The following is a 144179-nucleotide window of genomic DNA, read 5'->3' as shown; positions in this document are numbered from 1 at the left end:
TATAGTACGCAGAACTGACGGCCGATAGGGCAGCAAGATTCTGGAATGGCTGGCCTTACTACTACATTTTTAACAAGTAGGTATTCACTCCTTCTTGAAGGATGAACCTATCTCTGTAAATCGCAAAATAAGAACAAAAGCTTATCTTACTGATATTTTTATAAAACTAGGTATGTATTTTCAGAGAAGTTTATAAAGTAAGCACTGTACTTATACAGCTGAATTCTTAGACTTACTTCAGTATTTTATTAGACAACAATATTATTGTATCGTGAATTTTAGATACCAATGCAAACTCTTGAATTTATCTCTTTTCAAAATATTAATTTTGAATTTGGAGACATTACTTAAATATTTATTCATCCAACATATTTCTGTGAAACGTTTCAAAGATAAAGATTTAGTTTCAAATTAATATCTTTCTGTACCTCTAGTAGGAAAAACTTTCGAGTTCGTTTCGTTGCGTATTCAAAGTGTCATCGAAAAATTTTGTATGAAAAATTAAACAGCGCCCCCTATATTATAGCCGCCCTAGGGGGCGCTAAGTTTTTCCTACTAGAGGTACTGTTGATGTTTCGAAATTACTAATTGAGATTAAAAAAAAAACTTACTATTTCGTTTGACTGGTTTGTTTGTTTTGAATTGAAGGTAATCGATTTATTGCAATAGGTATATGCAATCTACTGCAAGCCAAAATACGTATTTAAATGTTTACTTACTATACATAATTTATTATACGTTGTCATAAAAGTCGATACAAAGTGACTTATTATACAAACTAGCTTTCCGCCTGCGGCTTCGCCCGCGTGGAATTTTGTCTGTCACAGAAAAACGTTATCGCGCGCGTCCCTGTTTCAAAAACCGGGATAAAAACTATCCTATGTTCTTTCCCGGGACTCAAACTATCTCTAAGCCAAATTTCATCAAAATCGGTTGCGAGGTTTAAGCGGGAAAGCGTAACAGACAGACAGACAGACAGAGTTACTTTCGCATTTATAATATTAGTTGGGATTATTACTCGCAAACAAAATGCATAATTTATAACTTCAAACGTTATTTTGCTTTCGTTAGCTTTAAAAATTCTGAACTTGTATAATTATTTTTAAATTAAACAGACTTATTACGTCGCTAAATTATACCAAAATAATACCCTAAAAGCCTTTGTCTTTTTTATTACAAAAGTGTCTCACCTTGACTCCATAACGTACACGTTCCGCATAAGTTGTTCGGTGACAACTCTCTAGTAACTTGAAATTGGCCTGTCATAAGTTAAGTTTCAAATTGATACTTGAGACAGTTGAATTAGCGTTCCGAGAACTGAAATCATCGCTTTTGTAAACGAACACTGAAAGGGATTAAAAGTCACATAAACAGATTTCGATGGCTCCTACGTATACTGGCGTAAGTGAAAAAAGTAAATTTTACAGGAGAGCCATTTTAGTGGCCAGAACCATATTTTTGGGTCATATCTTCTGACCTACTAAAACGAATTTAATGAAATTTCACATTTAGCCTTAACATGTAATGCTTTTGCTACTGCTGTTATCAATTTTTATATTTTTCTTATATATTTTGAGATTTTACGCATTGCCCTTTTACGTCGGCATATTTCTATAATTTCATGTATATTGTTCAACGTAAAGAGACTTAAATGACAACGTAAATATAATATTTTAAGCGATTACTCTCTTTATTTATGCATGTAATTATTTTAATTGTTATCATGTGCTATATCAATAATAAATCAGTTAGAAAAAGTCGTTTAATGTACCGTTTTACGTTTTAACGCAAATACGCCCATATACTGTGCTCGAGATTTAGTTAGGTCTTTTAACATAATGTGTCATATTTTTAAAAAATATAAATAACTTGAAAAAATCGAATTGCCTAAGGCGGGAATTGAACCCACGATGCCTTAGGCAGTTCGGATTTTTTCAAGTTATTTATAATTTTCAAATTAGTTTGAGATGCGACTCTTAACGCTAAAAATTAAATAACTATATAATGTGTCATAATTTATAAATAAAACAATTTGCTAAATATTTTCATGGCTTTATTTAAGATTTGGATTATAAAAAATATATGTTTATGTAAGCAACTACTCGTATAGATTGACGAATCGTATGATTGGGCTTTATACGTGGCGTAGTTTTGCACATACGCCTATTTGCCTAAAATTTTATTTTGTATCTAATGGAAAAAAATTTTTTTTTTCTTACTGATGTTATAGATTAGAGCAAAGTGAAATCATTGCTTAAATAATTGGAAAAAGGCTTAAGCGGCAGTTTCGCCCTTATACGTAGGAGCCATCGATTTTGATGTACTTTGGGCGGCCCCTTGGCGTGTTGGTGCGATGAGTTGCCTTGGAAGCAGTGGATCTCGGGTTCGATTCTTGGCTGAATCAATTTATATTTATAAAAGATAATTATTTTCTTAATTGGTCTTGAGAGACATCTTTGTTCTGTAACTGTCAATATAGCTTTTGGGTTTTATGTGATGTCTGGTACCGTTACAACGCTAATGCCAGTCTTCATTTATGCCCCACTCATTATGGCTCATGGCATAAACAGTCAGGTTTTTAGTGGGTAGCTATCTCCTTACCAGAAGGTAAGGAAAGCCCCACATAACCACTAGCTGCCCCCGCGGCTGGTGGGTACTTACGCAATTCGCAATTTCTGGCGACAAAAATAGTACCAGACTTTGTGAGTCAAACAGCTATGTACCTACATGTCTGGATCAGCCTAACGATCCTACCTACCCAGTCTTACCTACAGGGGTAAAGCGATTTTTCAATGTGTTTCGTGGGATTTTAATCCTGGATCCTTCACTGAATTCAATAGGTACCTCGCTGGAATGCAACTCTCTCTCGCACTCATCCGCACATTTCCCCGCGTTCGCCCCGTTCGTACCAGAGCATCGATGTGACGTCTCGGCTACCAGGTGCGCAGTTAACTCGACCGGGTTGTTCGTTCGTTCGTTTCAGCCAAATGACGTCCACTGCTGGACAAAGGCCTCCCCCAAGGTTTTCAACAATGAACGGTCCTGCGCTGCCCGCATCCAGGCTCGACCGGGTTGTACATGTACATATTATTATTGTTTATGTTTCTAAAGAACCTATTAGATATAAAACCATGTATTAAGAATTATATACCACACAGAAAACTGTATACGTCGTCATTAAAAACCCTCGAGCTAAGCACCTATAAACTTATTGTCCTTCTTAAAACGCCTTTTGTCGCTTTCATACATTCAAATTCATGGCATACCCAAGTAAAGTTACGAAATAATGCCTATCCAAATAATAAAGAAAAAATGTCAGTGGCACAGACAAGATACCACAATAGACACTGCGTATTATATGCGCTTCTTCTCAGCACTGGCCTATTTATTGTCCTGAAGCAGTGGTAGGGTTAATACTGGGACGTGTAAAAGTGCCTTTTTTAAGCCTATTTACAGAAATAAATGAGTTTTAATGAGTTTTTTAGTATTTAAGACTTAACCGTCGCTATCCCTGACAGTAAGTACTAACGGCATCTTGATAAATATGGAGATGCAATGGATATTACAAGTACCTACTTATCCTCGATTTCTCAATTTTTATTTTATTCATTCATCATTTTCAGATTGATCGCAGTCTCTGCTATTAACTAATGAGATAGCATTCATCATCATCATCATCATCATCTCAGCCATAGGACGTCCACTATGAACATAGGCCTCCCCCAATGCTTTCCTGGTTGGTAGCGGCCTGCGTCCAGCGTCTTCCTGCTACCTTTATGAGGTCGTCGGTCCACTTTGTGGGTGGACGTCTTACGCTGCGTTTTCCGGCACGCGGCTTCCACTCCAGAACCTTGCTGCCCCATCGGCCGTCAGTTCTGCGTACTATGTGCCTTGCCCATTGATACTTCAGTTTGCTAATCCTAACCCACTTGTATAAAGACTCGTAATCATCCTTCATGCAGCGTCTACAGCCGTCATTTGTCTACGGACAGTAAGCATCGTTCGACCGGCTGCTTGATTAAAATGCGAACATATTTGCGATTCAAATCTTTCTTTTTACTGATCATAAAGAATTCAAATGCGCTGTTAATATTTCCGACACGTCGTCGTGGTGTGGCGGCGTTTTTGAATTATGGCCTCGTAAAAGCAAGTCCGTCATGTTCTACTCCAAATAAAGGAAATACAATCACGGGATTTACTTATCATTATTGTATATTGGGGAAATTATTGAATACAGACAATGGTTAAACAAGGAAACGATGGTGAAAACGTATAGGTTTTTCATTTTACTGTGACTTGGTACATACCTACTTACTTGGATTTAAACATTATTTCTTTTCAGATTTGACACAATAGATTTACACATATTTCTGGAACTCTTTTTTATTTTATACTAGCTTTCCGCCCGCGGCTTCGCCCGCGTGGAATTTTGTCTGTCACAGAAAAACAATATCGCGCGCTATTTGCTCACCGTTTAGACATACCCTGAACTTGTGCCTGAACTACGACAAACATTTTAAAACCAAAATCAGTCCAATCGGCCCAGCCGTTCTCGAGTTTTAATCAGACTAACGAACATCAATCCAAAATGGATTGATAAAAATTATCTATATGTATAGATTTTTCATTTGTCGAACTAAGGCTGGGTTGCACTATCTTACCTTCACTTTTAACAAACCTCATAAATCTGTCAAAATCCATACTACTCAAAGCAATAACCGCTGCTTTGAGTAGTATGGATTTTGACAGATTTTTGAGGTTTGTTATAGTTACGGTTAAAGTTAGGTGGTGCAACTCAGCCTAAGTTAAGTTTATTTCATTTCAGTTTATTCTTGATCCAAATCGTTTGGCATTACCGCCTTTTTAGTATTTTTCCAGTAAAGTAATATCGTGTGTTTATTTCCATCCCATTCCACCCAGCGACCGCCACTGATTTATTTCGCAGCGAGCTCAGTTTCATCCTTTGCGAATTCAAAGTGTCGACAAAATTAATTATGTCCTGTTAATTTCACATGTCCTGGAGTCATGTGGCGATTGTACGAAATACGGACAATATTTTCAGTTTATTTTCGTTCAGTGAATTAAATTGCATTTGGAAAAGTTACTCCGTTTATAAAAGTTTAATTGGATAAAGTATTTTTTACTTTATTAACATGATTTACGAGCAATTACTTAATTTAGTTCTTCGGAAAGTTAATTTGGGTACAGTAAGACAAAATTATCATCTCATTGACGAGCAGCTCTAATATATGTAAATACGAATTTTCATACTCCTAATATGACAGTTTTCTAATATAAACCACATTCCTTCCATCATATTTGTATCCTTTCATGGTATTTTTCAATAAAATTGATCCGGTCTTATTCCCAGATCCAATTTATCAAAACACAAACTTTTGCATTTAATATTAGTCTTATTTCATAAGCCCGACATCATAAATCTTCGCCCTGAAACGTACGTACATCTAGCAATAAATACGAGCGCACTATCTGAGGCATAATATCTGTGACACTACTCGAACCCCCTCTATCGGATGAATATGGCCCGTAGGAAATGATGAGAGTGGCGGTCGGCTATCAACGGCGCCGTCGCGAGGTAATGTCATCTGAACATCACAGTTCGGGCGGGCCAGGAGAACGGAGGGTAGGCATAAATAATACTATACCTAGTAAATAAAAGGTTGAAAGTTGATTGACAAAAGCTGCTGTATTCCCTGAACACTATAATCCGGGCGTTTTCAAGGCGAGAGTGAATAGGCACTCACAGGGCAGATATGTAACCATCCTAGACTAAATCTCACTTAACACCAGGTGCGATTGCGGTAAAATACCTGCCTTGTCTAGCATAAAAAAAAGAGAAGAAAGGGAGACCATGACGACGGGGGAACGGGACGGGGTACGGTTATAAACTTTAAATATACAAAATGTTTTTGATCAATATCGCTTTTAAAATTTAACGACTGCATTTTTCCGAGTAACTGTTGATTTCTGAATAGGTGCTTGTAAATAGTATATTTCAAGTACTGTGTGCTTAATGCGAGTTTGCATTGAACGTAGCTAGGCGCTAGCGAGTGCGGCAGAAAAATCTATGAAGATTTTAGTTCTTGAAAGTATCCGCTAGGGACGCTCTGTACAATCTATCACACATTAATTAGTGACATTTTTTACGAAGTCGCTAGCGATAATGTTTGATGTAAAATCTCACCCCCTGAATACACGTTTCAAACTAACAAAACCCCTCTTTCTTTCAGGATATAAATGGCGAACTGAAGTAATTGAAAAATTCAGCTGCAATTACTACATCGTACCTACAACGCGGTCATGGTGCATCACAGGTCAGTAATAAATTAAAGTTTTTTTTATTGTTTCACTTATGCCACATATGTTTTTTTAGCGTTTATTACGAAAATTATTATTATGTCTGTCAAATGGTAATTAAAGAAAATACCTTGGATTTGTCAGCATCAATGGGCAATAATGACAGTAGCATCTGAAATATAATCGCTCGTTTCGTGGCCCAAAGTAATACGCATTGAAAACATACCACCCCGGAGATACGTACGCATTTTATTTATTACTATTGACATGTTTACGTAAGTTACTAGTTATTTTGTTGTAATTTGAAAATATTCATAACACCATTGTGATGGGAATAATACTAACACCATTTATTTTGGTGACAGGTTATATTGTTTTGTGGAATTTTCATTTTCAGGAACGAAGTGATTAAATAATGGAATAAACATGCCATCAGATTACATTTCTTGGAATAGATATTCATTCATAAATAGAACTTGGTTTTTGAAAGAAATTATTTTGTAAAGGATTTATTTAGTGTTATATTTAATCCTTCCTAAAATAGTTCGTTTCAAAAACTTTCAAAGCATTTTTAAAATTTTGTATTACATAGTAAACAATAAAGAGGTAACCAACACTTTCTTGACCCAACAAAAGTTAAAAAAAAGATAAACAATTAGGTATTAGAAAGATTAAAATATTACTTAGCTTAAAATTTCCGCTTAGTTACGCTATCTTTTTTTATTAATGTTATGTTATCTTTTGTGATTTCTAATTATGGATATCAAAGTAAAGTAACGCCTGATACTATTCATTAAGATTAACAATGTTTTTGTCTCTCTCTACTCCTTTGGTAGTTTTCCAGGAAAACCTCAACCATAAATTAACATTCAAACACGTTATCCAATGCAACACAAACGATACAATTTCGGAGTAAAGCTTGGCATATACAAGCGATCCAATAATTCGGTTCAGCAATAAACTGGTCCTTACCGACGACATTTCTGCATTAATGTGCGCCTCAGCGAACACAATATATAGAGATGCCTCATAGTATCAAATTAGCAAAGTCTTGCACAATAATTAAACGCTCCCGCCCGAGTAAGGCTGAATACACATCACTTGCTTGTAGACAGAGCAACTTCAAAAATTGGGCGCGCTTAATTTTTTTCCAAAATAGGGCCACGATTTTTTTTAAATTCTAACCTCAATTTTATTTATGCTTTTATTTTGACAAATTGACAAATCGACATTCCAATTGAATAATATTGATATTCTTACAACCATTTGCTTTGTTTTTACCCGAATACGATCTCGGCTGTGACTTTTGAAAATACATTTCGGAAGTGGTAATAGTTGCTCGGATGATGGGATCCGAAAAAAAGCTCATGCACCAACTCACCAGAACATTATTAAAACTGTAGGTAAATTGCAACTTCATGCAGTTTTCTGTTGTTACAAATCCAGTAAGTTTTTTTTATAACTGTTGTTCAATTTAACTTTCAGATCATCTCATTTTGTGAGCCTTTAGCAGACTCTTAGGGCTGATTTTTCAATCGTTGGTTAACTTTTATCTGAAGAAGTTTGACACATTGACAATTTTAATATGGGAAATATGTCAAAATGTCGATTTTATTCTTCAGTTAAAAGATAACCGGCGATTGATAAATCAGGGCTTTATTAGTCACATAAAATAATCTTGGTAGCTACCAAAAACACCTCCTACTTAATCGGATTCGTGTAACACCTACGCTAAGCTCCTATCAACACATATTATATGGTATTATACATTAAATCAATAGTAATACTTGCGGTAATACTATAAAGGGGAAAGATTAATTGCTTGTTTGTATTACGACTTCCGAAACTACTGATGAAAAATTCCTTCATCATTATTAAAATCTTACATTATTCATGTCATTATTAACATAGGCGTTACGAATATCGTAGGGTAACTAGTTAGATATAAATAAAATATTTGAAATCTTTTCAGTGTGTGCCAAGCCTAAGCGAACTGCGTTTGACTAGTTGAAATTAAACTAAGTTATAGGGAAGGAATTAAGTTATACAAACTCTACCTTTGACAAGTTCAGTGTTAGTTGTAAGGCTAACCCTTTGTGGTAGAGTTCTTCCGTTTAGTGGCGTTACAAATTTGATGATGTCGCCTATTTAGTCTTTAAGTTGTGCTATTAAGGTGGCTTTTAATTTCGCTAACTAGAGTCGTAAGTACCTAACTTCTACTATGTTCTTTGAATGCGACATACCTAGAATTAATAGTTCTGAAGTGGTTTACAGGATTAGTGGCATGTTTATTTTATTTCGTTTTTTCTAATGCTTGAACCTACTCTACTACTAATTGCAAACAGGATTTTAATTAATTTACACGTAGATATCAAGTTAGCTACAAAATGTTTTATAACACATTTACAAAAAACTTATACTTACTACTTAATTACTTAAAAACTAAACTTAAAAATATATTATAATAAATACCGTCTGCTCGTTTGCCTCCTGTCACATAAAAAAAACCTTCTAATTATTACAAAATAATAAATATTTCATCCCCAGCGCCGCATTCGGTAATGGTGCTCAAAAGGCTGACAGCATTGCTACAAAAAGTTATTTTGGAAATAACAAAAATATCTGTAAAATAACCATAATAGTCAAAGGCTTGCCTTCAATCGTTTAGCGACCAAATTATCCCTCTATCGGTAGAAACTTAATTTGTACTCAAACCGCTCTACAACAAAGTTTATTTTATTTAAATCTCTGGTAATATCATAGTTGTATCGGTCGGCACGTGACTACCACCCCAGGTGTACGGCTACGGCGAGACACGTTCGACAAAATCATATTTTACGTGATTCCATTCTAGGTAATGCAGCTAGTGCATTGGATGTATCTTATGGCTCGTATCGGCCGCTACGAATAAAGTTGTAAGTGGAAATTGGAAAATTTTGCATTGTTGGGGACTTGCAAAGTGGTTCACTAAATTATGTTTCTCATTTTCAACTTATTTCACGTGCTTGTGGTCAATAGAAACTGTCAATTTTGGAAATAGATTATGATGAAAAAATCTTTTCGCCACGCACAGTGTGACACCAACGACCAAAGAGCTCTATTCAACGTTGTGCGTTCGATTTGCTGCTTCACTTAAGCAAGTATCGTTTGTGTTCGTTATTTGTATATTATTTCACTGAGCAAAGACAAGTTTCTTCAAATCACAAATACATTAAGAACTAGGTTTATTTTTCGTCTTCTTATATAATTATATTGACGCAGACTATAATAACTTTGACACTAATGACGTTCATATCTAGATACCTGCCAATATTCCATCAGATGGTACTAATGAGCATCTAAATTTAACCAATCAAGTATCTAAATTCGTACACATTCTAAGAAAGCTAGTTGATCCTGTGTTCAATCTTCCGTTACAGCTTAACATAAATCATCTCATTTCTCAGATCAAACTTTCTTTGGAAACTGCCGACGTAAAACTCAATATCGAGGTTTAGGCTCCAGGTGCCGTATATGGTGCTTAGTTTAAATTATATGAAATTTGATTTGTAAGATTAGGGTGACATCAAAGCGCCGGGACCAACCGCTGGTCCCGGAGATCAGACGAGTCCCTGTTCCGCGCGAATGGTTTGCGACTGACCTTGCTATTCGTACGGTGTAGGCTCAAGTGATTTGTGCCGTACTATTGGTAGAAGGCAGAAAGTTGACTTAAACAGTTTAAATCGTTGACCGTTTGGCGTGGGAAATTCTAGTTTTTACGATGGTTTTCTCGATAATAAGTAACTTGATAAACTTTTTCCGTGATATTATCCGTTTTGGTTTAACATTGCTGATAGAAATGTTCCAGTAAAATGCAACTCTCAATCGTAATAATCAAGTGCGATCGCCGAATAGGTGAGCTTCTAGAGCTACATAAACGCATATTATTTGATGTAGGACTTAGGTTGCAAAGTACTTAAGTAATGAAATTGTCTTAACTCTTAAAAAGGGTGTATCATTTTCCATCCGTTCTCATAAGTAAGTGATAAAAACGGTAATAGTGACTAATTGGCGAGAACCAGTAGTAACTGATAAGTCAAAATCACATCGCAGAAGTTACAAATTAAATTATAAAGGTTGCCATTTACTTAGCAAATATCGGATCGAAAACAATCGCTTTCGGGTCAAAGCGAACGTTTGCTTAATTGACTCCCTTTGATTGTCATTTGTTTTGTTAATTAGGAAATCAATTCGTCACACTCGTGTCTGAAAGAGATTTTTCTTCTCTTTCCAAAAATAAGTTGAAATATTGTAACTTTTATTACCAGACCTGTCGCCATTAACAGTAACAAAAATTGTTAAGTAGCCCGCTCAGTGGCGGGGCAAGACCTAAATTTGATGTGGGCAAGACAGATTTCGCGAGGCCTTGTTCTGTGGCGACCTGAAGACGGATTTTATAAAAAAAAAAAAAAAAAACGGGTCAACGGTCTATTCATTGACAGTTTCTGATTTCTTGATTCAGTGATTATTTTTAAAGGAATATTGCGCCAAAGAATAATGTTCGTCACTTAAAACCGTGTTGTTGCTTAATTTTGTGTCTGATTATGGCTGAATTTGTTTGGAAAAAAATATATTTTTTTAACTACATTGTTTAGCTATCAAGAATTTATATTTAACTAGCTTTCCGCCCGCGGCTTCGCCCGCGTGGAATTTTGTCTGTCACAGAAAAACTTTATCGCGCGCGTCCCTGTTTCAAAAACCGGGATAAAAACTATCCTATGTTCTTTCCCGGGACTCAAACTATCTCTATGCCAAATTTCATCAAAATCGGTTGCGAGGTTTAAGCGGGAAAGCGTAACAGACAGACAGACAGAGTTACTTTCGCATTTATAATATTAGTTGGGATAGTCAATGTTTGCATTTATTGTCGTATTGTGATATTGTCATCTCCACCTTGTATACATTTTTTCAAAATTTTTGATGCGCGAGGCCCCTTGTTCCGCGAGGCCGTAGGCGGTGGCCCACGTCGCCTACGCCTTACGCCGCCACTGAGCCCGCTAAAGTGTTAAATAGGTTGGCCATGTCTGTTGCAGTACCAATTGAGTAATTGAGTTTTCGAGTGCAGAAGACTTAATTCTCAGAAAACATAATGCCAATATGGCCTGTTATCAACCACAATCTAGAATTTTAGAAGTACAACCTTACCCAGGTTGCCACTATTATAGCTATATTATATTGGCTATAAGTAACTTGATGCGATCTTATCGAATTGATTTCGAAAATAAACAATAAATTCTCTACAATACGTTTGCAATGAATGTTACTTATCTCATTCACCTAAACCCCAAAGGAACGAAACATCCAAAAATCCTCCCAAATAAATTGAAAATAAAAAATTAACTCCGCTGTCAACACCTTACCTTACTCTTCCTCAATACAATATTAACGACTTTCGGCACCGTAAGCCAAAACTTGCGAACATCCTCTACAGGTGTTAAAAGTATTGACAACATTAACTAACTTTACGAAAATACAGAGATAAAAAAACAGAATTCTTCCCTCTGATTGAATTGTACATCTGTTCTGAGTCCTTCACGAAATTATTTCTATTGAACATTTTGCGCGGTGGGAAAGTTAAATTAGATTTTCTTATGGCGAGCGGGCAGAAGTGGCGTTGGAGCGGCTTTTGTTCACTGGGTATTTTATATTATGACAATAGGCGTTTTATGTGACAACTAAACTTTGCTTTATTGCTTTTTGTTGTGTAATACAGGTATTATGGTTTGTAGTACGGCTTTTGGACGATAAACGTGTGTAATACCTACTTGTGGTAAATTGAGCAAATGGTGTTGATAAAAATTGTAATATCTACTGCTTCTTACATAAATAAATTATTGAATGTCGATTAACATAGAGTTATTTCTGCTCTCTGTCGATTAATGACTAAACCCTTTTATTCGCAATACAAACGTTGACAAATATTTAAAGAAATTCACGCTTCTATTAGACGTCAACACTTTTTTTTCTTTACATAATAATATGTTTTCGTATTAGATTTGTTAAATTTTTTTGGCAGATAGTAAAATATATCAGTTGTTGGCATATCGAAAAATAAACATTATCGGTTTATTTTAGGATGATAAAACATATTTAAAAATGCAAAATCCCTAAGACGCACGGCGTAATACAAGGACGAAATTAATTACCTTCCAAGTTTGATAATCGGTTAATTAATTACCCTAGCCTATTAATAGCTTTCATCATAAAAGGGAAGGCTCGTGTATTGGCTCAGGATGAAATTCGAAAGTCATGACATTCGTAATTAAAAATAAAAACAGTCCAGCAATTAAAATTGAAACGCTTTCATCTGAAAATATTGTTTTAACTTGAGAAGGAAAAGCTTTTTAACATTATTAATATTGTAAAAGATGGCGAATAATATGGCTTTACTCTTTATTGTGCTATAATAAATAATTTTATTAATTAATGAAAATTTTAAACCTTCGTCTTCAATTACTGTCACCCGTTGGCACCACTGACTGAAGAATAAAGCCTTGATCACACCTACCGAGTGCACGGGTGAGACAGTAAAATGATACTTGGCCGAGAGAGTTGGGTGAGCGAGTCACCTACTCGATACACTCGGCGGTTCATACACACTGAGTACTCGGCCGAGAGCACTGTCTCGCACGTGTACTCGGTACGTGTGATCAAGGCTTTAGGTCCTGCCGTTTGCTCGGTACGTGTGATCAAGGCTTTAGGTCCTGCCGTTTGCTCGGTACGTGTGATCAAGGCATTATGCCAAGAGTTAGGTCCTGTCACTTGCCAAGGCTGCCAACTACAACCCGATCGAGCTACTTCGCTGGAATGCCATTTTCCTTCCCACTTACCAGCACACCTCCCCGCGTTCGCCCCGCCCGTCATACCTGAGTGAGTCGCCAGGTCAGGCCTGGCTCACTCCGCGCGGTACATCCGATAATTACCTACAGCGAAGCGCCCCGCCGGCGGGTATTATATCAGTCGAGTGTCACGCGCGCGCCCGTCAGGACGCTGGCGTGCGTTGTAGTATGATTGTAATTCTATGATCAAAGTATTATTTAAAAATAGACATAAAGAGAAAGAAATATTGTGCGGCGTTCGGGTGTTTAAATTCGAAAAGAAATCTACCGGATTTATCTTTTTTTTTCGCTTCCCAAAGATGCTGAAAGGTATGTTGACCATGTAGGTAATCAATAATTCTTAGGATAGTATAGGAACCTAACCTTCTATGACTACTGCCCAGAATGCGTTCGTTCGTTTCAGCCAAATGACGTCCACTGCTGGACAAAGGCCTCTCCCAAGGTTTTCCATAATGAATGCGTACTTACCTACATAAGTACCTCATTACAAATAAGTAGATTAATTATTTTTTCACTAGACAGCAACCCTAACAGCGTAAGAAGAGTTCAGAGGCACGCGATAGAAAGAGACAAAACTTGTAGGTGAATAAAATTGTAGGTACGTAGTGCTGTGCGAGCTGAATTCCACTGTATCGCGTCGTAGCAAGACTCGCATTTATTTAAATCGTCTTACGGAGTAATCCTTCTGTACATGTACTATTACTTATTCTGTGGCCAGGTGCGCAGTTAACACGATCGGCTTGTAGTAACCGCTAATTCGATAGCCCTCATTATAATACGTAGTAACGATTATTTTATTTATTTTTGTTAACGTTTAACGTTTGTGAACGTTGGTATGTTCTAATTATTTATTAAAAAGATGTAATATATGTAGGTACTCATGAATCTAAAAGGCACGGAAAAGTACGAGTAAGTTGTTATTCCCAACAGTGTCGTACGTAGAATTTTCATGTACTAAGTATGAGCCATACTTTTTGCTAACTATTTCTGGCCATGTCGTCTCGTTCTAACGCAAAGAATCGCCATTTGATGATAGCGAGAGAATAGCTGGCCCACTGTACCTATTCGCTTTCACAAAAAAATACAAAACTAATGATTGAGTAGGTAATTATAATTGACCGAATAATTCGAAGTTATTAACGTAATAATTATAGCAGAATAAAACAATTAACGATTTTACGACTAATTAGGTAACACACAATTTTCTGTTCAACGAGCACTAATTTTCTTTCAACGTTAATTCCAAATGACAAGTTATGAAATAATGATAATTGAGATCATTGAAGTAATATTACTACGTAGTACATTATAACTCTATGATTGAGATAGCAATTATTTATGAAATTTTCTTTGTAATAACGGACAAGTTAATCTTTAACCTAATTAGGTACTAGCTTGTAGTTTTAAGAAACAATTTTGCTATGCCGTCTCCTTTGTAATATTCGTATTTTCTTTTCTTGTTTTGTGTGATGTATCTATTCGTACATAAAAGAGTATTATATCTAGGTATCTACATGGTATTTACTCTCTCAAAGCAAAATAAATACAATTCATTTAGGTTTATACAGCAAGTTTTCATATCGCTATTTTCTATTGTTGTTAAAACTCCAATAATCAATAAATATTGATTGTCTTCCAGTGTGTGTCTTGTTGGTTGTCCTATTAAATAAATAAATAAATAAATAAAACTCAAAAAGATAAAAAATACAGATGATAAACATTTTTAGTAAGTTTAAGGAGGTATCATAAACCAATGATGTTTTTCGTTTAATGGGAAATTAAAACTATAAAATTATAGATATCTTATACAGATATTTTCACTTAAACGGAACTCAAAAAATTGTTTTTTTTTTAACTGATACTAACATTTAAAACATTTATCCAAAGCTTCAATATTTGAAAATTTCACAAACATTAGTAACTTACAACTCCATTCGGGTAACGGCAATTAAAATAGGGATCTGATACAACTAACTACAGCCCTTTATCTAAAGTTGTGTTATTTCGGCAAATCTGAAATATTTGGACGTCGTAATCTGAACGCGAGACGTGTCCGAATTGTTTATGTTAAACTTCCAGGAATTTATAACATTATATCCTGTTCTATTGTTGCTTGTTTATTTAACTGAGCAAATGACGATTAGTGCACAAAAAAACTTGTATGTGGACTTAGAAAAAAAATTTAGTCTAAAGGTTAACTAAATATTAACATAAAAAGTACATTCAAAGGAAACTACGATAATAGTGTCTGAGTTTCTTGCGCTGCTTCTTCTCAGCACTGGCCCATTTATTGTCCTGAAGCAGTGGTAGGGTTAATACTGGGACATGTATAAGTGATTTTTTAAAGCCTACTTACAGAAATAGATGAGTTTTATTGAGTTTTTTTATTGAGTTTTACTAAAAAAACTGATTTTAAAATTGAGAAGTAAGTAGGCATTTAACATGTCACAATAAGAAAAATATCGTAACGTCTTGCTTTACATATGATTTCTCTTTTCCTATTTCAATAAGTGTGGGAATCCTTATTTATCCATCATATAAATGTGAATATACCCTAGGTACCTTTTAAATAAATTTTTAATGCACTAAGAGTATTTTATAGTTAATTTTAAAAACTACCAAAAATGTGAAAGGTGAATGATAAATCACATTTATTTGGTCGAATGTAAGACTTTCTGAATTAAAACTACCGTGCAATATCAACTGCAAACATAAATTTATTGAACGCGAAGAAAATTCCAACTTTTCACCGTAAACACTTCTTCTTACAAATTGCTGCAATTCCAAACAAACATGCACTCCGTTTAAACCCGACAGATACTTGTCAACGTACGTCTTAACCCATACGTAGAATCGAGGGTCGATATGACCCCGGGGCAGAGAAGTAATTAAAATTCCTTTTAAAATTACCTTTCTGTTTTAGTGTTTGGCCAAAATTAGTTTTTTTTTTATGCATAACAAGGCAGGTATTTGACCACAATCGCACCTGATGTTTTAAGTGGGATGCAGTTAAGTTTTCCGCGTTTAAGTGATTGTAGTATTTATTTAAATTAAGGAGTAACAATTACACCAAAATTAGGTAAACCCCAATTTGGTTATAACTTCAATATTTCTACCATCACTTATCACATATCCCGTATCCCGTACCTACATGTACCGTGTGACCACTCGTCAGGTAAGCTATGAATTTATTTGGGATACCAAATATTCGGGCGTCGACTAATCCATCTTAATAATTATAATTTCTTAGAACAATCTGGGGCTCATGGACCCGTGTTTCTACCTAGTTACTCAAAATATCGACTTCGGTTGAGGGTTAAATCTTTCGCTCAACTAACTACAGGTGAACTAGTTCGTAAAGCGAACTGGCATACTTTAGCGATTCAGCTCGCTGCGAAGTATGTTCAAACTTGTAGCTACCGCGAGTTAGTAGCTCGGCCCTAGAAACATTAGCGAAGAATTGACAAGTGGTACGTCTCGTTGTCTATGATGTCAAAAGAGGTAGGGGCGATTTACACCCACCGAGGCATTGTTTTAAAAAATCACATAACTGATAGTGGATATATTTAATCCTTTAATGTATTTTGTTGCCAAATTATGCTATTAAGGAACTTTATGACCCAGCACTCCTATTTTCGAACACAATTCCTTTTTGAAGTTATTTGGTTAGTGCCAAAAGTTTCCTAGCCACCAAAAGAACAAGGTTAACTTTTGGCCAGTGCACTTGCTACGATTTTACATAACAATGTTCTGAAACTACACTTCAAGTAGGTAAACTATTATGTAAATTTTTTGAAATATATTTAGGAATATAATTTTGTAACTATGAACAACAAGCACATTTGTTGAGTAAAGACAATAAATTGTGGATTATCTAAGAATAGCCTTTGAAAATCTTTTTATACTTCATCATTATAAAATAGACCGCTAGGCGCTAACACCTTAAAGAAAGCGCAAAACGCGATTCGTAGTATTCGAAATACGTATGACAAAGTCTGTGCATTCAATAGACTATCCTATCCCAGGCTTTAGATTCACAGTAAGTATTATTCTCATTACTACTTTAGTGTCATTTCATACAAATAATGGGCTTAAATTTACCCGCACCAAGTGTCAATATCGTACTCGCACGGTGTAAACGCCGCCCAGCTCACTCGTCCGAGCCGCCACTCGAGGCGGGTCAGATGTGGCCGCGATACGGCACGATCCGACCCCGCAGCACTATGACGCCGAGTGATAGATGTTTGACGCTAGCCCTCCGCTAATTTACGCTGTCTTTACGTTACTTGTCTAAGGCTGGGTTGCACCATCTTACTTTAACTTTGACGAACGTCAGAAATCTGTCAAATTCCATACAAAAACACCGGTTATCGTTATAGTTACGGTCAAAGTTAGGTGGTGCAACTCAGCCTAAAATTTTGTGGGATTTAGCGAGGAGTATACAATTTTAGTTTAGACACAATTTGTGTTAGTTAAATTATGAAATGGAATCAAAATTTTATATCAATTTATAATGAAAATTCTCGTAACTACGAGTATATTAGTATGTCATATTTATTTATTTACAAACTGCCTTATTACTTGCGACTTATTAACAAATCCAGCATGCACTCTTCATGTCAGTATGTACGATGTATTATACCTCTATCATATCGATAGATACGAGTATTAAAGCTGTAATTTCCAAGAATGTGCTCTTTGAAGTCTGAGCCTCGGGGCCCTTTTCTATAAGTGATTTTTATTTACAAAAGAATTACGTTATTAGAAATTTAGAAATAAAACAGCTTCGTTTTGTTATTACATCAGTCAACAGACAACTAAAAGCAAGCTTAACTTACGGCAAACTAACTTAAAGCCTCTAAACTAACAACAAACGAAGTGATCCAAACATGTGAATTCCATCACCCCAAAGAGTAGGTATGATCAAAAATTTACAGGGGCCCCTCCCAATCCATGTTACATTAATGCATCACTGTTAAGACAAAACTCAAGACGCAACTTAACTAATTAGAGACAAGGGTAATTGACTGGCAGCTTATAAATAGAACTGAGTGGGCGAATTCAGAGGAATACATGGAATAAATTAAGTCTTTTGACCCCCTGGGAATATATGTGAAATCTAGGGGAGACCCCTTAACAGAACAGGTGGACATTTTAGATAATTTAAACGAAGAAAAAGTGTGCAAGTAGGATGTAAGGTTCGGGACCTACATTGCGTTTTTTATCCATAATGAGGAATCTCTTCGCCTGCATCTCACCTGATGGAAAGTGACGATCAGGCCGAAGGTGGAAGCAAACTCAACAGAAGAATTTACTATCAACACTATTCCCACATACTATTTTATTGGTCACAAAATAAACTTAACCATTCATTCCTCCAAAAACTGTATTTAACACACATTATTTAGTTCTAAAAAGAAAACCTTTTAAATTACCGGCACTTAAAGCAAAACTGCTACAATAGGGAAAAGTGGGAGCGGTGGGAAAATTAGCGTTCAAACAAAACTTGAAACAGTCTGATTGAGAGAGGTGATTCGGAACGGAAAACTAGTGGAGAAGATAAAAAGATTGCTAGATACTGGCATGCCGCAGTTTGAAGTGAAGAGTTTTCTTAGCGATTTAGATACCAAGTTAAAATTAAGAAAAATATTATTCGAATGAAAAATATAGGACGTATTCCACTTTGAGCACCCGTTCAAATAGTATCTGCACGAATAGCACCTAGCCTATTTCAATTAGAGCACGAAATGTTATTTTTTTGCTGCTAGCTTCCTTACTCTTGGGTGTTGGTAAAATAAGAAAAAAACATTAGTATCGCGGGTTCTTAAACAGGTGAAAATGCTTCAATTTGGGAGTAGTGACATTTATCTTACTGACGGCCGAATACTGAAACACTACTCAAATCTGTCACTCAGCTGACGGGCTCCTAAATTTAAGTATCCTTCAATTTTAAATGGTATTCTCAAACGCTACTCAACGGATTTGAAGCCGTGATCAGCTAAGCAGCTCTCAAATGTTTACATAATGGCAACATTTACCAAAAAAAGTATGTTTTCATTTACACAAATGATAACTTTACGTCTTTTATCCATTACACGCAGCATCGTTTGGTTATGTATTGTCTTTTATGGAAATAATACTCAATCAACTTAACATAGAACAGTTTATTTTTAGTTTCTATTATATATAAATCTCGTTTTATCATATAAAAAAATTAATGCTTGCATTTTTATTTAATTAAAAAAATAATTTTAAATGTGATACTTTTTATTGTTGAAATCTATTAAGTGGCGATCGTGGACCGAAACGTAACCACAATTGACATTTATCATTGTTGACTGACAGAGCATCAAATTGACAAATCAACAACTCTTGGAAATGCTGCTATGCGATGTCCCCTTAATCCTCAGAAATAGGCATGTTTATGTAAAGCGATTTCATAGCAGCTATTTTGGTTGTTACTTCGTGCACTATACGATGCACAGTTGGCTGTTAGATGTGGAAGATATCACCTAGTACACGTTCATAACTTCCCGTTGCGTAGAACAGTAGGGTTATAATAAGTATTTGGTCCACTGGTTGTATGGCATTTGGTGAGGGGTTTCAAAGAGCTTCCAAATTATGAATCCAGAAACAACACCGTTTCTTTAGAGACGCGGAACCTCGCTCGGAATTGCATGTCATTATAATAATATTTTTCAATAGCGTTCAGCCTTATTGCGTTCCTGCGATTAGATCTAGGTATTTCCTCGAGGCTCGAAAGAAATGATAACGATGACACACATTATTTACCACTATTTAGGTCGATTTAGGTATAAGAATAGGATTTAAGATACCGCGCAAGCACTCTCAAATTTAACAGCTGCTTAAGACGATTTGACAGTTGTTTGAGTAATGCTTAGCGTTGAATGGCGTTTCAGTATGCGAAAATTCATTTAAGTGGCGTTTGAGTGCAACTTAATTTGAGAGGTGCTTAAAAATTGAGAACTGCTCAGATATTGTTTTGAGTATGCGAAATGTAAGTTTAGGAGCTGCTTAACTATTTGAGAAGCCGTCAAATATTTAAATAGCGTTTCAGTATTCGGCCGTGACACTATTAATTTTAGTAGTAAGCAAGTGTACCCATAGATTTACAAAGTTACTTGGAAGATTAGTTGAAAATATTTTGTCTTAGGACTCTATCAAGAGCGATAGAAAAATAGCCCATCTATTGAATCAATTCTGCAGCATATTCTTACAATTTAGTCGACTGTCTGCATTGAGAATTATACTGTGGTAATACGTTGTGAACAACATTCACTGCGAAATTATTCATGCATTTTGGAAGCCATCGCAGTAATAGTGTTCGGATATAGTTTAGCTGGTATTATGCGGGTAGCAGTAATGCCCGGCACATACTATAAAAATGTCATCTAAAATAAACGTTTTTTAAGTAAGCTAAAGTTAAGCAGGGTACTCATCTAGCCGTGTAGCATGTAATGTATCAGATACTATATCAAGTGAGTACATAGGCACGAGCCCGCGCTCGCGCGTGTTTCGCAGGGAGATCGTAGCGACCCGCCGAGTGGCGGTATCACTGCGAGCACAAAGGCGGCTCGCAGTAGGATCGCAGCCAGATACGCGATGACCGTGGACGAGCCGTACTCACTTGAAAGTTGGTAACGTTACATGCTACGTTACGTGCTACATGGCAGGTGAGTACCCTGCCTTACTGTCACCGTATATTTGGAAGTAATTTTAATGATTGGGTTGGCGATTTCCCTGTAGCCTTTTGTCGGATTCAGACTATGAGTAATTCAATTACCCTTTATGCCAGTGTTATTCGATTTCCGAGACAATTACTAATTGTTTGATAGGAAATACATAATTATAATTAAGTGATATTTCACTTGAAAAATTAACTACTCGAATATAATTTTGTGAACGACTCTTATATTTATTATTTAACAATAGTGACACCGTTGGGCTAAGAGTAGTTAATACTGTCGCACAAAATGTCGGCTAGTTTTTCGACAGAAATAACCTTATTTTTAATGAGACAAAACTATCTCTAAACTCTAAAGTATATGTCTGTTCTTTCCCATTATAACACATGGAAACTAACGAGATAAAAATATAATTTTATTTGTAGAAATCATTTAAAAGAGTCCATCAGTCTCTTAACCAAATTAAAAAAACTAGACTGTCCCAACCGACTTTCCTAGACAAAGATTAATGTAATTTCCTAATGTATTCCAACAAAAAACCCCAGCTTCCCGTCGATAAGAGCAAATGCTGGAAAAAGCAAGTGCAGCGTTTAATTTCACAGAAATTTTGTTCGACAATTAATTTAAATGGACACCTCTGATGCTATGGAAGTTGGGGGTAGTTGCTGGGTAAGCAGTCAGTAATGCATTCATTAGGGAAGAAGGGGGAAGGCGGGGTTAGTGTTTGAAAAAGTGTTTTAGACTTTTTGGTTGGGTTTAATTGGAATTTTGATTGATCTTTGATATTTCGTGATGAGGGCTATCGTTTTAAAGCTCACCAGTTCGCGTCATTGTAGAGTAAAGGCATTTGGCGGTGAAGCTGAGAAAGCCGCTCCCGACTATCAGCATAGTCCTTCCGAAAAAAAAATGTAGAGTAAAGGTTCGGCCAAACCAACGCGAGTAGCTTGCGTGCGCTATGGTGATCAGATGTCACGTCAGAAGTTCTCAGACTCAGAACGCGCTCTGTCATTGGTCGCGGCGATCTATCCACGAGCAGTGATGGCAATCGCCATCGCCGAACGCGTAGATTTAGCCGAAGCTTAAAGTCACTGTCATTTGCTTGGGGCGAAGACAGTGGCGCCAACTGGCGAACTCTGAAGCGGTAGGAGGACTGTCGTATTTGCACTTACCAGGATGGCGTCACTGTTAGAGTAGGGTCATGTCAATCGCCAGTGGGCCAACGGTAAAGTATACAAACGATACTTAGTACTCATTGCTATAATAATTAATATTACCAAGATACTCGAGACAAGTGCACTTTTTGATCGAATCTAAAATCGAAACCGTTAAGATTCCATACAAAAAAAGGTTTTTCGACTATTTTTCGACTGGTTTGCGATTATAACGTGCACTTTAAATTTAAACCCACAGAATGAAGATCTAGACTCAGTGATGTGTCTGAAAAACTTTTAAAAATCTAATAAAACGCAACAGCTAACGTTATTTATCGATAAAAAATACCGTTTATCATTTTCCACATCGATTACCCCGCTCATTTCTAAGCGTTAAAACATAAAACAAAATACGATCAATAAATAACTCGAGCTAGGCAGCTGCTGATAAGGCACGTGCCCCTTCACTCAGGATGCGGCCTCCAAACTTATGGTCGTTGTAAATACAGCTAACCGCCTCATGGTCTAGCGGTAAGGCCAGCCAGGCCCAGTAGTTCCGGGTTCGATCCTCAGTGGGAGCAAATCTGCTCGGTTTGGTTCTTCTTGTACTACCATTTTACTTAAATCTGTCACCATAATAACAATGAAAACTGTATTAGTGTTATTCTTACGCCTGTATTCACAAACGATGCTTGCTTAAGTAAAGCAGCAAATCGAACGCACAGCGTTGAATAGAGCTCTGTGATTGGTTCATATGTCACCCTGTGCGTTCATGCGCACTGTGAGACCTCATAGTAATGTTTTTGAATACGGGCGTTTGTTACGTTTGAAATTTTTCATAGCCCTAGGTAACTCACCTACATTGTTGTCTACAATAATACCTACTTATTTTAATATTATTCTAAAGGGTTTCCATTTACTCAGAAAAACAGACATTTTGAAACTCAGTCTATTTACTCAGAAAACACAGGCTTAACCTATTAATAATATGTATTTTTTACACAAGTAAAGGCTACGAATGAAGTGAAAAAAAAAACTATGTAAGTACTGACGATGTAAAAAACAGACATAAATTCAGGTTAATTAAACATTTTTGCAAATAGCAACACTTGATTTCTTAAAAACTTTGTGTGTGTCAATTTCTAATGCGACATTGGGTTTCGAACTCGGTGCATTAATTGGCATCTCTCTAGATCTTTATGGTTGCGCCATATTAACTCGTTTCACGACTGCATTCGAAAGTAGATGCAAGTTTTATTATATCACAATACAAAATAATTAACGAAAGCTAAAATAGGGAAATTCCGTTGCAACGAAGTCTTGCGTGATGCATCCGGTATCAGTCGGTCACGAAACAAAGCAAGGTCACAGTGAAATGAGAGCAGTAAGACATCTTTCGTGACTCTATTAGATCAAACATCTTGTTTAGTTGAGAATAAGTACAATTTTGGTACAAAATTACTTTGACTATTCGTTTTTGTTACTAAGCTAACCGCTTTTAGTTCCTGAAAACATATAAAATGCTCAAAGTTTTAATAACGGGACAATTCCAACCTCTCGTTCCCAGTGCTGCAACGCCTTAGCCAGGATCTACAACTTGACCGCCAATACAAACCCAACCAGCGAAGGTCAAGTTTCAAAATAAACATCATCATCATCATTTCAGCCATAGAACGTCCACTGCTAAACATAGGCCTCCCCCAATGCTTTTCATGTTGATCGATTGGTAGCGGCCTGCAAAATTCAAAATAATAATAGTGTATAAAAGTTAAAAGATTCTCTCACTTGACTCACTCGTTTGCCTTATTGCAAATCTAGCGAGGGATATAAAAATATGCTGCTCAAGTCAAGAAGAGCCAAAATATTCCGAACGAAAGTCAACGTTCAGCTATTTTTATTTGACTGTGGCAATATGCAGTACAAAACATTGATTCTTTGTTCGAAGCAAGTGCCCTTTTGTATTATTTACTTGGACTGGTTTGAATGGCGGGCGTAGTCTATGTCTACAACTCGGTCGAAGGGGCCTAATTACAAATCACTGAAAGATACACTTGTTTGCTAAATACAAACCGTGTCTACGTTGTTGTTCTAAGTTTGCTGGCATTTTCATTTTCCGAAACTGATTTAGAAAAGCTACTTTATTTGCTTGTAGCTCAGTAGCGATCTTGCAACAACAAATTGATGTGTGTATGAACTAACGCTTACTTTTAAATACTATAACAAAGATTTATACTTTTAGTAGGCAGTTATTGTAATTATTATAATAACAATAATATGCCAAGGTAGAGTTCTACCACCTTATTTTAACCGTGACTATAACCATAACCGGCGTTATTTGTATGGAATTTGACAGACTATTAACGTTTGTTTAAGTTTAAGTAAGGTGGTGAAACCTAGCCTAAATCTACCTATTATTTATTAAGCCCTTAAGTATTTTGCTTAACTTTACCAGTCTTGTTCTAAGCAACCAAAATACAAACATAAAATCTGGTGTCTTTTCGTCTGTTTCAATTAAATCCTCGCTAACGACGTTCATTTTTACGACATTAGCGTTTTATTTATTCTCCTGGCTAATTACCCAAATCAACATAAAAACGTTTATTTTTCGTTCAGCACTGCTTCTTACAAGATTAATGTTCCTTTACTCCTCCCAAACTTACTCAGAGTGTCACCATAGGGAGAAATCAGAGCATTCGTATCCCTAATATAGAAAACTTAACGTGATAGACGCTGAGGTACTTCGTTTGTTTCAACCGAATGACGTCCACTGTTGGACAGAGGCCCAAGGATTTTCTCAACGATCGAGGTACTTAAAGGATAACTTAATTTTGTTTTCATGTTTATTAACCGTTGATTCCCTACACTTTTAGATTGTTTTATTTGATAAGTATTTATGCATACTAATTTATTTAAAACGTAAAAAAAAAACATTTAAACATCCTATAAGAACCTTTTCGACTTCTACGCGGACGAAGTCGCGAGAAAAAACAAAACAGAACATAATGAGAAAAGTATTGGTTAACTTATACAGCCCAGCTAAATGGAATGATGATTTAAAAATAAGATTAGTGAGCCTAGGGTGCATGATAAACTTTCATCGAGTTTCATCAAGGCTTAGTTAGCATTTTCTAATTTATACATTGCAATCAACGACAACACCGTCAGCCATTTTGTTTGCTTTCAAAATTTATAAAAGACGTGTGTAATCTAACGTGTTATTTGTCTGCGCCCTAGGGAGGAATCGGAGTTTTCGTCCCAAAGCAGCAGCGGTGCCATTCTTCACAATTTTCATCGGCACTCTGAGAATTACAATGTGGCAAAGGCGAAGAAAGAATACGGAAAGTGGAGACATTTACCTACAGTACCTTACAGTTACTAGTTTAATCGGGATCATATTTAAATTCGACATCCGTAAATAGAACGTTTGCAGTTTTGGATTATGAAATTGTTACTTTGAACTAGTGGGTGCTAAAACTGTCGAATTATTACTATACCCTGATAAATGACAGAAGGCTCTTTACTCGTACAAGTATTGTCTCGTTGTCAGCCTTTTGAGAATATTTTTTTAGATTACGGTGGAATAGAATCCAGTTCTAAATAAATAAATAAATATCCTTGGACATTTTTACACTGCGCCGCTAGTCCCAAACTAAGCAAAGCTTGTACTATGGGTACTAGACAACGGATAATAAACATACTTAAATACTTTTTTTTGTAAATACATACATATTATACATAGAAAACACCCAGACCCGTCACAGAAATTAAAATTCATCATTTCAATTTCTGCCCGACCGGGAATCGAACCCGGGACCTCTCGGCATAGTAGTCCGTTCTGAACCACTACACCAACCGGCCGACAAAAAGGTATTGTAAAAGGTGTTGAGTTTCAAGTACGATGCTCTATGAACATTTCTCTGGTAGGGAAAAAACATACCAACCAAATTGAGAACCTCCTTTTGTTGAAGTCGGTTAAAAAAACAACATGGGCAAAATCTCGAACCAAAATAATGTTGAAAGAAGTCAAGATCTACCTTACTTTACATGAAAATACCTTCGACAGACTAAAAAGTCGCAAACTTTGAAAGAATAATCTTTTTAAAAGAAACCAAACTTGTTTGAGAGTTTTTGGCGACTACCCATCTTGCTAAAACTAATTATTTTTTGTTGTGTAAACCCATTACTTGCCATATGTTTGTCTCGAAGCGCTGGTAGGGCCCAAAAGATAAGGAGACATGTAAAGTGTCCCATAAGGGCTACCTTTTCTTTTTTTTATTATTTTCTATTGACGTTCATAAGTGCCACTTGTGGTCTAAACTGAATAAATATTTTTGATTTTGATTTTGATTTCAAATTACATACTAAAATAAATCCAAGGGAATACCTAAAACCTACGACTGAACAATCACGAGCATGTAAACGGCTGTCTAGTGTTATCGCGATCCGCGCTATCTCAAGCGGCGGATCAGCGCCGTCTTCGGGACGTGGCACTGGCATCACTCACTGGGACACTTGACTGGGGACTAATTTTATATGTGGTTGTACGAGTATGTACGAGTACGAGTATGAAAGCGTAATTTAAAATATTACGTAAACAAATAAATGCAGCTAATATACTCGTACATATTTGATAGAGACTCAACAATTGCAATTTAAAAGTTTGGCCTGCTGCTAGCGCTATCGTGATCTCATTCTCAAGCGTTATCTCAAGCGGCGGATCAGCGCCGTCTTCGGGACGTGGCACTGGCATCACTCACTGGGACACTTGACTGCGGACGGACTGATTTTACATGTGGTTGTAATGTAGGTATAGAATAATAAATAATCAAATGAATGCAGTTAAGATATTTGACGGCGTCTTAATAATCTCAATTTACGAAAACGCATGACCTACATGGAGTTATCGCGATCTCAAGCGCTTTATCAAGCGGCGGATCAGCGCCGTCTACGGGACGTGGTACTGGCATCACTCACTGGGACACTTGACTGTGGGCTAATTTTAAATTTATAAGACAACAGTCAAACCACACTTTTTCGTTACAAAGCCTAATAGCTACAATTACAAAAACAAGTACCTCAGAATTTAACTTGATGTGCTGCCACGTCGTCCGTATTAGCACAGATTAATAAATAAATTAAGTACTTTGTATTAGCTCTATGATGACAATATCTATTTATAATGGGATCAGTACTTTCAGGTTTCGTTAAAAAATATTTAAGAATCTTACAGATTATGTAAGTAACAAGCTTGAGTAATCGCGTTTACGTAAAACGAATAACTGTCTTAGTGCGACACAATCGCGACAGTCGGAATACACGCGCTATCTCAGGAGGCAGATTGGCGCGGACGTCCCAGCGCGGAGGTGTCATTACTCACCCTCCGTGAACTGTAGGGAAATGTAAGCGAGGAGACATGAGTTTGTGAGTTGGTTTATTAATTTATTTCGTTTTAGCTCGTCGTTTTAGCCAAGCGACGTTTATTTTTGGAGGTCTTTGTCCAGCAGTGGATGTCTTTCAGCTGAAACGAGAGAGAGAGAGAGAGGCGTATATTTCTGGCATTCCACAAGGATTTACTCAACGGCCTTCCAGCGACTTTAGACCGTCAGTCCACTACCAACTTTTAAACGGTCGTTTTAGCTATTGAGTGCTTTATCTTCACAAGCAGTCATTGCACAAAATCATAACTGTCCTTTTAACCCTTAGTGCTAAGCTAAATAAGCTTGTGTTCCTAGTGAGTTCACCACAATATTCCAGTGGCAGAGCGGTTCTAACCAGCGTACCATGGAGTCTACCAGTTCGACATTGACACCGTTGGTTAATTATTGACATTGATTCCATTATTTTATACCATGGTGAAGTATCGTAAATTGAAAACGTCATAGAAGGAAAAATTGTTATCCAAAAGCGATGTCAGAAAAAGAACGTGAATTTTTATAATATTAATTCTGACCTTTCAAATGAAAATAATTGCCTGTTACCATTAAGAATTTAAGCGTTTCATATTATCCTTCGATTATCGATTGTAGATACTTGATTGTAATTAGAAAGTACTAATGGAATACAGTGCTTTCCGATTAGTCGTAATAGCTATAGAACAAGCGTTTTAATGAAATTATTTTAATTGTGATGTTATGTACAGACGACGGCATATCAAGCTAAATACTGGGGTCTTGTGTAGTTGTAATAAGAGCGATACATATACAGGGTGTCCCAAATACAATTGATAACCTTGTAATAACCAATAAGCCTTACTATGGTCCAATTGGTGCAAACATGCACCGAGACACTGAATGCACTGGGAAATACCAACAAAGTAACGCTTACATGGGTACCAGGACATTCGAATATAGAAGGAAACGAAGTAGCAGATGAACTCGCCAGAGATGGAGCCGATAACCCTCAAATCGGCGTAGAACCGTTCTGTGGCATTACCAAACAACGAGCCACCACGCTACTAACCGCCCTCTGCAAACAAGAGGCTATTGAGTGGTGGAAGTCTACATCGGGACAAAAACACTCAAAAGCACTCATTCAGGGATATAGCAACAAAGTAACTAAGGAACTGCTAAAGTTCAAAAGATACAAAGCCTGTGCAGTGACTAGAATACTGACCGGCCACTGCAAACTAAACAAACATAAATCGAACATGAACATGACCGAGGAAACTCTGTGCAGATTCTGCCATACAGAAGAAGAAACGGCCATGCATGTTCTTTGCTCATGCTTCCCGCTTATGAGCAAAAGAAGTATCCATCTCGGGCGACACATCATGCACCCGGATGAGATAGCAGATATCACGCTCCAAAGAATCTGGAAATTTATAGACTCGACGGGACTAAGCAGTGAACTCTAAAGACAAAGGCTGCCACAATAGATCAAACCTGGTCGAGTTGGCGCAAATAAAGGCCCAAAAACCAATAATAATAATACTATGGTCCATCTAATATAAATTTATATCACGGTTTTCGAGATTTAAAAGTTTCTTTGAATTTTTAGAAAATTGTCACCTGCGATTACGATGCGAGATTACGAATTAAGTTTTCCTTTCCTTCTTTTAACTAGTTTGTTGAAAAAACTAATCAGAAATGGCAACTTTCTAAAAATTAAGATCTTTAAATCTAAATATATAAAAGGAGAAACTGACTGACTGACTGACAGATCAACGCACAGCCTAAACGGCTAAACGTAGGCACTTGAAATTTGGAAGGGACGTAGCTTAGGTACCGTAGAGGTGCACTAAGAAAGGAATTCCCGAAATTCTCACGGGAACGGGAATTAGCGGGAAAAATGGGTTTCACGCGTACGAAGTCGCGGGCGGCCGCTAGTCTATCATATTTTCACTAAGGTCAATATTTTGATATTATGGAGATCTTGAGGAGGCCTATCGATAGTTATTATCCATTAGTTTTTGGGACAACCTGTATTGTGTGATATATTGTACTCATAGCAATAATAACATCCTACACCCAAAATATTGGCAGCGTAAAGTTTCACAAATTAATAATGAAGTTTGAAGGAAAGCCCAAAGATACACGTAACTGTTACGGGTCTATCTATCATAATTAATTTGTTTGTTTACTAGAGCAAGTTATTACTTATGTATTGTAGGGATTGTTTAAATAATCACAACGATCAATGTTTGTTTCGAGTACATTATGTACTATGTATTTTACTTTTGTCAGAAAGCAAAACTGTAAACATGTATAAAGTATTGTTAATTATCACACTTTTACAGCCGTCTTGAGATTAAAATAATTTTTAAAATGTTTTAAAATCAGACCAAAGCAGTACCTAAGTAGTCGAATGTACATAGCTGGGCATTAACTCGTTAATCCGTTAATCGTTAATTAACGAAGTTAACATTTCTATTAACGGATTAACTTTTAAGTTAACTTTAAAAAATGTTAACGGACTCGTTAACTTCCGTTAAATTATCCTAAGTCCGTTAATCCGTTAATCCAGTACATACTATTTACCAAAATTAAAGCACGCTGAAAATCTCTAGAAAAACGCGTTCTGACAAGTACGTTCGGGCTTCCAGAACTTCCTGAACCCAAAAAAAACAATTTTTGTAACCAGATCACTAACGACACTTGTTAGTATGTGTGGACAACTTGCAACTGAATTTAAGACCAGTTTTCCTCAACCGATTGAGCTGAAATTTGGTATACTTATGTAAGTACGATGACAATGCAATGTTATGGTACCATTGAGCTGGTCTGATGATGGAGTCATGAGGTGGCCATAGGAACTCCTAAATGAAACGGCGCCATCGCATCGAATTTGGGGTCGTTGGATTTGTCTTTTCGAGCACTTTAGTACTAGATGATGGAGTCAGCAGGTGGCCATAGGAATTCCTAAACGAAAGGGTGGAAACTTATCGAGTTTGGGTTTGCTGGATTTGTCTTTTCAACTTCGAAAACTTTTTAAAAACAAGCTTTTATTCTGAAATTCAGTTTAACTAAAACGAAAAAAAATATTGTACTTATGCAAGGTTCAAATAATTTCGAAAGCTTGTAGCTCAAACAAAAAAACCAGCCAAGTGCGTGTCGGACTCACGCACAAAGGGTTCCGTACCATTGATTTATGAAATTAAAATCATTATTTTTTATTTAAGTTATTAGTGTGAAAGATTACGCGGTAATAAGCGGTTTACGATTTACGAGGTATTAAAAAAAAACTACTTACTAGATCTCGATCTAAAACAATTTTCGTTGGTAGTTTTTATAGTAATGTACATCATATGTTTTTTTTTAGATTTTTCATTATCTTATTTTAGAAGTTAGAGGGAGGGGGGACCAACTTTTTTCCACTTTGGAAGCGTCTGTCACGCAAACTATTCGGTTTAGAAAAAAAGTATTTTAGAAATCTCGATATCATTTTTGAAGACCTATCCATAGATACCCCACACGTATGTGTTTAATGAAAAAAATTTTTTTGAGTTTCAGTTCTAAGTATGGGGAGCCCCCAATATTTATTATTATTTTTTTATTTTTGCATCAAAATCTTAATGCGGTTCACAGAATACATCTACTTACCAAGTTTCAACAGTATAGCTCTTATTGTTTCGGAAAAAAATGGCTGTGACATACGGACGGACAGACGGACGGACAGACGGACGGACAGACAGACAGACATGACGAATCTATAAGGGTTCCGTTTTTTGCCATTTGGCTACGGAACCCTAAAAGTTATTCGTATGAAAGATTACGCGGTAATAAGCGGTTTACGATTTACTAGGTATTAAGTCAAAGTCAAAGTCAAAATTTCTTTATTTGTTTGGACTAATAAATAGTTCTTACAAATCGTCATTTTGCTCTTAAGGAGCCTCTACATGTCTCATAATCTTTTTACCCTACCAGCGCTTCGAGACCAACATTTGGCAAGTGCTGAGAAGAAGCGCCGCAACATACTCAGTCACCACTGTCTGCCGATTAATATAAATAAATAGAAATAGTAGTAGTAGGTACATTCGATTCAGGAGCAGTTCACTGAATTAAAAAAAATACTTACTAGATCTCGTTCAAAACAATTTTCTTTGGTGTAGTTTTTATAGGTTACTATAAAAACTACGTTACGTACGTACGTACTGTACGTTAGTTTAGTACATCATATGTTTTTTTTAGATTTTTCATTTTCTTATTTTAGAAGTTAGAGGGGGGCAACTTTTTTCCACTTTGGAAGCGTCTGTCACGCAAACTATTCGATTTAGAAAAAAAAAATTAGAAACCTCGATATCATTTTTGAAGACCTATCCATAGTAGGTACCCGTATGTTAGATAAAAAAAAATTTTTTGAGTTCAATTCTAACTTCTAAGTATATGGGAGCCCCCAATATTTATTATATTTTTTTTATTTTTGCATCAAAATCTTAATGCTGTTCACAGAATACATCTACCTACCAAGTTTCAACAGTATAGCTCTTATAGTTTCGGAAAAAAATGGCTGTGACATACAGACGGACAGACAGACATGACGAATCTATAAGGGTTCCGTTTTTTGCCATTTGGCTACGGAACCCTAAAAAAGAGGAATAAATTCCATGCGCGATACAAGCTTTCGAAATTATTTGAACCTTGCATACAATTTTTTTTTTTCCTTTTATTATCATGTGTTAACGGATTAACGATTAACGTTAACTTGCGTTAAATCTTGTGAAATGTAACGTTTTAACGATTAACGAAGTTAATTTTTTTATTAACGGTTTAACGATTAACGAAGTTAACTATTTGATTAACGGTGCCCAGCTATGCGAATGTAGTTGTCTACTCACGGACATTACTCACGGACGCGGGCGGCGTGACCGGAGGGAGCGGTGAGCGTTCGGCGAACGGACGAGCAATGTTCGGTTCGCGAGCGAACATCGAAGAAGACGATCCTGACGCACTCTCTTCAACGACTTTGCACTAAACGGTCTCGATATTATTGTAAAATACCGAATAGACAATTAATTTTATACAGTCCACTCTTTTTATTTATGAACTTCTACTACACTCACTATCGAAGTAACAGTAGTCTAATGCCCGTTTTCACCATCAATCTCTAATTTTTAAGTGACCCCTATGTAAATAAAATTCCTGTTATGTGTTACCATAGAGATCACTTAAAATTTGGGATCGATGGTGAAAACGGGCATAAATCCTCTTGTCAGTAAATTAGAGAGTCGCGCGCTCCTCAGTGGAGAGCAAAATGACCTTTTTCTATCCAGGGAAATGGCCTATCCATACCTACCGCCTGGGGACGGCAGGTTATGTGGGGCTCGAACTCACTAAAACCTGGGGTGTTCCCTCTGCCGCATAGTGGTCGGCGCCTTGGGTACTAGAAACGACCAAGGCGCCTTCCGCGGACGTCCCGCCCTACACAGCGGGACCCATCATGCCCTCACTTAAGGGCCGAAGGTCAAAATGACCTGATGATGTTGAACAATAATTTTAATGTGATTAGAGACCTTTGGACCTATAATACACACCACAACTAAATATGGTTTATTCGTCATACCTGAGCACAGGGTGTATGTATATGTACCTACCTCTCCTTCGTACTTACATTATACCCTTTACTACATAAACTTTATTGGTAAACGGTTACCGTTCGCTTACGGAACCTGAAACTTTGGAAGAGAAATAATTAACCTGAGCCTTTCGTTCAGCGATGGAAACTTTTCTCATACGCATGTTGGAACGTTTTACCGAATAAGAAGTATTTGATTGAAACCCACCACTAGGTCATAGCCCAACATTAACAGTGGCAGTGACATTATAGCGATAAAAAGATGATGAATCAACTTTAAATTTTAGCGTAGTTTTTCCTAATATACCTAAATCGTTTCGTTCCAATTTGGTATTAGGTAGATGGTGTACAGTAAAGTATACAGGGTGAACCAAAAATGATTGCAAATAGCAACACTTGATTACTCGAAAACTATGAATAATTTCATGAATTTTTGTCACTATGGAACATTTCACGGGAAATCGCGTGCTTTTAGTGTATATTTTTGGCCTACCTTGTACTTATTATCCTATACTTAATAGTAAACTAAATAACAAACGTCAGAGTCAGAATCAGGTAGATACCAGTCTAATATACTGTAAAAACAGCATAAATCAAATAAAACTCTTAAAATATGCTCTTCTCCAGTCAAAACGAAACGGAACGTCATGATTTGAGAGTTTGACAATATTCTTCAGTGATGTAATTAAATTAAATAATAGGCTGATCCCGTCAAGCTGTGACTAGGCGCAGAATTTTACTAAACATGGCTACTAAGATATTTCGGGACCACAATCGTACAATTCTAAACAAATAACCCAAATTGTTTAACCGATTTCACCTGTGTTGTCTATTTATCCGTGAAGCCCAGAACTCGTCTATATTTGATTACCAACTAGCTTATTTTAACTTACTTGTAGGTAGGTACTAAGTACAAGGGAGAAAATGTAATCATTTTGAATACACTTTATTTGTTATTTAGCAAAGATAGTGGTTCAAAACAAACAATTCAGTAAACAGAATTGAAAACCGGAATTAGACATCTCGTAGTAGGTATTTAAGAATGATAGTAGTACTATCATAGTAGGTATTAAGTTTAACCCTGTGGCATCTTATACATATAAAGATTTAATTAATTAATAATGGCCGTTTTGCAACAAAAATGTATAAATCCATGACGTGTCGACTATATCAAATAAAATGTCCATAACTTTGATCACCAAAACGTGACACGCGACTGTTTAAAAAGGGCCCGGTGTTGCCACGCTCAACGATTTCGGATTAAAATTTCATCAAACTTCATCTTGTAATATTTTCTGTAAACAGGCCAAAAATCACACGAGCACCCGAGCGACCGCATTTGCTGTAAACAAACAAATTTAATTACACGGGCAACCCTTATGTTGGGATTCAAACCAAATAACGTTTGACCCAGCATAATAAATACGCTATAATTTAACGATTGGATAAATCGGAATATTACGTTAGCGATTGCCGTCACGTACACGTAACGATTTTTGTGCATCGCGACCGGCAAATAATGCAAATATACACGATGTAAGCCCCGATATATTTGTTATTGGATTTAGGATCGTTTGATATTGGATTGTAGCTTTGGAAAATGTTTAGGTATTTTTTGGGTTGGCTTGAAATTCTGGACAATAGTTTTGAACTAGTTTTTAGAAAGATATTTTATGTAGGTGTAGAGGTATTATTGTTGTGAATTTGAGTTTCCCGACTCAGTGGGTTTGTGATTGTTGTAGATAAAGTAAGGATACTGAATAAAAAGGCTTTTCTAGGAAGGTTATACACGGTTACGGCTATAATTTATGAATAATAATAAAGGTAGGTATAATAAGTCGGAAAGGTAAAATAAGTTTCAAAAGTTTAGCTTGTGCTTTATGTTAATAGTTACCGATAGGTACCCAAAAATATAGAGTGAAAGAGTTCTATCTACTATCAACATCTTTTTTAAAGACCACACAACATACCAAGCAAGTGAGCGCCTTCCCGCAAGCAAAACTAGGTCATCAGTTCACTAGGAGGACTCTAAAAACACTTTTATACAATTTTAATGTGCTGAAAGATAACCACCTCGGTCGTTACGTTTTGAGAAATGTAGCTGAATTGACGAAACCTAAAATTTTAAAAGCGCATATTTTTTTTGACAAAAATAACAATAGTCGATTTGTCAAACCACTAACGTAATTATTAAATTCATTGTCAATCTTATAAATTGGGAACAAATTGTACCTGTTCTGATAAAATATGAAATGAACTGGACGGGCGTGTTTAACGAACTGAATAATATTGTGTCTCTTTGCTCTTTTGCTGAGCAAATCGCATTTTAATATCATTAATTTGTTGACATTATTTCATATGTCAGAGGGAAATGTTGAGATTTATAAATATATATCAGAACTCTGTTAGTAGAGAAAGCTACTTGATTGATTTTTATAATTAAATTATCATACATTTCTGAGGATATTTCTAAATATATATAATTCAAAGGTGACTGACTGACTGACTGACATAGTGATCTATCAACGAACAGCTCAAACCACTGGAAGGATCGGGCTGAAATTTGGCATGCAGGTAGATGTTATGACGTAGGCATCCGCTAAGTAAAGATTTTACGAAACTCCACTCCATAAGGGGGTAAAACGGGATTCACGTGTACGAAGTCGCGGGCAGCCGCTAGTTGAGCCTATAAAAGAGTAACTATAAATACTATTCTGACTTTCTTGAAAAATATGAACATGAAATATCACTAATTACATAACTAAAAAGCTATCATTAGTTGTAATTGAAGACCTAGTGCGAGTAAATGGCGCCAACTTGAAAAAAAAACTAGATTTTTGTAATGATAAGTATAAGCCGTTTTAAGTACCCATATTGTCACAAGTATCATATAAAAATAAATAAAAATAGTTGACCTACCTAGTACCTACACAATTATAAAGTATTATTAAAAAAGAAACAAACAAGTTTTACGTATTTTTATTTTTTTAATACGTTATAATTGCCCCTAAGTTTTGTCACGTTTCAAAAGATTCAATAGATAGAAGTCACATAAACTTCAAAAAGCACTTAAAATAACTTTTTGTTACGTATTTCTGTTAACGAATTTGTTTTTCACGATGTAATGATTTCTGTAATATTTCTGTCTTCATTTATAAATGGTTTAGAATTTCTAAACATTTTATTTTTGAATACACTGAGATTTCAATTCATTGATATGTTTGAAAACTTTCACGACAGCTATTTTATGAAGGCGTACAAATTGAAGTCTGCAACATTCTGCGCAATTCCAGAACCAAAGCATTTCAATTTAAAGTTAGGCCTCACTATGACAGTACAGTTTCAAGCACCTTTTCAATTAGGAAATTCAGTACTTCGCAAAAATATGAAATTCTTTTCTCACAATCGAATCGAGATGAGTTGCCGAGGTGTTCCGAGTGGCGCCGAGCTCGTACGAATAGCTCACCTTTGGAAAATATTGCCCAATCGGGAATCAGTGCGCGTTGGTGCTTGGACGCGGGCGGTCGTCGCGCTCCGCAGCCCAAATGCACGTGCGTGCGGGATCACACATTAATCGACTATTAATTATTATTGTGCTACAGTGACATTAATTGCACTTGTTGATCGGTGGTCGCGTTTGTGATTTTTTGCGTCCGACTAAAAGTGCTCCGTGGAGTTTGTATGTAGAAATTTTGATGAAGGTTTTTTAATGAGCTATTTTGAAAACAATCGGGCGTTTGCTGATAGTATACCGATGCGATCTTATCTTTTGCTGCAGAATATTACGTTATTTTTTAATTAAGACGTTAATCACAGGTAATTTTGGGCTGTTAGTAGTACATACCTAAGTAAGTTTAATTGATTTTACTGAATAAAATACGAGTATAACCATAGGAATTTTCGTTTATTTTGCATAGATGCTATAAAAAGCTTTAACAGCTTATAAATTTTTTATGATTATTCTGATTAATAAGACCAATATTTTCTACGTCAAATTACTTAAAAATATAAAAGTTTGCCATACCTAAGACTATAATATCGTACTGTAATTTACATCTCCGTGTCATTAAAATGTAGAGAGCTTTTTTCCTATGCCATTATCTTGAAAAATCTGGAAAATGTATTTCCTGTATCATAAATTCCAAGGAAAATCCTTTAATAATGTTGTTAGTAATATACAGTAACATGTGGCTGTAGGTCAGGCAGTTAACCATTGCATTTATAACAGTAACAACAATACTCGTAATACTCAAACAAATAACTGGCTTTCAGGCTATCAGTGTGCTTACCATGAGTTTACGTTAGTGTGCTCGCTAGCAACTGTGTAAAAAAATGACATTCATTGTATGACATATTGTGCAGCGCCCCTAGCGGCTACTTTCAAGAAACAAAATCTTCATAGAGATTTTTGACGTACTCGCTAGCGAGCACACCTAACGTAAACTCATGGTAGGTACACAGGCTATCATTTGATTTTTGGTATTTCATATATCAACCAAAAATGTCAGTCCATTCATCTGACCGTAATGGTAATCAAAATGTAGGTTTAGTAATAATATTCACAACTAAAATTAAGCTTTTTATGTATCGTAAATAAGCACGAAATACGCTCACGGAAGCTTTAAAGCCACGTTATCGCGAACATCCTACTAAAATGTGATTATCATACACAATACGACAGCCTATAAACGAAATTTGTTGAATAAGGAATACCTCTATTATATTCCTTCGCTCTTTATCGTAATAAAATGTATTGACGTGTCAATTTTCCTTTTCGTAGACTAGACAAGAATACTGATATTCAGCTAAAAGGAAATAGGCTAATGTTGGGCAAACCAGACGAGGTCAAGTACTTGGTAAATTTTGGGCTAGGTAGAAAGATAGGCCGCATTCTAGCATATCGGCTGAACCATTTAAGAACCTAGTAAGGGACACTTTTTCAGATTTTCGTTTTTTGTCATAAATCACCTTAGAATTAAGGTCTCCACAGGATGTGAAGACAGAAATCGCTCTATTACACTTAACACCGGAGAAACGCGTTGCTAAAAACCTAGTAAGTGCAATTCAAATCTGCAAAAACCATTATCAAAACCTAGCAAGTTACAATGACCATTTAAAACCTAGTAAGTGCATGAACTTACTAGGTTTCAAAATGGTCAATGTGACTTACTATAGGTAAAATGCTACTGTAATTGAAATATTATTTCGAGTTCTGTTGGCTGACACTCGATAACCATATCAAAATCTGGGGACTACATGAGTACTGATTCATATTCGATTTTTATTTTGATTTTTACGAGGCACTTTTGTCAAAAAAATAATTTTTAGTGTTAGTAAAGAGCATAAAACTTGCAATTTTTAACGAAATATATTCTTTTATTCCATAAAGTATACTTTAGTAACTAATCTTTAATATAAACATCGGAAGTTATCCAAATCTTTAAGCATCTTAGCAGGGCAAATGAAAATGCGTTTTTTCGCTCTCCTGTAAAATTTGCTCCGCTGCACTTACTAGGTTCTTAAATGGTTCAGCCGATATGAGGCAACGTTTTTGCTTTCAATGCAATGTTTGGACTAGTTTTTCGACATAGCGCTAATGATAGCATGTCTAAATTAAAGAAATGCAATCAAAATGTAAGTAATTGTTATGGTTTTGGAACATTGCAAACCATAAATAAATTATTAAAAATTTATCTGAGCCACATAAGTAGACCAAAAGTTATGTTAGTGAAATGCTACAAAATAAGTTACTCAATAGAAACGTTTTACCAATTCACTAGCTCTGCCTCGCGGTGTTACCTGCGATAAAACGTAGCCTATGTGTTAGTCCAGGATGTCAGCTAACTCCATACTAAATTTTATTAAAATCGCTCCAGCCGTTTAGATGTGAAGAAGTAACAAACATACATACTCACAAACTTTCGCCTTTACTCGTATAATATTAGTGTGATGACTTTATTGGCTTACGCCTGTATTCACAAACATTACTATGAGGTCTCACAGTGTGCGTATACGCACAGGGTGACACACGAACCAAAAACAGTGTGCTTACCATGAGTTTACGTTAGGTGTGCTCGCTAGCGAGTACGTCAAAAAAATATATTTTATAAAGATTTTAGTCCTTGAAAGTCCGCTGTACAATCTGTCATACATTTAATGTCATTTTTTACGCAGTCACTAGCGACTAGCGAGCACACACGTAACGTACTCATGGTAAGCACACAGAGCTCTATTCACCGCTGTGCGTTTGATTCGCTGCTTCACTTAAGCAAGAATTGTTTGTCAATACGGGCGTTAGTCTCTAAATTTCAAGAGTTACATTATTCAGACTTAAGGTTTCAGGTGGAAGATATCTGAAAATATATTACACGTAACAGCTGTTATATAATTTGAAACCATTCTTGTCGCAGTAGGGTAAAACAGTAAAGTACAAATTACCTAGTGTTACCTAAAAGCTCTAATTCAACCTAATTTCGGTCGGTTATTTGAAGGATTCCGTAGAGCCGGCGTTTGCTTTAATATTAAAACTTGTAATTACCCTGCAAGATAATCCTATGGTATTATATTATTACACGTAATACGAAATGCCAAGGTAAACAAAACATGCCATAGTTTAAATTACGTGGATATTATAATGACATGTTTAAAGCTAAATGTTTTTGTCGAGCGTTTTATATCAATCAAAACAATTAGGTATTTTTCCACTCTCTCACACATATTTCTTCAGAATGAGAGAGGTGCTTAATTTATTTTGTTCATTACATTTTAAATTCATTTTTTTACTAGTTAATATTATGACAATTAGTTTTTATCACTTATTGAAAAAAATATTACATTAGAATTTAGAATTTGAATGCAATTCTTATTTCTTTTGAAAAATAAAGGAATGTTTTCTTTGAGAAAAAAATTCTATCTACAATATTAAGAGTACTTTCCCTCCAGGTGGCATTACAAAATTCCACCCTGTATATTGGGTTGTAGCAAAATCGCACGAATAACCACTATAAGTGCTTGATATGCCATCTTTTGTACTTAAAAAGTCGATAAGGTGGGTTTTATATCACCGAATTCCAGCTAATGGCTGTATAACAGTCTAGCAGATTTGTATAAAAGTAACGACCTCTATTTACACTTGCCCTCTACGTTTGAGCTTCTTTTGTTAATTTTGGACTTAGCCCCACAGTAATATGCCCCAGTTTTGTACTTAGAAAGACAAATTACAACATTTTGTAACAACTGTTACTGTTTAACGAACATTAAGTATTCTAAGTCCTTCAATGTCGGCCTACTTCGTTAAAAAATCTTTCCTAGAAACACTTCAGACTTTGAAATATCTGAAACTCCACTAAGCGTTTCGTTTAAGCTTAGTTTGGATCAATTAAATATAATTGTACATGTAATTTTGATTAAAATCTGAATCCACATAACTCAGTCTTTCAGATAAATTCGTATTTTGTTGATGATTAATATTAGGTACCTACTAGCTTTTGCCCGCGGTGTTGCTTGTGTAGACTTAGGTCTAAAATTCTGATTAATCCCGCAGGTTTTATGTTTTAGCAAAAGCTTGCAAATATACATTTACTATTTTACCTATGAAACATGGATAATTATAAGTTGTAATTTTAATGCCCCTTTTAAAAAACGTGTAGGAGTTTTTTCTAAAGGAGGTGGCACATAAACATTAGCTTCACTATAATAGAGGTACCTAAATAGTATCCTTAGAACAGAATTGCTGAGTCCAGCCTCTCTGATGCCTATGCAAATATTCAACAATGCTAACTCAGCACCCTAGGTGTGAAGCAAACCTAAGCGTACAGACAAAAATATTTGTTTAAGTACAATATTTAGTCAAAACAACGTCAAAATAAAGTCAAAACACATAACCTAACATGTTAAATTAACCTTAATAACCGTTAAGAACCGCAGCAGCAGGCAGCGCAGGACCGTGCATTGCGGAAAACCTTGGAGGAGGCCTTTGTCCAGCAGTGGAGGTCATTTGGCTGAAACGAACGAACGAACGAATGAACCGTTAAGAAATATGAATCCGCTTTCAGAATAGAGGATAGAGCATTAAGCCTATGAGCAGACCACCGCTTTTTAGTCGGCCTATAGTTGGGCCTGATTCTAATTTGTATGAAGAATCAATCGGTGTAATGTGCGCACTTCCATACATGCCCATACTGATTAACTGCCCGACCAAACTATTGGCCGAAAAAATATCGGTGGTCTGCGCTTAGGCTAAGTTGTCGAGTGTCGGTCCCAGTCATTGCCTCGGGTAGTTTCGGACTTTGAGCCTTGTCAAATGTCTAGCCAGCCAGCCAGCTCATAGAGTCTGACACCGGCTTTCACAACTCACACGATTAGAAATAAGTGTACGCGTGTTTTCCATATTAAATTCCAATTAGATACTCTTGAGAATCATAACCTAGCTTTAAAGGTCAAATATATAGGTAATTATTTATTGATTTATGCAAGTAGGCAAAGATCACTTTTACACCCTACCACTGCTTCGGGAATGTAGGACCAGTGATGCGAAGAAACAGCGCAAGAAACTCATTCACTATCTAATAACTAAAGCTAGAGAGCAGTTTTTAATTTCAAATTGTAATTAAATAATCGTTTCAGTGGTTGTTTTCATCAAAAACACGCGTGTTAAAACACTTGACTGCAGCAAAAAGCCATCAAATCTCATACGAAAATAAAATAAAAGGAAAATTTGAGAAAATTGTGAGTATTCCAGCAATGAGCTTTAAAGCGACGTTTTTATATCATTAAACGGTTTATCTCATCCCGGTCTAATATCATCAACGGACCCACAAAAATTTTACTGACAATTTTAAGGTTTATTTACATCTGTAATTTACTGCTACCATCATCATATTCAGACGATATGCACTCCCATTCCTCATTGCTACCTTTTTTATGTCACTCTTTACGATCCTGAGGGCTTATCTGGCCCTTTCAGCAAAATTAATTTCCAACTACCTTTTGGTATGAAACCTGGAAAAGGCTTTTTTAGAGTATTTCGTCTTCATTTAGGAGCGGTCTGCATTGACGCCTAATTTTTATTACGGTGTAAACTTTTTATTTTTTGGTGAATCAAGTCGGTCATACTACGGATTTACTACGGCACTACGACTTGCTACGAACCTGCTACGAACCTACTACGAAGTGTTGTCAATCATCTACGCGCTACGAACATGAAGCTAGCTCTATTTACTATGATGTACGAGAAACGAGTTCGTTTTGATAGTACGTAATTTATTTTCGAAAAGCAAATTATATTATTTTGTAAACATAATATAAGATTATTTAGGAACTATTTAGCTTTTAACCTTCTATAATTTTGTTTATTCGACGCAGTTTCTACTCTAAATAAATTATAATCATTACCAATCAAATCATTAATAATATTGTGCTGAATAATCCGTATCAAACACATGCTCGGTGTTTACATTTGATACATTACGATATTAAAATTACGCCTAAATTAGTTGGGGCAATGACATTTATTATTATTTATTAGTTGCCAACTCTCATAATTATCGTATAAAGCCGACGCTTGGTACAGTAATTTCAACTTTATGGCGTCGTTATTAGGACCCCACATTAAATCAAATGACTAACCGAACTACACACGACAAATATTACCACAATATGGGTAAATAAGCTCACCTATTAATCTAATAAAAGCTACATAACTGATATCACTTATTACGTTTCAATTGTTTCAGTTAACAATACAATCATTTTGATAATTATGTAGAAGTAGATAGGTATACATAATTTTATTTATTAATTCGAATTTAAAAATATTTTTGACAAAAGTAATACACCAACAGAATCTAGCGATTTGAAAGTTTAACTACTCGTAAATGATAAAAAGTAACTCAAACACAGATTTAACTGTGTCACTTTCCGTGACGATACTTCATTTTGCAGTAAGATAGGTTTACTAAAATTTAAGACAGTTCTTTAAAATGGGACTCAAAGCGCTTTCACATAGGCGTTTTTGTTGCGCGACTGTAGCGCTTCTAAGTCGCCCGACAAAAATGCCTATATTGAAAGCGCTCTTACTCGGAATTTTTGTTGTAATAAAATAAATATCGATTCAATATTCAAGTACCATAATATTCAAGCTCATATTTTTATTAATAAAGTTTGCTTTTACAAATCCCATGTTACAAGACTACCGTTAATGGAATTTTAAGCCTTTGATCAAACTTTTGATGACTTGGGAAACAATAATCGATTTCAATATGGACTCACTACTTATTCAAGATTTGACAAATTTATCAGAGAGATTATTATAAACGTTGTATGGTATTTATGTGGATTTAATTAATTTGAAGCCTACAGAAAAAGGAAAAGGTACAAAGCTTTCATGTTTTGAATCGATGGATATTAATCGAATAATTAACCTAATTGAAATATTAGACTACGAGGGAGCTATTCACATGAAGTATATTGATATTGTAAGCGAGAAAGTATTTCTGTTTGTGTATTTGCTAACTTTTATACAGTTAAATCTTGAACACAGTTAAAAACTTTTTATGTAGAGTACCTGCTAATTAAAGGATTTTCTATTTTTATTACTTTCTTGGATATTATAAAGATTTAAAATCTGACTGCAGTGTTTTTGAAAGACCATTGAACACTAAAAAAGACCAGATCCCTACGCGGGCAAAGCCACAGACAGAAACTAGTCAAAAGCCATTTGAATATATCTATTAATAAAAAATCTTTATGAAATAGCCATATAAATATTTTCAAAATGCTTAAATTTCGAAAAATATTCGCTACGTAATTTATAAAAACTCGTCGTACCGTGAAAAATGCTTTAAAAATTCGATGCAAATCAACGTTTGATAAAATGTTTCTCTCGATATAACGTGATTTTTTTGACACGACACGTTATAACATGGCGGCGACATCAATTGAAACCCTGAAAGCTTTTATAATAATTTAAAATTGTTTTCAGACTGAAAAGGCTACATGTGGTAATCGTGGTTTTTGTTCTAGCATGGTTGGCAAAATTTAAAGTAAAGTGTAGATTGCTAAACGTGTTTAGAATAAAAGACGAGAGTGAAATTTTTGAAATCTTTATTTGATTTAATCCGCACAAATAGGTAACTAGGTTAACAAACATTTTTGGAAAATTCTTAGGCTGGATTGCACCATCTTACTTTAACAGTGACTATAGCAATAACCGATGTTTTTTGTACAGAATTTGACAGATGTTTGATGTTTGTTAAAGTCAAAGTAAAATGGTGCAACTCAGCCTTAGTAATTTTATTGTTGAGTTTTCATTTTTCATGTAGCTGGCATCAGACTTAAGTGAATGGCACGATGTTAAGTTCTATTCTAACGAAATAACTATTTTAATTCAAACCTGCATTATAAACCCTGGAAACAAATTATGCAAAATTACTCTTTAATTTTTTATCCTCTCCTGGGAATCGAAACCAGGATGTTTTTTGATAGAGGAACCACTAACCACTGGACCAATAAAATGTCGTTACTCTTATTTTTAATATTTTATCGATAACCTATCTTATTCGTCATATTATTATGAATGAATACCCGGACACATTTTGTTAAAACTATAAAATCGTATCACATATTCGAAATCTCAGTCTTCCCTCAATAGAAATTACATTAATACTGCATCCCCTCTAAAACTTTTCCGAAACCAGAGCGGTTGAAAGACAATTACAAGTCTGTGTGGTTTGTTTGCGGAGTCAATACCGTCGAACTGTTTCTTCCGATCCCGACTCCCAATAGGACTGGACAATGGACAACAAACTTGGTAAAAGCCTCGCTTTTTCACTTGCATTAGCGTTCTACAGACTTGGACATCAAGTTAAAGTCTGATGCATTGCGATAGGTGTGATTTTGCAACAAATATTTAGCTTATAGCTGATGTTCGTACATGAATGTAGATTATGTAGATGTTAAAAATGTATTATGCATTGTACAGTTTGAATGACTCAATTAAATCTAGTGGATGGTTAAAAATTTGTTAGTAAAAGAAGTTAGATATAGTAATTTTAAGTAATGCGTTATGAAGCATTCTTTGCATACAATTAAGTTAATAACCCAAAAATCATTATACTGTAGCAGAGCTCTACAGTCAGCATTAAACTCCTATCTGATAGTATGCGCACTTTATTACTAAATACATAATATGAGTCAATTGCTTGCTTATTAGCTCCCCAGCCAAAAAAACAACGCAATTTCATAATCACCCTGTGTAAAGCAGATAGCGGTCGAAATACAATTACGCTACGCCTGCACGTGGCCTGTTTGCCGTGTCGATCCGACGGAGAATATCTTTCAATCCGAATTTCCCAATTGGACCTTGTTACTAAATACATAAAAGTCATTTTCCATGCAAGCTACTTCAGCCAAATGACGTCCATTGCTGGACAAAGGCCTCTACCAAAGATTTTCACAACGACCGGTCCTGCGCCGCCCGCGTCTAGGCACCTCCCGTGACCTTCACCAATTTTTTTTTTAATTTTCATGGAAAAATCCATGAAATCAGGAAAATAGTATTATTATTATGCGGTCGAGCTATCGTACAGTCCTCCTGCTCTCCGTGGGGGGCTGCCGCATGTACTCGGTGGTGCAGCGGGGTACGCGGGGGTGGTGCGGGCGGTAACAAGTGCCGTCTCGAAAGTTTTAGGAGATGTTTGAACAAGGATTTTTACTATTAAAGTTTAAATTTTATTTATGTTTTTCCTGTCATTACTTTCATGTGTACTATCGCCCCTGAGATGGGCGTTGTCTTACAAAACCACAACCTGTATGTTCCAACAAAAAAAAAACAACACGATTTCATATTCACCCTGTGTAAAGCAGATAGCGGTCGAAAGACAATTACGCTACGCCTGCACGTGGCCTGTTTGCCGTGTCGATCCAACGGAGAATTTCTTTCAATCCGAATTTCCCGATAGAACACGGTTCGTGACTCGTTGCCGTGTTGACTTATTGCTCGTACGGCCAACAAAACAAGTCCGCCTTAATACAACGAGACAGAGAACAGAATGGGGGCCCTATAAAGAGAGTTTTAAATGGCTAGATATTGGTGAAAAAGTACTTGAAGCACAAACAGCAATCCTATGTCAATTAATTTAGAACTAAAATTTACTTGGTTTAGTTTTGTTGCTCCGGCACAAAATAAATAAATAAATGTTCATGCTTAAAACAATGTTTGCTCTGAGGTATTTACAAAGTACGACTAGCACTTTATTTATTCTATGTTACGAGCAGATTAGAGCTTCAAACTACAAAGAAACAAATAATGAACCTACAAATTGTTTATTCATGAAAATCCTTAATCCCTCGCCGAATAATAAAACAAAATCTAGACAAACTTAATTACAGCAATCCATAAACTAAAACCGATAACTTAAAACAAAAAGAATCGTCAAGCCGTAATAAGCTGAGGTTTAAAAATAAATCCGAGAGTTTCCGTAAAATGAAATTAGCCGAAAAAGAAGCCGCCATTAAAATTACATTAGCATAAATAAGAGGAATGCTAATCTAAGGAAAATAAATCCCGGGAAGAAATAAAAATAATCCGCTGGTCATTCAATGACACCGTGACGGATTTGCTGGGACCTGTCTCTGTGTTTTTTACAAACAAACATTTGCCATGTGAAATAGAAACATACTCGATAATACGTCATATTATATTCGTAAAAGGCTGTTAATAAAAATTCGTACCCAATCAAATAATAATTTACGTTTTGGAAATAAATAAATATATAAGAAAGATTTTAATGCAAGCCATGTACCTACAAAAGAAAAGAGAAGGTCTTTATTCAGTGAATATCAGACATTATTCATTTTTTTATTTGTGCTTTGTTTTTTGGTTTGTCTTTATTTCAGAAAGCATTGGTTTTAGATTTTTTCAATTCGATTTTAGAGTGGCGAACATTTTATGATTAAATTGTCATACGAGTGGGTACGGGTAAGGCCCTTTATACTTTTTAACTACGAAACAACTATTGGAAATATGTCAAAATGTTTGGTTTAAATTATTAACATACATAAAAGATTGAAATCTTCTTTCTTCAGCTTTATCACCGTACACTTATCTAGTTGGATATATTTATGCAAAAGAATAAAGTGTTAGGAAATTATGAGTGATCTCTATACGCTAGTCTATGCTAACGATGACAAGGTACACACTTGGGGCAAATGAAGATTAATGGGAGGCAAGGTGAGCGAACTGGAACGACCTAGAATTGACTAATACATTTAAATTCTTGACTATAATTCACGCTCGGCAGTAATTAAATGAATTAACCATGTTAAATCCTTTCCAAAGTGAAACAGTTTTGCTTGATAAACGTAATAACACCTGATTACGTTGCCTTTTGAGTGTAATGAAGTATTCAACTTCATATTACTGGTGATGACAGTTATTTATTTCTCGTTTGGAGAGAAACGTCGGAAATTTAATATCCATTTGTTTTTTTGTCACAGTTCGTATACATTTGCCACTATACAGGATGTTCCAAAAATAGTACATCACACTGGAGGTAGAGTCTAAGACGCATCGAACAAGCTTAATATGGCAATAGAAAAGTTTTATAAGTTTTAAGATATGACCAATTTTATTTATTCATGTCCATAGAAAAGTTTGATGAATTAGTTATTTTTAAAAATGGACTTGATATACTTGTTAGATGCGTCTTAAGCTCATTTACCTCTGTTGTCAGTGTGACGTGCAAATTTTGGGACACTGCAAAGATTTTTGGAATATATCAACATTTATGTCAAAATAAATGTTGATATTTTCCAAAAATCTTTCCGACTATTAGGTACGAGTTCTAACAGTTCTAACCCTTTCTATACTCCGACCTAGATCTTAATGATGTTGTGATGTAGTGAACATTAAGTACCTCTTTATGATTAATGCCTTTAATCTCACCGTTTAATCCCGTATCTCAGTACAGACATTAGCGCCAGTTTAATTACCGTTTGTATCAAAATAAATTATCTAAATTAGACGAAATAAAGTATTCATGTCGACACAACTGTACCCGAACGGTTCTCCCAGGGGCGACAAATGTACCGGAGCTTTACCCAAATGCGTCCATCAGTTAGAAGGAAGTTTAACACTCTTTTATTATAATTAGTCCTTGGGGGGGAAACTCAGAGGGCCAAATGAAAGGTTTGGGATAGAAATGTTGGTTTTCTGCCCCCCAGAGACACTTGTTTAATTCGGAGTTATCTAAACTGTCATTGTGGCAAGTTTGAGTACAGTTACACGGGTAGCGTTTCAAATTATGCACACAAGATTAGGATTTCGGTTTGAATTTATGAGTTTTCGGACTTTTACGCAATCGAGAAAGTTCGGGCAATCAGATTGAGCGAACTGAATTGAAAGCGATGCGGGCCGCGGTATGAATAACTAGACGTTACCAACGAACCCACTTCGTTTTTTTGGTCCGAAAACAAATGATTACTTCAAAATGTCGGGGCTTCATTGTAAATGAAATCTCATTTCTAGAATAAAAACAAGTCTTTGCTTATTTAATTTTGAAATAAGTTTAGTTGTGTAGGAGAGATTAACATTTACAGAAAGCCGTTTTAAACCAAAGAAAATATTTACTTAAGTATTAATGTATACGTTTGCCAACAAAGTCGGCTTATTACATAAAATCCAAAAATAGACTGCTACTTACCTACTTATCGGCTTACAACGAGACTCTGAGCCGCAAACATTGTATTCGTACTCAGCAAAGGAAAATAATAATATGTTTCCAATCAATCACGAAAAAAATTACGGTTTTATAGATCTCTTTTCTTGTAACGTGGGTATCCGGATTCAATTCATTCCGTTACATATTCCGGAATTCACGGGAAGAGCCCGGTCCCAAGATCGATTCCACCCTGGGAAGACGGCGAGATATCACAACAGATGTCGGCGATGGTTATGTCAACTAGCCTTCCATTCACAAAACTAATAAAAGATTCAGTATCGCTTGCCAGAAAGGTCCTTCTACACCAGTGCCTATTCCGACCGAACATAACCTTAGAGGTCACTTCGACCCTCCCCTGGTCATTATCACGAATATGGTTTCACATCGCTATAAATCCCCAACTACACCGAGACAAAATTATCGCAGCTGTTCCTTCCCCAAGACTGTTGAGAGCTGTTTAAATTTTCACAAAGTCATAATTACTTAGGATAATACAGGTGGCATTTGGAGTGAATCGTGCGAACACATTTATACGTCCGCTGAACACATGTTCAAAGGGGCGGTTTTGGTCCCCTGTCAGAAATATAAAACTTTGACGGTTGGTTACGCGTACAGGGGTAAATAATGTCTTTTAATCTCTACATAAGCGGGCGACCCTTATCCGAGGGAATAAAAACTTTACAGAGTGGCCGAGCACAGTGACGCGGAATTTATTTTTCGATTAGCCAATGTTATACATTCGGTCAGATGAAAAAGGTTTCTATGATGAGGTTGAGTGGAGTTGCTAACATTGAAATGTGGTCATGTGGGACATTTCAGAAGACTAGCGACAATAAAGCTGTTAATATAGTCTTATTTTATTTATTTCCAGGGTCAGACATAAAAACTAGGTAGTTCTTTAATCTAATAAATAAGATGAAATGGTGTTTAAAACTGTATTAAAGCGGAGTCTTCTCATTTTTAAATAATAATAAATAATAAATAACTTTATTGTGTCTTTAACAATGCTCATGGTATCTTCACGAAAAAATTACATTTAATAATAGGAGCTGTATTAAGATAGGGATCATTAACGTCTATACTAGTTACATTTAAACTGTGTGACAGACGCTAATTCTATAAAATAGTAATACTAATATTATGTTGAAGAATAATTATTCAATTTTTTCGTTTGTGACAAAACCAAATATTTCGCCTTAATTTCCAAAGCACATGTCGTTGTTAAAGCACTTGTTACATAAATTCCGACTATATCGCAAGACAATTTAGTTTATCTCATTTTTTATTGAATATAAAATGGCTGACTGCGTACCTTTCTCTTATCCGATGGGGTTATTTATAGCACAAGTTTGTTTTTGACCGCCTCACGTACTTTATAGGGGAACCTTCCGTATCCGGAATTGCCAATTGCTATTTGATATATATATACTTCACTCTCTAACTTCTGGATCTCATATTTCTTAGATTTTTTTCGATTTACGCGACTGTAACATGTATTTGTATGATAATCGGGTTGCAAATGATTTGTAAGAGGTCGGATAGTTTTCCCAACTTTAGGGTTGTTGGTTTTATCGTTTAGGGCATGATTTTTTCTTTTATGCGTTAGTTTCTTTGTTATTCGCTTGTTTATTTTAACACGTTTTGGCCAAAAAGTAGCAAGAAGAAATAAAAGACATTTTTATGATAATATGATTTTTGATAGAAATCCTTTGTCCAGAAGTGGACGACGTCTTTGGGCTGAAAAGAAACAAAACGTTGATTTTTTTTAACCATGTAAATGATTGATTGGTTTTTTTCTTCTCTTTTTATTAAGAGCCTAATTGCACTTGAATGTTATAGGTACGTGAATATTAATTTAATTAAGTCTAGAATTCCAACGTTATAAAGCAAACCTAGATCTCCAAACCATAACACCGGTCAACAAAAAAAAAATTTTTTTTGAGCATGTATTTTACTTATTATATTCTGATTATGTAAGCAAATATATATAAAAAAGTGCGATTACAAATCGAAAATATTTGCTTTTTAAGAAGTTATAGCGATTTGAATTTTCCATCTTCATAGTAGAATGTCTCTAAAGATGCACGTCACATTCTCATTGGGATATACTTAAAGATAATTATGGGGGCTTATTGGCAAGAACAAGGGGCACGCTTTCATCAAAATATAGTGGTATTTGAGAGACGACGTTACCAAGGCCAGTATACTGAAAGCATGATAGGGTTAGATTTTTATGAGAAAAATCTTCTATGGAACATGACAGGAAATTAGAACTTTTCATTTTTAATAAATATTTGGACTCTATTTTAAATTTTCTCTTGTGAGAATGAATCTTAAATGGATGTTTGGTATGCTTTAATAATTAGAAAGAATGAAAGAAAGAAAGAAAAAAATATATTTGGCAACAAATTAAGTCATCTCTATGTTCATGTTTCATACATTCATTGATATGAATTTTTCTATTTTTTACACATAAAAGCAAATTCAGAACAATTTTTTGTTGTTATTCTTATTTCTAGGTATTAAAGCAATAAAAATAAGCTATGCATAACCCGTGCGCAAAAATGCTGTAGACAGTTGTAATTTACTAAACTAATAATTAAGCATAAATTATTTGACAGCCAGACAGTTAATGTGAAATAATGTTTATTACTGAAAGCTGTGAATTTAATGAGCTACTTTAAATTCTATGAAGAAATCGCGATAAAACAAAAGCAAACATTAGCATAAGGAATGTATACTTCAACTATAAGTCAAAGTCAAAGTCAAAATTTCTTTATTTGTTTGGACTAATAAATAGTTCTTACAAATCGTCATTTTGCTCTTAAGGAGCCTCTACATGTCTCATAATCTTTTTACCCTACCAGCGCTTCGAGACCAACATTTGGCAAGTGCTGAGAAGAAGCGCCGCAACAAACTCAGTCACCACTGTCTGCCGGTTAATATAAATAAATAGAAATAGTAGTAGTAGGTACATTCGATTCAGGAGCAGTTCACTGAATTTACCATGCATTCTTGTATGGTGTATCTTATAAGAAAGGGTATACAAGATTGCGTGGTATATTAAACAAGGTAGTGACGTGCTAATTTCTAGACTTACATATTAAGATACTAGTAGAAATGACTCGCATACATAAATTTGAATAACTTGGATTGACCAGTCCCCGAAAGCAGCGCCTGTTCACAGACATGACGAGTGAACCAGCCATCGCTTCACTCGACCATATTAGAGGGAATGTAACGACCCGCCTCACTACGCCACCACCCCAGAGACATTTTAGTGAGAATGACAATTCCAAGTTATCTCTTTAAAAAAAAAAACTAATAATAAAGCTAAGTAACAGTCCAGATTGAGAAGCATGACACTATAACATTTGAGAAATTATTATTAGTTTATACATTACTTTTCATTTTAATTCTTTTTAGTGCGAGCATGAGAGGACCATAATCCTACTCCCAGGATGACTTATCATTAAGAAAATCTCGAGTTGTATAATAGGCTTTTTTAAGCATGTGATCTTTAACTATATCTTTAAATTTATTATACGGTAGCTCTTTATATTTATCAGGGACTTTGTTATAAAAATGGATACCTTGTCCCATAAAAGTAGCAAACACTTTATTAAGTCTAAAAGCGGGTATAGCCAATTTATTTTTATTTCTAGTGTTAATTTGGTGAATATCACTTTTCTTTTTGAATTCAGTAATATTTTTTTGAATAAATAGAATACAGTTTAAGATGTATTGTGAAGCGGCCGTGAGAATGCCAATTTCTTTAAACAATTCTCTAAGGGATGCTCTTGCTTTCATTTTATACAAGTATCTTATCGCACGTTTTATGACTATAATGTTCTACTTTGCTTATTTAAATAACAATTTCTAATTTCTATTGTTCTTTTCGAGATATAAAAAATAAATTTTTACACAACAAACTCGGGTATAAGACATGAGATTATAACTAAAAAGAACGTTAAAGCTGTGGTTAAAGTAACTAACTATGAACTAAACATATACATAAATACATAAATTACTAACGTATTCATTTTCTGTTGCGACAGCAGGAAAGCCATCAACTAAATTACAAAATCTCGTAAGTGGAATTAAACTCGTTTATATACCTACGAAATATGAATAGTGAAATCCACTTTAGCATTTTAAAACTTTACTTCATCTAGATAATAATTAATATTCTATGGAAATTGTAATAATACGCCAAAAGACCCAAGATGAAAGTGTTTCTATTTAAAAACTATAACAAAGATTAAGCAAGGACAATTCCCATCTTAGTTATTATCCCCTTTCCTCGCTTATGTCTTCAAACCCCTTCAAAGGACAAAAAGAGGACACAAAAATAATCTCAGGGTTATATAATATAGCCCAGTATATTTTGCTTGTTCTTAGCATAAATGCGGACTCGACAGTTTTTCAAATTGCTACACGGTAGGGATACCGGTAACCCTCGACGGCAAGGGCTCTGTCATTCAGTGGAGAAAGAAATGAAAGAAGTAGCGTATGATAAATAAAATAGGTAATTGAAGATGATTTGCCCCCTTTGAATTGAATGAAATAAAAGAATAATTATCAACGTTCGCTCGCGAGCATTGCTCGCGTGCATTCGCAGCTGGTTAGCTCGGCCAGCTTATTGGATATTGTTGCGTGGATAGTCGTTATGAAGATAAGACGTATGGTATACTATCAGCAATGTCAAGGTTGATCCGATTAAAGCAACATACACGATTAATTATTGTATTATGAAATTTATGAATAATGGTCAATGGGAACAACCGTTTGCAGTTAACTATTTTCGGGATTATTTTAAAAATTTTAAGAGGCATAGGGAGTTTATATTTTAGCACCTACATAGCCATAGGTAACAAAATAAGAAACTAAATTGTAACAATAAATATGATTTAGTAGGATAGTAGGATTGATTGTTGAAAAATATAACAATAAAAAAGTTGTCAATTAAAACAATTAGCATTATTTGCAGCTTTCATTAACCTGAACAACAATGCAAATCAGTGCGAGTTAGTGTAGTGTGGCACACTGCGCAGTGAGTGGTGACGTCATGATGTAACAGTGGCTCGGTACAATGTGGTCGGTCAAGTGGCGGCTGATGCTGATGCTGGCGGCGGTCTGGGCGCAAGAGGGCGAGTGGAGCGAGGATGCTGAGGACTTGGGTGAGTTGCGAAATAGACCGTATCACCTGTGTATAAGAGGCAATTTTAGTTTGACGTGCTGTCGTCTGTACCTGCAAGCAGCAGCAGCTGGTGACGTGTCACCGCGACGCGACGTCTGGTTTCCATTAAATACCTTTGCTAAAGTTAGGTTAATTTTCATAGAAAATGTTCTTAGAAACTAGCACTAGTGTCGCGACAACGGCACGTGTCGTCTGCTATGAAAGCATAACTTAAAGTTCTTGGATTAGTGGTGACGTCATGATGTAACAGTGGCTCGGTACAGTGTGGCCTGGGCGCAAGAGGGCGAGTGGAGCGAGGATGCTGAGGACTTGGGTAAGTTGCAATATAGACCGTATTACCATTGTATAAGATGGCAATTTTAGTTTGACCTGCAAGCAGCAGCAGCAGCAACAGACATGTCTCTGCAACGTCTGGTTTCTATGAAATACCTTCGACATGTCGCTAACAAGATACTATTTCGTAGAATTTCGTGAGTGGTGGTTATAATACAGAGCATTAGAAGCCTTAGGGCCTCGGCATAAACTAGCGCGGGCGTCCGTATACGGTTCTGTGTCGAAAATTAGTATGAGCTATGCATGCTGGTGCTCCGTGCCCCTGAGCGAGTTATAGTTTTTTTTTATCCACAACGAGGAAGCTCTTGGCCTGTATCTCACCTGATGGTAAGTGATGATCAGGCCGAAGGTGGAAGCGAGCTTCACCCGGAATCCTCAACCACAGAGGAACTGACCACTTATCTCTAACTGCCCTAGTGTAGGCCCCTATAGTGACTTTTCATACTGTGAATACTAAGGCTGCAGAACGCATTATCTACACAGCGCTGGCGTCGCGTTATTTACCTCTAAGAGAGTTGATTCGCCGCGTCGACACCTCGTTGATGCCATGTAGCCGCGCAGACGATGACTAGTCGTAGTATCGTATCGTATCGTAGTCGTAGTTGGATGCAACATCGTAGCATAAGCTGGTGTATTGTGTCCATTCCAGTTATAATGGGACCCACTAAAAACAAAACAACCTCGTACCGCTACCTCTTCACTACCTCAACAAGTCAAATCAGATCTACCTATCTCATTACTACTCTGAAGCCATAAAACGTTCATATTATTTCATATCTCTAACTTTCCTCTTCAACAATTTTCCTCGTTTCTGGTGCCCCGTTGATTTTGTAACAAAATAACAAGCATGCTTATTCCGTATAGTTTGAACGTGACTTAAACAAGGAGATAGACTCGTATTAACCGTGTCAGCCGTTTGATTACTGTAGTAAATTATTAACGTATCCTTAGCAGTCAGTCTTATATAAGCAATTATGATGATATCAAAGTGCTTTGATCTAACTATTTGAGAATCTTAACGACAGTCTCATAATGAGAGTAAGGTAAGTAATTTCATGATTTTTTACACACGATGGCTTATGTAAAGCAGAAAATCAAATGCACAGCGTTGAATAGTGCTCTGTGATTGGTTCGTGTGTGACCCTGTGCGTCCACGCGCACTGTGAGACCTCATAGTAATGTTTGTGAATACGGGCGTCAGTTTTTCAGTCAGGCTATTAATACTCCAGCTGATGGATTCTGCCCGATTATTATAGCTAGAAATAAACTTAAGTTGAGTTGCACAACCTAACTTTAACCGTATCTTTATAGATAACCAGTGTTTTTGTATGGCGTTTGAAACATTTTTGACGTTTGTTAAAGTTAAAGTAAGATGGTGACGATGGTAACACAGCTTAAATAGTCGTTTGGAAAGTTAACTTGTTTGGTCGAATCCACCCGATTAAGGGTGGATTCGACCAAACAAGAGTAAATATTAATCTCAAAATAAACTTGTCATTTTGACATCATTTCCCATTCTGAAACTGTCAATGTGCCAGTTATACCAGGAATTGTGTTAATTAGTTGATTTGGAATAGAACAACATAAGCAATTGTCAATATTTCGAAGAAAATTAAAGACATCATAAAATTAATCAAATGAGCATTCGTGGTTACGGATTCCAAAAACATGGCATTTTTATTACAACGCCATTACGCCACACCTCGCCATGAATCGACGGAGCGATCAAATGAAACAAATCGAACAAAGTCAAGTGGGAATCCGGCTCAACCCATTAAACGCGATTGCTTGTCGAAAATGAAAATGGGGAGATATATTTTCGTTTGTTCGGTTATTCCATGTTTTTTGTCTGATTTTTATGCAACCCGTCGGGAGCTGCGTTTACACGCAACAAATTGCTCACTTTGATTGAGTACGCCGATATTTTAAGGCCAGTAATTCAGTGGAGTTAAATTAAAACTCAACGGCATCGGTCCCATCAATTTAAAGCAAACGGTGGTCGCGCAAGTTTGTAAATAAATAGTCGAGCCTTACCGGGACGCGCGCGGCTAATTCTTTAAGAAACTACACTACGGTTTTAAAACTTCACCGCTGATATTGTCCGCAGAGTAAATACTATCTGGGTCAGGTCTAAGTTCTGCAACTAGATGGAGAACTTTAACTTCGATTTCTCGTTTGGATGCCTACGAAAAGAGCAAAAAGTGGGACCCAATTAAAAAGTGTTCATGCATGGGTGGATCTATTCGGGCCGGTTTTATTGGAACGATTAATTTTATTGCGAAAATTTCTGGACAGCGGAACGGGGAATAGAGTGGCCGACGTGGCAGCGACCTTTTGTGGTGACGCGATGGATGGGATTGTTCTGCGATCTAATCAAATAGCAGCGAAAAATCATTCGAACGGTTATTGTGTAGGTGATGAATGAATTAAAATTTCAATGTAATTGGAAATTCTGACGCTTAATATTTCGAGCGAAAGGTAAAATCATCCCTATCGCCCGCCGCCGCAACCGGTACCACTACATCATTTTTGGCGATCGAAACGTTCAACTACGTAAATTCTTTACATGCTTAATGTAAACAGCAAATGCCATCTCATATCGATTTCAGATATTACAATTAGTTCAATTTGTAAATGGATAAAAGAGCCATCAATATTCAAAAAGAAAACAAAACTACGACAAAGCATAATCCCCGCAACTAAGACAAAAATATGCCAAACAAGGAAATCGTATCCCGACGACAACACAGAAAATAATTGGATTAAATTCCCTATAACATTTGTGAGATATATCGTGTGTCCGTCCATAATATGCAATAGCACGTGTGGACAGTCTATACTTTTGCAAAATAGCATTTAATATTAAGAAAATAAGATGCCACAGTGTACAGCTTGATATGCCGTCTGTACAGTACCTCTAGTAGGAAAAACTTTCGAGTTCGTTTCGTTGCGTATTCAAAGTGTCATCGAAAAATTTTGTATGAAAAATTAAACAGCGCCCCCTAGGGCGGCTATAATATAGAGGGCGCTGTTTAATTTTTCATACAAAATTTTTCGATGACACTTTGAATACGCAACGAAACGAACTCGAAAGTTTTTCCTACTAGAGGTACAGATAACAAATGTCCGCAGGCGCAAGAAATATTATGTTACACACGCGCGTTGCGTTCTTTATTTTCTCCTTGTGCACATAATGCTTACCTAGTTTATCCGGCTCACTGATTTGGAAAACTTACCAGAATAAGCGGATTATTTGCTAGCAAATTATGGTTGTTCTAATACAGTAACAAGTTATTCCGTTTGTATCGCGGAAAATGTAGGGTGATTTCTTTTAGAATACAAATGAAATAATGCTCTTGCATTTTGGGATTTAGCCTCTGAACAATATTCGTTGTAACAAGTGAGGTACGAAATAGAGACGTTAACGCCCGTATCACAAACACTAATATCGCACCCCCCCTGGAAGAAGTATGCAAGTCCACTTGTGCGATATTTTTTTTATTGCACTAAAAAATCGAGAAGGAGGTAATACATATTGTCAATTTTTTTCATATTTTTACTCTTAAAAATGAAGAAATTATGTGCAAATATGTAAAATATTGCAACATTAAAATATCTAAATTTCCATTAGAAAAACGAAGTAAATATATTTGCATTTAATTGTTTAATAAATTTCCGTATGAATAATAGCATATTAATAGTTACGTATGTACATCTTCCACGAAGACTTTAAAAAACATTTTCGCGTATCTATTGTTGCATACTTATTCTAGGATATTATTTGGTGGGTATCGTAGTGCAAGTTCAGTTGCGTAGTTTTTCCACGAAACTTTTGTGCACATTATGCTGGTAATTTTGTGCAAGTCTAGATGCCTAATTCTTCCACGAAGCTTTTATTCGCATTATAATACATAACAATTGATACGTTATTTTCTACGTAGATATCTTTGTGCAACTCTAGTTGCTAATATTTTGCGAAACTTTTGGCGATATTGATACATTTATTTAGATGTAATTAAGTCATTAACAAAGCACAAATTAACTTAATTTCAGTCATTTAAGTATCCAATCCACTACTTTTTGCACTAAATAAACTGTAAGACTGTGTGTTTATCAAAAATTCGTCGTAATGATTACTTACCACGTGGTAAAATTATCGGTCTTTATGAGTACAAGATCCATTTTAAATTCTGTCTCTCTCTTCAGTGAATCGTTATCGTAGTTATCGTGATAAATTTTAGAGCCGCATGAGTTCATTTATCAGCTTATGCGTGTATTGCCAGCGTGACAAGGTATGTATCTATACGTCTTTTGGAACAGTAAGCAACAATCGGTGTGTCCCTAATTATAGAATGACACAAGTTTATATGTATTTTAAGAATTATTGTAATCAAAAGGACATACTCGTAATGGTCAGACGTTTAAAAATGCAACAACCTGATACAAAACTGTTGCCATCTTTTCGTATGTACGATGAGCGAATACTGACTGTATTCTTTTCAGGTGGTATTCCAGGGCGGTGGTAAACAGTTTTGGAGATATGACATCTCCCTGTCTTACCCCTCGCTGCAACTGGATAGGTTTCGAATCCCGATCCTGGAGGCGGACCGAAATTGTGGCGTTTTTGTACAAATCCCTCAACACTTCGATATATCGATAGTCAATTTGGCACCTTTGGAGAGACTGTAGCACTGCCCAGGTCTCGACCGAATCGAAGGCTTTCTCATAATCCACAAACGCCAGGCAAAGTGGTTGATTATACTCCTCGGTCTTCTGTATAATCTGCCTTAGCATATGTATGTGGTCTATGGTACTAAAGCCTTTTCGGAAACCGGCTTGTTCGGGAGGCTGGAAGTCGTCGAGCCGGCGAGCGAGACGATTCGTAATGACTCTTGAAAACAGTAATAATGCTAAATAACAGGCAATACTAAAAAAATCCAGCAGTGGACGTCATTTGGCTGAAACGAACGAACGAACTAAAAAAATACATAAAATACACAAAAAAGGCCAACAAATAATAAAAAATGATACTTTTTGAAAAAAATCTGCTTTTAAATTCGTATATATAAGTTATATACCTAAATAAATAAGATTATAAGCCAAATAATTACTGTACATGATTGCGAATAAATACATACGTGAGCTTTTCTATTTATCTTGTAGAGTTCATGTGTGTTCTCCAAATAAAAGTAAATAGCGCTAATTCATCTCAGGATAAGAAACAAATTAAAGGCACATTCACGACTTAGAGCGTGTTCACACTGACCGTGCCCTGAATATATTACTTTTATACAACCACGTATAAGGCTCTAAGTTTCTGGTTATGGAGGACCAAAGCGTAAACGATGTATTTTATATAGACTAAGAGCTAGTGAACGCCAGACCTACGTTGTTTTATAAATGCTGAAAGTTTGTCCAATACTATAAAAGCTGTTTTTTATGTATAATATTTGAACAATGATTAGAAGTTGTTTCCTCATCAGCCAGATAGTTTTGACAGTTCCATATCCTTGCCAGACAATCTTTTTAGCTGCCAAAGCCACGATGATCCAAACTTCATGATGCACCAATATTCTAACCTTTATTGGGAGCATACGCTGACAAACTTTCAGCTTTTATAAAATGACGTAAGTCTGGCGTTCACTAGCTCTTGGTCTATTAGGGACCGTATTACAAATATCACATTTAGTTTTACTTTGGTAGTTCGGTTAAATATTGATTTAGGTACTTGGTGAAATATGAAGCATATGGTGCAATAGCTCGTGACATACGAGTATAAAATTCTTACTTTTGATATAAAAGTAAATTTAGGGGACTGTTAAAAACTATTAAACCGTTAATAGATGTAGCCCTTCAAACCCCACGAATAAAGATATAATAGAAATCAATAATTGTTACGCGTCTTATGCGACCGCTTAGGATTTGATGGGATAAACAATATTGAATGCACTACACATTTAATTATATCACACAAAAATTTCTACGTAACCAAAACTAGGTTCTTACTTACTAGGGAGAAGAAGCAGCGCAAGAAACTCAGTCACTTTTATCAGCCTCTTTTTCAAGGGTTTACAGACTTAGGCTGAGTTGCACCATTTTACTTTAACTTTGACAAACGTCAAATATCTGTCAAACTCCATACAAAAAGCACCGGTTATTGTCATTGTTACGATTAAAATAAGGTGGTGCAAGTCAGCCTTGGTTATAAATATTTATGCGTGCTATTGGACCTGTCTATTTTAAATCAAGCACATGTCGTTGCGTATTCATGTAAACTCACCAATGTGCACCCACTCTTAGTCCAACAGCCCCTCGACAGACGAGTCAAGAATCGTAATTTACAGCTGAGAAGTTTCTTCCGTTCTTATATGACAAAAGGCGGGTAAACGTTCAAGCTAATTACGTACGGATAAACAACCTCAAAGGTAATAAATCATTGTAAGATTTAAATGAGGGCGAATGATTGCGCCAGATTTGCCCAAATTACAAGCTATGGTTTCGTTTGATCAAGCTACTTGGCCTTGGAGTCGTTTTACGTTTTATTAAATTCATCTAAAAAGGAAGGATGAGAGGTTAAAATATTTAAGAGAAAATTAACAATGCAAAATTTAATTTAATAAAAGCAAAATTTTACAATGTATCTTTCGTTGAGGATTTCGAGTGAAGTTCGCTTCTAACTTCAGTCTGATCATTACTTTTCTTCAGTGTGCCTACCATGAGTTTACGTTAGGTGTGCTCGCTAGCGACTGCGTAAAAAAATACCATTTAAATGTATGACATATTGTGCAGCGCCCCTAGCGGCTACTTTCAAGAAATAAAATCTTCATAGAATTTTTTGACGTATTCGCTAGCGAGCTCACCTCACGTAAACTCATGGTAGGCACACAGGTGATGTTGACCAAACGTTCACCGTTGCTGTCATAAAAAAATATGTTACTCCATGCTCTTCTAAACGCTGTTTATAAAAATACTTTTCGCACGTAAATAAATCAGTCTAAATAACTCAAAAGTGACTGACTGACTGACTTACATAGTGACATAGACATCTATCAACGCACAGCCCAAACCACTGGACGGATCGGGCTGAAATTTGGCATGCAGGTAGATGTTATGACGTTAGCATCCGCTAAGAAAGGATTTTACGAAACTCCACCCCTAAGGCCTCAGCCTCGAGTTTAGTGGGCAGCGGGGCGGGAGCAGCGGCGGCGCGGGAGCGGCGGCGGCGTGGGAGCGGCAGGATCTTATGCGTAAAATCAAATAGACCGGTTCTCGAAAACAGCGGCGCGGGAGCGGGCAACGAGCGGGCAGCGCACTCCTTCTTTTGCCCACAATAAATCGAGCGTTAGGAATAAAGAATCGAAATAAAATTGTCGCCGTTGTTCAGACATTTCGTTTGCGAATAAAAACAAATATCTCGACAACACAACCCCGAACACAACCACAGAATAAGTAATAGTACAGGTACAGAAGGATTACTCCGCAAGACGATTTAAATAAATGCGAGTCTTGCTACGACGCGATACAGTAGAATTCAGCTCGCACAGCACTACGTACCTACAATTTTATTCACCTACAAGTTTTGTGTCTTTCTATCGCGTGCCTCTGAACTCTTCTTACGCTGTTAGGGTTGCTGTCTAGTGAAAAAATAATTAATCTACTTATTTGTAATGAGGTACGTATGTAGGTAAGTACGCATTCATTATGGAAAACCTTGGGAGAGGCCTTTGTCAAGTAGTGGACGTCATTTGGCTGAAACGAACGAACGCATTCTGAGCAGTAGTCATGGTAGGTTAGGTTCCTATACTATCCTAAGAATTATTGATTACCTACATGGCCAACATACCTTTCAGGCTGAAAGTTTCAGCATCTTTGAGAAGCGAAAAAAAAGATAAATCCGGTAGATTTATTTTTGAATTTAAACACCCGAACGCCGCACAATATTTCTTTCTCTTTATGCCCATTTTTAAATAATACTTCGATTATAGAATTAGGTACTACAACGCACGCCAGCGTCCTGACGGGCGCGCGCGTGACACTCGATTGATATAATACCCGCCGGCGGGGCGCTTCGCTGTAGGTAGGTAATTATCGGATGTACCGCGCGGAGTGAGCCAGGCCTGACACAACACTTCGCCGCTAAAGCGCCGCGCGAGCTGCCCGCTTGTTTCGAGAACGGATCTGCGTTGCCCGCCCCGCTCCCGCGCCGCCGCCGCTCCCACCCCGCTGCCCGCTAAACTCGAGGCTAAGGCCTAAGGGGGTAAAACGTGATCCACGCGTACGAAGTCGCGGGCGGCCGCTAGTACCTTATAAAATTAAAATGACATCAGTCTAAAATAGCTGACAACAACTTTGACACATCATAAAAGGGCCCCTAAACTCACAGCTTGTTCACATCTCGTAATTACTCAAACATCATGTCAAGCTCTAATTCCTGCCCATTAAACTGCGCAACAAAATCGACTTACTCCCCAAACTCTACCCTCGACTCTACATAATAACCTACAGCTCGAGTAGGTCAGGCGCGGCCTGCGACGTGTCTCCACAATAATTTTATTAATATTACCCCCGGAAGCCTGTCACGCGCGAAACTGCTCTGCTCATATATCTTCAGACTCCGAGAAAAAATATGATATATTGAGAGAACGAGAAGCAAGAGCTTTTCTTAGCCTCGAGTTTAGCGTCTTTTAGTGTCCTTAAAAACTCGCAAGTGAAAAAGTTGTGACCGATAAAAATAATTTGCCGGGCCATCGTTCCTTTGAAGCTTTGTGACGTGGCTTTAGTCGACTTTTTGCTGAAGGAAAAAGCCAGTTCGAAACATTCGAAGATAAATAAAGCTGGATTGTGTATTGGTTTCATTACGAGTATTAGCTACTGGATTAGTTGTAGTGGTCAAACTATAGTTTTAAACTTGCTATAAAGGATATTTTTGTACCCTAAATTGATTTTTTAAGGGTTAAGAGGTTTAGTAATTAGGTAATGCCTAGTATTTAATCCTTTAACGATAAGCTTCTGCATGCGGCGTAGCCCACATGGATTTGTGTCTATCAAGGATTATTTTAGGAGGTTTTTTGAACGGTGCCTTTGTCTCAGCCATCATAATAGGTTTGCCTAAACAATCCCAGTAGACAAAACCTGCTTGGGTTGGTACTTACTATGAATGTACAATCAACAGCACATCTGACTAAACATTTTCGTTTTTAAATGATTCTTATTACAGCTACACAAGATGACAATACATAGTCAGTCACCCGATACTCTGGGCTGACCGCGGGCAAAAAGGTAAGGTATACAAGGGTTTGTCGCATCTCGTGCTACCTACTATTGACGTGACTCACAAACAAACTGTGGGACCTTTTTGTATTCAAAACTAGGCTCCTTACGGCCCTGCTGGCGTTTGGTAATCGATAAGGGCGAGATTTGAAAAAGTAGATCTTGCGGGATCTTAACTTAGTTTGTAAGTATTTTACTTCAAGTACAGGCTGCTATATCGCTTAAAGGTTGCGGTCGTAATGTGGGAAGGCTTGACACTAGGTGGACCGACGATCTTTTGATGGTCGCGGGAAGCACCTAGCCGCTGAGGACTGGCTGTTCGTTGTGGAGGTCTATGTCCAGAGCAGACATCATTTGGCTGAAAATAAAAGAACGAACTTTTAAAACCGGTTTGAGTATGAGTAAGTAATACTTGTATTGCCGTTTTGTGTATTAAAGAAGCAGAGTAGTTAAAGCTCAACACATTAGTTAATTCCAGGTAGTACTTAATGCAGGACATAAAACGCCAATGATTTATGTAGAGTTGTGTTATCTTTTTTGCAATACTAGTACCTATATTCCATTCACGGGTTTATTAGATCTCGTCATTTGTTTGGTCTATTCTTCAGTTGGTAGCCTTGAACTACAGTGGCAGTCTCAGACTTTACTTAAGCTACACAAACATTAAAACATTTGAATATTAAACCTACAGTTATAACTTTTTAAGCCCATAGACCTGAATTTTACTATTTGAATTAAGCCTAAAGCCCTGAAAGCATATTTCAAAATCAAAGACATTTAAAGATGCTTAATAAAGGCGTTTTTAAGTGTCTGTATAAAGGCAGGACCAGATGGATTCAGAGAGATTTATTGACGCGGTTGCAATGAAATACTGCCCAACTTTTTGTTCGTGTTCTAATATTGAACTCTTTCGAGTTAAAAGTGCCTTTCCCTTAAAAAATATGAGCGCTTATTAGATTGTATCTTTAATAAAATACGATAACTGTTTTATGTAAAACTTTAAAGTTTTAACTGTTCATTCGAACGCAAATGGTTATGGAGTCACATTAAATTATACATGGATGACAAAGGTAATTAAAGTAATTACTCGTAACTTCATTGGATATCTACGAAAATAAGTATGTTAGTTGAAATTCACACCAATTACCAGAATTAACGATTTGACTATTATACTTTTTTAAGCTTTTAAGATAAGATATACTTACTGAATTAACAATTGATGTCCTATAAATATTTAAGTTTTCTTTTTAGCTTATAAGGCTATTTTAAAATATTTAATATCAATAAAATTATTAATTTTATTCATTTCAAGACATCATATTCTCTAAGTTTTTATAATATCTCTAAAAATATTCACTAGTGAATCGAATATTCGTATCGAAGATTCAAATCTCCAGTCCCCTAGTCGCGTGCGTCGGCCGCCATTTACGTTCACATTTGGCATCGCTCGTTATAAGAGGGCATTTTTAGTGTTCTCAGACACGACACCTGCAAGTGTTGAGGGAACTTTTATAAGAGCCAACGCACACGATTCGTTGCGATGACGGAGCGGAGTCACTGCGTTGTCTTACATAGAAATATCTGTGGTACACGAGTGGTGCGGCGCCGCGCCAAACGTCAACTGTTCGAATCTTATTTTTAATTTAAAAAAAACATCAAATTTGAATAACATTTCCTTCACAAGTCAAATGACGTCTTAACACCACAATCTAATCTAATTTAATAGGTATATCTGATACATTATACGTGACTCCCTGTCATGGCGAGCTCTGTCACAGCTTTATTGTGGAATCGTTCCATGGAATTATTCCAGGGCTGGAGCGGTGACAACCAAAAGGGCGGGGCCGATTTGGATTTTCATTTCTCCACGCTTATCTTAACGCGACTAGACGTAATAGCACAGCGAAGATAAAACAACCAACTCATGTCGGAGTTGGAACTTTGAACTACTTGAAAACTAAGATAAGAAAGTTGTATAGTCTTTGATAGGTAATATCTTGTAAGTTAGGAGAGTTTAAATTGGGTGTTGATACCATTAGCTAGTAATTGCAAGATTTATTTAACAAAACCCTTTATTATAACCCTGAAAAGCGTGTTGGTGTTCAATTTACTGTAAATTAGTATTTACCCAGTGACTTTGGGATCAATTAAAGTTATTTTAGTCGATTCGAGTTTGCGACCAAATAACGTCATAACAAATGTTGCCTTAGTTAGACCATACAAAAACTATAAACCACATAAAAAGTATGTACAATTAAATACTGGTTGGCCACTGCGGTTGTAAAGTTTACTAGTAGTCGGCCCTGACTTTGCTGCCTTTTTTAAATTATGAGCAAAAAAAACAAACATTAAACTTATCTAAAAATCTACGTATCTCAAGCAGGTCGAGCATATTTAGATAGCAAAAGTTTCGGTAATAATCAACTAAATCTGAACCTTAAACAGTGGTCATGTAAGTTGAATTTTAAACTTAATAAAATACACATTTCTGTTCCATTTGAGCTATAAGCATGCTATGCTAAGTCACCACGCATTATGGCTTTAGCGGAATTCGCCGAAACTTTTTCACTGAACAAAATACATTTTAAACAGGGCTTTAAAGTTTGTAAAATTAGGCTAGCTTTTGTTATTTCTAACTAGGTCAAAATGTGATACAACCTTCTAAACCACCATTTACACTAATAAAATTACTTTATTAAACAATACAATATGCCTAAGGTAAATTAAGGTTAGGTGAAGTTTCGTTTGGTCATAATTTATTAGCACATATCTATATCAATTAAGAGCACTTTAGAGATTTGAAAGATTGTTTGTGTTTGTAGCGAGACGAGGCCTAAAAGTACTATAGTCTATATTTTATAAAAGTGAAAGGTTACTGACTGATTGACTGACTGACTCACTCACTCATTACGAAATCTCAGAAACTACAAGTGTTAGGAGTCTCAAATTTTGCATGGGGGTTCTTTTTAGAACGTAGGTATTCAATAACAACCGATTTTACGAAACTCCACCCCTAAGGGGGTAAAACGGGGTCAACGCATATGTCGCGGGCGGCCGCTAGTATGTTATAAAGACGACATTTTTGACAGTTAACTGTCAATTGTTAGGCCATTCAAATGTTCTAGAACAACCCAAACTGGTTGGGATTGAATTGAACTCTCTTTTGTTTTTATAAGTCTAAACATTCTTTCCCTGAGGAATCGAGTAGTCACCCTACGATAGGTGGATTTTTGTTCCCCTTTATTTTCATTGAGGCTTTCACGCGATTCCCGCAGGCTGTATCTTCATAAAGCGGCGATTGCACGAACGTCTGGTGTAACGTTACTGGATAGAATAATGAAAATCAAATTACTGTTACCGAGCGATACATTTACAGAATTTCTGTTGTTGTGTTACAAATTGAGTGCATTAGTGGTTAGGTAAGAAGTTATTTAAGTAAAGCGTTAAAGATACTGCACTGGCAACATTATAAAAATAAGTAAGCAAACATTCGAAAAGAAACAGAATTTTCTTTCAAGTGAATTTTTTTAAGAAATAAAGCGTGATACAGATGTTTAGATACCGTGGTTTTGTAGTAATAGTTTAAAAATATCTGTGATAAACTAAAACCAAAGGGCAAAGCTAATAGGCCAAAGTTAGCTGTAAAAAAACTCATAAACTCGTTTATTTTTGTAAGCAGGCTTTTAAAAAGCATTTTATACGTCCCAGTATTAACTCTACTGCTTCGGGACAATAAATGGCCCAGTGCTGCGAAGAAGCAGCGCAAGAAACTCAGTCACTACTCAATAAACTTCTTTATTTACTAGGCGGACTTGAAATTTCTTATTTGTATATAACCCAATCTCAAATAATATAACATTGCTTCTAAAACGGCGAGAAGCCATCGCAGTTCGTTGCAGTTGCCTGTAGACAATGGAGGTTCGATCCGATCTAGACGCCAAATGTAGGTACTAGGTAGGTTACCATAATAATGCGATTTTAAATGTAGGATTTCAATGCATTTCCGCAGGGCTGGGAGAAATGATTTGACTATTTTTTTAGATAAAATATTTAATAGAGCGTCACTCAGTCATCATGTACCTATTGGTACCTACTTAATTTATTTTTGCGTCATAAAGTAATCTATTTCCCATTGCCAAGACTCATAGGTTTGTGTCTATAAACGTAATAGGTAGATATTGAATCATACGTAAAAGAGAATGAAATAGGTAAAGCACACAAAATCCTATTTGTCATGACTATGTAATGTACCGACCCTAGTTTGTCACCTGCCTTAAACATAAAAATACTTACTCCACATTCTAAACGAACCACAGTAGAGCTTGTTTTTACGACTTTTCCATTATGTCTTACCTCGGAATCGAACAGAGGAGAAAGAGCCCCTCATACTTAAACAAGGTGAAGTGGCGGCCGTTAATAAATAAGCATTACTTCAAGCGCATAATAAAACTACACATGCGCAATGGGCCAACGTAATCCGTCTCTATTACGAGGCGAGTAAATTGAAAATTCTTCCTAAGTATGAGTGATGGTGCGCATTACTTCGGGCAACGTGGTGACACTCGCGCGAAGAAAGAGGATTACCGCGGCTGAGACGGACTGTTTTAATATTATACCTATTTATATTCATGATAGGGAGATGAGTTTCAGGCGTAAACAATAATCATGCCATTAGGGGCGCGAATTTAAAACGCGAGATAAATTCCAGAAAAAATAGTCCACGAGTCTGTGAGTTCTAACGATGAGCTAAGAGTGAGTAATGTGAGAGATCAAAACAAAAGTACCTACGTTATTTTATTGTCGCACTACGAAAGTTGAGGCATACACATATTGACACTGATGTAATATTATTTTGAAGTGAGAACACACAAAACAGTCAGAATACGCGTCTTGCGATAATCTTTGCCTGTGTTGATCGACTCAACTCTTGCAATGGGACCTATGGCTATAACTGACAGATTGATAAGTAACGTTACTAGAAATTAAAATATATCAAAATTTGACAAACAGCTGTAGTGGGGATCGTAAAAACCCTTCTGGTACGGAATCCTTTAACATTAGAAAATAGGTATTCAAGTGTTGATAGTACCTATACATTACGTACGTACTAACATCCTAATGCATCCAAGCTTTTGCCTAAATCATGCTCTATAGAAGACAATTCTCTCTCATATAAGTGTTAATGACAACCTGTATACTGCTATTCCTTCTCTTCATAAACGCTCTTTATATTTCATAGACACTCATCTCAGTAATATTGGGGCATTGTTCGGAAAACTAAGCGAATGTGAGTCTATACCATTCCATATTGGGCATATTCCGTTTTAAATGGTCTTCGATGCAAGTCGAGACACTGCTGCCAAGGAGTTAGCAATTTTGATGTTTTATACATTTAATAACGTGTTATTGGCATGAAAACGGTTTTCATTGATTCTAGTAGAGCTACTTTAGACTGTTAAGCTTTGTTTGAGCATTTTCTTATTTTCTCGACGTTTAGGAACAGATTTTGTGGGCTTGGATCATTTTGCATTTGACGTTCAGTATATTCGAGTATTTTGGTTATGCTAGGTTTTTCATGGGTTTTATTTAACAATTATACTACGAATTTCATCAAAAAAAAAATTGTAACCTACCATAAAGCTAAAGTTTATGAACTTAGACTGAGTTGTACCATCCAACTTTAACGGTAACTATAACGATAACTGGCGTTTATTGTATGGATTTTGACAGACGTTTGACGTTTGTCAAACTCAAAGTAAGATGGTCATGGTGCAACCCAGCCAAAGGTTAAATTTCGTGATCAATACATATTTTCAGATTTCAAAAACTGTAACCCGTTTCTTATTTATGTAACTCACGGTGACAATTTGAACTACCTATTCGTCTTCATTTATCAGACATGATATTTACCAAAACTGTACTCCATAATAATGTACCATTTCGTATTATTGATGTAAGCACAAATTAGGATTGTGTAATAGATAGCCGTGGGAATAATCTAATCTCCACAGTAAATCATTAGATATCCATGTTAAATACATTATGTATTGATAATAATTATAGCAAGCAAACAACATTAATGTTACTAATTTAGATTAAGCATGAAGCTTGCCTTATTGCAGAATATTTCATCTGAGTGAATATTTTATTTCAAACGACAAAGTCTAATAGCTTTTATTTTATGTATCTTTGAACTTAGATGCAATTAGTCTTACAAAGAACATAAGTAATAGATTATTTATATAGGATTTTCAACGATTATTTGTACAAGTATAAATGTTAGAAGTTGCTGGCATTTCACAAAATTGTCCAAATAATTATGTTATTGAGGGACTCATCGATTAATTAATAATTATCCCTACAATCGATATAATGTATATTTAAGTAACTTTCCGATACGCTATCAACGTTGACCCATAATACCACATTCTCATCAGCTCTATTGTATTGTGTGTATTACCCGCCACTATAATTAACTTCTGACTTTGATGAGTAAAGTCGACTCTGCCCGGCAATGCGGACTCAGCCCGTGGAAGGCGTGACACTACAATCTGCTGAACCAGAATTAGCTTTCTACACAAAGATTGCAATCTGGATTAATGAGAATTATTCAGACGACTGTGCTTGTTGTAATACAATTTACTAGCTTTTGCCCTTGGCTTCGCCTGTGTGAGTTTTGCTTTCACAAAAAGGATTATTGCGTGCACCTTATACACTTATAAAAGGGACACTAAATCAATAACAAGTAACACTAAATCTTTCCCAAATCTCATTTAAATCGGTGAGGTGGTATGATAAGTTAGCATTAGGGCAATAATTCATTTAATTAGTTACTAAATAGTGACACTCTAGTCTGTCATTATTAACTTTGCACTGAGTTAAAGAGGAGTACTTCTGACATTTTATGCGTCTCCCCCTATACTTGAAACCTTCATCACTTTCCTTTCAGGAAATTAAACTTTATACCCCTTACTCTCATAGCCGCGCGACCTGTTATTGGCCTTTTGGTGTGGTTGAAGCATTATGTTTCATAGAATTAACACTATCCTATTTTTGATTCGTAAACTGTGATGAGATACTCGTACATTACCATTTTGCTGACGCTACATTGGCCGCTACTCATTAGCTACGATTCGTGAAGTCAGCTGGACAAAATGGATACGGCCCGGGCAAAGCGCGAAGCGACAATTCGCTAAACCAGAATTAACCCTCTGCGCTAAGATTGCAATCTGGTTTTAATGAGAAATGGCTCCAGTTTGTTTACTAATGCAAAGAATATTTTATACGAATCGACATTAATTCGAATAATTAGTTTAATACTTACGAATCAAAGATTTTGCTTGCAGTATTTTCAGTTTCAAATGGAATTATTTATTTTATCCAGTACCAACTCTGTTAGTCTGAGAATACTCGTAGTATCAGATAGATTGATATTAGATTTACAACGAAGAGCAGGCTTTCACAGAAGGGTGTTTCGCGGAAGCCAAACGTAACTATAGAATTTAGCAGAAATAGTAAATTGTTTCCAATTTTTGCATACATTTTAAATTATTTACAAACCCCCAAGTCAAACAGTGTCTACATGAATTAAATAAAAGATAATAGATACGAGTAGGTATACTTCTTAACCTTAGCAACGTTTCTAATACAATTTCAGTTTGACGCATCTCACGATAATAGACCTCCAATTCTTCAAAGACCCCCTTCAGTGCAACATACTCATTCGTATACGAGTATTACAGGTGACATTATCATTAAGTGCCATTTCATAAAATTGAAAAAAGATAGAGATTGACAGTCAGGTCACCTGACCTGACTGTCAATCTCTATCTTTCTGAATCTCTATCTTTTTTCAATTAACTACCTAGTTAGGCAAGCAGTTATCAGGCCAGCAGAAGCATCGTAGGACCCTCCATTTGGTACCCAGGTACTACGGAACCTCAATAAAAATATACTTTTTCTTGTTCCAGTGTCGACAGTGGACGTGGACGCGGTGCTGGGCCGCACGGCGTCGCTGCCGTGTGACGTCACGCCCGACACAAACGAGGACCGCGTTTACATGGTGCTCTGGTTCCGCGCCGGGAAGGCCACCGGAGGGAAACCCATATACAGGTACATCATCATCATCATTTCAGCTTAAGAATTCCCACAGCTGAACAAGGAACAGAGGCCTCACTCAAGGATTTCAATAATGACCGGCTGGTAACGGCCTGCAGTCAGCGCCTTCCTTACTATATAACCAGACTATATTACCACTATTTATTTCAGCCGGATGACGATCACTGTTGAACAAAGGCCTTCCCCAAGGATTTCCACATCGACCAATGTTGTGTAGAAGCGGTCGTGGAAACGTGATTATCACCAGATTGTCGGTTCTGGCCTACCTACATTTTTCCAATAAAGTCCACGTTAAAACATGCGTCTATCTCCATGTCTTGAGTCAGCCGATCTATTCACTAAAGGATGTGATTGTTATCACTAAATATATTTCGGGATCCAAAATACCTAGTTATCCTTAGAAGCTTTTCAACCATCACTGGTTAGCTTTAGGTTACATTTGTGAACAAGCTATACCAGATTAAGCAAACAACAACTTAACTTGATAAAAATTTTGTCAAAATGTCACATAATGTTTTAGACAAACATCTTTTTTTTTGTTTTTGGATTGTTTACATCGAGTGTGCAAGTGTACATTTATAAATCTGTAAAAACATTGTTTGGACATATTTCACATAGGTAAATAACCAGCATTATGGGAATTATACCCCATTCTATTAACGAGGTCCATTACAGACGGTGTATAGAGCCAGATATTAATAAGTTTGGTATCTGCAGTTAATTAGGGTGGTCAGTTATAGTAGTACAGCCAAGAGAAAACAGCCAGTTGCTTTCTTACAAACCGGTACAGTTAAGTATCAAACGTTTTAAACTTTAAAACATTTGGTTCAGACCATGATTACAGAGCGCCAGTCCACGGCGGCGTAGGATAAGTACTTTTTTTAATCTGTTTTTATTTAGGGACTTTTGTTCGAAAACATGTAGCATAAGTACTAGACACGTACGCGGCATTGTACGCTTGGTGTACGCCTGCTTGCAGCTTACATACAAAATAATGTAACTCTGGTCGACGGAGGGGCAGCGTTGCCTATACGATATTGTACGCAGGTGAACACCAAGGGTTCTAGCACGCTACGCCGCCGTGGAGGTGGCGCTTACAATTCTGTTTATCATTTTCGTTCTATTCATCTAAATTCTGCCCACTGCTTACTGCGCAAAAGGAAGTACCTAGACACGACTACAGGTTCAGTCATTGTAGAAATCTTTGAGCGTATCTATATCTTTGTCTAGCAACAAGCGTTTTTTAGTTGTAATGAAAACATATTTAATAGTTAAAAACATAGTTCGTTCAATATGGACTGGCTGCTTTCGTTTCCCTTCGGCATTACCCTGCGGCGGCAGATAAGCCTCTCGGAGACCGAGACATTAATCATTTGACAAATTTATGTGATTCAGCTAGATGTGTATATCGGACATTAAGGACAAGCGTCTATTGACAACGGACAGGGACTTGGCGTATAGTTTGTATAGATAGCCAGCGTGATAAGTCAAAGGAATTTGGACTTTATCGTCTTGAACTTACGTTAAATATTTTCAGCTGAATGATTTGTACTGACCTATTGAATGTGTGAATTTAGGTCTCCTTTACAAAGAAAAGGGAATTCTAGTTAAATTATAATGAAACTTACCTACTATTTTTTGTCCTTAAGCTTTGTTGAGCTTTCCAAGCTTCCGTGACTTTTGTAAAATATCTATCATCCTACATTACTTGTACCTTTGACAAAACATTAACTACAAAATTAACATTTTATCCGATAGATTTTTTTTCCTCTGATATTAAGTTTAACATCAACTGTGTCAAAACTTTACATTATTCGAGTTTGCGTAGGTATACTTTTTTTTTAGTCATATAAATTCATTATGTTAAAAATATTCCAGGTAATTGTACAATCAATTCAGTAACAACAAACGTGGGACTTACAACAACATGTTTTATTTATGTTGTAAACAAACTCGTGCTCGTATTATTTGTAAGTGTTCCAGGTAAATAATAATTTATTTATATTAGTAATGAATAGTATATTTATTCATCCTAACTAAATAATCCAGGTGTGGCAAAAGTAAATTCATTCAGTCATTTATCACTGAAATGTTATTATAATATCATTATTTATGAATGAAGTTCAACAAATGATTAATATTGATTATCCTGCTTTCGCCTCCGAGATTTATTTTACCATGTAGTACCCCTGTACGACAAGCCAATCCGCACACAATATTCAGCGTAGTAGTAGTAAAAAAATCAAAAGAGCGGGCAACCCCACCCCTACCACGCTGTGGGCTCGGTGTCCGAGCGGTCTCATTCCTTTGTGCGCACGCGCAACGACCGCACGCAGTATAAGAAAAATGCTTAAGTGACGTCACCAGGACGTTTTTACCGACAAAAAACGTAATTATTTTAAGTTGTGCAGTGTAGTGACGAGAATTAGACCCAACACAAGGTTGGTTGTAACAACTATTTTGTGCAAGTGCTCGTACATTTTTATTATAAGCGTTGTGACACGACGCGTAACTTTGACCCATTTTTAGCTCCAAGTTAACGCGCGATGTTAACCAGTAGCCATTTTTTATTGAATGATCAAACGAACTTACCAAGTGAAGTTCGATCTAAATTATCCTGTTTTCGCCGAAGAGATTTAAGGTCCCTCCCAACCCGAAGATTTCTATATCTTCTTCCCTGGAGGTAAACGTCAATGTCATCTCTTCTCTAAATATAATGAGACCGCTCGGACACCGAGCCCACAGCGTGGTAGGGGTGGGGTTGCCCGCTCTTTTGATTTTTTTACTACTACTACGCTGAATATTGTGTGCGGATTGGCTTGTCGTACAGGGGTACTACATGGTAAAATAAATCTCTTCGGCGAAAACAGGATAATTTAGATCGAACTTCACTTGGTAAGTTCGTTTGATCATTTAATTAAAATTCCAAATAATTTCATATCATTAGGCTCTTCATTTATTGAATTGCGCATATTATTGTACCTGAAATCCTGAATGAACAGAGTTTGTCATTTTGTTAATCATTTAAATGATGCGCAAACTATAATTATTGTCCCTGTATGAAAGTAAAACAGATTTAAGGTCGAATCGCGAATTAGAAATGTTTTGTACTTTCAGTAATACGATTTTTTAGGAAAGAGTACATTTTGGTTACAAAATGGCTATTTTAGATACCCCGGTATAGCCTAATGTAATGTCCGTGCTTTCTTCTTCCCTCGAAATAAACCTTATGTTTTCTGTTGTAAAAGCTACATAACCGCAAAATCTCAACCAGTATCTGACAAATGTCTTTCTTTTCAATTTTCTGGCGACTCTGTAATGCTTTTCAACCATCATTGGCCCAAACGAACTAGTCCAAACTGGTCATTACGTGATTGCTAGCAGGCTAAGTGCCTTCGACCTTCCGCTATAGTGCCTAGGCTACTTGGGCCAACAGCATGAGTCCATTAAAAGTTCCATTATTCTTCTTCATCTTCTCAATCATGTCCTCAACTTTTTTCACGAACGGCATCTCCTGGCACGCTGCCTAATCGGTAACTCATTGCCGGTATCGATTTTGTGTGAAGCAAGTCCCGTCCAAGTTCTCCATCTGGTAAGGAAACAGACCGCTATATTGAAACAATGGCAACATTGCATCTTACTTTAACTATGGCTCCTCGGTTGAGGATCAAGGTATACCCACTATACTATAAAAATAGAAGCCATTAGGGCTAGGATGCGCGCGGCGATAAGCGTTTATCACGCCATTTTATCGATTTTACGTGATAAACCCATACATTTTGTCGTCTAAAATCATCGATAAGATTTTTCACGGCGCACGATTTCGCTCTTTCTAAGTGATATTTTATGTTACAAATAAACAGTATTTGTTTTCCCGTAAATATTCAGATAACTATAATGATTTCCTGGAAGCTAGTGTATAATTAATAAATCGTAGATATTTATGACACAAATTGGTATGGTTATTGAGATAAGCCAATAAGCAAAATACACATAGTCATAGATACGTCTATTAATCAGGAAGTCCTTAAGTCTAACAACAAATTAATAACATTTATTTTTCGAATTAGGTTACGTCCGTTTGAACTAATGAAAGGAAAATATGAAATATGAGATAGTACGAGTATTCGTAACAGGAAATACTTTCGTATTTGCTGCGTATTGGAATTATTGCTATAGTTACATACATACTCATACGAATCCCATTAGGATGGTATTTAAGAAGCGTATAAATAAGCTACATATAAGATGCAGGCAAATAGTGTCTGTAATTTCCTTTACACAAGGCGCATAGTCCATTAATAAAGATCGACTCTATCTCAATTTAACTATCGTATAATTTTTCTGGCAATCAGGTTAAATAAAGATGCTAATGATGACCGAATTAGTGTGAACTGAACAGAGAAATAGGTAATAGTGCAGATTAAGACAATTCGAAAGTAAGTAAGTACCTACTTCTTCCTTGTTTATCGTCTGGGTTGCAACACTTCTTGGCCCAAAGGTTGATTGGGAAAGAATACTGTATAGCAATCAAGTTCGCCTTTCGTATCCAATATTAGGGGCAATATTTTTACCTATTATCTGACTTATTTACTGATATTATACCAATAATTTGACATCAAACTAGAACAGCCTGAGATCATGCGCTAGCACGTCATAATATTTGAAAACTCACACCTGTTACAACTGCAAACGATGCCACAGTATAAAGCTTGATGTGCCGATGTCCATAAGGCTGTACAAAGGTTCGTGTGGCCGCAGCCTAACCGGTGCATTCCATAGCATTACAGTCATTACAGTTCCACTACAACTCAGTTAATTCCAGTTCATGCGGTTCATTCTCAGGGGCGGCTGACCAGCGGTAATTATGTTACACCAGCCGCTGGTTGACGGTTGTCAGCGTTAAAATAAACGTTGTTTACCCAAATTCAATGTTTGGGGATGTCCTGTGATAGAGCTATAATTTTAACTAGAAATGCGCGTTATGTCTAGTTTTTTATGATAGTGGAATGATGTAGGTTTTTAGGTAAATAAAATTCTCGGAATTGTATTTTAGTGGATTATGCTAGCTTAAATGCAGCATTTCAGGTAGAATTATCTATTTGTTAAATTGAGTGTAACACGCTTGTTTGCAGGTGAAAACATTTAACAGTTTTCTCATTTACCTATTTTATACGTGGTGTGAATCGATAAGTACAAATCAAAAATATTTTATGTTATTGATAACTCTAGGTTTATGAACCATTATATTTTTAAAAACGTATCCAAAAATATTTCTTGTATCAAGCTTTATGCAAAATATTTTTATAAACAGCAAAATTAAGGCAGAAGTTATGTTTTTTAAACCAGATAAAAACAAAAGACTGCTAACCAAAACAACAAACAAGTTCCACGTTGCTGGCTGAATGCGTTGCGTGCCTTCGCCTCGTAATAGAAGAATTAAAAAGTTGTAATGAAAGTCTTTTTGCGAATTGGCGGGAATTATCTTTCACTTTATTACGTCAAGAGTTGTTGTTCGGTCAAAGACCTTTGCGATTAAAGACAAAAAAAATAACTGAATCCAAATAAACCAATTTTGATAAAATTTAAATTGTATCGATTCGGAATAATAAACTTGATAGTTTATTATAGCAATAAACGATATTATTTTATAAACCATTGTCAAAATGCTGCGCTAACATACTGAAATCACTATACACTTATGGGAATGCTGCGGTGACATACATTACAGACACATACAGATAAATTGAAAAGTTTCTCCTTTTTTGTCGTCAGTTAAAAACGTGATCATGTGCGTACAGTATAATGTTATCTGATTACATCGTTAACATCATAATTGGATACTGGCTGGACGCGCGGACATAAAAATATATACGTTACTGCGGCTTCGTTATCACGCACATTGTTTTCAATTCGAACAATGAACCCTTTTGATCATCATATTCAATATTAGGCTCGACAGATTTTTAAAATTTGGTAGAACACTTTTTATTCAGTGTTATCTGTTTTTTCTGTGACAAAAGAGTCCAATAATCTTTTTATTTTATAATGTTGGGCTGACACTAAAACTTAATTAATAAGAGTCGATAGAATATCAAACGTACGTAGCTAAATATTGTATAATAACTACATAATATCGCTATAATATGAAGTTTGATGCACCGCTGTCCGCCCGCCCCAAATTCAGCCGCGGAAAAAGCAAAGATATCTTCATTCAGGGCGAATCCGAAACGCTGTTAACGTAGTTCAGGATCTATCTGTCACCGTCGCTCATTCAGGTATCAGCTTTGGGGGAAAAGGACGGCAACATTCGAAACTTCGGATAACGTTTTTTGAAGTAACCCCATTTTTTTGCCACTATCGCTAGACGTTCCATCGCGTCTTTGGATAGATATTTAAGAGCCGTCGTCGTAATAATGGAGGCAAACGACGAGCGTGATTAATGGCGCAGGCACTTCGGTGTGCGCTAACACTAAACAACTATTACAAGACTTACATTTTAACTTGGAATTTTTCTTCTTTAGTCTGTCCTTCGCTAAATTAGACCACAGTAGATATATGTATTATTCTTTGTAGTTTTTAGCCTGACAAAACGCAAAAGTAGGATAATCTACCAGTCATTGTACAGTTGACAGAACATTCGACTATGCATTTTTGTTGTAAAATTGCGTCTATTACAATGGGTAGTTGTAATAGACGCCAAGATGAAGTGTTTAGCTTGATTTGCTGTCGCAAAATTGCTAAAATCAAGTGGCAGTGGGCAGGGCATATAGCTCGTAGAGACGATGGCCGTTGGGGCAGAAAAGTTGTCGAGTGGTAACCACGGGCCGGAAGACGTAGCGTGGGCAGGCCTACTAGGTGGACCGACTATCTGTTGAAGGTCGCGGGAAGAACCTGGATGCGGAGGAGGGAGGCCTTTGTCCAGCAGTGGATGTCATTTGACTGAAAGTTAAACGTGCTGTCGCCCATAACTAAAAAAAAAAGTAGATTCCACTTCTTTATTAATCATTGTGACAAACACTTACTCACCTATAATGTATTAATATCAATGTAAGCATTGAAATTATGTTCTCGGCCTCAACTCACCACATGCCTGAACAATTTTCTAACAAGATTTCGTATTGTAACAGGTGTTACGGTCACCTAAATTAATACTTTAGCCGAGTTCTCTAGGCTATAATAGACATAGGTAGGTAGACTTACCTTTGAGTTGGTGGAATTATGAGCTTGTAGAAATATCTAGAAAATTGCTTGCTTGAGAATCTCTAATCTGTCACAGAAAGACTATCGCGCGTGTGTACCCTTTTCAAAATCTGGGCTAAAAACTATCCCATGTTTTCCCTCGGTCTCAAACTCCTTATCAATTTTCTCTAAAACGGCTGAGTAGTTTAAGCATGATAGAACAGGTAGAATCACTTTTGCATTTAAAACATTAAGGCTGAGCTGCACCATCTTACTTTAACTTTGACAAACGTCAAAAATCTGTCAAACTCCATACAAAAAGCACCGGTTATCGTTATAGTTACCGTTAAAGTTGGGTGGTGCAACTCAGCCTAACAGTAGGATGTATTTAAACACTTAATTGTGTGGGAATTATTCATATAATAGTGTAAAACTTGTATCATGTATTTACATGTAGGTAAGACTTTAACCCGTCTATTAGAAGTGGCATTTAATAAATCCTCGTGGCAGTTCCGCTAAGCGTCGGAGCGACAGCAAGCAATCTTTAGCTTTTGCCGAGCGAATTTGGGACATCCTTAATGTACTGAAGCACGTTCTAGATACGATAAATAGGAATGTCAGCGAACTAAGCTCCCTTTAGTTATGTAATGGTGTGCTATTTTACAAAAATATAACGCGTTAAGAGTACACATAATCAGTTACCTTTACCTTTAAATTAGTACATTAGACTGACATTCAAAGGATCCGGCAACTCACTAAAATCGTAGTCATGACTTTTAAAATAATAAAAATCGTGGATGTATTTATCTAGAGATCGATCTACAACAGACAATAAAAACAATTTTACACGAGAATGAAAAAACAAATAAATTTGATAACAGGGTATCGTAAGACGAAACATTTTAATCTGTAAATAAACTTATTATACAACTTACTACTCTTTAAAACCTATACTGGGGCATAAAAATCCAGACATCTACGTCGGTTCATTAAGTAGGGTTATGACCTCACCCAAACAATAGAAGAAATACGAAGTCTAAGTCCCACTACAAGGGTTAAGCTGAGTTCTTCTCAGAACTGACTTACTTATTGTCCCGTAGCAAGGTTATAGTTATTCTGGGACATGTAAAAGCGCTTTATAAAAAACCCTTTTGCAGAAAATGTTGTATAAACTGAAATAGAAAATCTTATGACAAAGGGTGAATATTTTTGGAAACCCTCATTATTTTACTCGGCAAATTTTTACTTGAATTGATGTAGGTACTAGTAATGTAGCGACTGCTTAATAAAATATATGACAGACTGTACAGCGCCCCAAGTGGTTACTATTGAACTGAAATTCACAGATTTTTTGACGAACTCCCTAATAACGATTCCGTTTAATGTAAACTCATGGTAAAGCACATGGTACAGAACGTTGATAAGTTCGTTCCGTACACCAAAATGTAAATTCAAAGATGCTCACGTAATGTTTGAGCTCAAATTAATGTTTACAGTCAAACAAATTATCCAATATTCAAGTCGTATTGACGCAAGTTATATTTGTGCAAACAGCAGAGTTCACTTAGCATCGCCGTAGGAATTCTGGGATAGCATCGAATGAATTATTAATATCATTGTTCCAGCTATTCTTTCTTGTATTGCTGTAACGTGGGTTTCTATTTGAATAGTTGTTTTCATAACATCGCCATTATTGTAAAGTTTTCTCGATGTTTATGATTTAAAGTAAGAAACTCTTTAGATGATAGCCATACTCGTGAAATCGGTTCCTTATACGGCTGAATATAAAGCACAGACATTTTCAGCCATGCCGTTTTACAAGACTGAAGGTTTCTGAACGTCGTACAATCCAATTTGCAAGAATCCCTTAAAAATTTTAGTCACCATCGATCAATATCGTTAGATAGCAATATTAAGTCTATACGTCACCTAAATACTAAGGTGAAGACTATTTAAAAAAATAAAAACTAGTCTCCATCCATCCGTAACTAGTCAACTCTACTTCTAACTAGTTCCCATTGATCCCAATCTCATGAGGTCTTTTTGCTGAAGAGCGCCATGATTAATGGTGCACGGCGCCTCGACGGCCACCACGACCCGTCGACGGCAATTTGTGATTCAGACCCGATACTAATGTGACGTCGTAAGTCTACGAAAAGGGGTTAGTTTTCAAGATGTTTCTATCGGCGATGGATATACTCGTAGTATACCGTTTACTATCGCTCGGACCATTTATTTTCTTATTTTTTGTGATACCTTTTAGTATAAAACTAGCTGACCCGGCGAACTTTGTTCCGCCTTAATGGCAATAAATAAGCAGACTTTTTTTTTATTTCGAACGGGATAAAAAGTATCCTATGTCCTTCTCCTGGCTCTAAACTACCTCCCTGACAATTTTCAGCTAAATCGGTTCAGCCGTTCTTGAGTTATAAGTGGAGTAACTAACACGACTTTCTTTTATATATATATATATAGATAGATTTTACTGTTCGTAGATGTTTCTATCGGCGATGGATATACTCGTAGTATACCGTTTACTATCGCTCGGACCATTGATTACCTTATTTTTTGTGATACCTTTCAGTATAAAATATTTTACTGTTCGTTCGTTCGTTTTAGCCAAATGACGTCCACTGCTGGACAAAGGCCTGGCACCAATGTACGGTCCTGCGTTGCCCGCATCCAGGTTCTTCCCGCGACCTTTTACTGTAAAACATACAAAAACACAAGCCTCCCTCGCGTAATCGGGTAAAAAGTCATAGCGCTAACTGTTCGAGACGCTTAAAAGTTCCAAAACTTGACAATAATCTAAAATCTTGTTATTTATTGTACGTTAAACATTTTCAATGAGTAATCGAATTATCGTCTAAGTACCAGTATAACTTATAAAACTAAAGTTACTTAAAGTTCGCTTCAGTACGTCTGCTACAATAATTTAGGCATTACCTTCCAATGACTCCCAAAAGACGATACAACCCATAGAGTTATAATAGAGATCTGATGCTAACTAATGCGCTGAGTTCGAAACTCAGTGTCGCATTCGAAATTGACACAAACAAAGTAGGTACTCAACGTTCGAATAATCTTTAGTAGGTACCTACTACGCAAGCAATGTAAACTGTTTTCATTATGACGTCTGCAGCAATGTATTCTGTTTTTGGGCATATTGCTGCGACACCGGCCCCGCCCCCTTGTCACATCTCCCTTTAGTTTCTGTGATCTGTGATTCAACCCGATAGAGCTAAGCTAGTTGAAAAGGGGCTTTTCGACCACTTTTCGACTGGTTTGCGATTATAATTTGCACTTTGTCTAGACCCACTGAGCACCTCGCTAGAATGTGATTCTCCCTCGCACTCACCCGCACACCTCCCCGTGTTCGCCTCATCCGTACCAGAGCACGGTAATAATATCATACAGTATTATAACTTCATATAAACCAACGAAACGCGAGCTTTCCTTCGAATTTCAAATCTAGGGACGCGGTCGAAATCCAAAAGTTAGGGTTAGGGGTGTCGCGAATGTGCCGAACGGACGTCGATGGCCTAGCTAGTGTTGAAAATGACTAAGGTGATTGAATTTGACTACCGTCATTTACGGTCAAATTTGTCAAAAACAAAGTTATTAATAGTCAAAAATGGTCATTTTCAGTCAGTTTAATTTTAAATAAAAATTATATTGTATTAAACCAGCTTTTGCCCACGACTTCATTCGCCTGAAATTAAAGTAACAGGTCATTAAGTTTTTTTTAATTAAATCTACTAACACAAAACAACACGCATTTTTATCCTATTCCATTCACAAAGTATTTTGTTTATCTAAATAAAAAAAAATTACAATCACAAAACTAGATAGAAATTCAAAGTAGGCAGATGTAATTAGAATGGGTACTGTAGGTGGGCAGCCCTATCGCATGTTGTCATACCGTGACGTACCGCGGGGCTGTTGACATTTATTTCAAAAATATGGCCGAGTTGGGATACTGTGTAGATAGTATTACCGTGACCAGAGCGTCGATGTGACGTCACGGCAGCCAGGTGCGCAGTTAACTGGACCGGGTTATAACTTGTAATCATTTAGATTTTAATTTATAGCAGTACAGCCAGTTTGGTTTCATTAAGCCTGTAATGGGCTCATATGCAAAATAGTTTCTGTAAGCCTTGGGGAACTATTTATATTTCGCGGATTAATGTGGTACACAATTTTAATAACTGGTGGATTTTGTGAGTGTAGCTAAATCTGTAACATCATTTAATGGACATAAAATGTTATCGATCACTCCTCTTTTAGACTAAAGCGTAATATTTTTATTTTCATTCTTTACAGATAGATACGTGCGATATTAAAAGACGACACTTGTTTAATTGGAATCCATTAGATGAACTTTCTATTTTGTATGCATAAGCGCAGCAAGCTATTATTAAAATACACTGAAGCTTTGTTCAAGGTAAATAACTCGGAAATGTAATACAAGCAACAATAAAAAGTTTTAATTCAAATATTTTGTTCTCCAAGAACCTTGAGCAATGCGAAATAACGTGAATTGCTGCAAATATATTCCATGTTTCACGAAACTACAGTCCACCTAAATATTAGAGTGGAGCAAAAATTGACGGAACTATAAAACGGTTGTTTGCAGTTGCGGGTTGTAAAAGTAAAATGTTTGTCATAGCAATCTGTGTCTTATAGTGAGTGAATTTGGGTTGCTTTTTCACTTTAATATGTTCAGAGCCGGTCATTCAACAAGGCCCAGTAGTCAGACCCCGTAAAATGTTTGTTATAGAAATGTGTGTCTTATATTCAGTTAATTGGTATTATTTTTCCAGTTTCGACGTTCGGGGCCGGTCGTTCAACAAGGCGCTGCAGTGGTCGGACCCCAACGCGTTTGGTCCGCGGGCCTACTTTGCGACCGTGGCCCGGCCGGCTTCTCTGACCCTGGACACGGTGCAGTTGGATGATGAGGGCGTGTACCGGTGTCGAGTCGACTTCAAAAACTCGCCGACCAGAAACTTCCAGATCCGCCTCGCTGTTATTGGTGAGTTTAGAATTAATAGTATTCTTTGTTGTATCATTTACGTGACACAAATTGAACCGATTTTGAACCTTATAGCCACAAAGTTTGTTATCAAGGATTTTAGGAGTTACAGTCACTAGCTCATCAAGTAAGGTTAACTTTAACTTAACCAACTACAATAAACAAAAATCTAAACAAATCATGTTTACCAAGTAACAACCGCCACATAAAATCCCAAACCACTTGCATACAGGTCCCTAAATGCCATTATCAAAACCCGTTGGAATCTTATTAAACTTGAATCAGCCGACGTCATACAAATTCTATTCATTACGCCCAAAACTGCGGCTAACGAGTGAAACGATTCTGCAAATAACTTCCGACCCTCCCACTAGAATGAGAACCGCGCCATCTGCTCGCATTCTCACACAGAAAAACTTCTTCCACGTCTGTTCTATGCTGGAAATTTATAAGAGAACCTTATCTAAAAAGCCAGCCTTTCAGGCTTTCGTGGAGGGATGCAAAACAAAGCTTTGTTAGAACTCCTTTGAATTTCGGTAAGGAAAATGAGAGGTTACACACGACCCCGCCGTCAAAGAACCGCCGAGTGGTGTTATTACAATAATGTACTGCGATATCGCGTTTGGAGTGCCGTGGCGTTCCCGGCAAGTTACAACGCATAGATCACTTAGGTTAATAGAGCGCGTTTACTCGTATACAAAGCACAATCAAACATAAATTTTACTATCGAACCTTTTAGATCTGTAAGTACCTGATACTTCCGTCTGTGATAAGTCTCTCCTAGCTCGTGTTTTGCTTTCAAGTGAGAGCAAATTTCTTGCACGATTTGATCGGCTTGTTCTAAGTCTAATCTGGCTAGCTACCACTATCTTACCTTAGTCTGTGACCATAACCACGAAGTTAAAAGTATTGTTCAGCAGTTGGAGGTTAGAAAGTCAGTTCTTTATTGTGGTTGAATATTGTGAGTGTAACATCCACCTTAGGCCTGGTCATAACTTTATTTTATTTTATTTTTATTTTACAAGGAAAACAATACAGTGTTGAAACTATTATGTAGACTAACATTTTAGAAAACTTATAACCATTAACATGTTTCCATCAGATGAGATGCAGGCCAATTATAGTTTCCCAGTTACTGATATATTTTGGGCCCATCAAAAATTCAAAATTAAGCCGTACTCTTTTGTTTTACTATTTTACTCTTTTACCAACTTCCCTACATACAATAGTAATCGACGATATCCAAAAATACTATTTTAATTTTCACACAAAAATTCCTTATGCTAAACATAATGTAGTCCACGGCATAACGATTAGACGAAACTGATTTTATTAGCAACCTTAATGCCGTACCATGGGCAAGGCTCGTTATGGCCCCCGTCAGAATTATGGACGGTAAAAATGTGATGGCGGATAAAACTTAATGATGTAAACAACCAATATTTTAGCAAAGTGATACGAAACGCCAAAGATTAAAGTCAGTTTATATTTCAGTAAAGATCAAGTGATTGGGCTTAATGATTTTCCGCAATTCGAAGAATCCGTTTTTTAATTTTGTCTAATTTCGGACAAAATCTTGTGCATCTTTAAGATTTCAAATTGTCCTAATTGATCCTCTACCATTTCCTAAATTTAAAATTACTACTAATTCAAGTTTTTAAGTTTAATCTGAACTAATGCGAATAGTCATACAAATACTATCATTATCATCTTATTGAACTTACCTGCATAGCACTTACGCGAATGTTTCACATCTATAGATACTTTAATGTGTTTGGTTATTCTAGTCCGTAAATAAATCAAAATAATAATATTTAACCCATTCATGATTACTTACCTTTAATATTCTTTCTTTTACCCAATATTTATAACTTTCATATACCTAATGCTGCTTTAAAGATACCATACACATGAAAATGTATCAAGCCATTAAGGTCAAATAGGAGCTCTCAAATCTTCATCGTTATGACTCATAATAGTTTGTCTAGCTGAAACAAAAATATCCTTATTTATCTTCAGCCAACTCCTTTCTGTAATAGAAATATTTTCTTTGCCGTTTTTAAAGTTTTTTTTTTCCAAACTTTCCAGTGACCTATATAGCTGAACCGTAATTTCCGATACGATAGCTAAGCAAATAAGAGGAGTTTCTTAAACTCAAACTTAATTAGATTTTGATATACGGGAAGGTACTAGCACGATATCAAGTACGAGTATTATAGAGCAAAATGTTTTTGCTGCAGTAAAACATCACTACGACAGTTGGAGTAGAGAATAATTTGGCAAAAAACACCATCAAGATGTTCACCACCGTCAATCTAAAACAAAGGCCTTAAGGGTGCCACAAGGGACCGCACTGGGTCCTTTGCTTCAAACGGTTCCCAAATCACTGTCACAAAATCTTGGATGTAATTCATTTATGAAAGGCAAAGGGGCTTAGAGCAAAGAAGATGCTCTTGCCAAAACGCTGAATAAGATATTACTTGGCTAAGCAAAGTGTTTGAGCGAAAATGTCTCGATTCTCTTCGACTGGAGGTGTGATGTTTGCTGTATAATATAACTGACACTGTCGAACGAATTTACTTGGAAATTATATGACAATACCCCATCAAACCGTTAACAGGGTAGCCACTAGCAACTTAATTTTATTGATTTATTAGCTGTCAAAATAAGATTGATTTTGTATGGCAAAGGGTACAAATCAGATCTTAAGTTAGAGCTAGAATGAAGTGTTTCTATAGAATCTGTGTCTTACTTGACACCCATGCCATACCTACTAATTTCATTTGCAGGTACACCGAAATCTTCCAAATCCCATTATTTCTAAACCTGCAACAGACATATTGTGAGTGCCTCCGCTATAAATTCCAGTAATAAACCTTTTACGAGTATCCAAACGAGTATTTTAATAAACAAAGGTCTTTAAACGTAATCCTTTTCACGTAACTGGCGGAGTGCACGGCATCGGCTATCAAAGTGATTTTATTAACTGGCCTAGTGCCCCACCGGGCCTGCCTTCTCCACAATTTATTATGCCAGCCCCTATCTACATATGTTTATCGCAGAATTTTAAATTGTAAACGAGCCCCTCGAAATACCAGTCAGTTCCTGCTGAAATTTACGCCGCGTTTGTTTAGTAATGCATGTAGATGTATGGAAAGTAAATCGTACTGAATAAAGCGACGGCGAAGCATGCGCTTCGTGAATGATAAATAAGAAATGAAATCCTCTAATGCCAAGCAAAAACTGAATGTGAAATCTGCTAACTTTAAATAAAGTTTACTGAAGTCAAGGCATAGTTTTTCTTTTGGATTTTTATGGAATACCGTTATGAAGTTTGCTTGTAACGTTGTCAGAAACATTTCAAATTACGTTTTTGTTGAAAAAGAAAACTGACTTTTAAAGTCTGTAATTTGTTTCCAAGATTTTTTTTGGTAATAGTTTGAGTGGGCTTTATTAAACACATCATACTTAAACTGGGTTGCACCATCTTACTATAACTTTAACAAACGTTAAAAACCTATCAAACTCCATACAAAAAACAACGTTATCGTCAAAGTTACGGTCAAAGTTAGGTGGTCCATCTCAGCCTTATTTTACTAAAAATGCTAACAGCTCCATTTAGTATAATAGATACGAGTAACTACAATTCACAAATCTTACTGATAGCAAAGGACTGCACAAAATTACTATTTAAAACCTCAATATCAGAGATTGTTAAAGAGGTGCTAATTAGAAACTTATCAATAAACCTGTACCTCAATACCGAAAAACCTCATCAAGAGGCAAGTCCTGCAGTTGAACTCTGTTTAAAATTACGGCAATCACCGAAGTTGGCCGGCCATTCCGCATTCACCGAACTCGTTTTTCCACTTCGCAATTTTGGTGGGAACCTATTTATTTGTATGCAAGTTCACTTTATTAGTTCCCGTTTAGCAAGCTCCGCTATTTGTATGTGCGGATACGCGTTCGGTTTGGTGCACTCTGAATAGGATGTAGGTGTACTTTTACAATCTATATTGGATGTATGTGAAAGCGACACTGTCTGATTGTAGTCACTCATTTTGATGAATTTGAATTTTGAATTTGAATTTTGAATTTGAATTTTGAATTTGAATTTGAATTAGATAGACCTAGAAGAAAAAAATGGCCGCAAAAAATTCAAAAGGGGATAATAAGTAGAGAATCTGTAATCTGTATGAAAAATATTTCCACCTGGGAGCGGGTCTCCCATTCACAGAATAATAATAAGTACTGTAGTATGAAATACTCGTATGTTATGATTTCCATTGCTTAGGTAGATACTTAACTAAAATTAAACTAGGTAGACATAATATTTTGCAGAAAATTGAAAAATGTAGTCAGCTTAATTTTTTTTATTGTTACAATGGCTTCCATCATAACTCTCAAATATCATACTTATCTCACAATACCGATCAAAGAACTAAATATCCATGTTCGGGCCGCATTTGTATAATGATAGTGTTGCGCTCAGCTTAGCGTCCGCTCGCTTTTCCAGCTCGAGCTAAGCGAGCGATATGTACTTAATAGTTAAGTGCGGGTTGCAACAGTGTGATCGTAAGTCATCGCTAGAGGGCGCGGCGGCGGCCTATATATCACGTTGTTTGAGTAAGGACCAGACTACACTGTGCACTGCATGGAAGGCTGAAGCTACACTGTGGAGTATGTTGAACTTGAAGGCATGCTGGAGACTCATGCATGAAAATTGCATTTGACTTTGATAGAGACTGCTGTTTCCTTCTTGTCGTCAAAGGGTAACTGTCGTTTACATTTTCATGATTACTTGCTACTGCTGTTGAGTTATTATGTTAATATTTTACATTTCACTGGGTTATAGCTACTCCCTTTTTCGAAAAAATCAAGTATCAAAATAGGTATCTTAACCTCTGATAACACGTTTTTTTATTATTTTGTACTGGACCGGCATTCTGGATACATTAACGCCATTGTTTGTAAATATAGTATTAAAATACACGTTTCATAGGTATAGTATTTTTTTCTAACCCCAAAGTCCGTATAACAAAAATTTCAAATTACCTTAACATTAGCTTAATTTTAAGTCTAGAAATCTTAAATTTTTCTACTTCTCGGTGGATTTTGAAGGATAATTTTTACACAAAGTCAAGTCTAATCTTCGCACATTATCTACAATACAGTGTAACCACATCCTTACCATGCGAAGTACGAGCGTCTTACAATGGATTGTAACACGCTATAAATGAGTGATGGGGCGCGTCACGAAGTATCTACAGCATACGGTTACGAACCCATGCGCAAAAATATTTTTATTTTAAAATAGCGGCCGCCCGCGACTTCATTCGCGTGGATCCCGTTTTACCCTCTTAGGGATTGAATTTTGCTAAGTCTTAGTGAGCACCTACGTTCTAAAAGGAACCCCCATGCAAAATTTGAGACTCGTAGCACTTGTAGTTTCTGAGATTTCGTGATGAGTGAGTGAGTCAGTCAATCAGTGACCTTTCGCTTTTATAAATATACACCACTACATTTTTATCACCGAAAAAAAATTAACAGGTTATGTAGAAATGTGTGAAAAAATTAAAGCAAAAGAAAAAAATTGTTTTTCAAAAAGTGATAAAAATTTAGTGGTGTAGATTGACAAACGGTCTGTTAGCAGAACATAAATGGGCAACACTATGATTAAATGTACGAGTTGCTCGTAAACCATTTTGCTACAAGCTTTACAGCCAATAAACAATGTTACACTCTAATATAGATAGAGATAGCATATCAGAACAATAGGGATGTTTCCTGGGTAAAAAAGCAAGAGTTTTAATTAGTCCGTCAGTTAACTTATCAAAAAATACTCGACGACTATTTTTCACTTTTTCAAACTATTCATTAGTTAATTTAAAGAGATACAGCGCGCCAAAGTTCAAAAGAAGAGGCCCGTGACGTCAATGAGTGCTTAAACTTGCAGCACTTTGTGACGTCGCGCGGAACTTCAATGCACCATAACTTTGTAATTATGTGTTTGATTTATTGATAATAACATTTACGGACTAAAACCATTTTTTTAGGAAACTAGCCTATTGGTCTGTGAAATAAAAGGCCCTTTAGTCGTTCATTTTAAAGCTTTAAAAAGTTTATTTCAAATAACAAATGATTGCTATAGCCATAGCAGTAAAACCAAACTTAGTCAAATACATTCGGCGTCAAATAAATCGCACCTCTCGCGACAGTTAATTTACACATTTTCTTCTAACACAATCATATCGCCCCGACAATATAGGTGTTATTTGAAAGCTCAATAAATAAACTTAAAGATTTTTTTTTTACAAACAATTAACAGGTACCATATACAATACATATGTGACTTGAAATAAGCCTCTAACAGATATATAGATATATAGAGATAGCGAATAATTCAAATTTAACAGTTTTATGACAATGATTTGCTCAAGCGGAACTACCTGTCGCTTTAAGAAGAGACACTGGATCCTTCTAAAGACACATTTTTGGGGTAAAAACCTTTCCTGTAATGAAATTAAGCTTTATGGTGATGCGAAGTGGGGATGCATACGTTTGAAAGTCGCGGGAGGTGCGATTTATTTGATACCGAGTGTATATTAACAAAGTTTTACAAGAATGTGATTGATTTCACAAGGCGTGCTCAAACGCTTAAAAACTCTTCAAGGTTTCGAATAAGTATTAAACTTTATATTTAAGTAATAGCTTTAGGTTTTATGTAAATCGACTATTATTGCTTTAGATTTCATATAACTAGGCTATTATTCACAAATTGTTCTAACTAGTACCATACCTACCAATTATAGATAATTGGAGGCTAGAGCCTCAAATGTAGTAGACTAGAAATTCAACTATTCATAATAAATGTACTTAATTATATTAAACACCATGGATAGACACACCTTCTTATTATTTGTGACTCATAATATACCGTGAAAATTTTAGTGATTGCTTTCCCGCAGTAAAATGATTCTATCTTACTAGTACAATAGATTAAGGAAGTTTCTTTTTAATTAAAATAAAAAATTTGCCTGTACGGATCGTGTGCGATTCAGTTTATGCTGTAGGTTATTTATTTATTTATTTATTATTCATTATTGAGCAATTACATATTTGATCCAAATAGCGTCCTAAATCCTCTTTAGGTTTGTCTAGACACTATTGTTCTTTAAACAAATAAAAACAAACGTTTTATTATAAGCATTCACAACACTTTCAGATATACAAAATATTATAGGTATTATGGTATTACTTAGTGCGAGAGCTTCTTTTACTTTAAATATTGATTTCGTGAGGTAGGCAGTATCCAAATACGTTATATTTTGTAAAAAATACTATTGTTTCTTACGCTTTCGAGTTGATGATATTTTTTTGATTAGTTGAGATTTTTTTTTTTTTTCAAATTAATAACTCGCACGATTCGATAGTACTACTAAAGGTAAATCATTCTGCCGCGGAGAACAACCACTAATATTTCACGGTGTATAAATTGTGCTCTTCATACTAATAACATTTGCTCCCATTAAGATTTGAATCCGCAACTGCAGACTGATTTGCAAGATTGCCAAAGTCAATTGGCGCGGTCTATACCTACTTACATCAACACGAGGTTTATTTATCGATGTTCCATTTGCGAAGCACAAGACTGTTAACAAGAATAATACCTAAGTGGGCGTTTTGGGGTTCCATACCCAAGGGTTCCAACGGGACACTGCGTTTAAACGCCCCCGATATACATAGATCATTTCATCCACGAAGACGCGCCCCGCCAATTTTTGGTCGAGAGATTCGCGGGGTGCGGGGACTGTGATCCGAGCAATCCGAGCGTCATTATTGTAGTATGCGTGTGCACTCATGGATAATTTAGCGTGTACCGATAACACTCAAACATTAGCGGAAGAATTGGTGGAGCTCGTCTTCGTGGGTGACACGATCTAGGGTAATTCCAGGATACATGCCCCAGTGGGATAGGTGCCGCGATTTTAAGTACACTATGTTACAAGCAACTTAGCCTAAAGTTATAGTACGTATAATAGAAAGGGACCTCCCCGTACCACTCTTCGCCTCGCAAACCATCAAAGAGTGCGTTCGTTTAGCCAGTGAGAGCAAAAATCTTCCGCGGCCAAACCTTAGCGAGTGTCGAAATAAAATTGGTAAGTATCTTTTAATGCATAATTTTTTTGTCAGCTGTAAAATGAAGCAGATTTTTATATAATTTGATAGACTATCTTATAAATTAGACGGGATAGCCATGTTTAATTCGATTTTTAGTGTTATTATATTTTTTATTAAAAAAGGCACCTATCCTATGCTAAAAGGATAGTTGCCAAATTTTTTTTGGGTATAGATGCCCTTAGGGCCATGTCCCATGCACCTAGGGGCATCTATCCTAACCTGCTCTTTTTGTCACAAGTAGCAAGTAGTTAAGAAGAAAAAAAGAATGTAGTACGGCTAAACTTAGGAAAGTAATTAGGGTCTGATCGAATTACCTTTTTACCCGACTGCGTTAGAAGGAGGGTTATGTTTTTCGGGTGGATATGTACTATGTACTATTTTTAATAACTAAATACTAAATTTCATTTTTAATTAATTTATAACAAACAATCTTAAATAATAATACTTGGCTTGTTTGATTTCAAAATGCATTTTTGATCCTTAGAATTCAAAAACTGTATTTACGAGTCATCTATCCCTGCATCAGGCATCTATCCTTTGAAGCAATCATACAGTGAGTCTTCTATCCCCCACATTAGGCGTCTATCCCACTTTTTAGAGGTCAATTAAAATGGTATTTACTCAGAATCGGTATAGCTTAAACTAAAATAATTATAGTAATATCATAGACGAAAGACCAAAGTTTACAGATACTAAGGTCAAATTGTTGATAAAAACTTACTGACTGAGTTACAGAGCTGTTTCAAAAAGTGGGGCATCTATCCTGGACTTACCCTATAACTGGATTAACATCAGCGACCAATCTATACATATTTATAGCAGTCTGGACTCGGCCACTCCCAATACGTGCTATTTCACCTTCTATGCTTGTGTACTCATTGACTACCATATTTTACGATATAGTACAGAACCCATCTTGTGCGATCCGACTCACACTTGACTGATTTTTTGATTAATCATTCTATGAAATCGGCGGATATTGGCTGTCTATTACTACGCATGCGGTTGTAATTATAAAGCTCCTAGTGAGAGCCGATTGCTTTTTTGTAGTTATAATAAATACCCATATATAGCAAGAAACTAATTTAACCAATATTTATCATCATCATTATCGTCTCAGCCATAGGACGTCCACTGCTGAACATAGGCCTCCCCCACTGCTTTCCATGCTGCCCGGTTGGTAGCGGCCTGCGTGCAGCGCCTTCCTGCTACCTTTATGATGTCGTCAGTCCACCTTTTGGGTGGACGTCCCACGCTGCGTTTTCCGGTACGCGGCCTCCTACCAATATTACCAGAGAGACTGTTAAAATGTACTAAGACATAACTGTGCAATATTGTAGGATTTTCCTCTACAGTCGATTTTGTAACTTATTAGCAATGAAATGGGTACTTTTTCTTGAGACAATCCCAACTAATATTATAAATGCGAAAGTAACTCTGTCTGTCTGTCTGTCTGTTACGCTTTCCCGCTTAAACCTCGCAACCGATTTTGATGAAATTTGGCATAGAGATAGTTTGTGTCCCGGGAAAGAACATAGGATAGTTTTTATCCCGGTTTTTGAAACAGGGACGCGCGCGATAAAGTTTTTCTGTGACAGACAAAAATCCACGCGGGCGAAGCCGCGGGCGGAAAGCTAGTGTTACATAAAAATCCAACCTAATGTTGATATTTAATGAAGCTCATAAAGATATAGTTCTGAAACTAAAATATTATTATGATCAAACTGACGATTATTTTGCTTTTGCTATTAAGCTTATGATAGGACACTGGGGATCCGTCCGACTTTTTCTCGTCGAAAGGAAATAAAATATTTCTAAAACCCTAATGAATAATAAACTATCCAAGAAGTTACTCAAACACACATAAATACATCAAAATATACCGCTGTTTAGAAAAAAAAACAGAAAAAGTAAGAATATATTCTGTAGTAGAATTTTCTTTCAATATGCTTATGTACTTTCCCGTCGATTCAAACATTTGAAAATCAACCATGCAGCCGTTAATCTATGGTAATATTCATTTACCTTTACGCCATAGCCATTGTCTTTTCCCTTCTGTCAGCGTTAAGTAACATAGAGGGGTTTTCATTATTTTGGTAAGATAGCAGGTTAAAGACTAACGACGACAAAGCTGTAGCTAAAATCTAGTATACCTACTTATTATGATAAAGACACTTTATAATATTCTTCTACCCGTAGCCACTATAATTTCAAACAATAACATAGGTACTTTTACTTTAATTCCTTAATTTCTCATCTACTTAATAGCGTTGTGACGAATTATGCTCTTGGTAACAAATAATTGTTTTAGCATGACACACGATACTTTACCAGATTAAATACGACAACGAAGCTACAGCTAAGACCTAGACATAGCACAATATGATATAGACCTACATATTCTTCTCCGCTTAGGCCATATTGTACCTACACGTTAACTCCCCTGCCAGACCTTTGTGCCGGTCTTAGAACTTTGCCAATTAAGCCCTCGCTAATATAACAGGGTGATAGATGCAGGTTAGCTCTAACCGACTACTTAGAGGCTTGTTGCACTGCCTAGACTTACGAACAAGTACTTAGCTCCTATAGTTGTTGCAATCACGAACGCGAGTGAGCTTTACATGTGTGGTGGCTCGCTACTGTTCGTTTTTCAAAAGTTTGGACAGACATTACACTATCGTTATGTGAATGTACACGTACACACCAAAGTAAAGCTCACTCGCCTTCGTGAGTTGCAAGAACTATATCTATCATAGACGTGGTTTGACGCGTCTTGAATGAAACAATGGAAATGATAATACTCGAAAAATTAATAATTAATTTTAAACTTGAAATAAGATAAATAGAATACAAAGAATTTATTTGTCTCAAAACAAATAAGTGACGATAACAAATTAACTCAACGAATTTTGACGAACATTTCCACTTCTGCTTCAAATAGGACGTAGTACTGATAGTACATATACAATATTAGGTTACCTTATCGCAATCTACGGTAAGAAATCGTGGGCAAAAATAAATTAAATAAGAACCTGACCTGAAATCGAATTATAAACTTTCTTTTCACATCTGTTATTCTCTAAGAAAAATAGTATTTCGTTTCATCAAAAAATAGATGTGATAGGTTTTTCTGAAATATTGTGAAATTCCACAAACTTTTATTTTCGGAATAGAACAACCAGTATCATTTAACGGAACACAAACGCTAAACTAAAAACCGTGTTCCATTTTCAGTCAAAATTGAATTTTAAACTTCAATTTCTTAATTACTCGCAACAGGCAACAAAATATTCATAGCCAACACATGCAGAATATTAATGAAAATCCGTTTTAGCGCCAAAAATGAGTTCTCGCAAAGTATCTCTTTCGTTCGCGAGAACTCGTGCTACAACTTTCTACACGGAGAAATGTTATTATGTACGAACTTTAAGTGAATTGCTTAACATGAACTTGCGAAACTTAATTGTTCTAATATGAACAACTTAGCCTTTGCTTTGCTTTTGTACAGTCGGCGACACAATACTGGGATTTTTACGTTAACTTTTAAATGAATAAAGAATAGCTGGAACAAACTTCACTCATAAAACTGAGGTTTTTTTTGTAATATTTTTTTCGTTATGACACTACCTAATTAGATTATCTTTCACTTCTGTTACATTAATATTTTATTCATTTCAAACTAGCTGACCCGGCGAACTTTGTTCCGCCTTAATGGCAATAAAAAGTATCCTACGTCCTTCTCCTGGCTCTAAACTACCTCCCTGTCAATTTTCAGCTAAATCGGTTCAGCCGTTCTTGAGTTATAAGTGGAGTAACTAACACGACTTTCTTTTATATATATAGATAGTAGGTTACAAACTCGCGTTTTTCAAAAGAGCTTATTTTTTATCAACAAATTAAAGCCTAAATACTTAGGTTAGGTACTAAAAAAAATGTATTTTTCATGCCAAAATTAGTCAAGTCTTTTTCTAAAAACTACTATTTTCATGTTTCATTCACAGTTCATTATTTTACATGATTCCCCTTATGTTTACATACCTATTTTTTTAAATTAGTGAAACAAGACAAACTGTTTCTTGATGTGATGTCGCCTGTACTTAGTGTGAAAAACATTATCACGATCATAGTTCATACTCCATTCACTGGTTGATTTATCTTTGTTGAACTTGTTTTTAGTTGGAACATGATGCATGGTGTTTGTGTAGTGCGCTAAGAAACTTGCTCATACGATGCATTATTAATTTTATAAACCTACAAGCAGGTAGGTTGTGTGAGAAAAATATGCAATTTTTTTATACTTATAAAACTTTTTCTTTCTTTGTGGTTTTTTCTATTCTCATACTTAATGCAATTTTAATTTAAACCGTAACTTTTAGGAGCTTGAAAGTAAAAAGATAAATAAACTAAAATTAAAAAAAAACTTTTTAAGTCACTATTATCATATGCCACATTGAGGGATGATTTTAGGTTACTGAAAAATAAGAGCTCTTTAATTATTAATTATTATAAAATGACTGAGATGATATAATTATTCTAACTTGAGAACTTCATTAACATTTCTTATTAACTAAGTTCTAGATATTGTTTTGCAAAAAAGGTGATGATAACACTCTGTCTTCGTTGGGGATAGATTATTTAATTACACTATGCAACTTGCCTACTTAGAGTCCCTGAAAAAATCAAATCTTAATTGTTTTTTTACTTGCCCCAAAACTCTCATTTCGATTTAGAATTTTGCTAAGCTTCCTTCATTCAAACAAGTATAAAAAGCACTCTAGCGCCGCGCGAGGAATGGCTGAATTAATAAGTACAACACAAAATTTGAATTTAATGAAACAACTTGGATGGGAACAGCTGAGCGTCTATTGATCGGCTCCTTGCAAGAAATGAACTGACGAATAAACGGCAAACGAGCAAGGAATATAATGAGGGACCAGAATCTCTTGGCATACAATATACCTGTTCGCAGCATAATACCTCACGTTCGCAACGCAACAATAGTCGATTACCATCCTTTCAAATTTTCAAAATTTCACCGTAAAAAAGAATATTATTTCGGTCGTTACAAAACGTTTTTATCGAATCATTTTTGGTACAGGATTCGGGGATTTTTTGTCTACAGCTATACGCGTGAAGTGTACACGTGTATCTGAAACTTCAGCATGAAAATGTAAATCATTTTTCGAGTTCCGCCTGACTTGGAAGGAGTGTTATCAGATTTTGTACACCTTTAGCGTCTAATATAGTTGACGGCTTGAAACCATTATTACATAACTGTCAGTCCAATTCATGAGTTTCTCTCATCCGAAATTGAATACATATTTTGTATGGACACCCACTCAAATCTCTTAACATCATTTGAGTGGGTCCATCATTCATTTTGTACCGTCGACAGCATACAATTACACACGTTTGTTGTAAAATAGGACTTATTACAACTGCTTATGATCACAGTATCTGCGTTAATTTGACCTGACCGCAGACCGCATCCAGTGTGGCAAATCCTTAAAAGCATAATTTCCCCAATAAAATCAGACAAACCAAATCTTTCGTATTAAATCGAACGATGTTTTGACTGTCGCGAAAATAAAATTGACTCGTTACTTCGCCATAAAAGCGTACTTGGTAGCCATCGCCACGTATTATTTGGTAGCTGACATAAAATCCGGCGTAATTTTATGAAAGCTCAGCGGAATAGTGAAGGACCATAAGACACGGGGCTATAGGACCTCGTAAAGTCCTCTTTTAAGTTATAGCTTCTGGGTCGTATGGACAAATTTTCGACTGGCATAAAGGGGTGTTGTAAAACCGTAAACTGTTGTAATGGAAGGTGCAATAAACTCTGGTTAGTTGACGAGGATTCGCCGAGACATTACCAAAACAAATTATGTTACGTTTCATGAAATTAATTTATTCTCTACAGTGACTTTGAAAAGCTTTTACATGCCTCAGCATAATTATTTTGATTATGCTTTCAGACAATAATGATGTGTTATTTTTGTCTATTTTTTTGAACTTACTTTGAAACAGTAATGTGTACCAGTACTGAGAAGTAATGCAAATCAGCCTCTTTTTCAATCTTAATCTTATGCACAGTTACCTATGTTCCTACTTACAATCTCATTTATTTATTAGGATCTTTAATTGTCTTACAAAATAATAGTATTTTGTTCGTAGGTTTGATTCACGATAATGTTTTCCTTTTTTTCTAAAATAGATACTTAAACTGCATAGTATCATAATTATGCTATCTCACTGACGAGTTGTTAAAACGTTCTAAATGCTTAATCGTTGTAATTATAGCATCTAATTGGAACACTCGGTAATGGCACTATTATGACGCGATCATGAGAGATTAATTTCATAATTTCAAGTAGAAGATGCTACGAGTAGTTTCATAATTTATACTTCTTAAGTTCTATCGTTTATTTCTAGTTCAACCGATATTTTAGCAAATGATCAAAATAGTGTGTTTTCCATTATTTTTACATTTAGATTAATTAAATTCAAGAAGTCTTGATAAAGTATTAGTTAAGTAAGATTAGGTATAAGATTGTCTGATAAATAGGTTATTCGGATGTATTCGTCATCAATAAACGTTTATAAAATAAGCAATCTATGAGGTACGTCATTACCAAACAAAAATTAAGGAACTTTTAATGTAGTTACTAACTGTGCTAATTTTAAAACAACACAATACATTACGTTAAAAATACAGCAATCGCAAACAAAGAGCAGTTAGACAGCCGAAACCGCTACATTCATAATCGAAAGGTTTTATCAGCGCTGTAATCGCTGCGAACAATTTTACAGCCGCGTAACAGTTATGCATTATTCAGCTGCCATAATTCCGTGTCTGTGCCGGCTTTGCGTCAAAACGACGTAGCTCTGATTGAGAATACTGATATAGTGGAAAGGATTGAGGATAAGTGTAAAGATGAAGAAAATGAATGGTTGACACGCTTGAGAAACATTTAAGTACACTCACAGCTTACGACCAGCCAATCTGGAACTCATAGGGAGAGACTTACGACCATTGGTCAACTGTGGACGTCCTGTGGTTGACATTATGATGAAGCACACTTAAATATTAGTCATAAACGAGACACAATGGTAATAAGCTGGCGATAAATTACAGTAAGTTCTGAAGTATTAAGGCATAAGCTCATAATTTGACCGTGACTGTTTGATTCGTGGATTTCAAATTAAATGAAGCGATCCAATCAGCTACAACAACGATACGAAGCTCCCAGTTACATCATGTGTTGTTCCAGCGGCTATAATTTCAATCTCATTTCGCGATAACATGGTACAGACGACGGCACAAGTTAAGCCCTGTGGCTTCTTATGTAGCTGTAATAAGAAACATTTTGCAGCAAATGATTTCATATTATTAAAGTCTGTTGTAGGTCATTATTATGGTGGCTGGTATTTTTAGAAAAATAATGCACTGGTATTTCACTCTAGCACAGCGCTATTTATGAAAATGTTAGGATAGATTTTCCTTTCACGCTTTTGTAAATAGTATAGTTATACTACAAACAGCGCTGTAAAGCATCGCAAAAGCACTCTATAAATCCCATACAAAGGTTTCGTAGCAGTGAAAATGTTCGTAACAATAAGACACGGCTCGCTACGAACGTCGTACTACGTGTTTGCTAATACCTCTAGTAATAACACTAATACTACGAGTTTTACATGGGCGTTACGCTTATACATTATTCAGAAGCAATAATTTCGGCGTAGTCTCCGCGCGAGCTATCACGTCAAACGGTATCACCGGATACCGCGTTCGGCTCTAATTACTGTGCGTATGTAAGGAAATTAATGTTGGCTGTAATATTTTACTTGTTATTTATATGGAAGCGTGTTTGAAGAGCAGCTCCAAATCGTTGAAAAACAAAACTGTGGGGGTTAAAAAAATTGTTCATAATAATTTATGGTGTATTTTTATTAAGAATTTATTTGAGGTGTAGGTATTTGAACTAAATTATGTATACAAAAATATTTATATTACTCAATACGTATTCCCACAAGTGAGCTAATTAATGCTTGTGTGTGTAAGAAGTAGGTTAACAATAGTTCGAATCGAACTAGGGACATTCGAAAGGGCAGTCCGATGCTGGAAGGACTGTGCTATTGTCACTATTCGCAGACTCAGTAACAAGCAGTTAATTAAAACAGCAGAAAGGCTTTTAAGTTATAAGCTAAGCTCGAAATATATCGTCAAAAACTTTAATTAACAACAAAAACCGGGAACAAATTGGGTGTTTTCGAATACAAAAAGTGGCGAAACGAGTTCACGTCACAAAAACGCAATTAATTTCCATATCGGATTGCCGACACCGTCGTTGTCGGCGTTTGTCGGCGNCCCCTCTAAAAACTAAACTGTTGGCTTGAAAAATCTGGAAAAAATTGTAATAATACTGCTTTTCATGAACTTTCATGGAAAACTATAACGGTTAAGAGACATCACTTAGTTTAAGAGTAATAGTCATTTGAAATATGAAAAGTGACTTTAAATGAAGTAATTGCTTGTTTCTGAAATACATTGTGGTAACGATGGACAACTACGGAACCCTACAGTCTACACTGCGCGTGGCACGACACGCACTTGGCCAATTTTTTATTTTAATTATTATGGATTTTTGCATATTATTACAGACGTGCACTAGTTTAGTAAACATTTTGTAAAAAAGAGTATTTTAGCGTACTCTATTAGTGTTATAGATTATAGAGTACGCCTACATGATATAGAGGACAATGCTCTATTTTAGAGTACGGTTGGCAACCCTACTTACAACTTACTTATCTAAATTATGCAGAATGCTGTCTCGTCTCCTGGCACATTGTATGCTTAAAAGGATGCTTCGTTTACCGGTATAGAAATAAAAAAAATATTTTCTTTAATTTTGAAATTTTAACTTCATATTTAACTACCTACTTACCTACAGAAAAAATCAATAAACAGCATCGTCAATTATACAGTAAAAGCTGTATCTCTTACACCATTCGACGGCATAGATTTCATTGTAAACAATATGCCGTCGAAATATGTTGGAAAGGAGGTATAAAACTATATCCTTCTCGCAATTCGATATTCTTTTTCTTACATAACTAAGTCAAAAAGGGTTTTCCAGAATTCAACCCTTAAGAGTATGCGAAACACGATTTCATGTACCCGCAGGCGTTTCGCTAGTTAAGACTACCCTCGTATATTATTAGTTTTATATTTGCCCTTATTGTAAGACAAAGGGTTTCTTTTCCCTTTGCGCTTCTTGCCGTTACCTTTATTTCTTTTTAGGAAGGGCTTAAACGTTTTTAATACCTTATTGTGTTTTTCTATCACTTATCATTCCCTTTTCTCAAGAAAAAACATCTACTTTGAGTCATTACGTTAAATAAAAATATTTTATACTTTCAGTATTCGGAATAATTTGAAGAGTCTGAAAAATAAGCACATACTTGGATAATATTATTAGCATAATAATAATCTAACTAAGTCTATCATGCCTGATGGCCGTTGGGGCAAAAAAGTTCTCGAGTCGCGACCACGGGTCAGAAGTAGTATAGGCAAACCTGTGTTTTGTGTTGAGTGTTTACATTGAGCTCTTTGCTTTTTGCATCGCTGCGACACACATCATGCAGGAAGTATTCTTCCACTTGTTACTGCTTTTGTTTGTTTTATGCATGCTTATATAACTAGTATTCTATTCTTTTCTTATTATTGTTATGCTGCAACTTTACTCTTTATGTGTGTTAAGTGTATGCAAATAAATGATTTATCTATCTATCTATCTAAACCTCCCACTAGATGGACCGACGATCTAGCGAGGTCGCGGGAAGTACCTCGACGCGGGTAGCGTAGGACCGGTCGATGTGGAAATCCTTGGGGGAGGATTTTGTCCAGCAGGGGACGTCGTTCATTTCAGCCAAATGACGTCCACTGCTGGACAAAGGCCTCCCCCAAGGATTTTCTAGGGGACGTCATTTGGCTGAAACGAACGATGAATCCGCAGCGTTTAGCTTGTTGTACCTTCTGTAGATTTATCATCTTTGCGATATCTAAACTACATAATATCCATTTTCAATGTTACTTCAGGATTGTAACACACTATATCGTACGGTTCACAGAATCCATGTTAACATATTAATAGCGAATCCCTCGGAGTGCCGGGCCTAATGAAACTGCTTAGGGTTGTCACTCACTGCCTGTGATCTTGAGGATTTGCGTTGCCTATGAGTGACGCCACGCTTCAGATCCCGGTCGTAGTCCAAATAGAATAGTCAACTCATTTATTTGAAGCGAATTATAAAAGGCATTGATTTGTATTAAAACATGAGGACGATCTGGTAAAGGTCGCGGGAAGAGCCTGGATGCGGGCAGCGCAGGACCGTTCATTGTGGAAAACATTGGGGGAGGCCTTTGTCCAGCAGTGGACGTCATTTGGCTGAAACGAACGAAGAACGATGAGGATAACTGGAAGGAATAATCTGAAGTTTTCTGTCACCTAAAGACAAATATTTTGCTATATTAATTTATTATTTGTTTTGAAGAAAATAAGTAAGTTGGTGGGTACTTGAGACTTTCTTAGTCCAATACCTAGTTAATAGTAAATGAATGTGGCACTAAGATAAATTTTGTTACTTTTGATAAGTCAGACAGTAGTAATATTATTCAAGAATGAACCTTATCTTAATTTAGTTAGTGTTCTCTTTGACCTGTGGCCCGATTGAAGCTGCTAGTTATGAAGTCGACCTGGAGTGTTTAATTTGCATAGTAAAGGCACATTAATTATGTATATCAAACATAAGTACATAATTGAGATCACGTCAAAGTGTTAATTTTGCTTGCTTTCATGGTATTGCTTAAGAGATTTGAATATTCGTGTATTATGGATTAAAGTCACGTGCCTGTTTCAATTTTGCAAAGTTTGGTAATTGGGCTATGTTATTAGAATAACTTGAATTAATTTCATTAAATAACTTTCTGGTTGTAAAAATTGAAATTAACAAGTCAGGAATTTCAAAATCTAAAACCACAAATTAACACTAATTAAACCTATTGTGAATCAAACTTTTACACTTTTCAATTTAAAAATGCTGATGAAATATGCACCGCGATTCTAAAATCAAACAGCGCCATCTATACGCTGTACATAAAAACACAATATAAGAGGTCGCCACAATCCATTTCACACTTTACACCCACGCAAATGCTGTTTATTTTATTGCGTTTTAGTATCAAATGAATCCACCGCACTTTACTACTCTGTCGTCGATGCGGGCGTCTCCCTCATACATTATTTATTTATATAGGACGCAAGATTTGCATTCCTCGAGTTTATTGAACAAGTTTTATATCTTGTCATACAATATTAAAGATTAAGGCAAGTCTAAAGAATACATTTGGGGTGAGGTGTTTTGGGGAAGTTCGCAGAATTTGACGTTGATATCGGGGAGTTTACGTTTTAATAAAACCTTGATGTGTTGTGGGAAGATGTAGCGTAATTTTTGGGGGGAAACACGGGTGCTTAGTTAAATTTACTACGCTTAGTTACTTCCGTGATGGGATGAAGTTTGGTGTATTTTGGAGTAAAAATTAATGCGAACATTGTGGATGAAATGCAACGTCATTTTAGAGAGAAAAGACGCCATTTTTCACGTGGCTAAAATTGGGCCGCAGCTTTTGTCATTTGACATGTTTCATGTCGACAAATGACAGTCGCATCACAACATGTTATCTATATCAACATGTTAGGACACGTAAAAGTACTTGTTTTTAAAGATATACAACAGTTTTTCTAACCGCTAAGTACACAGCACTAAAACCCAATTCCAAACAAACGTAATAAAACAACAAAAAGTACTGTTTTCAAGAGAATTCAATTAAATAAGCCTTTACAGAAACGCGAGAGAAAATATTGTTTCTATTTTTCTTATGTTCAGAGATATAATATGAAATTCTTAAGGCTTTGTACGACTGAATTGCGCGGCTCGTGACGTCGTGACGTTTAATATAGCATTTTTCTAGTTTTGTATAAAAATATTGGAATTGGAACCTCTAGGAGTACTTTTACCGCTATTTCTGTATCTCTTTGAGGCAAAGCAATACATGAAAAAGCTTTGAATGCATCCTGAAGAATATTAATGCATTCGTGCACGTGATTTAGAATAAGAAATAGTATTTCTCATCTTATTTTTTTTGCGTTTTTTTCCTCCCGTGCAAAAAGCCTGTCGTGGCGATTATTTTAGATTAAGTTCATGGGTGTAACATTCGAAAAGTACTTGTATTTTATAGATATTGTATACTATACAGACTATCTAAAATTATTTATCATGCCACAGCAAACGCAACGTCATACACATTCTCATTTATTTGGAAGGCATTACTTATAAAACATACGCGGAATATACGTGGTGATATTCCGCAGAAAGACAAAAAAAATCTACTGAATATGTAACCGCTAGCCCCGCAGAATACTAAAAATTAACCAAAAAGGGGGGAAACTGGAAACACGAAGGCAATTTTTTGTTTACATTAAAAATCCTACTCCCACGATGCATTAGCTTAATACGTGACGTCATAAAACTGGAGATGTTGCCAGCCGTGAAAAATATGTGCTCACTGTCCTACATGTCCTCATGAATTTTAACTTTGCAAGAGCCGCAGTTTCAGTTCTAACAGCCAGCTAAACGTGATATAGTTACTGTTCTTGATAAGTAAAATTTACTTTCTGTGGATAAAATTATTTAAAAAATATATGATTGCCTTTTTGGCATTTTAAGTAGACGCTATTAGCTTCTTTTATGCAAAATTTTGTCGAAACTTAATTGAAACTGGAAGCTGGGATATTGGAGATTTTAAAAAATCTATTGATTTTATAATGAAATCATGCTAGATTGTTTTAATTTTAATAATTCTACGTTCTTTATTCATTCTAGTGTATTTTGAACTAGCTGTTATATCTGGGCTATGTAAGAGTGGCGGCCTGTTTTGAATAATGCACGGGTGGCAACACCGACGATCACACAACAAATAGACTTCCATTTCACCTTACATTAAAATGTAAAGACGTGAATATTCGATCCAATACTATATTTTTACACGAACACGTTTCAAAATAATGTACTCGTATGTTAGTATTGTGTGGCGTGCCAACGGTGGCACATTGAGTTTTAACAATTGTGATTTTATGTGTCTTTTGCAACAAAGAATATCTCCCTCTCTCTCTTATAGTGTAATCAGACTAAATACCCAGTCTCATGTACGTACACGAATATTTACTTTGCCTCCCACAGAAAATTTCTCACATTTTAGTTACGCAAGATAACGGAGGTATTAGTCCAAATGTGTCCCAGTCCAGCACTGAATTTTAAAAAGCTTTATTCCCTCCAAAATTCACCGCCATTTTCATCTTAGAATTAAACATTATGGTCCAAAAATGCCGGTTTTTAACGAAACAAAACCTATTACGTTACGGCTTCATCCGCTCGAAATTGTCTATGGTGCAAATGACAAAACCAGATAAAATTCTGTAACTGCCAGTATCGTTTGCAAAAAAGAGGGAAAATCTTTGTATAAAAACAACTTCAATGATTTAATCTTATGTCATTTGCCATTAATTATTTTTTGAATTTAGAAAAACTAGCTTTCTGTTGATGTAAGAATTTTCTCAATAAGAGCAAAAGAAGGAACTTAACCCACGCTATACTCATTATGATTATGTGAGGTAGGTGGTAAGGTACTTCAATTTTGGGCATCATCATCACCCTATTCAGAATGCTGTTTTTTTTTTCAGTGTTTATTCTTCATAGTCATGTGAAAAATAGTTTTCCTTTTAAATGTCTCTTTGTAAGATCAATAGTGTTGTTACCTTTCCACGAACAAAGATAGATGCAAATGACAACAGTGTGATAGCTTCACTCTTTCAACAAAGGACAATAAGGTCCGAATCGATCGACGTCTATGTAAATAGTAACAATCCTACTAGAAAGGTATCCAGGGATAATGTACGATGGCCTTGCCCTTTGGGCAGATGTGTTTGATTGCTCGTGTCACGAAGGGCCGGGATAAATATACTTAAGGCTCTTTAAAGGGATAGGTTTGGATGTGGTGGGAAATTCTAATCTATTGTAAAAAGAAAAGTTTGGATTACTCTTTCAGTTTTACAATTTAATTCACTGACAAAGAAAAAGATACGCAACTTCATGTCAAAATTCGTCATGTGACACAAGTACATTTACCTTCTGCTTGATAAAAAGTTACACACGCGTTGAACGCTAGTTTAAAATGGCATTTTCATACTTAACGTCACTTTCAACTAGTTTTCAACACGCGTGTAACTTTTATTAGTAAGGTGTTATTAATATGGTCAATAGGTCTAGAATGCGCGCCACAATAAACTTTTATCAAGGCATTTTATCGATAATGCACGATAAGCCCATACATTTGTCGTGTAAAATTGTCGATAAGATTATATCATGGCCTGGTTGGAGTGGATAATAGTCAGCTTCTATAGAACTTTGCTTTTTAAACTGTTTTTTTCTAATATAAAGCTGTGTGTGAGACTTTCGTATCACGAACAAGTGCTATTTATTAAAATATATTTCTCTTAACACTTGCACGTCTTGCCGGCTTAAGTGACTCCACCCCATCTGTTTCCTCTCATAGACAAGGGCCCTTTTGTTCTATTCGTTTATCTCTGAAGATTGCGCCTCTCTTTTATGTTTCACTCCTTTGGAGCACTAATTGACAAATGAAATGATATTTCCAATGTCACATTTTCCTTAGCAACTAAAACAGAAATGGGTGTCCTTGGATATTTTTTTACACTGCACTATCTAGTCCCAAACTAAGCAAGCTTTGTACACCAAACAACGGATTAATGAACATAGGTACCTACTTTAGTTACATTAATGCAATATTATTGGCAAAAAACATGAAAATGTAATGGTATTTCAAAATGCTACCTAGTGATAAACTTACAATAGAAAATGAACAACTTTTGCGTTTGGTTAACACGTTTCCAGTAAGTTGCAGTTGCAACAGAAGTCGGTGCCACATGAGGGTCGTAACTTTACTATCCTGCCGCAAAGAAAAGGGTTAAATCCGAAAAGTCGATTCGCTATACTTTTCGCACGTGTTTTGCTATTTCAGTATTTAGTTATTTACTCGTTGGGTTGGGTTGTATTGATGATCAAACTATTCACTGAAGATGCCTCTGAAACAAAGAAAGTTCAATTGAAATACATCCAATTGATTTAATCTAAAATCGCTTGCCCTTAAGCCGTTAATCATTACAGAATGACGCAAAAAAATGTACATTCAGACTTTCTTAGCACTTTTCCCTTCAACTTTGCTCAAACGTTCTGTTATGAGCCTCAGAGNTCAAGCGCTACAATTTTTGTTTACAAAAAGTTGAAATAAGTTAGAAATAAAATTCGCCACGAAGGTGACGATGAGAACCGTGGCGATGAGAAATAGCCACGTACACAACCGGTTTTCAGGTCAGCCTGTAAAATTTACGGCTTGACACATCATTACAGACTATTGTGATGGGAATTGTCTCTTCATAGGCAAACCCGATTGTAAATGAGTGTTTATTGTCTGTTAGGGAAAATGAGAGATACCTTCATGACTGTTTTTAGTGAACTTTTATAATTTATAAATATTTCATATTTAAATGTATGTGGCACTCTGTACAGTACACAATAGTAACGTAAGTTGTAGAGCCCGGCTAAAAAAGGTGATCTATCAATAAAACTCAATCAACGGTTACATTATTTGCGTAGCTTTAAACGAAATAAATCTAATCACTGTTCATATTTTTAGAAAGTACTAGCGGCCGCCCCGCGACTTCGTACGCGTGGATCCTGTTTTACCCCCTTTTCCCGAATTTTCTTTGCTATAAACCTCACGGAGCCCGAGACCTTTCCAACGAATGCAAAACCGTGGAAATCGGTTCGTGCGTTCTGGAGTTATACTATAACTGGCACATTGACAGTTTCAATATGGGAAATATGTCAAAACTGGCGATTTATTCTGAGATTAATATTTACTCTTGTTTGGTCGAATCCACCCTTAATCATAATAATCATTACTGAAACCAAATTATGTAACCTTGCGTACTTAAACAATCCAGTTTCAGAGTTTCTGATCATTTTCAAATAACATTACAGTAACAACGTAACCGTAATTATCCCTAAGGAGTATCCTACCTTTATAATCTACATAGTATGTAAAGCATCCGTTCCTGGTTTTATTGGCTTTGAATTTGGAACTAAACGGAGTGAAAACGGTACCCTTGGGGATACTCCACTCCACTTCACTTCACCTCAGCTTTCTGCAGAACTAACCTGGGAATTCCTATCATTCTGCCACTAATAGGCCGTTATGATAGAGCTGAAACGGTTGGGAATGGGAAAACAATTATGAAAATCAGTTTTCCCGTGGTGAATGCCGAAGCTTTTTGATTAATCTGGGAACTGACAAAAATCAAGTAATTAAACCTTGTACTCGTTTTTTTTGGATTATAACTATTAAAAAGCTGAATGAATTTAGTAAAGAATGCAGGGAGGTAAATAGTTGATCTTAGAGAGGAACTTACACTATATTTTTTCTCAAATATAACTAAGCACATAAACGGTGTAAATTAGGTAATAATTTTGTTAATTAGTGTCGCCTTTATTGCCTAACAGAGTTTATCAAATCATAGCTAGTATTATTTATGCTCTCTGAGTGCTCTTTAGGCTACTGATGGTAAACAATACTTCGTATTTAAGAAAATATACCATTGAAATATCTTCCTTAGTCAGATCGAAATTTAATTATATTCAGTCAATCCTATCGATCGAGCGGTTTAACATTTGCTTGAATCAAAGGCTCAACCCACTCAAAGGGGCTGACTTGACAAGCTCTCTGCAATTCGTAAACATAGTCAACAAAGGTACAGTCGATAGCACATCAAAATATACACGTTAATTGCAAAATAGCCCCTTTTGTAACCACATAAAACCTCAGTATTTGAAATGAAAAAATGAAAATGAAAAAGTATTTATTTAAATAAGCACAAGCTACATTTTGCATTACAAAAGAATAAAAGCAAGATGATGATGTGAATGATAATCCCACATGGCTTACAACAAACAGATAATATGGATTGCAGACCGTTTATGTTTTAAAAAAAAATGTATGTAGTTACGTTTTTTTATCTAAAATCTTTATTTAGTTTAAGACTAGGTGATGTCACAGTAAACAGGATGTATTCTTATTACAATATTTTATAATCTCCTCTTCATTAGTGCGAGTACTTAGTTTACTGTAATTGCTAACCTAAGTTTATGAGGGGAAATAAATGATTTATTTATTTTATGATTTATATTACTTAGAAATCTATGCTATAACGTACTCTCTAGGCTTCAATAGGTACTGAAAATCTCTGTATGTTCTCCAATTTCCCCTGTCATACGAGCCTATTCTCGATCATACTTAGTACTTGATAACTAATTGACCTAGCTAAGGGGATTATGTACACCTCTTCTACTTGACAACTAGGATTAAGTCTGGTGCAGCGTGTCTATTTACTATTTTATGGAATCTAGTTAATGCATAAAGTAAACAATAAGTAGGTACCTAGATTGATTATTGTTAACTTAAAAAAGAATTTTCTCACATAAATGAGAGTAGGTAGTAGTAGTTGTCTTATCGATTTTAGTTTTTAAAATGGTAGTGACGACGCATATTAAATTTCATGTTGATATCTACTTGGCCCAAAGGTTGACTGAAAGAGAACGCCAAATTGCAAATAAAAAATATTTTAGGTTATGATAACTTAGGTAGTACTAATTCTTATTGCTTATTTATTATCTTATAGGTATGCTAACATAAGCATGTACAACAGAACTATTTTTAATATTCTTTGCAACATCAAAACCTAATACATAAAACTACGCAAAGTAGTCAGAACCACACCAAAACAGAGAAAAATTATCTAAGTATTTTAGTTCCCAAACAAAAACCAATTAAACTTATAAGTGGACAACTAACGTTGTAATAGTTGGGTATAATTACTATTTTTCTTTCCACGTTCTCGTAATGACACCTTTAAATACTTACTGCTAAAAGACCCGCTATTAGGGAGTGCTCACACTTTGATAACATCTAAACGTTTTTCACGTAAGCACTAATTATTTGTAAAGGTGTGTCCACGCTGTGATGTACCATGTACGCTGTTTAGATTTCTTTTTACCCGACTGCGCCAGAAGGAGGGTTATTTATTTATTGACTTAGGGATTCTTGCCTGAAAAATTTTATTCATTTATTTTACAAATAGTGGACTTCATGATAAAAGCATTCTCCTCCAAAATGCCATTTTTTTTGTGCAAAGTTACGTAGTTTAATAAAAAGGTTCAAAATGTATTTTTTGGAGATATGAAAAACTTTAAGTTCGGCATATTGATGAAAGTTTACAGTTAAAGTTTTCAGCAATCAACCTATACCTACTTAGATCCCTTACTTACACGTTGTTCACGAATATAATTATGTATTTATACCATCGCTTTATCAAGGTATCTTTATCAATCTAAGTTTTATCAATGTAATCTTTGGTATTCGTCTCTATTTTACCGCCATATTTAGCTTAAAATTTTATTATTTTATTTATTTATTGACAAAGATCTACCAACAACACATCTTTACAAACAAGTAATCGATGCAATGATGACAAGACCAAAAGATGTGTCAATTTTATTTCCATGAAAATGAAAGTACTAAAATTTTAAAGCACAGTTTAAACGAGCCCTAACACCAACGAGCTAGTGCGGTGACACGATTAGAGCATGTCAAGGCCCCGCTATGCAGATATCGATGTCGCAGATCGATGGACTAGTGACGTGCCCGATGACACCTCCGTTGAAATATTCATCGGTGCTCGCGAGACTGTACACTTTATTTCTAATTCATATGCAAGTTTGCCTTCGGATAATGCGCGGCTCGCTTTAAAATCGATGTATTTTGTAGTCTTTACAAGCTGTGATTACAAGTTACTGGTTGATAATTCTTAGTAAACTTATACTCATGTACCTAGTCGGTAACAATAGGAGTAACTATCTAAGATTTGTTTACTTTTGAAACATAAGAAAATAAAATAAAAATGTTAAAACTTTAAGTTCGTGCAACTTTTTTTAAGTAGGTATATTTTTTACTTAAAAAGTTGTTCTCTGAAATTGCTCTATTTATTTTGCTCTATTTAAACGAGTGAATCAATATTTATCTGTGAACTGTGATCAACGTTCTAACAGGTGAAAATATCGTAAAAAATGGGCAAAAAATATTGACAGCAAAATAATTGAATTCGCATCTGTATTTATAAAATGAACAATAACATTCAATATAAAACTTAATTCTTCGAATTTTAATTAGCTAACTTAGAAATATGCAAACAATTTATCAGTAAAATTATTTACCATTAAATAGGAAACTACTTCTACTAAAAAGGAACTATAAATTGAATTAACAGAAATTTCCTATAGCTTAGTGCAATTTTCATTAGGCCGTCCTTTGAATATTATTTACAATTTTCTTGGTTGTAAAAGATTTCCTTGGCGCATTCATGATGAAGCCATTTCAACCGGTCTCATAACTGAATTGATTGGAAAGAAATCATATTATTCTAGTTATTTCTTTACTGGGACTTTAAGAGCTGTGGAATTAAATTCTCAAATGCATTTGTACTGCTGCCCTACAAATTAATAAAAAAACTTCCACTGGCAAATCAACTCGAGAATTTTAAATTTACTTTTCCCGACTCTACATCAAAGGTTTCTTTTAACCACAACGAGGAAACTCTTGGCCTGTATTTTACCTGACTAGACTGACGCCCGTATTCACAAACATTTACTATAAGGTCTCACTGTGCGTCCAGCACAGGGTAACACACGAACCAATCACAGAGCTCTGTTCAACGCTGCACGTTCGATTTGCTGCTTCACTTAAGCAAGCATGGTATGTAAATACGGGCATTAGACTTAAGTAGTTAGACTGTGATAGCCTACTCTACAATTAGGCACTTAAATGCTATGTTTAAGTAAGTGTCACACAACACATATTTGTGACATTATGTTGTAGATGTTTTCATCTGATAACTTAATGTCAAACTAAAGCTGGGTTGCACCATCTTACTTTAACTTTAACAAACGTCAAAACTCCATACAAAAATACCGGTTGCAAACATGGTTATAGTCACGGTTAATAAGGTGGTGCATCTTAGCCCTAGTGACCCACAATAGACGTCAATCTCGGATAACTACCTTTTTGTATAAATTTCGCTATTTTTACTGCAACCTATAAAAATCAAAATGGGATGTTGGCTCTCCCATCAAAACACAAAGGTAATTGCATAAAGTTATCGTTGGAAAATTCATAGTGGAGTTTGTTAGTTTTTCCGAAGCAGACAATATTGAAAAGTAATCGGCGTTCACGTGAACAACGTGAACAAAGCGTGCCAATCGACACCGCGGCGTCCATTTATCACGCCGAAGCGCGGTGAAGTGCCGACGAACGGGCTTTTGGAAGTGCTACTGTTGAGGTGTGATTTGGATCTTTTGAAAGAATACCTAATGAAAGGGGGTGATGGAAGACGACGATGATTCGCGTGAACGTTTGTTTTGGAAAAAAATATTACGATACCAGAAATGTCGCTGAATAAAATATAATTTTAACGACGATAACCGGTGATTTATTTTAACTGATACAAGATATCTAACGATTGATAAATCAGCCCTTAGAACGGTAGAATTTCCGTTATTAAGGCTGGATTGCACCATCTTACTTTAACTTTAACAAACGTCAAAATTCTGTCAAACTCCATACAAAAAACACCGGTTATCGTCATAGTTACCGTTAAAGTTAGGTGGTGCAACTCAGCCTAAGCGTTTAATACAATCTCGATTGCAAGTAACATACTTACAAAAGAAAATTCCCATACTACGGCTGAGTTGCACCATCTTAATTTAACTTTGACAAAAGTAAAAAATCTGTCAAATTCCATACAAAAAACACCGGTTTACCGTTATAGTTACGGTCAAAGTTAAGTGGTGCAACTCAGCCTTAAACTGTCAATGTGCCAAACTTATTCTTCAGTTAAGAGTAGGCGCACACCGTTGATTTTTAGTTGGCCGATAGTTGTGCCCGATTTTAATTTGTATGAAGAATCGCCCAAATCGAATCAGCGTAGTGTGCGCACTCCCATACATGCCCATACTGATCAGCAGCCCGACTAAACTATCGGCCGACGAAAAATCAACGGTGTGCACCTACTCTAAAAGTTATCCGACGATTTAAAAATCAGCCCTATGTCTACATTTTTTCTGCCGAAAATAGAGTCTATTGTAAAAGGTTATTGGACTTTCAACCATTGTCAATCTCGAGGAACAAAGCTTGTCAATCGCAGTTGGAACAATGAAGTAGTACCTAAATTGAGCCGGGCTTTTGGGGAAAGGTTAATAATTCACTCAGGTGTTCAATAATTTCAATATACATATTTTTTTATAGAAAATTGTATTAAGATTGTTATAAGAATCGACAAAAGTGAAATTAGCGGTCCTCGATAAAATGCAATATCATATCACAATTATTACTACTATTCTGTTTATTAAGTTGGAAGATTGCTTGCAGAATACAATACTCTATTAGTTTTAATAGTTTAATTCTACATTAATTTATACCATCAGTAGGACCTCTATTGTCTGTCCCTAGTCTTCCTTTTGCCTACAATTTTAAGTTTCGTTACAGCACCTTACAAATTCTTGCAAATAGCAGTCACATGCTATCTCTCCAGCTCATTTGTTCGTGCTCCGTCGTACCACGAGCAGGTGAATGGTTTCCGCGATAGTGGATACTGCGGGTAGAATGCACTTTGGAAACACGATTATGGCGGTGTGTGGTCATTTTGTCTACCCTCATAGATAGAGAAGTAAACGTGGTAGTTTTTAAAATACTTTTAAAAATTAAATATTGAAAAGAATTAAGGAAGAAATAGTACTTGTTAGGGAGTTATCATACAACTTTGATTTGATTATCTATTACCAACAATCTCATCGTATAGAAGATGACAGTAAAATATCGTTATTTTTTAATACATATGGGCTGACTGTAGAAATGTAGACAATATTCAAGATCATAAAGTTACGTATCTAATCGAATTGTAAAATTTATTGTCAACTAGCTTTCCGCCCGCTGCTACTCCCGCGTGGAATTTTGTCTGTCGCAGAAAAACTTTATCGCGTGCGTCCTTGTTTCAAAAACCGGGATAAAAACTATCCTATGTCCTTTCCTGGGACTCAAAGTACTTCTATGCCAAATTTCATCAAAATCGGTTCTGTGGTTTAGGCGTGAAAGCAAGACAGACAAACAGACAGAGTTACTTTCGCATTTATAATATTAGTATAGAAGTATAAGATTGGGTAGCGAGCGAAATCAAAATAACGACGTTCACAGTCGCATTTTTTAAATTACTTTAGAAAACTCTTTACTAGAAACTGAAGCAAACATTACTCGTAAGCGATCGAAGCACTGGTATCGGCAGTCCATCACGCAAAAACCTCAGTTTGCTCAGCACAAAGAGCGGCCCATTCAGCTATCGCACGGAAGCTATTATCGCGCCGACCTGCATCGCTTACAAATACTGTGGCTATGCTCCAAGTATTTGTAGAGATATTAAGATACATCAACTGTGTACTTACCATGAGTTTACGTTAGGTGTGCTCGCTAGCAACTGCGTAAAAAAAATGTTGACGCACTCGCTTGCGAGCACACTTAACGTAATCTCATGGTAAGCACACTGGTTTTCTTCTGAGGGCACGTTATTTAGAGACGATATAGGTACGTCACATTCACCTTTTTATATAATAATTAGTAATTTGTATTGCACGTCACATTTACTGGTTTTTAACCTCTGTAGGGCATGCTGAAAATTTATTGATTTTCGAACTTATGCTTAGTACGTAAGGTTCAAATCAGTGGCAAGATAGGTATGGGACAGGACCCTATAAATGATAAACAAACATTACTGGCTACTATGCAGAATGTAGAGGACAAGAAAGTGGTTGAATGAGCTATCAGTGAGACTGAAAGTGACTGAAACTGAGAAACTGGAAAAATAGTTATTCAAATCCTAAGAGGCAACAAACTAAAGTGAAGGGAATAGTGAGTGATACGTGGTTTCCTAAAGTTAATGTAAAATTCAGCGACTAAATAGTTACTACAAGTATTTGAAGTATTTCAAGGCAAAAGTCCCTTTTCAACTTTTCAATGCCATGAAAACGTGTGGTCACCAACCGCAAGCCAGCCGCAGAATAATGCACCTAATACACAAAGTGGCAAGGTCGGATTTACATGGACTTAATTCCTCATAGCACGCGAGCTGTTGTGATTTTTGGGGGGATGATGAAGCAAGGTTTTACTTACTGATTTATTGACTTACAGTGGCTCGTCTAGTCGACTACTTTGGCTTCGAGCAGCTATAATATGGAGACGGCATTGATGATTCGGCAATAATATGACGTCATGGCCATATTTTGATAGTGTAATGTGTATTTTGGTATGGTCAATCTTTACATTCATCATCATTTTAGCCATGACGTCCACTGCTAAATATAGGTCTAATCCAATGACTTCCATAATGACCGGTTGGCAGCGGCCATGCGGCTGCATCCAGCGTCTTCGGTCCATTACATTATTTAATATGTACATAGTAATGCTAAGTTTGAAAATACAGCAAACTTATTGAAGGTTTCGGGAAGAGTCTGGATATGGACAACTCAACACCGTTTGTTGTGAAATCCTTGGGGAGTCTTGTCCAGCAGTGGTCGTCGTTAGGTTGAAAAGGGAAGGAAGGAGTGACGTGAAGCATAATAAGGCTACTATTCTTCGTTTTATGTTCGCTAGATTGTAAAATAATGGGGATGGGCAACATGAACGTAAGATGTTTTGAAAATACTCAAAATCATTTGTTGCAGGTTCCTTAAAACATGGCAGGGAAAGCATGTCTAGTCTAACGACTGACGACATGAATCAGCAGCAAAAAAGCTTTATAAAAGCTGTATAAACTGCGAACAGAATGCTTACATCTCGTTTTGTTTCGGAACCGAGGCGGAAACAAAACGCAGATGAATGAGCAACCGTTGGTTGAAATTGCAACGTGCATTATGCTGGGAAAAACTGAATACAATGGCTTTAGTAAAAATTTCACTTGCTACGAGAAAAATAAACAAGACTGCTAAGATGGAGACGGAAGTTGGAAGTCTAAGATGCAAAGAATCGCTTTTATAATTTTCTGAAGGTACATAGTAACAAATCTACGCCTTATTCTATTTCAGAATATTAATCTATTTAATAACCCACAAGGTGGACCCCGCAAGGTGGACCGACGACCTCATAAAGATAGCGGGAAGGCGCTGGATGCAGGCCGCCACCAACCGGCCATTGTGGAAATCATTCAAGGAGGCCTATGCTCAGCAGTGGACGCCCTATGGCTGAAATTATGATGGCGATGATGATGTGTGCCTTTCAACGAAGAAGTAGGTAATATTTACACAATAAACAAAACTTTTTAAAATAATGCTGGAAAGCACTTGAGTAAACTTGATGTAATAAAAATATCGGAACTTAAAATTTTGGGTTTAACCGTACCCACACATGTGTGACTAAAAGTTTGCTAATAACCTAAAGCTGTATAACCTGCATTTATGCAGCTAAAACTCAGCAAATTACAGCCTTGTGCGCCGTCCGTAACTATTAGATGCAATTATGATAGCAAGGGATCTATTACTGAACCGATTTATTACTATCCTTAACGACCGCGTGTAACTGCACTGCGATCGGTTCACACATAACCGGCCTTCACCCAGTTTCTATTGTGTAAGGAATATCTAAGAGGAATATCTTTGCGTCATGACCTCAGATTGCCCGATAAAAAGAGTTTTATGAGCCGAAATCACGACAGAAGGATTCGGTAGACTGGGGGAATCTTCGGCTTGTGATTTTTCGATGAAGTAACTATTATAAATGAACTGAGTCAAGAAAAAATGCACATTTAATGCGATGCGAATGAGAATGCAAAAGTGTTAAAATTACATTTAATGAAATTAAATTAAATAGTTTATTCAGTACATAGGCCCTTTATAGGGCACTTATACACGTCCTAACTATAGCTTGCCCTTAAATATCTTAATTTCAATACGGTGACAAATATTATTATGTTCATTAGTAAGTTTGTTCATCAGGTATGATATGATCATCAATTCATTTGGAATCCTACTTTCACCGATCTTAACAATGTCCACATCAGATTCTACTTTAGAGCTTGTTCCGAAGACATCCCGTTTTTTGTTGGAACCGTCTTTTGTAGGATCCTGCATTACTGAATCCCGCAAAACTGAATTGCTGTAGGAACGAGCCCTTATACTCACGTGAATTTTTTTACTTAGAACAAATTATATTATGTGGCACAATTATAAGTTTAAGAATTAAATAAATACCTACCCATATTTTCACAATGAATATGTTTTTCCAACATAAATTCCATACCCGTGATTTCCATCACAAAGGACTTTTCATATTTCACACAAAGTCCCAACTGCATTTTATGTCGTGTCCCACCATGCCCGTCAACGGAAACCTATTCATAATGGAATTTTCATAAAACATACATCTATGGAATAACTTTTATGTTTTTGTACAAAAACACTGGCTGGAAATTAATAAAAAAGAAAATTGCTTTTTGAATATATGCCAAATAGTGATGTCCTAAATCCATTTCATAGTATCGATAAGTTAATAAAATCTCGTTAAATCAGACCAATTTCTTCCCGCAAAGGTAGACCTATCAACAGACTTTAAAGAGCTAACCTAGGTTTTTTTTATTGCTTTGTCGAACAGATCTAACCTAGGTACTTCTTTTGCGACTAATAAGCATGGAATCCCCCTTCCCTATTAACTAAATGATGGTTATAAGCAAACCTGACTGGAAACAACCAAAAAGTGTTACAAATACGAGTATACTTCTTCAAGGAATGAATAACAGTTCGAGGTAAGTAGTTCAAAATGGCAACGACCTTACTTCTCATTTTTATGTTTTATGTCTGCATAAAAGAGACAAACGATAAATAAAAATACAGCAATAAGTGAATCGTTAAAACTGTACACTAATATTTAAATAGAGTTGTCTATGCTAATGTAATTTCCATAAATAAAGTTCACGTTTATTAAATAACTTCATTTTCAGCAGACTTTACCGAAGAAATACTTAATTGATGTTATATTCGTGCCGAAGTCACATTAAATATAGCAATTAGCTTTATAACAACTTTTCTTGGCCCCCCAAACTTACTGCGTAGGTATTTTATTGTTGCATAATTCTGTAATAGGCTAAGGAACAAAGATTATAAGTCCCGATAAATTGTTATAATAAGTAGAGTTCCATCCAAGCTGAAGATCCAGAGTGAGCATCCAAGCTGAAGGTTTTGCACATTTTACCACTATTCGTAAATGTATGAATAACTACTTATATAGATTTTTATACGTAAAACGCAGCGTGCGACGTCCACCTACAAGGTGGACCGACGACATCGTAAAGGTAGCAGGGAAGCGCTGGAAGCATCGATCAACATGAAAAGCATTGGGGGAGGCCTATGTTCAGTAGTGGACGTCCTATGGCTGAAATGATGATGATGATAGAATTTTACTATCTCACGACGTAAGACTCAGCACAAAAAGAAATATTTTTGACTAGATATTTGAATAATAGATATTTGCTTTCAAAAGCTAAATTGGAATAATTTAGCATATGGTGATTCGGTGAATACTACTTACCCAGATATTGATATCAGTACCTTCATAATGATGAAGTAAGAAGTATTCGTAATATAATGTAAAATACTGGAATCCAGTAACTTTCTTCTACTGTTCTATTCACGCCTGAATCTTTATTCCAGTCCTTCTTTTTCTCTTATTGTAACTTTATGCACTACTAGTGTTAATTCAGCAATGATCAGAACTACACTTTCAACCTTTGCTGACTGGGATTGATTAATGTTTGTACTGTATACTTTCGATAGAGTCGTTATGCCAATCGTGACGTAATGGATTCTTAAATAAACACACGCGACATTTTTGATTTACGACGTGCGTACGTCATAATGATACGTATTGAATGTCCAGGGCTACTTACTGTTGGTAACCAATGATCATCATAATTAAGAATTAGCTTTAAGTAGTAGACAATACTTTATATTAGCTTGGGGCATACTAAAATTGGACGTAATAAAACATATTAAACTAAAACATCGTCTACTTCACATGAACATTTTGGATTTACTTCCATAGCTGCACATAAAATAATACTACCACATTTATCCATGACAGGAGCATCATGCAAACTTATTTAAATTAAATACAAAAAATCAAAACATAAGCACATACCCATGAAGCAGGCGGATATCTCGGGAACGGAGCGATCAACTTCGTGGCCACGTTGCTTGGTATGTCGTGCTTAATCCCTCGCTTGAGTCGCTGTTTTCTTCTCTCCCGCGATTTAGATCTTAGCATAAGAGCTGCCTGCATACTTGCCAGTTTTGTGGCCTTGAGAAAGCGCGGGCAGAAAATTCAGCCTGAGGCTAAACGCACGGGCAGCACACGGCTAACGCACTAGTGACGTCAATTGTTCACTCCCTATTTACACTCGACAACCGTTTTTCACCGACGTTATTGTATACCGTTATTTTTAGAGCAACTTTTTCAAACTACGACTAGCGCGTCTATACTAATTTTGACTAGCTTTTTTTAATTTGTAAGTTTTAATTATATTTACAAGTCAAACATCAATACCCTTCTAATGTCCAATCACAGTAATAATAACTTTCTTTTATCTCACTTTAGAATGCTTTAGAATTGGATTGAGATAGGCACAAGAAAGGCGCGAAACTATGTTTAATTATATCTAATTGAACGATTTAATTATTTATAGTGGTCGTTACCTTAAATTACGATATGTTTGTGTGAAAAGAATACGTAATGGAAGCAAGCGCAATTTGGCGTTATTTAAATTTTAATTGAACAGTTTTATTGCGTTGGTTTAACTTTATCACTCATGTCTCGTTCCGAACATCAAGACGCAGTCTCTGGTTCTTTGACACCTGCCATCTGACGCTCTTCACTAGGTGTCGCTGGTTCATGGCCGGCCCACTTTTGTCACTTCGATAAACAACACTTCTGAGTAGCACATATTATCGACAAGGTCTTTTCAAGCACCACACTCTTGAATGGAAAACAAAAATGGAATGGCGAGCAAATAACGGCTTTAAATAAAGGTGACGCACGTTGATTTTACGACATAGTTGCATTGCCTTAACAATCATGCTTGTACATTAAATCTAAAAATACAGTTCCAGAACATACAGACTTGATCTAGCCGCTACAGTTTATTGGTTTCACATATACGTACAACATTTACCTGATCATGCTTAGACTAGTATACATAATGCACCAAATAAGTTTGTGTCTGCGGAGTTAGTGAGCTAGCTACGTAAGAAAGTCGTAGAGATCGCACTGCATGAACTGATGAGATGATGCCATGATCAGCGAAAAATTGCCTTAAAGCAGTATTGAAATGGAGTTGGAAATCCTAAGCATCGCAAAACCAGCTACTTTAACTTAACAGACACATACTTATTTTGCACGTACCGATTACAGACACTGAGACACAAGACAGGTAGTACCTCGACGACATCGCATGGCGAGTGCGGCTCGGAGACGAGAGCGGAGAGCGGGCGGGGGGGCGCGAGGAGTCGCGACTCCCAGTGCTGGCAGGAGTATGCGCGGACGCCGGTCGGCGCGGGGTGCGGAGGGCTGTGCGGGTGCGGGCTAGGCGGCGCGGGCTGGCGGCCGTGCTGGCGCGCCTGGGGACAAAGAATTTTATGTATAGTCTGGTCTGTGAGCACGTAGAATTTTGTCCAATGACCCCAAGCTACCCATTATTATCGCTCGCGCGTAATTATGTTGCTGTCACGCTCGCACACTCAATGCGGGCGCCCGTCGCACAGTCGCGACAGCAATATAATTACGCGCGACGCGAGCGATAAGGATGGGCAGCTTGGGGTCATTGGACAAAATTCTACGTGCTCACAGACCGGGCTTTAGTTGGAATATGAGCTAGATTGCAATGAAAACTTAATGTCTGATCACGTCAGTTGATGGTTGGGGCTATTTCCACCTCTCGTTAACACCGCTGCTACTCCTGTTTAGCCAGGGGGGACAAAGAATTTTAAGTAGTTGGAATATGAGCTAGATTGCAATGGAAACTTATTGTCTGATCACGTCAGTTGATGGTCGGGGCTATTCCCACCTCTCGTTCCCACTGCTGCAACTCCTGTGTACAGGATCTATACTTACTATAGCTTGACCGCCAATAAAAACCCAACCAGTGAAGGTAAAGTTTGTCCCGGGGAAAGTTAAACTGTCATTGGATTCATTCACTGGACCCGCAACGAAATTAATCAGAAGATCAGCTGAGCATCACTTCTGATGTCGTTTATAATATGAGCTATTCTGCAAGGAATATAGTCTGGTTAATAGCTCCATTATTATACCAAGGTCTATCGACGACCTCTTATAGGTAGCAGGCGCTGGATGCAGGCCGGCCAACCGGGCAATGTGGAAGTCATTGGAAGAAGGAAGCCTATGTTCAGCAGTGGACGCCCTGTGGTTGAAATGATGATGATTATGCTGTACTCGACACTGTCCTGATTTTTTACCTGAAGTTTGTGTCATTAAAATTTATCAATAGTTACTAACTTAAGATTTTCTGACCCACAAAAATTGCGAGTACGCATATTCTTTACGTCCGCATTGATGCGGACAGTGCAGGACCGGTCGTTGAGAAGATTCATCCAAGCTTTTGTCCAGCAGAAAACAGAACTCAATTGAAACGAACGAACGATATCGTTAACGTGTATTAAATTGTAATATAACTTTAATTTACTTCTACATAGACTTCAATTTACCTTACGGCCCGCGAGCGACGCACCGCCCGCCGCCGCGTACATGCACCGCCGCCGCGCACCGTTCAGCTAGCGCGGCCCATGGCTAGCACGCGCGTGCGCGCTCGCGAGCGATCGAGCGCGAACGTTCGGCGCGCGTCGGCGCCGAGCCGCTCCACCGCATCAGTTCAACTGGCGCACACCTATAATATCGATAACGTTACAATACCGTTGGCGGTGCGCATCACTAAATATACATTTTTTAATTTTATTTTAGAGTTAAAAATAGTGTGTACGACTTTCTATGACAATTAAATAACAAAATAGAAATGTACTTACTAATAATTATTATTTTAAGTATTTAATACTGAATATTAAATGATTATGAGGGAATAAGTACCTATTATGAAATATTTAAATTTTATTGCTATTAACAAAATGGCTTTACACATTAAAATAACAACCACGGTATCGATAATAATTATGCTTTTCACAGAAGCAAATTTTCATGGGAATAACATTATTAATTCATAACGCGTACACTGCTAAATTATGTTATAATACCTTAATGAAAAGTCACTGGTAAAAATAACCTTTTAATTCTATCAACTTCAATTCATTGAAATATATCAGGTAATTCATTTATAAATATGCAATAAGACCTATGATTTTTTCTATAAAGCTGATATTATTATAACACACATAAAAACAAGCAAAATACACGGGTCACCTAGACTCTACCCCGTAGAGTTTTGGCTCTGTATAATGTTTAATGAAACAAAACTTATTGTAACAAAATAATTTTTAGCCTAGGCGCAGACCATCGACTTTTAGTTGGCCGATAGTTGGGTCGGGCTGTTAATCAGTATGGAGATGTATGAAAGTGCGCACATTACACCGATTTGTTATCGGCCTATTTAATTTTTAATTTTTATTTATTTGGAAAACAAAACAGATTACATTCTTTACATGGTTTAAATAATACTTAAATGTAGATATAGACTAAAATGTAACCCTAAATATGTTTTCACAGATTTGTTATACATGCATTAGGTACAAAAATATATATATGTTACAGGAAATGTATGAATTCTAGGAATTGTATACTATTCCTAGGAAATGTATACAATTCCGAAGCTATTTAGGAAATGTATAAAATATTGCTTCAGAGATTGTTTAATACGCACATATCCTAGGACATGTATACTTTTCCTAGGATTTTTATAGAATTCCAATATTGTATTAGGAAATGTATAAAACTAAGCGGCACAAGCGCGGTCGTGTGATCGGGTGCCCCTCAGTACGCCTAAAATTTCATTTAGCCAAACCACATTGGCCGATAGGTACTTTTAACTCACAACTATTATTGTTTAGCCTGAAAGTTGTTTTCACACTATTATACTTTGGCTGAAAAAAATATTTGCCTATTGGCATACCTTTCTTTCGTCATCACGCATATTACGCTGAAGTATTGGAAAACCCTAATTTTAACATCTCTTTTATTTAACTATTATTGGCATGAAGGTTTTAGTACTCCTGTAGCTGGATAACAAAGTCTCGGTTAGGTTAGGTTAGACTTGCGACCTAACACATACACAGCGGCCGCGGCGCGATAGCGCCATTTAAGTTTCGGAGAAAAAAAAGAAATCTTAATTACATTTCCGATTGCTGTTTAGGAAATGTGTAAATTTCCTAGGAAATGTGTCTAATATAATTTACATCACACATTTCCGGGTGATTTTAGGACTTATACACAAATCCTAGGAATTGTATACAATGACGGATTTCATACATTTCCTGTAACATATATATATAGGTAAATAAATCGTAAAGTGTTAATAAACTGCAGAGTAAACAAAACAAAACAAAGAGTTCTTCATACAAATTAGAATCGGGCCCAACTATCGGCCAATTAAAAGTTGGTGGTTTGCGCCTAGGCTTCATTTCCTACTGCTTGACTTTTTCTTAGAAGCATCATAAGATTTACATTATGGAGAACTAACCAATTTTTCGACGATATTAGCACATACTTACATAATTATCAAAAGGCAACCCTGATATTAAAGACTCTTTCAAACACTTTCGCCTGCCGTATACCAGATGCTTTAATTGAATTTGGATTTTACTAAAGCCGTATATCAGATGCTTAACTTCATTGTATTGAAATTACAATAATTTATTTACGTTATTACCAAATGAATTGCAATGGCAACAGATTTCATTACAGTTTTTAAGCACCAGAGATGAAAAACAAGAAAAAATTCGCACGCTGAGTAATTGTAGACATAATATACGAACAAACAGTAGGTTAACAGTTGACACCGCTGCAAAGTGTCAGGACTAAGGTCCTGTAGAGTAAGCTCTACAGTGAGGCCAACTAACAAAACGATAATCTATATAAATAAAAATAAATTGCTGTTCGTTAGTCTGATTATAACTCGAGAACGGCTGGGCCGATTGAGCTGATTTTGGTTTTAAAATGTTTGTCGTAGTCCAGGGTAGGTCTAAACGGTGAGCAAATAAGGAAAAATTGCGATGGCTTATTTATTGCCTTTAAGGCGGAACAGAATTCGCCGGGTCAGCTAGTTATTAATAAATTTCCTTACGCATTTGTAATGCAATGAAAATTAATTTGTACAAAGGCTGACAAATCATTTTACAAGAGAATCTGTTATCCAACAATTGGACAGGGAAGTTTGGTGTGGAAATAGACAGTTGAGTAAATTATGTGATAAATTATGAACTTCGACATGTTCCATCATTATTTTTAGCAGTAATAAAGAATTCAATATGAAGCTTATTATTTAGAATGTAATGTAGTATAGCTAATACCATGATTGTAACGCCCACAAAAGGTTTACTGAACTTTTTTCGATTGTGTTGTAGCTAAGTAATTACTTGCGAACGCGAGCGAACGGTTCATATTTTGCAGAACAACTCATAATAGACACGAGACTAATATCTCTGAGGTAATTAATTTAAGGCTAAATTAAATTAAGTTTATGGGAGATCTTAATTTTGTTGGCAATCGGTTACTAAGTGACGTCACGAGATGTGTATGATGACGTTGTTGTGATGGTGTTAATGAACTTTACTTGTCTTGATCTTACGTTACAAGATCTAAATTTAGGCTGAAATTCACCACTTAACTTTAACCATAACGATAACTATAACGATTACTTGTTTTTGTATGGAGTTTGACAGATTTTTGGCGTTTATTAAAGTTCAAGTAATATGGTACAAGTACAACCCAGCCTAAGTGACACTAATAAAATGTTATAAAAAATTATAATTATGCATGAAAAGGCAACAATTAGGTACATTCAGAGTTTCATTTACGCTTACATTATTAGTATGAATAATTAACTAAGTAACTTTTTCCTGAATGAACTCTGTAAATTGTACTTATCACGAATTATATCAATACTACGTTTTTCCTCATCTAAACGACCTTTGTTTACAAACTCAAACTAAATCGCGTCTTAGAGCGAGTTGTTAACTAGTTTAATGGAACTAGCAAGGCCGAGCTGCAATCTAAATTAATGATCCAACTTAACTATTTCAGATTTACTTAAACGTTTAAAAACGACATTGAATTTGGAATAGAACCACAAAGGAAGGGCTTGTGTAACGCGCGGGACGAGAGAGTAGAGAATGAAGCGAACAGCTGTGAACGAATGCGAGCAATGTTCGGCTCGCGAGTGCACATTCCATTTCTTTGAAGTTTCTGTTTATAACTTACAAATATTGTATACTGAAATGGCTGGACTGATGATATACCTATTTAAAGGTAGTGTTGAGAGGCATTCATCATCAATATCTCGCGTCGAAATGGCATGATTGAAATATTACTAGATAACTCAATCAAATACTTTTACAGGCAGATTAAGACAGAAATTACAAACTTTGTACAACTGTTTACTTAATCTATTAAGGCCCGATTAACCCAAACTTTTATCCGAGTATAACTCCTGGTATAACTGTCACATTGACAGTTTCAGTATGGGAGATATGTTGTCAAAACTGACGATTTATTCTGAGATTAATAATTACCCTTGTTTGGTCGAATCCACCCTTAGTAAACAGTAGTTGAAGACATCACTTTTAACATAACACATAGGTACCTAACCTACGTCTACATGCGATCCATCTCGCAATAAGTACACACCTCATACATCATTTAGTATTTCAGTTTCGCGGACTCTATCTGTACAATTTACTAAGCGATGTGCAAACTAGACTCAAGTTCCATTATGTAACTTCATACTAGTCTATCTACTTTAATGATCTGTGCTAATATTTAAAAAGCGCCACTGCTGTTTTGTATGTTGGTATTGTCCCAATTTTACCATGCTTCTTAAAACTATTGGTAAGAATTAAAGCGTTATTTAATTTTATAATCTAGTGGTTGAAGTTTAACCCTTTTGATCGTAGGTCTTATGTTTGAATCCCAGATTACCCAGATGTAAGTACATAGTAAAAATCACCCGTATTTCTTGATAGAGCCAATGTAATTATAGAATACTAGCGGCCGCCCGCGACATCATATTATCATATCTTAGGGGTTGAAGTTTGCAAAATCCCGTCTTAGTGAGCACCTAGGTACGTTTTAAAAGGAAAATTTGAGATTCCTAGCACTTGGATTTTGCTAGCTTTAGTGACATGAGTGACTGAGTCAGTCAATCAGTAGTGGCTTGATCTACACTTAATTGCGTATATGTTTTATATTATCCTTTTGTTATAATAATTCTTACTACTAACTACTGTTTGTCTCCAGCACAAATACATAATTTATTGCAAAACCTTACTTAATGCAATGCCATAAGGAGCTACGGTTCTACGGAATCATATCGATTCCTACATTTATAATAATGCCCGTTATAAAGTTTAATGGCGTTAAATAAATTCAAGCACCTTCACGTTGACCTCCGTTCACCCCTATTGATTACTAATTTTATTACTTTCCACGCTAAAATATGTATCAATATGTATAAAATATGAATCGATTCCTAAAAGTTGAACAAGTGAAGTGAGTAAGAGTAATTGAAAAAACCAATACACCTACATAGTCTATTAACAATTCATGGACATTTACAAACAGTAATTCATTAATAGCAGAAGTAAGTATAATGATTAATTGCCCAGCTGTAGAGTAGCTGGTAAATACTCGTAAATGGAAAAAGCCGCAGCGGCGACATGTTTTTATTTTCCGTTTTAAACAAAGTCATCATTTTGCGAATGATTCACTTTTTTATCTAAAACGAGGAAGCTCCCTGACCTGATAGAAACAAACAATATTTAGGGCATCGGTTCATTCAAGTAGAGATTCACAGAATTAGAGAACTCACAATATTCAAGTAGGTAATTCACATTCTGTACTTCCATGATAGATCAGGCAACTCCAAAAATAAAGATAAACAAGTTTTCTTAAAATCTAATGCAAAATTGACGAGACAAGCCCAGACTGTCCCGTTGTAATCTAAATTAATGAGATCTGAATACCTGTCCCGCGGTGCCTCTGAGGGTTCTCTGCGCCTATCAAATCTAGAGGTTGACACATTAAGGCCCGGTTTTTTGATTCGTAGTTAAAATAACAAATTGTTAAATTTTGCTACTAATGGTTAAATATTAACAAAATGCTAACTAATAGTTAAAAAATGTACTAAAAGTCAAGCTAACCATTGTTCGAAAAACATTTTTTTCTGATATTTAACCACTTGTCATTTGACATCTGTCAAACTTGACCATTGGTTATTTTAACTACGAATCAAAAAACCGGGCCTTAGTGTCGCGAGGCACTAACATTAAACTTTGGACTGTGCTAAGTAAATGCCTCTTTATTGTGTTTGACTTAGGTATCAAAACATAGTATGTTACATATTTACAAACATCAGCTCTTAATAGTTTACGTTTTCAGGTGTAGTTTTTCTCAAAATCACCAAGCATAGTTTAAGCTTCACTATTAGGTGCAAACGATTGTCAAAGATAAGTCGTTAGACATTTAAAAACTTGCTTACTTACTTTATTTTATCAATGACCCAAAGCCACGATTGCGCGCAATCAAATGCAAGCAATTGGTAAATCATTCAAAATAAAAATAAATTGAAATAGACCTATCCTTCAGGTAAAATACCTGACCGTTAGTATAAAAAGTTGAGCAGTTAATTAACCCCATGTAAATAAATTCGGCATTGTTACAGGTTTTTTCTTTGGAAAAATTGGGAAAAATAGTGAACTGAATGTTTTCTTTTTCTCTAATAAGAATTTCGAACTGCTTTTTATTTTGAAATCGCTATTTCACATCAGTGTTAGAATTACGATAATGATTTTTGTTTACCAGTTATAATACCTACTCAAAATCAAATCCGTGTAGGTTAATTACATACTGATGTCAGTAACGACTGTAAAAATAAAATATACGTCAAAACAAAACATAGAAAGCATTTTATCGATAAGAAATGTTAATCGGAATCCAGAAATTGTTTTATGACCGCATCGAGGCGGTTAAAGTTCAAAGAACTAAGATCTTTGATAAGAATATCGTGCACGACAACAAATATAAGTGTACCAAGATTAGTGCTATATTTAGATTGTATAAAGGCGGGTTTTGACCAAAAAAGCGAATGTAAAGCAATTTTTTTATGTGTAAGCAGAGACAGAGCATTTCGTTGTTCAGCCTTTTTTTGAAGATTCTAAGAATGCTTACTCGCTTGATGTAAACGACAGACGAACGTAACTGGTAGAGAATGCCACTGTACATCACTTTTATGTGCAAAAGCTTAAATTAATAAATAATCGTGCGAACAGTCGGCTAGAGCATTCGCGTTCGGACGTGCTCACGTCGAGAAGTTTTTCAAAGCATTCTAGTGCTCGAAGCAACGAGCACTTGTTTGACTGATCTAAACATAGTTATTTAATTTTTAGCGTTAAGAGTCGCATCTCAAATTTCGACGGGTTCATCCAGTGTCTAAGTAGCTCAGTTGGAAGAGCAGTCGCTCGGCAAGCGGAAGGTCGTGGGTTCAAGTACCGCAAATCAAGTTCAAGTACCGTAAGTATAATTGATCTAAGCAACTCTAGAGCATATTATATTTTATGTATAGAATCCTAGTTCTAGGGTTTGTTGATATTCGCTTGGTGTAACCGTTAAAAGGGAACTTTTGTTTACATTCAAAGACCAAGAATGAATGCTCTACTCTGATTCTAGGTCTTTGTTTGTTTGGTCTAAACCCACCTTTACAAATTAGTACTAGAGCGTTGTTTATATCTGTTTACGCGTACAAAGTGCTAAGTGTCATGAGAGTTGTTTGCGACTTAATTAGTCGTAGAAACGCGTGAAAAATTGTTAACGATAACTCAACACTTATTAAAGTTCTCGGAATGTTAATTAAAGTATTAACAATTATTACTCACGGTTTTATAAGAAACTAGCTTTCCGCCCGCGACTTCGCCCGCGTGGAATTTTGTCTGTCACAGAATTTTTTTATCCCGCGCGTCCCTGTTTCAAAGACCGGGATAAAAACTATCCTATATCCTTTCCTGGGACTCAAACTATCTCTATGCCAAGTTTCATCAAAATCGGTTCAGTGGTTTAGGCGTGAAAGACAGACAGACAGACAGACAGACAGACGGATAGACAGAGTTACTTTCGCATTTGTAATATTAGTGTAAATTAGTACGAATTAATAAATACATTTTCCACCGTGACATATCAGATAGGGTCTGTGCCCAGCAGTGGGCTATGATTTGTAGTCATTATAACTACCACGGTACGTTACTACGATTCGTAGCATAGTGAGAAAATAGCAAATACTATGAACTACGAAATAAATTACCATTGATATTTTTTTTCTTATTCAGTAATTGCATATTATTTTAGTACATCAGATTATTATAATTTCCTTTATGACTAATACAAACTATTTTTCTGATAAATAGCGAACCATTGTCGCCGACGTCGTAGTCGCTACGACAAGTAAATTACATCAGATTTCTGATAAGCGGAATCGTATTCGCTCTGAAACAAATGACTACACATAAATGACAGCTTGTTAAGGCTGTGCTGTTAATATGAAGCTGGAATAAAGAATGGAATCGAAGCGAATGTAATGGTAGACCCACAGATCACAGAAACCAAAGGGAGATGTGAAAAGGGGCGGGGCCAGTGTCGCAGCAATATGCCCAAAAATAGAACACATTGCTCGCGACAGCAATGATGACAGCAGCGACGTTATATGTGTAAGCAAGTTAAATTGCTTGCGTAGTACTAAAGATTATTCGAACGTTGAGTTCTAATACCGCACTATGTACTAAATCGCTATGGGTAGACCGTAGACTGCTACGAAACGTTCGTAGTTTCGTAGTCATTATTTGCTACGACACGCTACGAATGTCAATGTCGTAGCAAATTATGACTACGAATTTTGCACGATATTTCACTTCTTAGTTCAACGTCTTGAAAAACGACTAATTACGATATCATTATTTATTTGTTAACTTAGAAATAATATGTGAAAATATTTACTTCTATGAAACTTGTGAAAATTTTAAGATTCCTTAGAATAGTTGTATGATAGGTACCTACTAATGTTACATTCTAATAATTAGTATTTGTATCATCATTCAATTTACGTAGCTACGTTTCGACTTACAGAAAATCGTTAACTTTCTGTTCCACAGTTCTATGAAAAGTGTGCTTTTGATGAGCGAAACCACATAATTAATACAATTAACCAACTCTTTGACAGAACTTTGGAATATCGTCTAGCAAAGGGCTGTGGGGCTCGGCTGCGTGACCGCAGAAATAGGTTAAACGACTGCGAGTGACGCAATCGAAGCATCCACGTACCCTCCCCCACACCTGTGCCTCTAGCACGAAACACTTTCGTATTTGTGAACGCAAACGTGCGTATTCAACCTTTTCACTACGACATTGACGGTGAAACAAATTCGATACCCAGCCTTCGAATTCTCGATCTCGATTGTCAAAATTACTTTCGTGCTACCATTTCTCACACTAAGTTCACTTTACATGTAACACTTGAAATGACACAATTTGGTAGTGCTATTGTTTTTTAGTTCTCGCTACGACAGCAGGGGCGCTGTTGAAGTTTTCGTACTAAATGCGATGGCGATTCAAATACGCAAACGATTTCAAGAAAGTTTTAGTGTTAGGGATTGAGAGACCTTGCCAATATCAACCTTAATTACAACAAATCAAGACCTACGCAACGTTCTAAGCTCTACCACCTGTACGCTCCCCTCTATGCAAAATAGCGTTGTAATATAACCGCTATTACAAACAGACAAGGTGTAAAACTAAATGCCACGCACCCCAGCCCGTCGCGTCATAGGACATTTGATATTTTTATAACAAGCCCGTTTGCAACTTTATTTCCTATGTTTGAAAGTTACGATCGCTCTTATTTTATGTAGTCGTAATCTAGATTTGTTTAGTGCTAGATTTACAGGATAAAATTATATTAGACATCTGTTGTATTCAAACTTTTTCAGACTAAAACTTTTCACAATAATTATTCCGTTAATTGGTTTGTGTTGTTAAATTTTTAACCTAGACTGCTAATTCGGCTAATTAATCTTTAAGTACCTATAGATTTAAATTAAAAGCTTAAACAAACGTGTATCTTGAAACGGGCGGTAAAGTAGGTTTTTGGTGTACCAATAATAATATATTATTTTATGGAAGTCACATACAAATGCGAACTTTATTATTCTATGAAGATGATGGGAAAATCTTCCAAAAACCCAAAATATTTAGTAAACAGAGTTATAAGATACTGCTACTATCGAATGTAGAATCATTTCAATACAAGAATAATGTAAATCCATTTTAAAAATACCTTTCATCCGTTGTTAAAGTACGTTATCAACGAAAAACACTTACAAATACTGCAAATCCATCGCATTGAAACCGCTTTCAATGTATTCGATATTTCAATAAAACTTTTTAACGATAACAATATCGAAGCGAAATTTATTCAAGAAATTTAAAAAAGCTGCGGCTTCTATCACCGCTTTACATTATTCGTTCTTATTTTCATTTCAATAACGTCTAGTATCTCATAAAGTGAAAGATGAATAAGTAAGAGTGAGCTACAAGTGTATGCTTTATAAAGCACGTTTAGTCATTGTAATAGAGACTTCTTCAACTTTGAAGGGATAGAGTTAGTTTGAATGACATCGAAAATTGTAAGTATTTTATGTTAAGAATTATTGATACTAAGGGCTATTTAAATAAACAAAGAACAACTAACGTTAAAGTTACATTACGTTTATTTTTATCGACTGACTAACAGAGAAATGATGTTTTAAACACTTTTCATTGGCTTTAATATCATTCAGGAAAACCTTATAATAGGGGATTAGGATTAAAATATTTGAAATACAAGTGGTAGGGTAGGCTTTTATCTTCTGTCACTTATAGGTACAGTCGCGGAATGAAAAGGTTCGTCACCTAAGTGTCGGTTTTCGCTTGCACTAGGTACTGTAAGAGTCAAACCTGCCAACAAAACCGTGCAAGAAACTAATATTTAAATAAATATGACGTTTGCTAACGAATAAGGTTTTGCTTGTTTATTTTTCTATCCCATCAGTGCAATGTTACAAAATGTAGTTTTTTTTATTTAATAGATAATGGCAGGTTGAACCAACAAGAAGGTTTTAGTTTATCAATTATAATAATCTTCTTGACAAGTTAAATCGTCAAACAACTTTGATCTGAATAATTTTGAACTTTACTGGCGAACAGTTAAAGATTATTTTCTCTAACTCGAGATTATTCTGTAACATAGTTTCAAAAGGTAATATGTGCTCGCGATTCGCTGAAGGAATCAATTTGAAAACTGACGAACCTTTTCATTCCGTGACTGTACTATGAGTACCAGAAGAAATAGAAACGTCCTATTGTTCTGGGTCTGAACACAGATCTGAAGAACAGATCTGCATATTAACTATACTTGTATTAGGCTGGGATTGAACCCGGGATCTCTAGCGTAGTTTCCAAGTTCTCAGTCACTGCACTATAGCGCTTGAATACAAGGCTCATATTTTCACGGCGAATTTAACACCCTTACAGGGGCCGGCGCCGCCCACACACTTACAGCTGGAAGGTGCTACCGTATTATTAAAACTACATTAGTTATCTATGGCAAGGCAAACCAAAGACAACGGACTTTGAACTTTATGGCAAGTACAAAACAAACGGTGAAATTCTAAAATCTATTTCGACTTGTTTATTCGTAATGACGATACCAATCAGTCATTCGATGTTCGTTATTTCTGTTTCTGTTTTGATTAATTGTAATTCATTTTTATTACACCTAAAATATGGAATAAACATTTTTACTGTTATCCAGACAGTTTCATAATGATAATCAAAATACTCGTACATCAACAAGTAGGTATTAATTTAGTCTAACGCCAATTATTCATAAACGATGTTGTGCACAGCAAATGGAACGCACAACGTCGAATAAGACCTCTGTGATTGGTTCGAGTGTCACCCTGTGCGTACACGCGCACTGTGAGACCTCATAGTAATGTTTGTGAATACCCGTCAGCAACAAAAACTTCTACACGTGTAACTTGTCATACTTTGTTATTAATTCAAATTAAAAAGTTGTCAAAGACAAAATAGAGCAGGAATAAAATCTTTTAAATTACAACAAAATTGAATCAAGCAAAGGAATATCTAATCCATTCGGCCTTTTCAGATTCCGAAAGAGAAAACGGAGCGAGCTGTGGTTTATTTTTAAAATTCAATAGTGAGCAAAGGTACAGATCGCGGAGGCAATCCCATATTAATGCCGCCACAATAGCGGCATGTAGCATTGTATTTCCTTATTGAAGCGATTTTATGAAAGGCTTAGAGTAATTGTATTTGAACGTGCTTTTTGCCTTTTGGTGTTTTAGTTTATATTATGGTTTTTAGTCAAACTAATTAACTTGTGTTTTTGGTTTAGAATTTTCACAGATTTTAAAATAAAAATGAGAATTAATAGTGTAACTCGAAAAACTAAATAAAACACCAAATAGGTACTTTAGCTGTATTAAAAAAATCTAATCGAACTCTACTAAGGCTGGGTTGCACCATCATCGTATTTAACTTTGACAAACATCAAAAATCTGTCAAAATCCATACAAAAAGCACCGGTTATCGTCAAAGTTACGGTCAAAGTTGGGTGGTGCAACCCACCCTTAGTATCACCACTCATTTTAACTTTTCAAATACTTCAACAAGCACAGATAAAAAGCTGTTACTTCGACATTCATTTGTTTTAAAACGTATAAAGAATTTTTCAAAATTTGAAAAATAAAAACAAAATCCGCGACAAGTTTGCGTTCGGTTCAGTTTGCAATTCCATCCAATAATATCTATGGTATGAAATAGAAAAAGTTTGTAGTCGACATGCGTGACCGGCGACCGTTACAAAGCCTTGATTCTTGTCTGTGTCTGCTCTATTGTTATTATGGACCTCTGAACTGGAATCATCGACATTTATTACCTCAATAAGTAGAATAAAGTCACAACTTTTAAATGTATTTTGAATAAAAAAGTTCGGCCAGTATTTCGGAGGGAACATTTTTCTTCTTTTGTTTAATGGCAATCAAACTTCTTTGAGAGGTTGATTTGTGCCAGTGTCAAGTGGGGAGAAAGTTGTCCTTAGAATAGTCATGTTAGCCGCGAGTCATTTGTTTTAAACACGGGATTATTGTTGTCCAAACACAAGTTTTGTCTGTCTATGACTCATAACGACAAGTTATTATAGCTCACCTTACATATCATGTTTAGTTTACGCTGATTAGCATAATACATACTTGCCCACTTTTACTTGAGCTGCCCCACAGGGCAATAACCTCCCAAAATTGTTGAATTTCACTGTTCATATTTATATCCAATCACGCATTGTTTTTCTTGGGACGACAAAGAGCTTGTCTACAAAGCGGTTAAAACACGAATACCACAACTCACCATGATCACGTTCATTTATCAACCGTAACGTCAACATAGGTCTTAGGTCTGTATTACAAAACGACGCTTGAACTTGACTCAATATTAGTCATAGATGATGACATCAAAATATATTCTTCACATTAAAAGCTGTTTTCAGCTTCGCTCTCTATTACGTTATTTAGATTATCACTAAGTTCTCGTATAGGTACCCTAAGCATTTATTAATGATGCTCTTATGATGCCTAGATCCTTGATCCAGAGTGTAGGTACCTATCTAGTAAAGTTACACTTTTGATCAAAATTATTGTTTTTGTTTTTTGGAGCACGCAGTCATTTGTTTTCATCGTGAATAGATTTATTTTTCTTTGAAAAATTTTCATTTTTTTGTTTTTGTTTCTGTGCGTCAGTCATTTGTTTTTCTAGACCTTTCTTTTCATTCAAACTCTCATTACGAAAATATTGCTCAGCGTTTCCTTAATTATAATACCTATGTCGTTGCGTATTCGAAATGTACATTAGTTGGTTTGAATGACTAATATACGACATTCGCGTGAGTGAAAAAGCGTAAAAGTCATGTAATTCATAAGCATTATATTAACGACCCTGAATTCCTTTATTTTTCTCGTGTATTTTCAGCAATATTTTGGAAGTCATTCAGGTTAAAGTTAGGTAGAAAGTGCTTTTGATTTAACAGGTTTTAGTCCTTTCAAAATTTTAAGATTTACTGCCATGTTCTGAATGGAATAAGGATTAAAGTTACATTAAGATAAAAATACTAGACTAGTTTTTAAATGTCAAGAATAAGGCGCATTAGCAAGAAATGCTGTTGCATTTCACAATAATCTAAACATCTTGTTCTCCCGTGCTGTAATAAGCTGACGACAGTAAAAAATAAATCTTACAGTACTCGAAGGTACTCTAAGTTTTAACGAACTTTTCACTCTAATAGACTGGAAAAAGTTGCATCTATTTTACGATAACACAATCATCCTCTTTTATTCCAATCGCTATTCGAGTTTTAAAAAGAATAATGTCAATCTTTGACAACTTAAACTTTTTAATGTTCTTCTTTTGTTTTTTACGCAGTCCAATAACCTCTTCAACTTTTTTTTCTACGGCTTGCGTGTACATTGCCAGTGTGAAGTTAAAAATAAATGAATAATATTAGTTCGCAAAAAATGATTTTGATGAAGTGGACTGATTCTTGACTTTAATTAATTGCCTTGATATTTGATTCATCCCCAACAACAATTTATTGAAGAAATGAAATGATACAACATACTTTCACTCTAATCTGATTATGAATGAACACAGTTTTGACAAAACGCCCTCAGGAAACCGCAACTTCGCAAAACATAAAGAGGGGCATATATTACGTTATATGTCTTAATACGGACGTCGAAAGGCTTTATGGCCACAGAATATATTGTCTAGTATGTACACACATTCATCTTTAGCGATTCTATTAGAATAATGCGCAGCAATAACTGTACACAAGAAAAACTGTTGATTTATTTTTATCTGAAGTATTTAGTAGTTTCTTTGACTACTTTTCAATATTAGAGACAAATTTAGGTTCAATTTGTTAGATTGTTACATTGTTAAGTAAAAAGTTAATTTACCCTGGTAGTAAATAAGAGATTTGATAATTAGAGTAATAGCTAATAATTAAGTGATTGATGGTTTGGTTAAAAAACTTACATAAACAAATAGTTATGGATAAAGTTATGGATTATAACTAATTAAAATACACATAAAACATACACACAACAATAGTGTAGGTGTTTACACAACTGGCAAAGAATGCAATATTGTTTAATAATCAATATTGGCTGAAGGCCGTAATTCAGTGGATAGGCACGATTCATTTGCCACTTAGCACCGACACGAGACAATGCAACTATGAGTAATGACACTCGATCAATTATAGCGCAAATTGAAAACGTTGGCGTTGTAAAAGTCCCGTGTGACGTCACCTTTTAATAAAGAAAGGTATGAACACGAATTTGTGTCGGACAAACTGTCTCACTATCGGGACGGCCGTTGCCGAACCCATAATACGTTTTGCCCACCATTAGGTTTTAAAAAGAAAAAACACTGCACATTGAGCACTTCGAAGTTTGAACTTTTGAATTTGAATTTGGAACGTTGGAAGAGTTTTGAGCGCGCGATGCACGGAGTCCGGCTTGGCGCGCGCGCTGTGAGCGCGGTGTGGGCGCCGCGCCGCCTGAACCTCAACTGCCGGCATGGAAATTCGATTTTTCTGACGTTTCCTCCGCGCCTTGCTTCGGTACGATCGAAGTGCACACGCGAAGTCGTCCGCCGCTGATTTTGCACGTCCATTCGCGGTAATAATTTTGGTTGTTTTATGCCACTTTTGGCCTAAGTAGACAGGAGGAATGTTGAAAGGGCCCGATCACGCACTTTCGATCTTTCGCGATATGGACATGTTTGAATCGACCTTGTTGTTTTTCGTCGTTATTTTTGATTGTCTCAGTGCTTGTTTATTTTATAATTATTAAGATAGCGTTATTAACTAAGATTGTTATGTATGGTATTGTCACTGTAATTATATAAATGAAATCTCGCTAAGAACCCTCCAGAAAATGTCGCTGACCCAACTGATGAATAGGAACGTATACTTATGTATGTACAGTCGCGGAATGAAAAGGTTCGTCACCTTAGTGTCGGTTTTCGCTTGCACTAGGTACTGTAAGAGTCAAACCTGCCAACATAACAGTGCAAGAAACAGTGCTGCTAACATTTAAATAAATATGACGTTTGCTAACGAATAAGGTTTTGCTTGTTTATTTTTCTATCCCATCAGTGCAATGCAATGATGACATTGACCAATTGACAATAGTTTTTTTTATTTAATAGAAATAATAATGGCAGGTTGAACCAACAAGAAGGTTTTAGTTTATCAATCATAATAATCTTCTTGACAAGATAAATCGTCAAACAACTTTGATCTGAATAATTTTGAACTTTACTGACGAACAGTTAAAGATTATTTTCTCTAAGTCGAGATTATTCTGTAACATAGTTTCAAAAGGTAATATGTGCTCGCGATTCGTTGAAGGAATCAATTTGAAAACTGACGAACCTTTTCATTCCGTGACTGTACATGGAGAATCCATTCACTCTTTAATGAATTGAAACAACCTATGTGTAGACCTTTTACAGAGCTTGTGTTTTTGTCTGTAGAGGTTGTGGTTGGCTTGAAATCTCTATATAAACAAGTTGACAGTAATAGACAAATGTAAGTGAGAAGAATAAAATAAGTATGCCATCATTTAAATATTGAGTATTTTGTATAAGTTAGTAAACTTAAAAGTTGGAAAAGTTTGCAAGACTGATATTTTTTAATACAAAAGAAGTTATTCAAATGAAAAACATGTAATGTACACAACATGAAATAACTCAAGCAAAGGCAAAAATAAGTTTCGTGCAAATACGTGTCATGGTTTCGCCACACCTTCGCCACCGCTGTAAAATTCTAACTTTAAAAATGCAAATTTGACGGTTCGCTCACACCGGTCGTACACCATAAAGGATTTGCCACACTGGATGAATTCTGCGGTCTGCGGTCAGGCCAAAGTATATCATATATGAAAAACATTGTCGGTCTCTATAAATTTTGTATTGATAAGATTAGACAGAGCAGGTAAGGCCGCTTTCATATTTAGGCGATTTAGCAGCGCGACAAACGCGCGACAGACACGCTGCCGAAAATTTCATACTATGTGACAGCTGATGCCTCCCTTCACATTATAAAAACGCCGCTGCCGCGCTGCCGTCGCGCTACTAACGCCCTAATGTGAAAGCGCTCTAAGAGCAAAGAACGCAAAACTGACAGGTGCGGGCTGCGTTCATTTGACTTGACGCAGACCGCAGAACACATCCAGTGTGACAAATGCTTTATTTGAGCAAATAAAAGCTTTGTATAAGAAGTTGGAACGTCGCAGCTGTGTCGCCGCGATATTGCAGCTGCATCATTGTGAGATTGTTGTTTGTTACTACGACCAATTTAAGCAGTTTTAAAAACTCAGATACTACACCAAGGCGCTGGTTCGATTTCCGGATCATATAAGCATTGTTACTTGTGCATATTGTTCGTTGTATTTGGTCTCAAATAAAAAGGGCTATGTTTTTAGAGCCATTAGACTTAGGTATAGGTTACTCGTGAGACAAAAATGCATGGAAATAGCATAAAGGACACATGGTACTTTAATGGTATGATTGAGATGGGTGTAGACAACGCTTTTCTTTGGCATTTACAATAAAACTTACAAAAGTTTTTCAAACTTTGTTCTTGTAAAAATTAGAAAGTAATTATATTTGAAGCAGCTCAGATGTTTTAACTCTACTTTCTCTTTAGCCAATGATGTCAAAAACTTATGACAACTAAACCACTGTGTCTCGCAGCGATATAGCTGACATTTGAAAGCGGCCTGCTTGATAGAGTTTCCATTCTGACCAAAGCACCGCTAATGAAATACCAGAGGTAGCCATTAGGGCGATACACAGGAAATATGAATTATTAATGGCACGAAAACTACACGACAATTTGGCATACTTATATGCTTGTATTCTGAATTAAATTTGAATTAGGCTGGCGTTAATTATGTTGCAGGAAATTGAAATTTGTAAAATGGTTTGCATGTCGCGTTCCAGCACTTTTTGCTTAAATGTATTCTAATTTATAATGTACCTAATAAATGGAATAATTATGTGAAATCGAGTCATTGAACTAAGTAATAATTATTCAGATTTAAAAGTACCTGACAAAAGACTTTACATGGGTTAAATAGAGCAGAGTGATTTTAATGACGCACTACATTAAAACGAAACAACTTATAGATTCCAAAATATGTATTCGAAACGTTACCTACTCTAAAGTTTTATATTGGCCACAAACAAGATACTTCTTGGGTCAATTTGGTACTTAACTGTATCCAGGTACTATCTTTTGAAAAATAAAAGTTGAGATTTAAGGTCTATTTCCATTTTCCGATAAAGTTCCTGATAGTTTATTAGGAACTTATCTATCAGATAAACTACAACTAGAAAAATTGTCTACATCACAGCTTTCTAATCAACAAGAACCTCTTAAAACAGACTCTACAGTATAAACCCTCACATTTTAAATGTAGGTAGTATAAGACACACTTGATTTAAACTTCACACTACAAGAGCCTCTAAAGTCTAAAGGGTCGAAGACGTGACTTTCTTTTGATCCGCATCGAATATCGCTGACGGCACTCGAGGCTCGAAGTTGGAGAGCCTGGAGTCAACGACGACAAGAACTAACCTAACTCAAGAAAGGTCAGGTTATTTATAAGCAGCATAATATGAGGATATCTAATTTAATTAAGCATAGAAAAATGTAGAGCTGTAGGTAATGTAATGTATTTATTTATACTTTAATGCCAAAATTGCCATAAGGCATTCTTATCCAGTTTACCTTCATTTTGCATTTTTCATTTGTAAAAGAAAAACAAAGACACCTTTATGAAAAAATCCCAAAAAAACATCCCATTATCAAAATATTTTTGGTAATACTTTTAACTTTAAAGAAATAAAATGCTTAATTATGTAAAATTGCACTTAAAATTAATATGCTTCATAAAAACACGTCAATTTCTTATATTAAATGGTTTATCTAATTTAAAAATGTATTTGATTTCGATATTATACACAAATCTAATAATTAAATCTAATAATTAAAACTGTTATTATCTTAGTTATAGTAATCGATATGTCGGTGTACCACTTCAATAAACCGATGCTTAAACTGTCTAAACTATCAAGTATCTGTATAAAAGCCTCTAAACAACCCATAATAAAACTAATAGTTCTTCAAGCGACGTAAGTTGGAACAGTCTGCGGCGTGCCAAACGCGCCAGAGTGGTGTTAACGCGCAGATTTGGCAGCAAATCGGCTTTTATCACACTTGGCATGTTCTAAAGTGTGACGGTAAAGCATTAGCGGGATGCTTGTCTAGATATAATAAAAAGTAAAAAAACTAAAACCCAACTACGACAAAAAACGACGCTGAAAAAGTATAAAACAAGATTTTCAGAATACTGAACTGAACGAAGTTGCCAATGTAGTTGCATAGTAATTTTCATGTTTGGAAAACCGCAGTCACACGTTGTCAAAGTGCTACGGTAGGTAGGTTTAAGTAACGTGTGACTACGCCTTTCCAAACATGAAAATTACTATGCAACTACATTGGCAACTTCGTTCAGTTCAGTATTCTGAAAATCTTGTTTTATACTTTTTCAGCGTCGTTTTTTGTCGTAGTTGGGTTTTAGTTTTTTTACTTTTTATTATTTGTACTATTTTGGTGTTAAAGTGTATTTGTGGCGCATAATATGTATTAACAAAAGTTAAATTGATGAACTAATAAGTAGTAAAGAAGCTATGAACTAAAAGATCTGAATTATATGCAATCAACCCATGAATACAGGTAAAGTCACAAGCAAATGCTAGTAATATATATATATATTCGAAATGTACAAGTAAAGCGCTTTCAAATGATACCAAACACGGCATATTTATCTTAACTTTATTTTTTTACTCTGTATGTTTTGTCCGCTAGAGGGCGCCACATTCGATTTTGTGAAACCCCATATAGCCTATAACCAGCGGACAATTAAGACGCTTCTAATGATATGTCATTTGTCGAATTCTGATAAGTAGTTTAGAAGTTACGAGGGAACACATGAACATACATACATACATACATACATACATAGCCTGTCAAACTCATAACCCTCCTTTTGCTTTGCCGTAGTCGGGTAAAAAGGTCATAGCACACTTATTAACATGGAAAGAGATCAACACCGTATCGCTTTACGCCGTGCTGTCAACCGTGAGGCGAGGTGTTTACGTTACGGCGCGGAGTGTACGTTGTACAGAGTTTCATACATAGAATACTGACCGCCTCGAGTTGATACAGTTACGATCCGTTTCTTGGTTAAGTGTGTTTCGTCCTAAATACCTAGTTCTACAGTAATATTTTTGCGTGCTAGATACTTCATTAACACGCTTAATAAAACTTTTGGGGCAAGTTTTAAAGTTGATAAGAAAATATAACCTCTCGTTTGAAAGTATGTTCAAAGACCAGATCGTTTTCACCATCAATCCCTTATTTTAAAGTGACCCCTATGAAAACAAAATTCCTGTTATGCGTTACCATAGTGGTTACTTAAAAATTTGGGATTGATGGTGAAAACGGGCATAACACATAGTTTATCCAATAGATCATCGTGATCAATTCGGATTTTAACGATATGACTCCTCTCTCCACGTGTGCGAGTACGTATAGGTATGTATCACAAAATCATGTAAAAATACGAGTAGTCCCATGAGCTACACAATATCACGTGCGTAGTTTTTACACGGTCTATATTGCGAGGTGACTCTATATTGCAAATGCAGGCAATATCAGGTTTAGCTTTGATACCTTTTGCAAAGGATATTCTGCAACCTATTTCGAAATAGAATGCAGAAACTCTTAGGGCCAATTTCACTATAAAGTTTCTGATTTTTATCATACAATACAGTACAGATAGTGTACTATAACAAACAAAAATTGCTAATTCATTTCTTCAATTAGATATTTCTATCCAAGATCTGTGAATCAAAAAGTGGCAGTTAAGATAAATTTTTAATTAGCCATCAGGATTTTAATCAACGAGACAGCTTATAAAACTACTTCACACTACACTTTTCAAATTGAAAGTAATACCACAAAACATTTCAGTGAATTGCTTGTATACTGCTGCATGTCAATATAAACGTAACTGAGCACGTTAGACGTAGTATTTTATCATTTTATGTATTCCACGAACACGTAATCGTGCAATAATCACTTGCAGCAGTACCCACTATTACTGTGAAATATTAAAGTGTTGCACTAAATAAAATGTTTCCATTACTGTACTGCATACAATATTCAGACCTGGCATGTTACCTGTTATTTTACGTGAAAACCACGAATTAAACTGATGGTAGCGCGTTTTAAAATTGCAAGTTTGAAGTGAACCTAACAATCTTAACTTTTAAAATGTAGGTACCTAGCATAAAGAAGGAATGTTAGTTTCTCTCGCTAAGCCTATGTACCATCGGCAACAGTGTTAACTATCCATTGCCTGTCATGTCGTCTCGTTCTGTCGCAAACAATCACCATTTGATGAGAGCGAGAGCAAAAACGGAAATGGATAGTTAAGTTAGTTTCAGTCAGCGGTCTGATATCAAACTGCATTTAAATATTATATTCTATATTCTACCTTCAGTCACTATTATCTAAGACATGCAGTTGATATGCTGGATTCCTGGCTTGAATTAAATTCTTATACATATATTAACACAGGAATTTAATTGAATGTAGTTCAATTAAATTTTTGTGTTTTTTAATTTAGTCGATACTATGCTTCCACGCAATCTATGCACATGTCGTGGCAGCTTTTAATTAAGGCTACACTATAAACATGTATTGTTTTCAATGTTTTTTTTCCTGTTAATTGTGTATGTCTTCAGTGTGGCCGTGTGTACAGTCAAAAAAATATTTCTCAGTTCAAGTTTTCACACAAAATCTATATTTATAAAAGCGAAAGGTCACTGACTGACTGACTGACTCACTCACTCATCACGGAATCTCAGAAACTACAAGTGCTAGGATTTCAAATTTTGCATGGGGGTTCCTTTTAGAACGTAGGTGGTCACTAAGACGGAGATATGCAAAATTCAATCCCTAAGGGGGTTAAACGGGGGGTAGCATGTAATAAGTTTTAAAAAGCTTGAAATTACGTATGTCAAAATTTCCAAAATCATTTTTCCCAGTTGCATTAACCCCTGAAGAGTAATTAATATTCTGGGAATATTGGCCGAACCATTCCTGGGAACGAAACATAATTTGACACTACGTCACAAGCGCGCTGTTCATCAACTTTTACTGAACCAAAAACTGTATTACTCGATTAGTTCATCAATCACAAAGACTAGCCTTCATACTTTTAATGAAGCTGCACTTTTCCTAAATTGTAGAATGTTACAACCTTGTCT

The 144179-nt window shown here is 36.0% G+C and overlaps 1 protein-coding gene across 1 annotated transcript; it reads left to right on the top strand.

Moving 5' to 3' along the window:
• Window positions 1–36578: 36578 nt before the first annotated feature.
• LOC114357912 (uncharacterized) lies at window positions 36579–114007 on the top strand. Its single transcript, XM_028311718.1, has 5 exons — window positions 36579–36742; window positions 53773–53962; window positions 71556–71697; window positions 83709–83917; window positions 113892–114007. Exons 2-5 carry the CDS (start codon window positions 53875–53877, stop codon window positions 114005–114007), a joined length of 555 nt encoding a protein of 184 aa, XP_028167519.1. The 5' UTR covers window positions 36579–36742; window positions 53773–53874.
• The last annotated feature ends 30172 nt before the right edge of the window (window positions 114008–144179 follow it).

The sequence above is a fragment of the Ostrinia furnacalis genome, unplaced genomic scaffold (genome assembly GCF_004193835.3).
Source record: "Ostrinia furnacalis isolate ACB-3 unplaced genomic scaffold, ASM419383v2 OfSCF0260, whole genome shotgun sequence".
Lineage (NCBI taxonomy): Eukaryota > Metazoa > Arthropoda > Insecta > Lepidoptera > Crambidae > Ostrinia > Ostrinia furnacalis.
Note: the sequence above shows the minus strand (reverse complement) of the source record. Positions and strands in the feature narration are given on the sequence as shown.

Excerpts from the sequence above, each read along its gene's own strand:
- LOC114357912 (XM_028311718.1), top strand. The coding sequence starts at position 53,875 with ATGTGGTCGGTCAAGTGGCGGCTGATGCTGATGCTGGCGGCGGTCTGG. Across the intron at positions 71,698-83,708 it reads GGAGGGAAACCCATATACAG|TTTCGACGTTCGGGGCCGGT; the intron begins GTACATCATCAT and ends TTATTTTTCCAG. Across the intron at positions 83,918-113,891 it reads GATCCGCCTCGCTGTTATTG|CACCTTACAAATTCTTGCAA; the intron begins GTGAGTTTAGAA and ends GTTTCGTTACAG.